Here is a 144,179-nt window from a genome sequence, read left to right as displayed (position 1 = left end):
AACGTTATCCGTAACTGGATAATTATAAAGTTGGTTGATGGGTATCCCACGAATCATGCTGAGGGACATGAGTGACCTAGATGGAATTTGTCCCTCCTACATAACGGGAGATATGTCTATGGGCCCAATATTGAACTAGACAAGGATGACATACTATGCCTTGTGTTCAATATAGACATGAGGGCAAAAGGGTAATTGTGCACAAGATATTTATCACGAAAAGGTTAGTCAGATCACGTGACATTCCTGTGACTTGGGTAACAGTGATGTGTTGCTAGATACCGCTCACTGTTTATAATATTACGATTAATATTATTGCCAACGTCATAAGAACCTACATGGTCACACACATAAGGACAGTTAAGAAGGAAAAAATAAGTAAGACTTATTGCGGGGGTGCAGTTAGTGACAAACGGTTATTGGGCTTGAGAAACCCAATTTCGTGTAAATTAAAGACCTCATAAGAAACTCTATAAATAGAGCTTTATGAGGTTCAGAAATCACGTTTTCAGAAACCCTAACTGAATTTAGAGAAATTCTGAATTTCGCTAAACCCTAAACCGCACAAAATTCCCTCAGCCTTCATCCAAGAACAGCTAGCACTGTGAGATCGAAGGTTCCTGTTCGTGTGGACTAAGTGGAGGTGCTGCAAGTGCGGTGCTTGTGATCACGAAAGGCGGCCACAAATTTGTTCTTCAAAGGTAATATTCTAGACCTGATCATGCTCATTCACAAGAATCCATTGATGGTGTTGGGTTTTTGTATGTTGGCTACATTTTGCAAAAACATCTTTTAGCCAAGTGTTGAGACATATGTGCTTACGCCAAGTGTTGCGACAGATGTAACAACACTTGTATGTCTGATTGTTCGCGCCAGCTAGCGTTATTATTTTCTACTCAATCTTTCGAAGATTTGATTGAAGAATTATTTCGTGGTTTCTTATACAACAAGGCGCACGTGATCAATGTGTTTCAGAAGGCAGCTGAACCCTAGTTCTATTTTCCAAAGGAATTATATTTTTGGAAAATATATTTTTGTGTTTCAAAAATAGAACTATTATTTTCAAAAATATATCTTGTGAAGATTGCTGCAGAAAATATAAAAGATTTATTTCAAATAAATCTTTGTGCTTCAAGAAGATTATAAGATTTAATTTTAAAATATATTTACAACAAATATATTTATGGGAGGAATATTTGATGCAAATAAAGATTTGGTAAAAATATATATTTTGCATCTAGAAGATTTATTGGAGCTGAAGCATTATGAAAAGCCCACGAGGCTCTGCTATTTAAAGGGTGTTGCTAACCCTTATTATGAACCGAAACTTGAAGCTAAAATAGAATATCAAAGATGTAGTCTTTTAAGGGTTTCGTGTCTTTAAGCCACTCTCTAGGAGAGTTGGTGTAAAGTGAACCACTCGGGTTGTGAGATGGTCACTATGTCCTCACTCAGAAACCTGTAGGTAATGAGTTGAGTATTGTAATTGGAGGAAGCTTTTAAGCAACTCCAAATTGTGAACTTAGTCGTTGGCTAGGTGGTGATGTTATTGAAGTGTGTCTTCATCTTTGTCAAGGAGAGTGTCTCCATTATGTTGTTATTGAAATCCTTACTGGTTGTAAGGTTGAGGGGAGTGAGACGGGGTCTCATATCTAGGAGTTCCTAGGTAGAAGTTGCATTGGGTAGGGATTAAGTGAGGAGTTGTAAACGGGGGAGTTTAGCTCCGAATTAATACTGCTGATAGTGAATTTCCTCCTGGATTGGTATCCCCCAGATTAGGCTGTTAGGCTGAACTGGGTTAACAATTATGTGTGTCGTTTATGCTTTTCAGTATATGTTTTTAATGCTCTGTTTTATTGTTCTTACTGCTAAGACAAGTGTTGCGACAAGTGTCGGCACATCGTGGACAACACTTGTCTACTGTGTACCAGAATTTCAATTGGTATCAGAGCAGGCATCCTGTTCTGTATCTGGGTGAGATCCTAGGGAAGATACTTTCTGGTTATGAACAAGTAAGAAATACTGAAAAGTTGTTTGGACTTGAAGAAGTTCATATTTGTTTGAATGGTCCCTAGAAGTGGAGGATGGACTATTCATGGCACGATGTATAGCTTTGATGTTTGAGCTTCTGTATGGTTTGATTTATTTTCAAACCTATGTTAACCTGTTGCACCTGAAGTGTGGAGTTTGTGCAAAGGTCATTATGGTGTGCCTGAAGTTTGTTGAGGAGTTTTCTGGTTTGAATTCCGCTGCATACATATATGATGGGAAAACTCCTGGTGGTTTTGAGTGTGCTACACTCTGTTCTCCTCTGGTGAGGTTCAACTAACTTGTTGGAGATGCCAACGATACTTGAGGGTGATCTCAAGTCCACTCATAAAGGCACTCATATATGAGTTTGTTGAAGAGAGATCTGAACGAAGTTGTGAGCAATTTATTTTTGCTTCTAACCCTAAAAGCCAACTTCTAGTGGCTTTGATAAAGGATCTCTTGGTGTGTTCCTTGAGAAGGGGACTGATGTCGTCCCAGATGTTGCTACATCTGACCAGCAGTATGCAGAATCTTGTTGGATTTATTTTGACACTAGAAACTTATGGTTGACTTCTTGGGTGAGTTTATTTCTGATCCAACTAAGTGGTAGTGCAGATGTGTGTTTTGCTTTTCCTGTGTAAGCTTGATAAAGGTATCTCATTCAAATTCTTTATGTGGAGGTCAAGCTTAAATGTCAAGGACATTTTCTCTGACATCTGGAGAATCCTTCTGATCAAAGGAGCCAGATTTATGGAATCTTGTTTATGGCCATGAAACAGATTCTGTTTGGAGGAGAGTAACTTGTGTATACCAACCACTAGATGTGCAGCTATTGAAGGGGGGAATGTATAATTCTCTAGAGTGCTATGAGAAGTTATTAATGAGGAATCCTTATTCTGAAGCTGTGAGATCTTGAAGACATGTCAGGATGGAGGTTGTTTACTCTAACTTGATATTATCAAGTCTATGAGAGCATAGAACTCTTGTTCTGTTGTAGTGAAAAGAGCTTCATGGGATTATGAACATTGGAGCTGCTTCAACCTATGTCCAATGGTTGAATTGTTATCTGCACTTTGGAGTGTCATCCAAATCACATAGGATAGGCATTTCAGTTGTTTCTAGCAAGGAGAAGTTATTATTTTTGGGAGCAAAGGATTATTGCTCTTTGGTATTGAAAGTTGATCAACTACTGATGGTTGATTCTCTTGTGACCCCCTGCTGTTGTTAATTGTACTTTGGTGCTTCCACTAAGGCCACAAGTGATTGTATTGCTGATTCTCTCAAGGGAACTGTCCTTGAGACTGATGTTGTATCAAATATTGACACATCTGTGGCACTTGAGACGGATGTTGTGTCAGATGTTGACACATCTATGGAACTGGAGACAAATGTTGTACCAAGTGTAGGTACATTTGGGGTACTTGAAATTGTCACAAGTGACACTGCTCATAATGATGCTACTGAAAAAGAAGGAATTCCTGTGGTAGCAAAATCTAGTAATAATCTTGTGGATTACTCTGAATCAGATGAAAGCAGTAAGTCCCTATCTAAAGGTAAGGGAGTGAGTGATTCTGATGTTGTCTTCATGCATGAAAACGTTACAGGTGACAAACTTGTGACAGAAGTGTCTGATACTGGTGTTGGTAAAAGGACTAGAAGTAGGACAGGTAAAGGTGTGATAACTGTTAGTACACCTGTCCATCACTCTGAGGCAGAGAAGTCTGCTAAAATGGTTGGGAAGAAAATTGTGACTGGTCCCCCTAGAACCAGGAGCAAGGTGATTCCAACTTCTTAGGTCAAGAAGAAGAGCTTAAAGAGAACAGAACCTCATTCTAGTGATTCAGACTTTGAAAGGGAGACAAATGTAGCTACATCTGGTGGCACGTCTTGAAGAAGTGTGAAAGGTTTGATGAGAAAAGTGTCTGATCTAGGTGACTGTTTTTGATAAGCTGGTAAGGGAATTTGTAGTGAATGTTGCTGACAATTGTGATGACCCTAAAAACCCTGAGTATAGGCAGGTTTTTGTGAGAGGAAGGTGTGTTCACTTCTCACCCTCTATAATCAACAAATTTTTGGGAAGAAGTAATGAGGAAGTAGCTGAGCTGGAAGTCACAGATAATGAAATTTGTAGAACAATCACTGGGAATAGGCTGAAGCAATGGCCTTGTCAAATGAAACCTTCTGCATCTCAACTATCTCCTTTATATGCAGTTCTGAATAAGATTGTTGTTGTTAATCGGGTTCCTACCACTCATTCCAGTAATGTAGCCAAAGAATTGGCTAGGTTCATTTATGTTGTTGGAACTAAGGCCAGGTTTGATTATGGTGCTTATGTCTTTTATGCCACTTTGGAACATGCTAAATCTTTTGCTCTACCCATAGCATTTCCTACTTTACTGTGTGGTATTGTTCTTGACCAACATCCAAATATTCTTGTGGACACTGATGTCCCTTGTAAAAGAAAAGGAAAGCTGAATATTGAGCAAAGGCTGCTTGCAGGGACAAATGTTGCAGCAGGTGTTGGTACATCTGTCCAGCAAAAGCTGGTGCTCTCACTAGGCAGCAAATGATAACTGACTTGATTGAGTCTAGTAGAGCTCTCAGGAAACTGAAGACTGTGATGATCCTTTGAGCAAAGAATTCATGAAGGTTTTTGACATGGGTAGATGTGTTGAATTTTCACCTGATGTGATTAATAAGTTTTTGGGCAGGAGTGAAGAACCTGAAGCTGAGGTAGAGTTTTCTGACAGTGCTATAGGCTTGAGTAACTTTATCTACACTGTTGGTACAAAGACCAAATGGGATTTTGACTCTTATATTTTTCAAACTACTAAGCATGCTAAGCCTTTGGATGTGAAGATGCCAACAACATTTCCAATGTGCTTTGTAGTATTATTCTTGATCAGCATCCAAGTATTTTGATCAGCTCTGATGTTGTCTGTAAGAGGGAATCTCCTCTCACATTGCACTATAGACTAGTTGAAGGGACAAATGTCCCACATAATGTTGCAACATCTGGCAAGAAAATTCTGGCTTCATGACAGAAAAAGAGATGATTGCTGATTTGATGAGACCTATGCAAGTTGAAAACCTTGTTCGAAAGAAGTATGTCTTTTTAGTTGTTGATGATTCCTCCAGATTTACTTGGGTAAATTTTATTAATATCGAATCAAATGTTGTTACTCATGTTAAAGGTTCTGTCAGTTCAAATGTTGTGGGTAGTGTTGGAACATCTGTCAGATGTACCTCTGAAACTTTCAATCTGGTATGAATGTTGCTGTTGTTGATGACACTATTGTTGAAATCGTGCATGTGTCATCTTCCAAGGTTGTTGGTTCTGACACTTTGTCATCCCTCACTAAAGTTGTGGTTGAGTCCCCCAAAGGAACCTAACATAAGTCTAATGTCATATCGGATGTTGAAACATCCTGGACCAACCAGTTAGTGTTGTTGAAACCTGTTCTGCAATCCCCCAAACTTATGCTGATATGGTTCTGAGAGTCCTCAATCTAATGAGGTTGAAGATCAACTAATGGTGGTTTGGAGTATTAAGGTTTTGAATGTGGTAGAAGAAACTAATCTTGATGATCTTCCACTTGACCAAAGTTGTTGCTCAAAGTGTGACTAAAAGAGAACTAGCATGGTACGATTGTTTGGATGTGCATTCTGCTAAGAAGTATTATATGTGTTCAGATGTGTTATGATCAGATGCGATAATGCTCAGATATGTGATGATCAAAGGTGATCGCTACTATGATTCTTTTCGTATATGTCTCTTGAGATTGAAACTGAATAATACTCATCCGTGTTGAATAACTTGTCTGTTCTGGTATGAGATGTTGTAACATCTGTCTCAACATCGTGTTATCTCAAGTGTTCCAACATTGTGTACAACATCTGTCACCAAAATGCCAGAATGTGGTTGACTATGAGCCAAATATTGAGAATGATGTTCTGGGGATCATGTCACTTGCCAGGAAGAAAGTTGACATCTCTTCTGTCCTCTTAGAGAATGTTTCATTCATTTTGAAGAAAATGTCTAGAAATAGAAATTTGTGTTTTAAAGGAGATAATGCTATGAGAAGCTGGATTTCTGGTGAGTATGTTTTTAACTATGAAGCAAGCTACAACGTTTATGGTGAAGCTACCAATAACCTTTATGGGTGTAATCTCTAAGAGTATTATGAGACAACTCTTTGAGATTGAAAGATCAGAAGCACTCCAAGGCAAAAAAAAAAAAAAAGGGAGTGTCTTTGACTTCTGACTATAGATTTCTTTTGTCGGACCACATGTTCCTAACATTATTTTCTCTGTCGGTTGGTACATGTTGTTTCCAAGAACAATGTTTTCTCATGCTCTTGTCATGTTGTGGAAACAAGGGGAAAATGTCTATTTTATGAGTGTTGACTATGAAGTTTGATGTGGTGGATATGATATGATTCCTCTACTACTGATTTGGATATGATAAGGTATGTATCCCATGGTGTTGTCTTCAGTAGTAGTAGCTCTGTGCACTATGTGGTTGATGTGATGAAGATAGTATAAGTTTATGCCTTATGACTTATGATCTTCATGTTATACTGTTGGAGTTTGGTTGTGGTATTGCGGATAAAGGCTTGCATGTTCTCCGTATATTGTGTGGGCTAGGCCCTAGATTTCTAGCACCTCTGTGTTGCTATGTAATATATGCACTCTGAAGCGTTTGTCTGCTACTCTATGTTCTGATATGTATGATGTTTGTCAAAATTATGACTACAAAAGGGGAGTAGTGTGTGTGTGTGGACAAATGTGTAGACAGATGTTCTCACATCTGGTGACTGTTTCTGTGCTTATGCTTCTATGCTCGTATTGAGGGGGAGTGTGAGTTATATATATGCATGTGTTGAGGGGGAGTAATGCTATTCAGGAGGAGTAGTAGTGTGTAGCTAGCTTGATAATGTGTTCTGCTAGCTTATGCTCTGATAGTGTGTTTAATGGTTGTGGGAGTGTTATGTTCCTGATGTGTGATGTCATGTCTGATGTCTAGACATCCTGATCTGATGTGTGAGAATTTATTTTTCTCAGTATGTGGGAGTTTATTTCTCCCTATGTGGTTCTTTTGTGAGAGTTTAGTTCTCTCTGTTATGTAACTTGCACTTCTGATACTGCTATGGTACCTCTTTGCCTCTATTCTTTTGTTTAATGCACACCGACTTTATTTGTCAGAATTTGTGGCTAAAAAGGGGGAGTAGTGATCTGTGACATCTGGTATCTATCTGTGTGGACAGATGTGCTGACATCTGGTATCTGCGTGATGTGTGGACAGATGTGCTGACATCTGGTGTGTATGTTGTTGCGGTTCTTTCTGCGATGTGTTAATCTTCTAGGCCTATGTCTGAGTGGAGTAAATGTTACCTTCAGCTCTGTGTGATGTGTTGCAAGAATTCCAAAAAGCATTTAAATTTGTAGCATAGGGCATGATCATAATCATAGTCATAGAAATATGGATGATTCATCGTGCTTAGTCATAATCATAGAAATATGGGTGATTTAGGTCACATTCATAGCAATATGGGTGACTTAGTTAGTTACATTCATAGAAATATGGGTAACTTGTACATGCTTATTTATGAATGCACACATGTGTGTCTACAACAACTATTAAGCGTTAATCACTCTGATTGAATGCTTCTGCTATTACAAGGATGTTGTAGTTCCTATGGTTGATTACATTGTATGCTTGTGCTCTGTCATGCATAAATTCAGGGGGAGTGGTAGTATGAATAAGTGACAAGTGTGATGCCAGATGCTGAGACATCTTGGATTTATTCTCTGGTGGCTGGGAATTTATTTTTCCTAGTTCTATGTTTGTGGGAATTTATTTTTCCCTGGTGATCTTTTGTTGAATGGATGTACTCTGATTATAGGAGTTTATTTCTCCTATCTTTGAATCCACTATGAGAGTTTATTTCTCTCTATCTGCTCTGTGAGGCTATATGTGTTTATTCCTGCTATTGCATGCCTCTGATGCTACTTACCTCTCTTGGAAGTAGTCTTACTATGTGTTACTTTCTTTCCTAGTTGTGTTGATCATGTTGACTCGAAGGAAAGGTAATACTGTATCTCTCTATATACTGGTCTAATATTGTTTTAGCCAAAATTTGCCAAAGGGGGAGATTGTTGGGTTTTTGTATGTTGGCTACATTTTGCAAAAACATCTTTTAGCCAAGTGTTGAGACATATGTGCTTACGCCAAGTGTTGCGACAGATGTAACAACACTTGTATGTCTGATTGTTCGCGCCAGCTAGCGTTATTATTTTCTACTCAATCTTTCGAAGATTTGATTGAAGAATTATTTCGTGGTTTCTTATACAACAAGGCGCACGTGATCAATGTGTTTCAGAAGGCAGCTGAACCCTAGTTCTATTTTCCAAAGGAATTATATTTTTGGAAAATATATTTTTGTGTTTCAAAAATAGAACTATTATTTTCAAAAATATATCTTGTGAAGATTGCTGCAGAAAATATAAAAGATTTATTTCAAATAAATCTTTGTGCTTCAAGAAGATTATAAGATTTAATTTTAAAATATATTTACAACAAATATATTTATGGGAGGAATATTTGATGCAAATAAAGATTTGGTAAAAATATATATTTTGCATCTAGAAGATTTATTGGAGCTGAAGCATTATGAAAAGCCCACGAGGCTCTGCTATTTAAAGGGTGTTGCTAACCCTTATTATGAACCGAAACTTGAAGCTAAAATAGAATATCAAAGATGTAGTCTTTTAAGGGTTTCGTGTCTTTAAGCCACTCTCTAGGAGAGTTGGTGTAAAGTGAACCACTCGGGTTGTGAGATGGTCACTATGTCCTCACTCAGAAACCTGTAGGTAATGAGTTGAGTATTGTAATTGGAGGAAGCTTTTAAGCAACTCCAAATTGTGAACTTAGTCGTTGGCTAGGTGGTGATGTTATTGAAGTGTGTCTTCATCTTTGTCAAGGAGAGTGTCTCCATTATGTTGTTATTGAAATCCTTACTGGTTGTAAGGTTGAGGGGAGTGAGACGGGGTCTCATATCTAGGAGTTCCTAGGTAGAAGTTGCATTGGGTAGGGATTAAGTGAGGAGTTGTAAACGGGGGAGTTTAGCTCCGAATTAATACTGCTGATAGTGAATTTCCTCCTGGATTGGTATCCCCCAGATTAGGCTGTTAGGCTGAACTGGGTTAACAATTATGTGTGTCGTTTATGCTTTTCAGTATATGTTTCTAATGCTCTGTTTTATTGTTCTTACTGCTAAGACAAGTGTTGCGACAAGTGTCGGCACATCGTGGACAACACTTGTCTACTGTGTACCAGAATTTCAGATGGGAAATTTTAATTTTAAAATTCCGCTGCGTTTATAAAACTGTTTTATGAAACGATTTCCCAACATTACTTTCCTGCAATTTACTTTTACTCGCACAACTACCTCTAAACAATAAAGCGAATGCAAAACTATCTACATTCCTAAGCAAAACTAGTAATATTGGCACAATCATTGTGGAGAACGATAACTTATCACTTTATTACTTGGTTGCGATTCTGTGCACTTGCAGAGCCACCACCCCACCCCATACCCATATAATATATATTTATTTATTGGTTTAAATGCAGTTTTGATCCCCCTATTTTGAATTTTTTGAAGTTTTGGTCCCTCTATTTCAAAAACCAACTTTGGGACCAAAAGTACAAAAAATCTAAAATAGGGGGACTAAAAAGTTGGTTTTTGAAATAGGGGGACCAAAACTTCAAAAAATTCAAAATAGGGGGATCAAAACTGCATTTAAACCAAATTATTTTATTTATATTATTAAATAATAATAATGATATAATAATAATATATGTATATCAATTTTAAAAAATACAATACTATTAAACTATTACACATTTTTAATAAATATGTTTATTTATAAGATAATGAAAATATAATGTGAATATGTCAACCGGGATATGAATTTTAGGATGAGGTTAGTACTAATTTGTTTATAATGTTCGGTAGTCAACATTAAATTTTTTTGAATTTTTTGAATTTTATTAAAATGATATGATATTTTATAATTAATCAATTTGTTTTTAGCAGAAATGTGGATAACGGGTACGAGTATGGGTACTTAGGTACCCATAAGGTATAAGTACGGTTACAAGGATTGTTATCCACGCGGGTATGAGATCAGAGGATGGATACAAGTATTATTTCAAATTGTGTGTATGGAGATGAGTACTATAGTACCCTATCCATACCCTACTCATTGACATCCCTATGATCAACCGGGTCTCCCTCGTAACCCAACCATTAGAATTTTGAATTAGGATATATCTATTTTAAGCTTAGTTTTTCATGACCTTCGAAGTATTATTATTTAGTTTTTGACTTAAAAGTGAATATTATTATTAATTGTTATTATAATTAAAGCATAAAATATAGAAAATTAATTAATATGTTTTTATATATTTAAGAATGTCAATTAATTTTATAAAAAAAATGTAAATTAACTGAAAATGATCAATGATTCCTACTAACATATATGTATTTTTTTTTATTCAACTCTCTGATTTTCACGGCATAGATTCTTCTATTTTGAAGTTTGGTCAGATGATAAGTCAAATTTGATAAATATTAGTTTTTTATTTTAATTATAATTTGAACTTGAATTCTTTCACCTAATAAAATGAGGTTTTTCATGTTACTATTGTTTTTACTATTTTTTATATTATAATAGGAGGCTGGCAAAGTAGCGCCGACATAAAGAAATTTGGCTGGAAGATCACAGCCAAATAAGAGGAAGTTCACAAGCCAGAGAGTAGTGGGTTGTGGAGTTCTAGAGATTCATTGACAACCAATCGTTAGTTTAATTCAAGTTCTAGATTGTCCGTTGAATTCATTGTGTTGGAGTGCAAAAATACCACTTCAGTGTGTTAATATACCACTGTTAATAGTCCGAAATTTGAAATTCGACTTCTACGTATAAAATGTGATATCTATATCAATCATCGGCTAAACTCACAAAAACTAATTAATTAAAGTATGGCCGATTAAAACATTCTAATATATGAATGTTTAATTCATTTCAGATCTCATCGTCAATAAAAAAATGGTAAGAGAGGTAAAACGCTGGATTTTAAAACAAGGTCTTACTATTGTAAAAAAAAATGTCTTACTAATAGGTAATAAGTGTTCTTAATTTTTTTTTAATCATTTTCAGTCTATTTAAAAAAATATATTTAAAGAGTTAAATATTTTAATTCTCAAAATATATATGTTGATTTCACACATTTCTACAATTTTTTTTACAAAAACTTAATATTTTTTAAAATATTTAAAGAATACCATGAAAACATTCGTTAGCATTTTCATTTAAAATATTAATGTTCATCCTGGAGTGTATAGAAAATAGATTGATATGTGCCTTTTCTTTAGTTAATTTTTATTATCAATATTCGGTCCACTGAACCGCCGTTCTAATTTGATTTGGGGTCAGTTCTAACATTAACCGGTGTTCCAGCTCCTTCCGATCGCAGTTGTGAATGATCGAACTGTAATTCTCCCTACTAAATCTAGCGTCAATCACTCTAAATCGACTAACGATCGATTGACTGATATGTGGCTTTAATGAACATATGTTTGTACTTCTAACTGGAATTTTAACTAAGTCTCTAACTCTGGTCAAACAAAATCTACAAGTCTAATTTAACTGCATTTTTGACTTTTTAATATTGGTAATAGTAGTAATAATTATTAAATTTTTAGCCATTGACAAAAAATTATTGCTACAAAATCTAGAATTACTTGAACTCCATTTTTATACTCAGAACATAGTTTCTTTTTATATATAAATAAATATATAAATAGTGATTATGACTTCTCAATTATTTTAACATAATCATCGACTATTATTAACCAATATATTGTGTTCAGGTACTAAGAGCTCCTCCTAAGACAAATTGTTTGAGATAATCCAAATTCGAATCCCGGTGCAAAGAGAGTATAGTATTATGTATCATGTAAACTTACGTTGTATCATGTAAAGTTTTGTTGGATAACGATTCTATGATGTAACAATGTCACAATTTCACGCAGTAATGAATTTGAGCCATTGATTTGAGATTGTTCGATTACACCTTAATAAAATTAATTATAAAAAAAAAATATACACCTTAATAAAATCACTACAAACCAATCTCTGTCATTAATTCAAGCAGGTCAAACGATTGTAATTGATCACATCGACTCACAATAACTGTGGAAAATCGACTTCTGCGTGTTGTATGGTTAGGCACCAGCATGGTCATATTTTTCAGAATATTTTGAATTTCATTTCAATTACTAATTTAAATTAAAATATTAGTTTCTTTATTGCTCTTATAAAGGCCTAAAAAATTTTATAATAAAGGTCTCAAAATTTAATAATATATAAAATTAGTTCAAAATGTATACATGAAACGCACAATAGCCCAGCGATTAACGACTTTTAAATTTGTATTCTTGGTCCTGGTTCAAAACTCAGGTTTTGCATTTTCTACATTTTTTTTCCATTAAATTTGTATTTTTATATTTCAAATTATTTACCAAAATAATAATGACAAACCATATAACTTTCAATGATCCTCACTAACTATCAATAATAAAGTTTGTTTTTTGACACTTTCAACCATATAACTTTAAAAGGTGACACTTTGGTATTATTTTGGTTTAACTACACATTTGGTCCCTTACGTTTGTTTTAGGTTTCAATTTGGTCCCTTACGTTTAAAAAGTATCAATTTGGTCCCTTACGTTTATTTTAGGTTTCAAGTTAGTCCTTTCCGTTAGTTTTGTCACTAACACCGTTTGAACAGTACACGTGTCAAAGTGCCACGTGTCAGTCCACGTATGCAAATTGACTGCCACATGTGACAAAATTGACGGAAAGGACTAACTTGAAACCTAAAATAAACGTAAGGGACCAAATTGATACTTTTTAAACGTAAGGGACCAAATTGAAACCTAAAATAAACGTAAGGGACCAAATGTATAGTTAAGCCTATTATTTTTCTCAAAATGTGACAATTTGGAAGAAAAAAAAAACGATAATTTCAGGTCCAATTTTGGCTTATCTTGTATCTATTAGCTTTCTTTATTAATAAATATGATTTTCAAAAAATAATCTTGAAAATAATAGTGGACGTATAAATGTTATTTTGAACGAATATTTAAGAAATATACATGCTTTTTGACCAAACAAATATACATCAACCATCCTATAATTGAATTAACTCAACTAAAAAATGTTAATGAGATTAAGAACAAGTACAAATGTTTAAAATGAAATCTTGTAAAATTAATCAAAGAAGTAAAAACAAAAAAAAAAACCTAATGTAAACAACTGAAGCCACGACATATTGACATAAACATCATCAAAAATATTGCTAAGATGATACCAAAAGCAATCAATTTGATCTTCATATTTTGAACCCACATCTTTCTTTTCATCTTTGTTCCTTGCGTTCTAAAATCTTGTGCCTGCAACGAGTGATACAAATATGTCAAGTGTTCATACAAAACATAAATGAAATGAAAATATAATATTTTTGTGATCTTTTTTATAAAAACCACTCACTTTTTAAATTCATTAAATAATTGATGTATATAATCTATAATATATATACTAAATACATCTATTATTCAACGGATCTAAAAAGTTAACAATTTCTAATAAAAAGAACCTGAGGTAATATTTATGATAACCTGTGATCGAAGGTTGTCAGTCTTATCGACAAGCATCTCAATCTTTTCTCCACGATCAAGAACCTATATTAAAATTAAATGAAATATTTTAATTTATGATGATTAACAGTAATGAACTATTTAATTTGTGAAAGAAAAATAATTAACTCTATAAAAAAGGAACATCTTTTAAGGAATGAAATTGTTAAAGGTCTTGCCTTCTCAATGTTTTCCATCATCACACCCTTGACTTCAGAAACTTGAGCCTTCACTTTAGCAATCTTGTTAATCTCTTCAGGATGATCAATACAGTATTGCATTTGCGCCTTTAATTTAGGCCTGTATATTTTCATGCATAATACATTAATAAATCAGCGTGTTTTCCTTACTAGGGTAAAATAATGCTTATCCCTTGTAATGTTAGCGAATTTTGATTTACCACTCTGCAATTTTTTTTCTCGATTACCCCATGTAACATCGAGATTTTATCCTTTTAGCCCTCATTGAATATGTTGGCTTAAGATTCCTCATAAATGATGACGTGACATGCTTATTGAGGGGATAAACCAAAATTTGTTGACATTACATGAGATAAAAAGACGGAATCTTAAGTCAATATATTCAATTAGGGGCTAAAGTGACAGAATTTTGACATTACTGGGAGATAAGAAAAGTAAACCAAATTTCGCTAACATTACGTGGATAAACACAATTTAACCCTTCTACTCAAGTGTATTGTAAAAGTTTTTGTATTTTTATTTAATTATGCTTGTGTACATAATTCAAATTTTACAAGACATTAATAAATAAAATGCATAAATCGTTATCACGAGCTTAACTCAGTTGGTAAGGACATCACATTTTATATGTAATAGTTGGGGTTCGAATCTCAAACACTCTACTTATTCATCTTTAAAAGGTTAAATTCTAACCACTAGAGAAAAATGCATAAATCAAAGAATTTTTATTAGAAAATGAGTTACCCATATTCTTTGTTAAGACTTTTAGCTGCAGCATTTGCAGCTTTGCCACCAGCATACTTTTTGCTGAATTCTTCCTTGACACGCTCAAGATAAGCAATAGGAATTTGTCTACCAGCAGATTCAATTGCCACCACACAATAGGCTACAAAATCCAAAACAAAGAAAATACTTAATGAAAAAACTCATACATGTTAAGGAATTGATTTATAACTTTTTTTTTAATGATAAATATTATAGTAAAAAAGAGGTCAAAAGACCAAAATACAATAAATACTAGAGATACTCAGAACAAATAAAAAAACTTGTATTCTCTCCCACAATGCAACATTGCAACGACAAAAAATTGTGCAAATAAGTGCTAGCACATGATAATCTAATTCAAATATGTTGTCCTATTTTAAGAAATTAAGAAATTATTGCACCATTGGAGAGCATCTGAATTCTACATGATGTGATTTAAAAACGAAAACATCATGTATGAACCATATCTTAGATATTAAGGTGGTCATAAGTGCGCACGCAAACACACATACAAGAACGGAATTGGATTTCCAACGTGCGGTTACAACTTTCAATCGTATAATTTAAATCGACGGCTGAGATTGTTTTACCGAATAATTTAACAGTGCGATATCAAATCAAAGTTAATCTGCAGGCAATCATGATTGCACAGGAACATCCATTAAATGCTTTCATGTATATTAGGTTGTTTTCTAGATACGAATAAATATTAGAACGGAAAAAATTGATATTTTTCAACAATCATGCTATACATTAAAAATCATCAGTTAAATTATAGATGAATGAATCATGTGTTAATACATAAACTTTTTCACCCTTATAATTCAGGTTATAGTTAAACAAAAGAAATAAACAAAAAATAAAATATTCCAAGATTCATATTAAAAAACACACCACATAGAATATAATCAAACACCACAAAGCTATATAAATTATATAAATTCAAAAAATACATTGATAACATACTGAAGCCATTATCAACAAGGTAATTGAAGGTGTGACCATCACAATTATAGGTGAATCTGTTACTAGAAGATGGAAGCTTTTGTAAACATTGAGCAGCAATGGTAGAAAAGTTTCCAGAAAATTCTGTGTACTCTGCAAGAATGATGTTGCCACGAGCCACAAAGCTATAGATCAAAGTTTGTTGCCCCATCTCTAAAAACCATAGACCAAAACAAAATTTCAAAATGTTCAAAGAATGAAGAGAAGGGGTTGAAAGAGTAAGAGAGAAAAATGCAAGTATTAAGTACAATGAGAAAAAATGATTGATTTGTGTTCAAAGAGTTTTTCTTGTCTTGAGTAACATGCGGGAATACGGTTACATAGGATTTGTCTTAATATAGTATGTTTTAATAAATAGCAACTCATTTTCTTATAGTTAAAAATTGTGTTTTTCAATTTTAAAACATATTTTGTAACATATTTCATAATTTTTCTAAAGAAAAAAAAAATAAAAATTAGCATGTTATTATGGCATAATTATCTTTTAATAATAAATATTAGTCTCCTGCATCTATTTTACAAGCTCTCTTTATAATATTACGTTTAATAATAAATATTAGTTGCTTGTGTCTATTTTATAAGCTTTGTTGGCTCTTGATAGCATTTTTTGAAGCGATAATGTTTCTAACAAGTAGAATGTTATTTGAATATGCTTATGACCTTTCAACCTTATTTCAGATTGCTTGGTAAAAAAAAAAAAAACTTATTTCAGATTGTTTCTGATATGCATCTCTTTTTAGTCTCTTGGTATGAGATTGATAGTAATTCTGATGTCATACTTGAGAAAAATCTTTGAAGAGATATTGAATCTTGATCGAATCCTTTAAAGATATTACATCTTTAATTAGATAATTTGTTGTTGATGTAGTGCAGTCTCCTTCAAATTGTTTTGGGCAATTTATTTTTGAAACCTCTATTCAATGTCTTGGGAATGAAGTGTGTAACTCATTCCTTTATTTGGAAAAAAAATAGAAATTGTCCATTGTTTGTATTGATATATATATAAACTTTTTATGAAATAGTGTTGTTGGTTCAGTAGCTTGAGAAAACTGAGGTTGGAGAAAGTTGAACTCGTGAACTCAGGATGTACTGGCGTTTGGTTATGTTTAGATCCACTAGGCTACACGTGAGTTTTATTAATTTATGTGTGCAAACAAATACATATAGTTTTAAAATTATAAAAATTCTAAGGGTATTAAAGTAATTTCTCATTTTTTCGGGGCGGCCTCAGCCACCCCCTGATTCTGCCACTGTTTGAGACTATTTTCAAAAATAAATAAACCACTATTTTGTCCTCTAAAATTGTAACACACTACCATACTGATCCCCGATTCAGAGAAAAACCCAAATAATTGAAGGAACATGCACGAAAAGGAAAACTAAAAATGAAGTGTTTTTTTGTCTCCCTATTTTCACATTTGTTGCAATTTTCGTCTTAACTCATATTTTATGCCTTTAAAGTGACGATTTTTAACGACGAAAAGGTAAATTTTGTCTCAAATGTGATATTTCATCTTTAAAATCAATGTTGGACACATTTTATAATGCCAAAAATCACAATTTTAAAAGTAAAAATATGGGTTGAGATCAAAATTGCAACAAATATGAAAATAGAGGACCAAAAAGTTTGATTTTAAAATAGAGAGACTATTTTCGCAAGTTTTGTTAAATAAAGGGACCAAAAGTGCAATATAATTAACTTTTCTTCTATAAGATAATGTTAGAAGAGTTTAATTGTTGTGCACCGTCATTGTAAAATTATTTTACACATGCATTTAATAATATTTTGCCACATTATTTAATGAATGTGACACACCATATGTTTTAAAACACATTACATAATGTGTCAATATATTATTAGATGCATGCGTAAAAGAAATTTACATAGATGTACATAAGTTGAATTCATATAATAAACTAGAATGAATTTTATTTTCATCTCAATTTGATTTTTATAAGAAAATACTCTTTGTCGTATTTAATATAAGAAAAATTTCACTTTTTAAATAAATCGAAAAAATTAGATAATCTGTATTTAAAAAGTGAAAAATTTCTTATATGGAGGGTCAAAGAGAATATTAAAAACTAGATTGAATTTTATTTTTTTCGTGTAAAACTTTTTCTTTTTCTTTTACCACCAGTTTAATCTGACTTGGAGTCAGTTATCACATCAAGTGGTTCCAGTCCCTCTCGATCGTAAATGTAGGGGATCGAACTATAGTCCTCCCTATCACATTGAACGTTAGTATCACCTTCGGCATTAGAAAATTGTGAGACCTTATGTTTTTACTCTTCTTAGCACCATTTCCCGCCAAAAACCGTCGAGTTGCCTCCATTTTTTCCCCATCTTACAATCGTCGCCTACATTTCCATTTCCCGCATCAAACACATTTGAAGTTTACCATCTCACTCACACCCATAACCCAATCTTCTACAATGGATGATGACTACATCATGGGCATGGAAGAAATGGACATGGATGTTCCTCTCCCCGAAGAACTCGAATTACTCGAATCAACTTATCGAATCTACGAACAACAAGACCAAGAAGACCACTACTTTTACCAACCACCCGAAGATGAAACCGAACAACAACCGCCACAAGATCTCGCTCCTCCTTCCGAACCTCAATCCAACAGCCACAAACGTTCTCGATCGAAATCGAATTCGGATTCCGATTTGGATGATTTGGATTCTTCCGGTGTTGAAAAAAGAGAGAAAGTTAGGGTTAGGGTTGAAGATCCACCGGTTGAAGAGGATTGGCTTCGATACTCTCCTCCTCCTACTACTACTACTTCAGTTGAAGAAGTGAGATTCTCTAAGGAGAAGACGTTATCGCGATTTGCGTCGGAGATTGATGGTGAAGTTATGCCGGTTACTGCGCCTAATGGAGATAGGGTTTATACTAAGCTTGATAGGTTCTATGGAGAAGAGCAAGTGACGAAGCTGAATTGTAGAGGATATTCTTCTGGTACTTATTCATTTTTGGAATTTGGGAATTAATTAGCTTTTTTCAATTTTTGCATAAGTTCACTATCACTTGATTTCAATTTACAATTTTTTTTTTTGGTTTAGTAGCTTAGTTGTTAGACTCACACACTTTAACTGTGGAAAAGTGGGGAATTTGGGATTCGAACCTGACCCTTCGAATAATGTCTCTGGTAGTAGCTATAGCTACCACATGAGCTACACTTACCGGACAATTTACGATTTTATTTAGAAATTAAGATTTTTTTTGGTGTGTTGGTTTTTCAGTTGATTTTGAGTTGATGAGTTTTTTTTATTTGTTGCCAATGTTTATGGATTGATTGAAAAATAAACGAGATTGCAAATTTTGAAATGACCTGATGTGGACAATTTGTGTTTATTTTTTGGTATTTGCTTGCAGATCTTGCTGTAGAACAATTAGTGTTCTGTTTGAAAGGTTGGAGCAAGAGACTTTTGCTAAGGTTTGGACTTAAAACTCTATTTTATGAACTTCAAGTGGCTTACAGTTGAATAAAAATTTCATCATGTGGATAATTTATGGATTTTTTGGTTTATGGAAAATTAGAAACCGGAGGTTTTGGTTATCATATATGAATTTTGATGTTTTTTCTGGTTCCTGTTGATGCTGTAGACCTTGGAAGCTAGTTCTGTAAGCCAAAGTGTTGTAGATGTTCCTGAAACACTAACAGTCCATGAAAAACTTTGGGTTGATAAATATGCTCCAAAGTCGTTTTCTGATCTTCTTAGTGATGAACAGACAAATCGTGAGGTACATATTTACTGTAACATTTAGCTTTCGAAACTGTTTTGTCGAAAAGTAGAAACTATTGATTTAAGCTCTCATGGGTGACTTGGCTGTTGTTGCCATTAATTGTGGCCTTTGTCTAAAACAGGTACTCTTGTGGTTAAAACAATGGGATTCTACCGTGTTTGGATCTGAAATACGAAGTACATCAGACGACGTTTTGTCTGCTTTGAAACGGCATTCTTCAGTTTCCCATAAACCGAAACCTACGGGTTCAAATTTTCCAAGAACAAACGGAGGGAACAATTGGAGTAGTAACAGGTATACAAATTCTAGAAGTACGGCGCAGAGTGGAAATTCGACGAGTATTCAGGATATACGCAATACAAAGTCACGGAATATTGGCGCACCAGAACAGAAGGTATTTTTAAGTATTTTTTGATTGTATTTACACAAGTTTTGATTTTATTACTCTCTTTCCTATTATATGATACCACGTCTCTCTCTCTCTCTCTCTCTCTCTCTCTCTCTCTCTCTCTCCCCTTCCTTTTTATATCTGTTTTCCTTACACCTCTTTCACGTCGCATAGGTGGACTGATAAATTCTTTATCCTTGTTACACAGCTTCATTACATTTACGTCTATTGCTTTCACTTTCTTTCCCTACCCTTTCTATATCACACTTCCTTACACTTCTCTACATCCGATAGGGGCTGTAAAAAGATATTTATCCTTCTTATTTAGCTATATACGTACTATATTTGCAATTGTCATATTTGGGAAGCAACAGTGACAAATTGGCACAACCGTGCACTATTATTTGTGTCCGTGTTTGTAAAGACTGGAGATTAGTTTTGTAACATGTTGGGTATAACTGACAATAGGATTAAATATGGTTTTGACTTCTGAAAATGTGACCCTTTTTTGTAATTAGTCCCTATTTAAAATTTAAATATGTTACAACAATTTTCTATTATGCACTTGTAGATCATGATGAGGAACTATAAGTACATTATTCTTATTAAATATAAGCGTTACAAATGAATAGATTCTTAATAGTGACTAAAACAACAAGAATGATATATTTTTAGAGGCTATAATATGCTCGAGCTGGTGCCAACATTGGTGCTATAATATGCATTAGCATTTGGGATCACCTGATTGAGTTTTGTTAAGTGTATAGACTTCTTGTGCAGAACAATGAAGGTATTTGTTAATAACACAAATGTGTTATTTTCACACTTCTAGTCCTTCTAATCTTGCAGTTGTACAATGGTTATTGATTTGTTAGTATACAGAATGCGATGCATATATATGAGTGAGGAATTGCATTTGCAATTGATTTTTTATAATGATCACAGGTCCTTCTGCTATGTGGACCACCAGGTCTCGGAAAAACAACACTTGCACATGTAGCTGCTAGGCATTGTGGATATCACGTGGTAGAGGTATTTTTCTATTCTATTTTACATATACATTTACCTGTCTTCAAGCTGTAACCTCTTTTAAATGCTGGTTTTAGTATGCATTTAATATCATTTAGTTGCTAAATTTGTTAGTGATTTTGTGAATTATGTAAACCTAATTTACTTACTATAATTTATGTATTAGTTTAATGAAGGGGTTCATTCTTGTATGTCCTTGTCAGTGCATATAATCGAGTCAATCTGTTTGATGGTGTTGAACTATAGTTGTCATCTACAATTTTGTCATATTTCATCCAAGTAATCTCTTTGCTTTATTTTGGTTGTTGCTATATCTTCCTCGCTTTTCACTCAACCCTACAAAGTTGGCTTCTAAGATGAGGAATGTCTCCCACAGAAAAGCATGACTCAAAATTTCAAGTGAAGTTGGGCATGAGTAAATAGAGTTAGACTGGTCCTACTAGGTGTCACCAAACCATTTTGGTGATATGTATGTGGACAAGCTAGTATGTGTGTAATGATAGAATTGACTAACAATGAGGAAAGGGAACAAAAGTCTCCCCCCAGTCTGTCTGAACAGCTTTGATTGTGGTGCCACATTGATTCTCAACCATAGATTTGAATTGAGAGAATATAGCAAGTGTATATGATTTCTGTTGGAGGGGATAAATTAAGGTATGCTTAATTTGCATCAACCCATGTTAGGAAATGTTGATAGCAACAAGTAGAGGGAATGAGGGTGGGTCCCCATGAATCACTGAAGATATTCTAATGGGCTATGGTAAATTGTCAGTAGAACTGAAAGAGGGAGATGATGAATTTTGTCACGATAACAAGCAATATAGAGATTCAAGAGAGTTTTATTAAGTATAGCCACATACTGAATTAGAACTAGAAGAGGTGGATACATCAGAAATTGAACAATCCTTATTTCATAAAGACGTGGAATTGTGTTGTACAAAGAAAAAAATACATAAGGGAAAACTATCAATTTGATATAATACATCCTTTGCCAAGAGAGCCCTTGAGTAAAACCTCAAAATTAGTCTGAGATTTTACAACATAGTAACCAGTAGGTTGGATGAAACTCAAATGGGACAGATTTATACTTAGTGAACTGTCTCATGCTAACCAACATTTTTAGTTATAGAAGGAACTAGGAGAAGATTTTTGAGTGTACGAGATAATTGAGGTTGATTCGGAGAGGTTAAAAGAGGCATAACAAATTGAAAAGATTGACAGGCCTTGTCCATTTACAAGAATACCTTGATTTGTACCTTGCAGTGGCGCACTCTGCATTAGGTTGTCAACATCATTTGTGATTTTCAGAACTTGTTATATTTAATATCATCATCATTATTACATCATAATATCATTGTTTTATATTACAATATTTTAGAGTAGTTTTCATAATTTGTTATGTATGTTTTGTTTCTTTATTTATTTAGGATAAGAGTCTAATGTGAGTTTAAAAGTGCTTTATCTTTTATTTCACATTAAACACATCAATTTTAGACCGGTCATTAGTTTACTCTCTCTCTCTCTCTCTCTCTCTCTCTCTCTCTCTCCTTACTTAAGTAAATCTCTATAGTTTCCACTTCATTGTATATGAAACACAAGTTTAAAATTTTATAGGTTAACGCTAGTGATGATCGTTCTACATCAACAATTGAAGCAAAAATCCTTGATGTGGTTCAGATGAACTCTGTCTTGTCTGATTCAAAGCCAAAGTGTCTGGTATTTTTTATTCTTAGCATTTTCATTTTGTATCTTACTATCATTTCCTAGCATGACAATGGTTTTCTTTTACCTTTTCGTCGCAGGTGGTGGATGAAATTGATGGAGCCCTTGGGGATGGAAAGGGTGCTGTGGAGGTTCTTTTAAAGATGGTTAGTGATAGATGCTATGATTGGTTTCTTCTTTTAAAGTGAATTGTCTAAGCAGACCCTCTTAATCATAGTCAATTGAAGATTTTTTTTAACATTGTTCAAGGTTTGATACAAGTTTGTATCTTGCCTTTTATTTTAGTTTCACTAATTTATTTACTGGTTGTATCACTGTTTACTATTTATGCATTTATCATTACAAATAAATGAAACACCGTGCGTTATCTTACCAGACATGTTATAATAGGCTTGATATGATTTGTATGTAATTCAGTGTAGTTCTATGGTTCTATTTTGTTTTTTGAAGTTCAGGTTTTCTGCAGTTAACTTCTCCCCCGCAATAATCTTAAGGAGAGTTGATGCACTTAAGAGCCTGAACCTGGATATTTGGGATCTAAACAAGATGATATCTGAAATATTTGAATACCTATTTTACCATATGCTATTAAACTAAAGTAGAACCCTATAGTTTCTGTAACCAAGAATATTATGCTGTTATACCAACCACTAACTGCGAAATTGGGATTAAGGTCTCATTTCTTTAGGGAAGTATCAGCATTGCTTACATGGAAGGAAACTATTAAGCAAGTTTGTCATTGAGAATTCATAAAGCTCAATTCATTCTAAATTGTGCAGATTTCTGCTGAAAGGAAGCCTGATGCAGGGAAGCAACGTTTGGATAACGGACAAATGGAAAGGAAATCATCAAAGAAGGGGCGAAAAACTGCATCCCTGTCAAGACCTGTGAGTTTCAGATTTTCATATTGTCATACATCATTCACTAGACTATTCTTTTGCAATAATGGAATTGGTGACAAATCATTTGCAATGATGACATTGGTTCTGAATGTAGGTGATTTGCATATGCAATGACCTATATGCACCTGCCTTAAGATCATTACGCCAAGTGGCCAAGTAAGTTACTAATCTTGATAATTAATGTATCACATTAATGTTATATATCCTGAACATCCTAAATATTTGTTATGCCTATTTGCCACCTTGTGAAAATTTTGCTGGATCAAAAGGTTCAAAACCTCAGTAGCTTTTTTTAAGCTTCCCTAATAATCCATTAACCCCAACAATGTTAACCAAAGACTTGCCCTCAATTTTAGAAAGTGTTGAAGGAAAGCTTTTCTGTTTTATTACAATATTCATTTTTACATGATACATTATGATACTATATGCCTACACAATGATCCTATACAATAAATCCAAGATTCTAATATTTTCAATACCCCCTCAGCCTGTAGCATATAAATCACCTGCATCAAGCTTGTTACAAAGATAGCTGAGTTAAGGACCTATTAGGGATATGCTGAAGGCATCTTGCAGTTGACAACATGGTTAGCAAAATCGGGATAAAAGTCGTAGAATCCATGGATTTTGCGACTTTGCTTACCCTCAAGGATCTGGATCCTAAGTAAAATCCAAAAACAGAGTAAAATCCTTGCAAAATCGCAGCAAAATCCGCGATTTCGTATGGATTCCACCGATTTTGGGCTTTAAGTATTTTGTTTTATATTTATTATTTAAGACTTGAGACTTGGTTAATGTTTGTTTTATGCTTTTTGAGACTTTATTGTTTTATGATTTTAAACTTTGAGTACTTGCATTTGATAATATATATATATATATATATATATATATATATATATTCACTTTTATGTGTTGAATCCATTGATTTTGGTTGCGATTTTCGATTATGCGATCTTGATTTCCCCTTTCGATTCCACAAAATTGATTGAGTAGAATCTTTGGATTTTGGTTGCGATTTACGATTTTTCGATCTTACTATCCTCTAAGGATCTAAAGCAAAATCCCGATTCTGACAACCTTGGTTGACAAAGCTCGTGGTGTTGTCTCTCGATGAGATTTTCTCCACAATGAAGTCACAATCTATCTCAATATTTGTCCTCTTATGGGAAATAGGATTAGAGGCAATTTGCAATGCCAGTGAATGATTAGATATAAATGACACTTGCATTGTCCCTTCAAATTGAAGCTATCTGAGTAACAGTTTGGTGTATGTGGCTTTTGCACTTGATCTTCTTCCAGGATATTAAGTTGCCTCCGATAAATACATAATTTCTTACAAGTGGATATCCTGTCAATGGGTGATCACACCCAATCAACGTTTGAATAACCAACTATCTGAGTATGTCCTTTATCTTCACAAAGAGAACCCTAGTCTTGAATGTTTTAAAATATCTCTCTATCAGAGGCAAATCAAATAATAAAATAATACTATCATACTATGTAGTCGGTACTGGTACTTAAGTTTAATCAGTTTAGGTTCACCCCAAAATGTAATAAATCAAACGATTGTGATTAGTTTGGTTTGGATTCTCAGGTTCATTGTGTTGAACTGAACTAATGAACACCCCTAAGAGGGAGGGTTTCAAATGACTCAATAAAGTTCTAAGATGTGAAACGATATGGCTGTGAGGATTAGTAAGATAGAGAAAGAAACATTAAGAGAATCGAGGGGACTATGGCCAAATGATAAGGTATTTTGTTGGTGAGGTGAGAATGCACAATAAAGTTTAAGGCTAAAATAAGGAATATTAGAAAAAATACAAGGTAGTTATGAAAGATTAGAGTCGGTAACAATTCATGACAAACTTTTAAGTTACTGGAAACTTTTTATCTTGTTGGACGTGTGATGAACAATGGACAACAGAATTAAAATAATATACATTTTACTATAATAACCTTTATGATTTACACACACACACATTTATGTTTGTGAATGTACATATTAATTAAGGAGAAGGAGGAGAAAGAAAGGACAAATTGGAGAGAGGGAGAGGAAGAGAGGAGGGGAAACAAATAAATTGGAGAAGTCTAGATGAGTGTGTGTGTGTGTGTGTGTGAGAGAGAGAGAGAGGGAGAGAGAGAGATAAGAGAGGAAAGAGAGAAATAGGAGAGAGCTTATTTGGTGAAGTTTTTATCTTTCCCTTTGAATATTCAATTGTGGAATTCACTAATAAAAGTGAATTCTTTTGCTTCCCTACCCCTTAATACTTATTTTATCTCAATCTAGTGTTCCCTCCTTTCTGTTCTGCATCAATTTGTGTATTATTTTTAAATCTCAGCTTCTATGTAGATTGATTTCTTGACACCGCACATTTTTTTTGACAGGGTTCATATATTTGTTCAACCAACAGTTAGTCGGGTGGTAAGCAGGTGATGATTAGCTTGAAATAGTTCATATATCTAAATTGGATTTAGGTTTAGTTATGATTATTATTATTATTATTATTATTATTATTATTATTATTAATTGTTAATGACTATTTTATTTATTTTCCACTGGTGGTGAAATTGATTGTATCTTGTTTCCAATTATTATGGTGATTAGATATAGAATGGCTTTAACTTTAACAACGGTGATTAGATATGACTGCATTAACCATTTGCTATAAATGATTTAGGGTCTGTTTGGAGGAGTTTTTTTGCAGAGCTAAGTCTATATTTTAAAATATATTTGATATTTAAAAAAAAATAAAAAATCAAAGAACAACATGATAAATGATCATATAAAACTCAAGAAACGTTATAAATTGATCCTAGGCCTCTATATGGGTAGAGATGTAGCTACTTAAATGTAAATTTTTTATTTTAAATGCACTATGAGAAATCTAAATCTTTTCCCAAGCACTTGTTATCATTTCCCCTCAAGTTGAACATTAAACTGCTTTCAGTTTGTGATAGATAAGAAAACAGATAATTATAAAAACGAATTTACTTGCTTGTGACACTGGTATGCTCCTTATATAATAAAATGGTTGAGAATGTCCTTCTAAGGGCTACTTTTTAAAATCTCTGACCATTTTCCTCAGGGCTTACGGAATAAAATGATAATTAATGTCCTTAAGATAGCACAATTTTCTGTTAGGGCTTAGGTCTGTGATTTAAGTTGCTGTATCAGTGAATGCTATCTATAAAATTTTCCTATTTGTTTGTGCAATCTCGTTAGTCTAACACGTACAAATCGATAAACCTATATAATAGCACAGAACACCAAGCTTGGAAAAAAGGGAGTTACAACTCAACTTTAGAAGTACTACCAATAGGTAAATAAGCTACCCATTGTTGTCAATAGAACACTATAGCTGTGTAGCGGAGCAACACAGTCCGTGGCAGCTACAAGACATGCAGTAGCGGAGCAGGTTATTATAGCGGTCATATTAGCAGGATTTTGCTGCCGGTATAGCCCCACACCTTAGAATAAGTTCAAAATTTTCAAATAACTCTTAAAACTTAAAAGAGATGACTTTTTGCTTTGATTTTTTTTAAGAATTTTCAATGAAATAACCAGAACAGTTTTGTGCTTCTCTTAATTTGTATCTCTCCTGTCAGTTTTCACCATTTCGTTGGTGAGTCAGAACTAGTTGAGTTTTTATGTCTAAATTACACAAAATGTATAAATTTTTCGTTATTTGGGATTGGTAAGGGCTACATACTGATATGATATGAATAAAGTGAGTTAGTATTTTATTTGAATGAATTGTAAACTCTTCAGGTAACACATTGTTGTGAGAACCAAATATTTGGCCACGGAATTATTGTTTAACATTGCCTTATATTATATGTTCATTCAGGTTTACTAAATCCTTCTTAATTGACCTTTGCAGACTAAAATATATATGTAACAAGGAGGGGGTGAAAGCCAGTGCCATTGCACTCACTGCTTTAGCAGAATATACAGGTATTTTTTTATTAAGTTTTGCAAATTATGCAAAAAAAAAGTGTCAAGAGAGTTTATTATCACTCTATACATATGCATTTGCACTCCTATTGTTAATATTCAAACCATAAACTACCTAAACGATGTCATTTTTTATATATGTAAGTGGTGCACCAGGCAACCATAATTCTAATGAGTTTCTTTTAATGATGGAAATTAATTACTATCCAATAATTAAAATTATGGACGCTATTGGATAAAATCCCAAGTCCCACATTGCCTAAAAATAGCTTATAAAGCTTGCAAAATCTCACCATACAAGCTAGCTTTGGGGTTAAGTTAGACCCAAAATCTATTATGGAATCAGAGTGTATCTTAGTTAATAGTTATGTTATTGGGCTACCCGTATTATCCACACACCATATCCAATAGTCTTGGGTTGAGAGGGTGTATCATAGAAAGTCCCATATATCTCCTCCAGCTATCAGCCTGCCAGAAAGTGCTCCAGCACAACGGCAGAGGAACATTGGAAACAAATGACAGGATGTTTAAGAGGTTCACATTTTGTTGTGGAAGACGGAAGCTGGTTGGTGGAAGACGGCAGCAGGCCACCCGAAATGCCCGTGATGCATCCCACTGGTCGCATAATTAGAACTGCTCTGATACTATGTTGAATTTGTGATTTTTGACTCTAAATCAGAACACACTCATCTCTATAAGCATGTATGATTTGCTAATTCAAATCATAATATATGACATTAATCGTAATGATAAATAGAGGTGAGTGGTTTGATTTTGACATAAAAATCACAATATTTTTTATTCAATGCTGTTGAAAGCTAAATTGGCTGTGCACCAGTACACAAATTGTGCATTGTAAATGTGGCTCATGACCCTATCTAAACACTACATGGTTTGGAGTTACGATTATTGAGCAATCTCATCTGCCATCAATTAAACCTTCCCAACGTCTTCCCTTGAGCTGCGTCTGGCTAATAAAATCTATATTGCATAACAGAATTTTTAACCTTCACTCTGTCCAAAAGTAGGGGCAGGTTACATTGCAGCTTACCTTACCACAATTCCTCTTATCGTGCCTTGTTTCTGCTTAATAATTGGTCACCATTTCACTTTCAGGAAAGCTCTGAGAATCATCTCTTCCTTCTCTACCACTTCCTCTTCTGTTCAAAATATTTGAATAATCTTTATTTACTATGATAATAGTGTAAAATTATATATATATATATATATATATATATATATATATATATATGTTTGCGTGTGTGTGTGCCATTAGGCTCTTTTGTTCCTTTACAACCACTTAGTTAATATCATTCTGCTAAGTAAGATAGTTATTCTACCACTAAGAGTATTAGAGTATGTAATCATGTATTAACATTGTAACTAATAAAAGTAGTTAGTTAGTTACAGCTGGTGCTGATGTGGCTCCAGTTTGTTAGGAGTTAGTTTTAGTTAGGGCTGACATGGCAGTGAGTCAGTTAGGGTCTGCTGACATGGCAGTGAGTCAGTAGGGTCTGCTAACCTTGCATTGCCAGCTAGCTAAACACTTGTACTCTACATATAGGACCTTTCATTCTTTGTAAAGATAGCTTTTGAGATCACAATGAAATCAATGAAATTTCACAAACTGTTAAGCTCCTAATTTCTTTAACAAAGAGCTTGGTAGCCTGTTATTACCGTTTTAACTGTCATGTCACTTCCATCTATAAACACGAGCAGTCAATGAGCTTAAACAAGCTAATATCAATTCATTCAGTTTCTCTTCAGATCTTCAGATTTACATTTTCGTTCAAATTCTCCTTTAACTTTGAAACCTAATATTTAATTTCATGGCGTGTCTATATGTTGCAACACATTCTTTTAGGTTAGCATTCAAATTATTTTATCCTTTTCTTGTTCTGATAGCCTTTTAACCCATTTTTTCAGCATGTGATATACGCTCATGCTTGAACACTCTCCAATTTCTCTCTAAGAAGAAAGAAACCCTCAATGTGGTAAGACTTCAATTTGAACCAGCATTTTAGAGTAACTTTTTATAACTTATGAATTCATAAATGTTGATTGTGCTGTAGTAATTTCTTATCCAAGTATGGTCAGTCATAATTTAATGATTGTGCTCTAGGGCGAGTCCATGCCGTGGTTCATCCTAGAGCTAGTGACTTAGTGGCGAGTCCATGTTGTGGTTCATCCTAGAGCTAGTAATTTCTTATCTGATATATTAAAACTTGTGAAAATAGTAGAGGAACTAATTTGCTTAAATAAACTATTCTAATAATGATATTACTAATAAAAATAATTACAAATATTCTTATTTACAGCACTGCCCCTCAAGCTGGTGAATGAATATCTATCATTCCAAGCTTGCAAGGTGGTTGAACCGTTTTTTTGGTAAACCCTTTGTTTACACATCTGGTATTATTTCATGTTAAAGAAAGGACCAATATCTGATACCTGTCTTTTCTTGGCACTATAATTGACAACAGAAAAACATTTTTACCATGATTTTCTTTTATATTGCGCTGTCTTTGTATGTGCGTTTTATTTTTTTGTGGATTCATGGCTCTTCATTTCAAAATTTGGAGTACATTTTATCATGTGAATAGCGTATATTTTGTTTATTAGATGCTGGATTAATATTTTCACATGCTATAATGGTACTCAGTTTCATATTGCTTCGCAAGTTGTTGGTCAGAAGGACATGTCAAAAAATGTTCTGGACATCTGGAAAGAGGTAAATGTGGACTACTCTTTTGAATCTGTCTATTCCAGGCTATAATTTTCTAAGATTACTATATATATTATATATATAATAATTACACATGAACAAAAGGTAGACAGACAACATGCTGCACCGCTATATATTAAACATCTTTTGCATTGATTGCTATTTTTTGTAGTTGTTCCAAAGAAAAAGAACAAAAAAGATGGAAAGAAAATCTCATAATAGCAAAATCTCTGAATTTGATACCTTGTACTCCCTTATATCATACCGGTAAGCCATGTATTATTGTTTTTCTCATTTCTCACATGTTCAAGTATATGCATGTCCAATTAAAAATTGTTAATTAATATGCAGTGGTGATAGTGACCTCATTCTGGATGGAATTCATGAAAATATTCTGCAGCTCAATTATCATGATCCAGTTATGCAGAAAACTGTAAGCATTTGTCTCAACAGATTCACTGACACTGAGATTCATTTACTGATTCTTTTGAATAACTGAGAAATTTTGAAATATGCTTGAAGGTCAAGTGCCTCAACAGTCTTGAAGTTTATGATCTGTTGCATCAATATATAATGCGTACACAACAAATGCCTCTCCTTGGTAGGAAGATAGTTTATTTATCTTTAAAATGAAGCACGGACACTTCTCGGATTAGGCATGTCCTGGTATCCGACACATGTCGGTGTCCGGCACAGAGGCATGATAACATTGAATTGAATTATGTCATTTACTCAAATTATTATCGGTGTCGATGTGTTAGTGTCGTGTCCGGTGTCCGTGCTTCATCACCTTTAATACTGTTGTGTTGCTAAAAACAAAGTTCATTCTCACTCTTTTTCTGTATTCCCTTTCTTCAGTTCATTTGCCTCCCATAGCAATTATTGTACATCATACAGTAGCTCAAGTTCAGAAGCCAAACATTGAGTGGCCAAAGTCATATCACAGGTATATGTTGTACTACTAGTTGGACTTGCTTAAACTTTAAAATGCCTTTTTCCAAGAACAAAATTTCCCAATGTCATATCTCATATCATATAAAAATCTGTAGGTATCGAACAACGATGATGGAAAAGATGGACATTTTGAATACTTGGCACTACAAAATATCTCCACATATTGCAAGGCACTTATCACCTACTTCCTTTGTTGAAGACTTAATTTCTCCATTGTTGGATATTCTGTCCCCACCAACCATAAAACCGGTGATATACTTATTCTATTTGTCATAAAATTAGTTTAGTAATCTAATTGATTTTGTCTCCTTGTTTTCTTTGTCTATGTTTTTAATACCTTAGAATCTGTGACATGCAAAGGCACAATTCTCTTTTGATAAATAAATAATATATGTGGTTGTTTAGAAAATAGGAAATATTATGGTAAATAATGCCTCCTGTATTATATTCCTTATGGCTTGTTACTGAATTTAGTTTATGTTCCTCAAATTTTGACTAATAGTCATATTTAAGTCATGTATGTAACTTTTCAGATAGTTATTTTGTTGCGAACCGGAAATTTCGCAACTTATAAAATATTGAAGAAAAGGATTAAAAGCAGGAATAATGAAAATAGTGTATTATTATATGAAAATGAAAGATAAATGCAATAGGATGAATATCCTAATGCCCACAGAGCAAAGCTCCTTCAAAGAAAGAGAAGACTCTTTCCTTGCCTAACCATAATGGCCCTAATAATAATCTTCCATAATGCCTCACACTCCCCTTACCTCACTATATATACTACTAAGAGGCATAACAAACTTGCCAACTCAGCACCATATCTCACTCACTAATTATTCATAAAACCTCATTATACTTTTTATTACAAGCCAACTCAGCTCCCTATCTCACTCACTAATTACTCATAAAACCTCATTATACTCTTTATTACAAACCAACTCAGCTCCTTATCTCACTCACTAATCACTCATACTTGGTCTCTATCAATACCCACCCCTTCAAAACAACCTTGTCCTCAAGGTTGGGATTTGCTTCCATTAAAACTTTGCCTCTATCAAATACAAATTGTGCCATTCTCCACATGACTTCATTAACGGACTTCATTAGCAGTACGTCTTTCTTTCCTACTGTTGGAAGAGACGGTAGTTTTCTTACGAACCCATTTGGAACTAGCCTGTTCACAGAGCTGAAGTTGAAGATCCATCTGCACCAGTATTTTGGAGGACCACAAATCTTTTTCTATTTCTTTATTGCAATTCCTATGGTGAGGATAGATTTGGGTTTGGCTCATAAATCTAAAAAATAAGCACTGCATGAAGATTTGCCATGATTGTGTGATAACCTCTAACTTGTGATTTCTGTCATCAGATAGAATTTCACAAAGCTTCCCTCTATCATACACAAAATTCAGCAAACTGTATAATAATGGAAAACCTTTCCAGCCACATTCATGAGTAATAACTAGCATAGGAATATTGAACTCCCCTGGATCCCATTGTATGATCCAAATTGATGAATACAATGACATCATTTTCACAATGGTTAAATCATACCACTTCTCAAAATAAGCATTGACACCCCATTCCTCACTCAATCCTTCCACAGTGTGCTTTGAAGGCCAAATAAAATACCAAAGACCATGTGCATATGAAAAACATAGTAAACCCTCACTTATCTCTTCATTTTCACTCCACCGATAAACATCATTAGGAGGCATGTTGCAGTTACTTTCTGCTATCAGCATGACAACAACCTTTGCTATAGCATTTTCCAGCAACATGGCAAAACAACTTGATATATCCTCCATAAAATAAATTTTTGTATGAACAAATAACAGTGAGGATGTTATTTCTGTTTCCCTATATTTTACATTTGTAACAAGGAGTATGAACTTCATCACCTTTATAGAAAGATTATTGACCTTTCCTTCTTCAATTTTATTATGGACCCAAAAGTTCAGTGTTTGCCACCCCGAATAAACAGCTGAAATTGGCAGGAAATAAAATCTTGCATTATTGTCGACTGGACCCCTCAATTGCATAACACTGTCTTTGTTGAAGAAATTCACTTGCTTGCGAAAAACATAGTCTAGAGCTTCCAGAGTTGGCATCATCCTTGCAACCATAACCGTAGGCATCAAGGTATATTTCCAACATGTAGAATTTTCTTGTATCAGCCAGTAAATTAGTGAGAGAGCAGACTCATTAGCTAGTGAATCACACCAATCAAAGCGCAACTTAAATTTTAAGCACAGACCACTGTGTGCTTTTCCTTCAAAGGCTACACAATTATGTTCCCCATTCATTGTATGCTCCCAGACCTTGCAATGGTGATTATAAAAAGGTAAAGGATATCTCTTAGTTGTAGAATCTGAAATAGTTGTCTTTCCCTTCCTCATAGTTTCCTTTGCAAGTTTCCTTATGATTAGCATCCTCTCTATATTGGACACACCTTCTCTGCGGAAGTATGGAGGAATTATAATAATATTCCCACTAAATTGATAGTGTGCATTCACAACCTTGAATTCTCCAATGAATTTCCACTTTTTGAAGACCTCCAAAGCAAAATCCAAACAAGCCAATTTGGAATACGTGTCCATCAGTGTAGAGACAACCAGAACATGACCACATGCTTCTAATTTCATAATAATAATAAGTCCCTGAACCTGGTCAGCACCCAATAACTCTGTTGAGATTCTACTGTTCCCCGCCTCCAAACGCGGTGACTTCGCCAACATCCACCCCATGGCTGTTGCAACGTCTGGTGGTTCCGGCGATGGTCCTCTCCGTGGGGGAGTTGTCGAAGGTTGAGTGGAATACGATGGTTTATCCGGCGGTGCGATAGTGACCGAGAGACGCACCACTTCGATCTTCTGCGATCTCACTTCCTCCTTTGACAAAGCTTGTCCACCGGTAGTTTGAATCCATGGTGATTTCGTCATCGACAACCCAATTGCTTTCCTCGACTCACCATCAAGTGTTTCTGGTTGTTTAATGCTTACCACTCGATGACCATTGTCCGGTGGCTCCGGTGGTGGTTCTGGGTCGAGAACAATCATTTGATCCCCTCTTGTTTGTGAAATATCTTCCTCCAGGTTTGGATCCTCCACGGTTGTGGTGGCTTCCTCCAACCACTTGATCTTCATCTTTTCCAACGTTTCTGTTTCGAATAACACATATGATTCAGTCACCGGTTCCTTGTGACACTCTGAGTTTTGTTGTGCACTGAATTCCATGACTGATGGTATCTCCGTTGTGGTCGTCGGAAATTTCTGATCTGACTGCTCCGATGAATTTTGCATCAGTCCAGAATCTGTCTTGTTTCTAACCTCCATCGACTCTTCTTTGTTCTCTCCTGTCTCATTCAAAACGTATTCATGGTTTTCTTGCTCCTCACATTCTGCGGTTTCAAGCATCTCCCACATATCTGGAATAAATTTCTTAATGAAAGCCCTTTCAAACGCCTCCCATGTGATATTCTGGTTACCTTGCTTACAATTGCACCACCAGCTGAAAGCATCTCCGCTGAAAGCCATGGCAGTCACCCATCCCACTTTTCTTTCTTCCACGAGCCAAGTGTTAGCCTCAAAATACCGATCCAACTGGATCAGCCACCAATAACCATCTTCCGTTCCATCAAATCTGGGAACCACCTTTGTCGATATCACTGGCTCAACGTCGAATCCGGCAGGTCGGACCATTGTTGCGAACCGGAAATTTCGCAACTTATAAAATATTGAAGAAAAGGATTAAAAGCAGGAATAATGAAAATAGTGTATTATTATATGAAAATGAAAGATAAATGCAATAGGATGAATATCCTAATGCCCACAGAGCAAAGCTCCTTCAAAGAAAGAGAAGACTCTTTCCTTGCCTAACCATAATGGCCCTAATAATAATCTTCCATAATGCCTCACACTCCCCTTACCTCACTATATATACTACTAAGAGGCATAACAAACTTGCCAACTCAGCACCATATCTCACTCACTAATTATTCATAAAACCTCATTATACTTTTTATTACAAGCCAACTCAGCTCCCTATCTCACTCACTAATTACTCATAAAACCTCATTATACTCTTTATTACAAACCAACTCAGCTCCTTATCTCACTCACTAATCACTCATACTTGGTCTCTATCATATTTCCTTATTTTCAGAGAAATAGCCAGCCCAAATAGTGATGGATATCTTGGTTGTGATGTCATAGAATCCTAGTGTTGAAGCCTACAGATATATTTTTCTTAGAGTTTCTAATCTCTCCAAACCCAGGCTTAGTCAAGATTAACTTTTAGCTTATGGGAGCTTCTCAATTAAAATACATTTTATGGTCCTTCACCGATGAAAATGTCCTTGTAAACTTATAGATCTTTATGAAGTTAAAAGAGAGACCCTGAAGAAATTAAAATGAAAAAGGTAATTTCAACTTATTTGTGAGCTGAAGTTGATATTGTAAAAAACTTATGGTTATCGTGAGGTGACTCTTTTGATATTTCTCTTTTCCATAAGTTTGTCTTGATAGTTGTTAAAAATCAGTGTGTTTTTTCTACTCCTTGACTTTACAACATCCTAGGCTTGTTAGTATTCCTAGTAATTACAACTTCCTAGACATTGAATGTAATTATTGCAGCATCATTATAAATAGAAGGTGGGTGATCTTCTTTTAGACACTCAGAAATTCATAAAGTTATATCCAAATTGACTCCTATTGTTCATGGAAGACATCATAAATTAACTGATTTTAACAAAACCCTAGGCCAGTTGTGATTCATTTTTCTGTAGAATGATAAACCTCCATCCTGAAGTTCACATACCTGTAACAGCACTCTAAATTGTTTTTTTAAGTTTTGTGTATCAAGATTGCACACAACTACGAGTTTCATTCCTTCTACTTTATGATGAGGCCGGAGGATATTTGACCCCTCTAGCTATGCTCATATGTTTTTGTTGATAGATTTCTTGCTGTATTATGACATTTAGTGTCAATTTGAACTATTTTTAACATGATGTGCTTAGATCAGCTTATGTTTCATGGTTTGTCCTCTCTCTCTTTTCTGATTTGTTTTTCCTTTTCTTTAGGTGGCATTACAACTACTATCGGATAAGGAGAAGAATGACATTGCTCAATTAGTTAGCACAATGGTCTCATATGCTATCACATATAAGAAAATGAAATCAGATGCACTGCCTAATACCCTGAAGTATGAAGTAGCAGATGAATTGTCTTTGTCTCTTGTTCCTTCTATCGGTAACTTTGTAAACTTTAAGGTATGGACCTGGTATCATTGTTCATGCTTCTATCATGAAAATCTCAGCCAATTTTTAATATCTATTCTGTTATCTACATTTCTGCAGGATTATACTTCTAACCATTATGTGCTCTCTTTAGCTATGAAGCAGGTTTTAGTGCATGAAGTAAGACATTGTAAACTTAAATGTTTTATTTTCATGATATATTATTCTTTTGCTTCTTTATTTAAGGATGGAATTCATACATTTCTCCATTGTTTTCCCATATTCACTTCTGGTAAAACATATAATATGGCAAAAATATTTGGTGACCATTGATTGTGCTTATTATTATATATCATTCTTACTGATGTGTTAGTAAAATGTTTTTGCACAATTCTACCAAAAAAAGTTTTTGCATGAAGGTTAAATGCTGTCCAAGTTTGAAAGAAAAAATGAAATATGAATGTCAAATACAACTATTTGGCTTTATAAGGCTTGGGTATATTTATAATTCCATCCTGAAATTGCTTGTGACACTGGTAAAACCCTCTATTTTTTTCGGTATTAGCTAGATTGATATGTTTTATCATAAAAAGGAGTACTTCCAGGATAGCTTTTTCCTTCACAGATTCTTTTAAGTTTGCTGGTTTTATGTGACTTCCATACCCATTTTTTCACTGTGTTTCCATTCCACTGTTTCGAGCCTAACAGGTTGAAAAGCATAAGATTTTACAAGCTAATACTAAAACTGCAACTTTAGCAAATGGAGGGCATGAAGTTAATGAGGCTGAAAATAACATATTAGCCAATACCAAGAATCATGCAGCTGTTGTTGATATGAAAACCATTCAAAGTCAAACTAATGTTTTAGCAAGGAAATCAAATGAATATCCCAAGACAGTTTCACCAAACATGAATCCCACTAAAATTGCATATGCAACAGACAATGCGAAACTTCTAGACATGGGAAATAAGAAAAAACCATCTAGGAGTTCCTTAAGTTTCTTTGACAGGTGATTCTTCCTCAATACATTGTATTTCTTATGTGAACCATTATCATGACTTGGTAAATCGTTATTTTAGTATCAGTTTTTACTTCTAATAATAAATATCAGTACATGAGATTCAACAAATTGGAAACATATTTTGGCAATAATTTGAAATGAATTCATTGTATTACTAATCACGGGGTTCCTCAGAAATGCTCAAACATGATGTTCACCATCTCAAATAGGATTACATGTTTTTGAGATAATAAATTGTTCTACTTTTTTAGGAAAAAGAAATATAAAGAGATTATTGATGATTTATTAATGGCATATATTGATTAATTTACTTAGTTCACTTCGTAAGACAACTTAGACAAGGTTTTGTTGTTGTTTTACGTGCAACAATAGCTTTGATGTATAGCTTGGGTGCCCTGGTGAATAATTATCATTGCATAGTCGCTGTATAATTATCATTACATAGTTGTATACTGCTGCTGATCTATTTTTTCCCTCAAGGACAGGTTTAAAAAGTCAAGTGTTAAGGGACTCCAAAACGATGACAGATCTGTACAGAAAGAAACTACATCAGAGAAAGCTCAAAGCCCTTTACTTTTTAAATTTAATGAGGTATACTTTTTTTGCTTTTTTATCTTAATAAATGCATATTATTTTATATTTATCTTATCTTGCATTTGATAAAAAAAACAAAATAAATTCATTTAGTTGGAATTAGTCACAGGTTTATAAACTTAGCTGTGCAAAATTATTGATGAGGACTGCACTTCAATTTAGCATTCACTGTATTTATTAGATTCTGTTATAAAAAACAATTGATGTATGCTCTTTTTTAGACACTACACATGGTATTACAAATTTACATATTTAGATAGTAAGGACCAAGAGTGTTGTTCTATTCTACTTGATCATCAGTGTCAAACTCCCCTAAAAATACACGATTACATTGAGAAAACTTGGTGTATTTTTTCATTTCAATTTCGTAGGATTTCTTGACAGAGTGGTTCAGTACAATGGTGTAAACGTTTTCAAATATAAGTTTATAATTTGGCACAAAAATATACAGTATAAAGGAAGTAAAAAATAAATTAAGATAAAATGACCAAAAGAGCAATTTTGCATATTTGGCAAGTCACATGTTGTGTACTCTTTTGTAATGAAGCCAGTTTAGTGTTCAAATCTTCCATATACCCAGTTGTAGAATATAATCAATCCCCTCATTCATATTTTTCCAAATTTACTCTCAAATTTAATCTTTCCGAGAAGCCAACCAATTGCTGGAAAATTATCTTATTTTCTTGTTTTTGGTGGTCGTGTTTGTATGTTGCTGTGATACAAATTTTAGTAGCGTCACTTATTACTTGACATGTTCACACTTGGTGGTACTAAGAGGTGACCTTATATACCAGATTTTACTCTAGTAAATGGTTTACGTGTGTAACATGGTTTTATTTTTTTATTTTTTCATACTCATACAATTTAAGAAAAAAGACGAAAAGCTCAACTTTATCACTGTCTTCTATTAATACTTGAAAAACAGAATTGCTTATTATGAATTCTTCACTTTGCAGGGTTTTACAAATGCAGTCAAAAGGCCTGTTCGAATTCGTGAATTTCTGTCCTAGTAATTCTTTCAAGTAATTTCATTCTCCATCATGTTTGCATTTGTATAATAAATTTTACATCAAGAACTATAAAAAAAACTCTACTAGTATAGTTATCAATTTGGTAGTATGTATATGTATCAAGTTGTCGATTGTGACATGTTCCCAGAGTCCCAGTACCTACGTCTTTTCTTTGTATTTAATTTATGCTATTGAAAAGGAAGGCAGTATAGTGGCATACATATCAACCAAGAGTAGATGCTTGATTATCAGCTACATTTCCAAGAATTAAGGATTTATTCGCGCACATAACCATGTAACATCGAATAACAAACATTAGAATTTAGAAATGGTAGTATTTGCCAAGGTTCTCATAATCTAATTTTTAGTCAACTCATTTTGACTAATTGGAATTGAAATGTGTATTTAACTCGTAAATTCATAGCATTATTTACCTCATATTAAAATAAACATGCACTATTTTTGTCTCTAATTATAAGATTTTGTTTGACAAAAATGTACTATTCATTTATTTTGTTTTGACCATTTTTCTTAATAATATATAAATGTAAATATTAACATATAAAAATCTTGTTTAATTTGTTTTGATCAGTATTTTTAAAATATTAAATTTTTATAATTTTTACTAATAGACAGTTAAATGTATTAGCAATCAAAATTGTGAATTGCCGTACGTGCAGTGGTTAAACAAGGTCTTATAATTAGGGAGGGAGGTAGTATAATATATGGCACACGATAAAGGGGAGAGAGAGAAATAGATTTTTGGGAAAAGTTGATTTTTTTTTTTTGGGTACAATACAAGAGTTTCTCTTTAATTGGTTTAGATCGGACTAGATCCTCTATATACACCTCATTCATTTTATAATGTTAATGTTAATGTTAATACTTAGCAGTAATAATCTTCATCTTTCTATTTTAGATTTAGAATCTCTTATAAAAAGTGCATATGATTAGATCTCAACCAACTTTTTTCGGTGAAAACTACACTAGAGAAGATATTGTCCCTCCATTCTAGTAAGTAAACAAAATATTATTAAAGTGAATCTCATTAATAAAACTAGACCGTCTAATCTGGTTATTTATGATATCAAGTGGTTCGGGGTCAGTTTTGATATCAAATAGTTTCAACAATTGTGGCGATCGAACCATGATCCTCCCTACAAAGTTTAATGTCAATCATCACTAAATTAACTAACGATTGTTTAAAATATATTATATTTTGAGAGTGTAATCATTTTTTTTCTCTCTTCGATAGTCTAACTGGTTCAAACCTTACATAATATATGCAATATCCATGCCAACTAACCCGAACTCACGGGTACAACAATAATTTTCTATAAACTCCAAATAATTTAACTCGGTGATAAAGGTGAAATACAATTCTAAAAAAATATACAGTACTTGTTTGTTGGTACCAATGTGGTGGTATTGATTTGTGGTCATAAATCTTTATCTAGTTAGGTATTTTTATTTGACTCTATTAGTTGACTAGGTTAATTCCTTCAGCTTCAGCATCCTATCCTCGAAAGTTTTGTTGTGTAAGAAAAAACAATATTTGTGCAATAATTTCACACAATGGCTCTGGAACTTGTAGCTGGACCTTTAATGGGGGCTGTTTTCAATGTGTTATTTGAAAGGATAGCTTCTTCTGAGGTTGTAAACTTCTTTAAGAACAAAAAAACTGAGAATTTACTGAAAAGATTGAAGATCATCTTGTTATCAATCCATGCTGTACTCAATGATGCAGAAGAAAAACAAATGAAAAATGAAGCTGTGAAAGAGTGGCTTGAGGAGCTTAAAGATGTTGCTTTTGATGCTGATGATCTATTTGATGAGATCTTTACAAAGGCCAAAGAGGTAAACACATTCAACTCAACTTCAACAATTTTTCATGATAAAGAGCTTGAAAAGAAGATAGAAGATGTTTATGAAAGATTAGAGTTTGTTATAAAATTGAAAGAAGTACTTGATTTGAAGGTGTGTAAGGAAGTTAAAGTGACACATAAGAGACCAACTTCATCTGTTGTTGAAGCATGTGATGTGTATGGAAGGGATAATGATAAAGATATCTTAGTTAACTTGTTATTGTCACATGATTTTGATGATGAAAAGCTAGGTGTTATTCCAATTGTTGGTATGGGAGGAATTGGGAAAACTACTTTAGCTCAAGTTGTATATAATGATGATAGAGTACAGAAGGAGTTTGATCTCAAAGCTTGGATTTATGTCTCTGAAGAATTTGATATTTGCAAGATCACAAAGAATCTTTTGGAGGTTATTACTTTGTGTAGTTGTGATGTTGAAGATTTAAATTCAATACAAAGGAATTTGAAAATGTATATACAGAAGAAAAAGTTTTTGTTTGTTTTGGATGATGTTTGGGATGAAAACTATGAGAATTGGGACAAATTCAGGAGTCCGTTTAAACATGGAGGGGCTAACGGAAGTAAGATTATCGTTACTACTCGAAGTAGGAATGTTGCATCTATCATGCAAACGTTTCCGCCTTATAATCTTACTGAATTGTCTAATGACGATTGTTGGGAATTGTTTTCAAACCACGCGTTCGGTTATGGCCATAAGGATTTAAATGTTAATCAACAAAGTGTCTGCAAAGTTGGAAGAGAAATAGTTAGAAAGTGCAAAGGGTTGCCTTTGGCTGTGAAGACACTTGCAGGACTTTTGAGGTCAAAAAGTGATACACAAGAATGGCTTAAAGTCCTGAGTAGTGAGATATGGGATTTACAAGATCATGAGAGTAATATTCTTCCAGCTTTGAGATTAAGTTACCATTATCTCCCTTCGCATTTAAAGAGATGTTTTGCATATTGCGCAATTTTTCCAAAAGATTATGAATTTGATAAGGAGAAGCTAATTTTGTTGTGGATGGCAGAAGGGTTGCTCCATCAGTCAAAAAGACATAGAAGAATTGAAGAAGTTGGAAATGAGTATTTTTGTGAATTAGTATCAAGATCATTTTTTTACCAATCAAGAAGTGGCAAATCATCTTTCTTAATGCATCATCTTATAAATGACTTGGCTCAATTTGTATCTGGAACGTTTTCTGTGAGAATAGAAGATAACAATTCTGATCAAGTTATGGAAAGAACTCATTATTTGTCTCACATTATTTCACATTGTTCTTCATATGTATACCTGAAAGATGTTAGCAAAGCGAACCGTCTACGTACCTTTATGCAAATAAGAACGATAGGTACATCCATAGACATGTTCGACAACATGCCAAATGATCTTTTGACAAAGCTAAGGTACTTAAGGGTGTTAACCTTGGTAGGTGCTTATTTCTACAATTTACCTGATTCAATAGGTGAACTAAAACATCTGCGCTCTCTAGAAGTGTCTGACACCGAGATTACAAGGTTACCTGAATCCATCTGCAGTTTGTACAATTTGCAAACACTCAAGTTAGTTGGATGTTATAATCTTATTGAACTTCCAAAAGATATTCATAAACTTGTCAACTTGCGCTACTTGGATATTAGAGGCACTTGTTTGAAGTCGATGCCATTGAAAATCGGTGAATTGAAAAACCTTCAAAAGTTGAGTGACTTTTTTGTTGGTGAAGATCATGGTTCTTCCATTAGTGAACTGGGAGAGCTATGTAATTTACATGGATCTTTGTTCATTCATGACATAGAACATGTTGTCAATTATAAGGATTCTGAGAAGGCAAAATTGAAGGAAAAACATGGCCTTGAAAAATTGTCTTTGGATTGGGGTGGACGTGGTGATACCGATAACTCACAGCATGAAAAGATAATACTGCGCAGCTTCGAACCACATTCCAATTTGAAGGAGCTTGATATCAATGACTATCCAGGCACAGAATTTCCAGATTGGTTAGGGGACTACTACTTTTGCAACATGGTGTCCTTAAAGCTTAAAGGATGTAAATATTGCTACAAATTGCCTCCACTCGGACAACTGCTGATGTTGAAAGAGCTTCATATTATTAAATTTGAAGGGCTAATGAGTGTAGGATCCGAGTTTTACGGAAATAGAACTTCTTCAAGTACTGATAGCTTTCCTGCACTGGAAATTCTAAGGATCGAGTCTATGTCAGTATGCGAGAAATGGTGTTTTGATGCGGACAATGTTGGCAGCAGAGCTTTCAGTCATCTTAGGGAGTTTTATATTGAAAACTGTCCCAAACTGACAGGGAACTTACCAAGTAGTCTTCCATCTTTGACATTACTTGTTATCAGAGATTGCAAACGTTTGCTTTGTCCACTTCCGAAATCTCCGAGTCTGCGCGTGCTCAACATTCAGAATTGTCAGAAGCTAGAATTCCATGTACATGCACCTTGGTACCACCAATCACTTACATCTTTGTACTTGATTGATAGCTGTGACTCACTCATGTTCTTGCCTTTAGATCTTTTCCCAAACCTCAAGTCTTTAGATATTTGGGGATGCAAAAATCTGGAAGAACTTACTGTTTCAGAATCAGCATCAGATGTTTCTCCTCCAAATTTCAAATCTCTCAATTCCATGTGCATAAGACATTGTCCAAATTTCACATCATTTCCTAAGGGTGGATTTGCAGCTCCAAAGCTTAACTTGTTAACCATAAACTACTGTCAGAAATTGAATTCTCTGCCTGAAAATCTGCATGAGTTAATGCCAAGCTTGAAAGAACTTCAACTGAGGGGTTGTCCACAAATTGAGTCATCTACTATGAGGCCGCTCAGGATTCGGATTAGTAACAAACTCATGGAAGGGAAACAAAACCACTCTGATCCTCTCTTTTCAAGGTTGGAAGGTCTAGTTTCTGGTCATAGTCCTTCATCAAGCTAGACACACCCTTAGTCTAGATGGATTAGATGGTAAGCAATCATAAACCTTTCATTGAAACAAATATGTAGGAAAGTGTAACTTGTGAGCAATCAATTGTAATACATTATCGCCATTTGCATTATTCTTAAAAAAAAAAAAAAAAAGAAAAGAAACAACGTTGTCCATTTATATTTTTTTAGAGTAGTCAATTGTGGACTATGAATCAATAATAGAAGAAAACTCATATGCAGTAGTTGCTGAAAATTCCCCCTGTGTTTCCAGGCAACAAACACTTATCTTCACCAGTATCAGCAGAAGGAGACATAATGACCATATTAGGAAGCTAAGAACTAAGGCCGAATAATATTCTCAACAACTTTGACATTAATCAAGTTATTTGGAATAGAGATAAGCCTAAATATGCTAGACTGGATCCACTATAGTGTCCCCCTTATATTATTTTTTTACCTCTCAGGTTCCATCCATGTTTCATATACAAGACAAGTATGCTATACTTAATCTGATGGTGATTAAGACAAGTATGCTACAATTCTATTTAATCTGATATAAGAGCTATGATGAAAATAGAGATGGTGATTTCATAAATGTGATATGTTGATGGTGTGATAGTAAGAGATATAGAAAGAAAATGAAGTGCTCAATCAAGTGTTACGAAATAAATTGTGTCCAATTGTCATTGTTGACCACAGAAATTTGCCTCACAATAAGAGTGGCCAATTTATAAACACAATCACGTGAAGATTACAAGAAAAACATAAGCATTTCTTAAAACAGTGTCTCAAAATGATTTTTCATTGCAATTTAGACAAATGTAACAAATTTATGCTGCTTAGCACCAAAGAGTATCTCATATGAGAAGCTTATTTTTGTTAGCGGCAAACACTCGGTGGGATTTAGTCCCACATCGGATAGATAGGACTCTTGAGAAGAGTTTATAAAGAGGTGGCAATCTTCACCTTACAAGCCGATTTTGTAAGGATGAGTTAGGACTCGATATTCGTTACATGGTATCAGAGCCTATCGGGTCTATCGTTGGGCTTTCAACATCGTTCACGCTTCAGGCCCATTGGGCCGGGCTGAAGCGTGAGGGGGTGTGTTAGCGGCCAACACTCGGTGGGATTTAGTCCCATATCGGATAGATAGGACTCTTGAGAAGAGTTTATAAAGAGGAGGCAATCTTCACCTTACAAGCCGGTTTTGTAAGGATGAGTTAGGCCTCGATATTCGTTACAATTTTAAAATTGATTACAGAAAAATATATACATCTCCTTGTCCAAAAAAGAAAAATATATACATCTAGATTGTCGAAGTAATTTTTTACTCATTAAATTATGTTGAAGAAAACACAAATTTGGCGGCTAATCAATCTATATGGATTTGACTCATTTGGGTGTGGCTTGAGGGTCAAGCTAGGACATGGAACAAAAACTGATGAGAAGTTTCCTCTTTTGATGGAACAGTTCCAGACGCTAAAACTTCAACCCGTGGTTGATGCAGCCGGTGCTTGGCACACTGCTGTGGTAGGTCGGGATGGCCGCGTTTGCAGACGGGGACGAGGTCAATACAGTTGTTTGGGACATGGGAATGAAGAATGTGAAGCAGCACCTAAGGTAGTAGATGCATTCACCAATGCCAAAGCTGTTCATGTTGCAAATGGAGATTACACATCTTTGTGATGTCTGAAGATGGTGATGTAATGCATGGAGAATCGGAAAGTCTCGGGCATAATGCAGTAAATGATGCACAGCAAAAGAGATGTAAATGTGTTAAATCCAGAGCTTGTGACATCACTGTAACATATCAAGAAAACTATAGGAACTTGTTGCAAACAAGACGGGAAGGGTAAATCCAGAATGGGTCAAATTGATCTTGTTAACTGTTTGTTAACTGTTTATACTAACTACTACTTCTTGCTAGATGTTAAATCCTACAAATTTTGAAATCTCTACTGAATTGGGATGCTCCAACTGCTAAATACTTCAATGGGCACAAACCCAAATAAAATAAGTTTAGGCACACTCACATTAAATATAAAAATTAAAGAAAAAAGAATGAAAATGATGATATTTGATGTGACTAAATTACTTTTGTTTTAATTTTTTGGGTTTGTGAGTGTGTGCCCAAATATATTGTATTTGGGTTTGTGCCTATCCAAGGCATGCTCCTGCTGCAATTGCTAACTCTATTTTCTTAGGTTATAAGGCAAATATATCCCATAAAACACCTGCTTGGGTTAGGTGTGTTCCGGTGTCGGACATGCATCAACCGACACGACATCGACAAAATTATAGAAACAAAAAAATAAAATAAAAAATGGGAAAAGGTATACTTAACTTGTTCCTTGATTTTAGGTTAGGGACTTGCTTGTCCGCTAAAGTCCCAACTGTGTAGCTGCGGTATCAAGCTTGGTAACACCCGTTTCGGTTACTCATATTACTCCCAAAAACATTAACAAAAAAAAAAAGAAATAAAAAAAATTGCCAGAACGAGGGAAGGAGGATTAAGACATGTTTGTGTAAATTTTTTTTTATAGAAATAATGGTGAATTCTGATAGGCTGGAGCACTATTCACTGCCTCCCACGTGGCCAATCACATTTGGCCACGTGGCAATCAAGTTCGATTGCTTTGAAGGGAAATTGATATATCAGAAGCAGCAGAATTTATAAAATTTCGATTTCCTTTCCTTGGATCATTACGAAAGAGCAATGAATCAGTGATAGTGTTGTTACCTTACAAGTAGTGGAAGAGAAGTTTCGATCACAAGCTGAGCAACCTAGCAAAGTCTCTACTCATCCACACCGAACGGTTCTCCTCCGGTACCCGATACTAGCCAAGTAATCAGAGGTTAGAGAGAAGAGAGTGCTCTTTTGTTTTTCTCAAAAACCAAAGTGTATCTCTGACTATGGCACAAGGGTTCTATTTATAGAACCTCTTTGTATGCTCTCCAAGTCAAGTGATAGTGGACTTCCTTAAGCCCATTAACTTTTTGCCAACTAATTAGCAATTTTTACTAATTGCACCCTATTCATAAGTCTTACTTATGTTTCTCCTTATGACTGTTCATTTGTGTATGACCCTATAGGATCTTGCCACGTTGGCAATAATATTAAATCCTATTTTAATATTATAAATAGTGAGCGGTATCTAGCAATACATCACTGCTACCCAAGTGACAAGAATGTCAGGTGATCTTACGAAACCTTTCCATGATAATGTATATGTGGACAATTACTCCTTTGTCCTCATATCTTTATTGAACACAAGACATAGATAGTGTCATCCTTGTATAGTTCAATATTTATATTTCTTGATCCCGAAGCATACTGAGTAACGAATAAGTCCAATATCTCATATTGACTTAATTCGGCATGGCCATGCAATTTTTCAGTCATGTTCATCAAGAGGCCTAAAGATATATCTCCTGTTATGCAGGAGGGACAAATCCCATCTAGGACACTCATGTCCCTCAGCATGGTTCGTCAAATGCCCATTAACCGACGTTATAATTATCATGTTACAGATAACGTTTGAGCGGCAATAAAACATTTAAGTCCACATCTAGGGATCATAGTGGTTTCAGGTCTAAGAGTGATATACACTATTATCACTATGAGAGTATCTTATGACACTTTCATAACATACTATGTAGTACTCTCATTATGGGTCAATCCAGTATAAATATTACTCCTAATACTTATACCTATGTATAGACTTAATATCTCATATTCATGACCCGTGAGATGTGGTCATCAGTCTACATACATAATAGTCTCTACGCTTTATTATTATCCCACTTCATATTAAAGCTTGACTACGGATACTTTTAAGAATAGTGTTCTTAAGTTAATGTAATCTCACGATTAAGTCTCACTTAATGTTTCATCACATGAACTATCTATCCTAGAGACTTTATTAATCTTTACAACAAGTATAATAAAGAATGCCATACTTTATTTAATAATAAACGTCATGATACATAGCATAAGTTTAACATAAACTATTGGCCTAGGGCTTACACCAACATGCTTGGCGGCTGTGTTTTTCATTCACGACATGTTGGCTATCTAGAAAGCGAATAATACGTTCACACCGTTCGCCATTTAGCATGTGAACTGTGGTGTTTCAATTTTTCCAACTTACACACTCGCTTTCTAAGTAGTGAGAGGCGGTAAACTGGAAATATTAGGGGGCCCGCATGTTTGTTGGGGGTACGAGAAGAAAAACTCAAAGAATAATTTTTATTTATAGATGATATTGTCAATTTGGGCTTTGGGCCCATAGAAACCCAAAAAAAAGGTAGAGATCTCCTTTTCCCACCCTACTGATTCTGGGGCGCACCCTACGAAATTACCACAATACCCTTGTCCGCTACTTTGGTCGCGGACACCCCTCAAAACATCATACCTTTATAACGTCCGCTACTTAAGTAGAGAAAGTTATTTTTCAAAATTTCTGATTTTTATAACACCCACTACCTAAGTCGCGGAGGGTAAAATTGGAAAATCGTAGGGCGCGCGAGTAACCGGTAGGGTGGCAAAAGTAAATCTCAAAAAGGTATACTTAACTTGTTGGATAATTTTGTCAAAAAAAAATATATATATATATATATATATATATATATATATATATATATATATATATATATATATATATATATAGAAAAGGTAACTTGTTGGATAATTATTATTCAACCAACGGTCAATAAATAAAGTTTGTTTCCTGAAACTGCCAGCCGAACACACAACACAACATAACACCACCTTCCTTGTGCAGTCAGTCAGTCAGTCAGTCCTTTGCGCCCGAACACACAACACCACACCACTGTCCTTATTAGGGTTTTCGATCTCTCTCTCTCACTACAGAAACAATGGTGTCATTTGCTGATATATGCTACACAATATGTTTGCAACTCTGCATTCCTCCATTAATGGATTGGGCATTTCAACAAATGACTATGGAAACAGAATTCATCTATTACACATGCTTCATACTCATTATCAAATACTCTGATCGGTTCATCCTTTGGATCTATCCAACCATCAACGTCACACAAAGGATTCTCACTCCTATGCTCTTGATCGTCGTCATTTCTCACCGTTTCAATTTGATCCATGTACCCTCCACAATAGAGGGCCATATCTTCCTCTCAATCCTTTTCAATTGGACCATTTCCGTTTCTAAACTCTACCGTGGAATGGACGATTTCCCAGATCAGATATTAAACTATGTTAAATATGTTTCTTCTGTTATTATTGCAGTTAGTTAGTTACTTAGTTAGTTAGTTAGTTACTAGGACTTTATATATGTCTTTAAGTTTTAGGGTTCATTACTAATTAGGATGTAAGAAGTTAAGGTACATTTTGATGATTATTAATGTCAATATGAGGCCATGTTTGGATGATTGATTGTGATATATAACAGTTTTATGCAATTTGAGAACTTGTCAATTATTCTATTCATCTCTAACAAAATAAAACAAATTAACATATTACTTTTGGTATCTCAGTATTCCATGTGTAATTAGTTTACATGATTCTTTCCATTTTGTTTTCCTTGATGCACAAGTCACTAGGGAAAATTACAAGTGAATATTGTGTGAGAGTTTTCAAGTCAGAATATTTGAAACTTTGGTCTATCTATCATTACATGAAACTTAGCAAACCCAAAAGATGAACATCAGGTCAATAGCAGTCTTCTCAAATAACGGCTATATATAGCTTAGTAGCATTTGAAAAAAACATTATTTTCCATGAATCCGCGATTGACAACACTAGTCCAGAGTCAAACACTAAATGTATATCTAATTTAGCTTCATCATCAGCCTTAATAGTCTGTTTTCAGTTGGAACATATAAATGATTCAAGTGAACTTGTCAGGAAGTTGAAACAGAAAGCAATAATGAATTCAGTGAATTTTGGTACATGGGTTAGTCCCAATTATATTCTATGTTGAATCAAACAATCACAACCAAACACCGAACTCTTATTCCCTTTCTAAATATTCTCATTATCACATTTACCAATCAACAAACACTGTTCTAACTAATGCATACAAAGTTAAAGCCAAAAAGACAGGAAAGCATTGGACAAGCAATTGTGCCAAAGGAACCGGAGAAGATTGACGAAGCTATACGACACTCCCTCATGGCCGGAGGAAAACGAGTCCATCCGGTACTCTGCATTGCTGACTGTGGACTTGGTGTCGGCAAAGAATAAACAGCGATCCCATTGGCATTTGCCGTCAAAATGAGCCACACCATGTCGTTAATTCACGACTATTAACCATGCATGGACAACGTGGTTCTCTGACGAGGACTTCACGTCCTCATCGGTTACGCGCTTCGTTAGCTTTCAAACATGTTGCGGTTTCAACGAAAGGGATCCCACCTGAAAAAGTTGTTAGAGGGTGTTGGAATGAGAAAGCTTATTGAATATGAATTTATAGCAAACACAAGACCTGCATACCGCAATTTGTGCCTAAAATATAGAGGCTTTCTCCAAACTTTCCCTTAAAAATTGAAGAGTTTTTACTGTTGCTTGATATTCTTGCGGGAAAAGTTAAAGCCGTTGATCGTGTTAGAGAACTCCTTATGACAAAACTTCCAAAAGAAACCTTTCCAGTTAAGGTGTGTGCTACTTTTGGTATTCTTTGGTTTCTGTATTTTACAAACATCATAGATGTATTGGCATAGAATATTACTTTTGGTATCTGAGTATTCCATGATTCTTTTCCATTTTTGTTTTCCTTGATGCACAATTCACTAGGGAAAATTAGAAATAGAATATTTGTTTTGTTTTTATCTTTAGATCAAGTTTTTTGTTTATATGGAGATATGAAACTTTTCTCTGTATTATTTTGTTGCAAAATACGATAGCAATTTGGCTCATATACCTATCATATATATAATATATCATTGTGTTTGCAAATTCAGATTACTATTCAAAACTACTTTTGCCATTTCAAAACTCAACTTTCTTTGTTTTTCAGAAACACTCACTCATGCAATCCTATTCAACAAACTTAGTACTCAAAAGTAGGTAATTTAACATTATAGCAAATAGAATCAAATTCAAACTAAACCCGTTACAAGCATGCGAGATCTCCTTGTTCTCATCTTTCAAGGAAACTGACTCAACATCATTATACGGAATCAAACTTTGAAAAGAAAAAGTAAAACTATTGCATTTCAATAACTGAATATGACATTAGTATATAGCATTTCAATACTAAATATGATATTAATTCAAATCAGACATTAATTCTTTGAAATTAAATCACAATTTTGCGCCCCGACGAAGCACGGAGAACTCAAATCGGCCGTCGTAAGCCGATTTGATCTCCTTTCTTCAAATTCCTTCTTTGAACAAAATCTTTGGCCCATCTCTTGGTGAAAGTATGCATTTTTGCAGAAATCCATATCTTGAAAACGAGAGAATGAAGAGTGTCGGTGTCGACGTCGCAGACTTGAACTTGAATTCACTGTTTGGTCTGAGCAGCTTCAGCACCACCCAACAAAAGCCTACACAAATGGAGACACTCTATGTCTCAATCTCTCGACCGGAAACACTCGAGTGCTCAATGCAATTCAGTTCAGACATTAAATCAATACTCTCGCACGTGACTTAACTCGAAATCATTATAACACTAATGAAGGATTATAAAGCATTAAGAATCGATTTGCATTAGGTCAACACCATGAACAGAGTAAATTCTTTACATTATAGCAGATTACAAATGATTCATCTACATCCTAGACTATCCTGTGATCTCCATCACGCAGCGCGTGATGGGTTACGCCCCCAGCGTAGTGAAAATCAGCAATTTCCTGCAATTTTTCCTGTTTTCTTGCAAAACAAGTAATCATGCTTATGAATAGATTTCTCTTACATTTATTGCTTAAAACCTACTAAAATGCATTTAATGTTGCTAAAATAGGCATGGATTAGAGAGTGTGACGATCCGTCATCACTTGCTTCCATTGTTAATCTTAACATCGATTTTGAACTCATTTTCTAGTGTGTTAATGATCTGCAATGTTACAGTTGCAGCTGCTGTTATCTATATATTCAATGCTATATGGAGTTGTAGGAATCTTCTAAGATTTCAAGACATCATTCCAAACCTCAATTCCACAAATGATGAAAACACAAATAATATACCATAAAGTTTAATTTTTTTTTAGTATTAAACAAATAATAGAAAATTTATTTTCTCTAATTTTCATATGTTAAATATGACCTTTGACTAGACAAAAAAAAAATAGACTTCTGAAGTCATACATATATCATTCACCAAAAATACCACCAATTGATTACATGCATGCATGAGACCACCAACCAATTATGAAGTTTAAATTAAAAGAAAATTAAAATATTATTAAATCATATTTTTCCATTTTCATGTATTAAATACGATTCTTAGAGTCATGCATATTCATCACTAAAAATACACACAACCAATTATTATATGCATAACACCATAATATATTAGAACTCATTCTTCTACTAATTTTTCATGTCATATATGCATAATTTATTTGATCTCTTTTTTTTTTCTTCATATTTTCTTTTGAATTTTTCTCTTTTATTTTCTTTCATCTTTTTTGCATACATTCGTAAAAATAAAAGACAATTGTGCAAACTTACGGAATACATTGATACCCAGGGCCGTTTCAATATATTTGGAGGTCCGGGGCGAATCGAATAAAGAGGCTTTTTTTTTTTGGTACATAGATGCCTTTTGTTTTTGAAGCAAGAATAAAGAGGCCTTTTAAAGGTGAAATAAATTTTATAATATTAATATGTTTTCTATTAAAAAAATGCAATTTTTAAAAGAGTAATTTTTTATTTAAAATGTAAATAACATCAATAATATAAAAATAGTCATATTTTAATTGACTTTGATGTTGATCGACATTAAGTAGCAGAATGACCTAAATAATGTTGACAAATGGAGACAAACATCACTTTTTTCAAGAACCTTCTTGATCACCCATTGATGATCATCATCAGCAGCAATAATGTTGTTGTTTGTTTGATGAACACATGTTGGTATACATGAGGATGAACCTAACATAAGATGGACACAGATACTATGATCATCATCATCATCCGAGACCTAGTTGTTGATGTGTGCTTTCTTATTCGTTAGGGTTAGTTGCTGTTGTTGTGGACGTTTTCGTTTCTTGTTGGTGGTGATTTGCTATTGACAATCACATGAGGGGCAAGAAGGATCGCCCACTGAGAAGTGAAGACAAACCCTACCATCTTCATGAGCAAGAACAGAGGAAACAGAGGAGGAAGGGTTGTTGTTTTGTGGCTCATGCTTTTTGAGTGATGAGAAGAAGAATGAAAAGGTTACTGTTGGAGTGTGTTGTTGTTTGATGATGTTTTCTTGTTCCTCCTCCTTTTTTGTGGAGCTTAAAAAAGAGAGATCCATGGTGCGAGCCATGGAGTGGAGAAGAGAATTAGAAAGAAGAAAGTTTAGCGGAGAAACAGAGTGAGACAGAGAGTGAGAAAGTTTTTTTTTTTTTCTTGCAACGCAATGAATGAGTTGAGAATTAATTAATGCCCTTCACCCATTTATATACCCATCATCTTAGAATTAGGGCTTCACCCATATCGGGTCGGCCCAATACATAATAATCTAACGGCTACTTTTTATCAACAGCTCATTTTTATCTAATTATTATAAAAATATCCAAATAATTCCATATCTTTTATTTTTATAATCAAATAATTATTTATCTACAACTCCCTCTATCCCAAAATTTTAGCCCTTTTAGCCTTTCAATTTTATTCCAAAATTTTGTTTTTTTTTAAGAAAAAAATCAGCTATTTATATCAGCTTTTGTTTTTTGGTACATCTAATTATCAGCTATTTATATCATAAAAAAAGTTATCATCTAATTATTATTATTATCAAAATAAAATGATATAGGATATGATATTTTTAAAAAAATGGGCCATTGAAATTATATAATGAGTAACAATAGTACTTATTTTACAATCAAATGGGGCATATGTAATTTAAACTTTATCCCTTAAATTTACAAAGTTAAACTTTTCCTATTTATCGTTGACTATTGAGATATTTAAATATAAGCGTATGTTTGATGTAAAATAGGGTATGGTAAACTATCATGTCAAAATTCAGCATTTATTTTTAAATTTAGCGTATCTCTTATATTTTAAGGTTGTTCCGCCAAGCTAGTCCTAAACCTAATTTTTTTCCCGCTATTTTTAATGCAGCTTTGTATTATTAAAAAAATACAAATTTGTCAAACATGGAAATCGAACCCACCACCCTTGCTTACAAGAAAGTCTTTTAACCACTAGAACATCTGCTTCAATTGTGATTAAAGTTAGGAATCTCATCTCTTAACCCTCTTAACCACTAGACCTAATAAGAAATTACTATTAAAAATAAAGACTATATATATATATATATATCAATCGAAATCATTACATATTCAAATTCGCTAAAAACTAAAAAGATAATTGCAACTGTGCTCACAACATCCGAGTTAATAGCATAACACGGCTCAATGTCTATGACAAAGCCTACAATTGATATAATAAACTTCAAGTGTCCGAAATAGTCATACCTCCGGATCTGCAACGTTGATGACTCTAAAATCATTGAATCTGCTCTGAATTTGGATTGAAACAAATCTGCAAATTTAAACAAAACAAACACCGTACAAAGACCGGATAAACACCGTACGAAGACGGGATAACAAACAACTCCACACTAAGGCAAGATAAACGAAGAATCACAAAGAAAAAACTCAAATGAAACTTAAAATGATGTGTAAATCACTTATTGAATTGAAAAGAAATAAAAACCAATCAAGAGGTGATTCGCGGATCAAAATGGATCCTAAATCACCCCCTCTTTAGTGGATGTACAAAAAAAAAAAAAAAGAATTAGGGTTGTAAATATTTTTCACCGACGGCTCAGAGGAGAAAATCTAGTCGCAATGTAGAGCCTATATGTTTGAGATTTAAAAAAAATGATTTCTTTTTAGAGATTTTAAAAAAAAAAATCTAAAGCTATTTTTCGTTTGTTTACAATCATTAAACTATTTATGATGAATGATAAAAAAAATGGATTTTGATAAAAGCTATTAAAAATAGATTCTCATTTTGATGAAAAAAATGATTTTTTTTTTTAAAATGAATAGATTTATTTTTTGTTGAAAAATCTGAAACAAAGATGACTAGGAAATGGTATTTTCCATATCATTAATTTATTTCATATAATTTAATTTTATGATTAACTAGTAAAATTAAAAAAAAAAAAACAAATAATTTATTTTTAAAAAAAATCTGATAATAAACTTATAAAATGAAGAACCCCAATTTCCAAAAAAATCCCCAAATTCTCTTCCTCAATTTTTGACCATGAACAAGGGGAAGGGGAAGGGGAAGGGGAAAGGGAAGATTTGTTCGAAAGATAGGGTGACACATGTTGTTGCTGAGTCTCTAACTCGTTCATCAGCGAGTCCTGGAGGCAACGGGTCTTGGATGAAGAGAGTGATAATATCACAGAGAAATGTTAACATGTGTCAGAGTTTGAAATGATTAAGAAGAAGAGTGTTGAAATTGTAGCACTTAAGAATTGAGGAAGATGAAGAATAATGTTGTTGGTTGGTGGTGAAGAATTGAGGAAGACGAAGACAGAATTTTACATGAGAGTGACAGTATTCTAAATTTGAACAATAAGAAGTCGATGATGATTACTATTCAAAAGTTGAGTGACTTTTTGTTGGTGAAGATCATGGATCTTCCATTATTGAACTAGGAGAGCTATGTAATTTACATGGATCTTTGTTCATTCATGACATAGAACATGTTGTCAATTATAAGGATTCTGAGAAGGCCAAATTGAAGGAAAAATATGGCCTTGAAAAAATTGTCTTTGGATTTGGGTGGAAGTGGTGATACCGATAACTCACAGCATGAAAAGATGATACTGTGCAGCCTCGAACTAATGAGTGTAGGACCCGAGTTTTACGGAAATAGAACTTCTTTAAGTACTGATAGCTTTCCCGCACTGGAAATTCTAAGGATTGAGTCTATGTCAGCATGCGAGAAATGGTGTTTTGATGCGGACAATGTAGGCAGCAGAGCTTTCAGTCATCTTAGGGAGTTCTATATTGAAAGTTGTCTTAAACTGACAGGGAACTTTCCGAGTAGTCTTCCATCTTTGACATTACTTGTTATCATTTAAAAACATAAAAAATTATCATCTAATTAAAAAGTTCGGTCGTTGACTCTTACATGTGAAAAATTTAAGTTGAGCTCATTGAGTTGTCCCATAGATTCTTAGATGAAAATTAGTGGTTGCTACACGGCGGTAGAAACTTCGTATTTATAATGATAAGCAAAATAAAATATAAAATAAAGTAATCATCATTTGGGAGAAAAAATATTTATATTTTTCTTTTCTTTCTTTTTTTTAGTTCCTTAACTAGTGCCCGGGGCACTAGTTAGCAAGACCCAAAAAATAAAAAACATGTCTCTCTTTTGTTGCAAAACATAACTGATCGTCGTATAACTCAAGGTTTACAAGTTTGCTACGATGAACAACCTCGGAAGGGGTTTTCCCAGTCAATGAATTTTAGTACAATACAATGCAAAGTAATCTAAATTTATTAGGTTTCTTAGTGAAAGAAAAGAGAAATTGAGTAAGTTGAGTGCAAAAATAGTTGAAAATTTGTGTAGGACTTGCCATTTCCAGTTGATTCCTTAAGCCTTAGCATCCATCTAACTATTTTACAAGCAAATATTGAGACAAATTACTCCCTTATATGAATTATGTATAACTAGGATACATTCATTTGAATCCTTGTACAATGATCTTCCATTGTAAAACACCAAATAGCGAAGTTTAAAATAAAATTTGAAATTCACGAGTATGGATGCTCGAATTTGTTGTGTGTCTTGCTAGGCTTATTAGTTGATGAGGAAAAGGTAGTAGATTATAATAATACAGTAAATACATTAAATCTTGATATTTCACTCAACTAGAAAGAAAATATGTTGCTCAAGTCTATTACATAATTTATTTTGTAGGAACAGGGAAAGGTTTCCATTTTACCTACCAACATTGATTCACTAATTCAAGTTGATTGGATAAGTTGGATCAACTATTTTTCCTGTCTGCATGCCACTGTTGCAATCCAATCATATGACCCCGAAAATCATATTTGGTCCATTACCGGAATAGCCTCGAGGTTGTTCTCTTAAAGATTTTTCCTTCAAGCTTCAGTCGTCTATGCGCTTCTCTCAAATGACATGGCCGGATTGGTCCAGATTCCTTCCTTTCCTTCATAATTGTTCTAGCTGCAAAGATAGAGTACCTTTGATTAATGGAAAGAATATATACTGCAAAAATTTTACCTTGAAAACACTATATGCGCAAGAGTGTTCACTATGCTATTTATTTGCATTTTTCTTTTTCTAATTATATTAAATTGGAAGCATGCTATTTCGTAAAAGAAAACTAATCTACCTGCTTCCACAACTTCACCCACAAACACTTTTGCAATCCCTGATACTGCAATCGTAATTGGAATCGAGATTTTTTGGGACCCGGTGATGCTTGCTAATAACTGCTTTCAGGCAACCAAGAGAAAAGAGGCAACTTGTGAGCAATCTTATCTTACGGTGATATAAATTACTAGTGGAAATCAGAATGCAAAAATGGCAATCTTCAATTTCATGTAGAAGTACATGAGTTCAAAAGGAGCATCGAAGCATAACCTAACATGACAGAAACCATTCTTATATAAAATACAAGGAGAAAACGTGTAAGGTTAGCTAAAGTGATTATAAGAATTGGACAAAAACTAGGGGACCCTACCCTACAAACAACCAATCATGTGTACAAAAAAAAAAACTGTATTATTCTCGCTTACAGGACCGTATCTTGTTATCCCAAAACCAGAGAGGATCCAAACCAATTATACTGATATAAAAAATATGAACTCAACAGTTCAAAAATTTTGTATTCAACAACATCATGTGTCTATGGTGGTAAATTTTGACCAGTTAAGAGTCTTGAAATTATAATTAGGTTTTCCCCGATCTGTTTGGGATAAAGAAAAACAGGATGCTAAAGGACACAATATCAGCTTAGGCTAGTATCAAGAAATAAATAGCTTAAACATGCACTGTCCAATTACACATAACAGAGAATGTATAATATATGGATCCGACTCTTCCATAGTGAGCATCTCACTTTAGAGTTTGAAGTTCACAAGACAATTCATAAGATAAGCAAATCAATAGTTGAGAATAGACACATCATAACAAATCACGAGTTTGTTTAAATTAACAACCCTTCAAATTCAAAACAACCAGGGCTTAAAGGTGTTTATTCCATTATTATCTTCTAAGAACCATCAAAGTCCAAATCATGTTTTTTTAAAACACATCCCCTGTTAATATTAATCATGGATGAACAAATCAATAGGTGATATTAGAGACACGTCATAACAAATCACGAGTTTGATAACAACCCTTGATTTTATCACTTTACTATCTGCTTCACAACAGAGGAGCCAAATTCAAAATAGCTAGGCCTTAAAGACAGGTGCTAATTCCTTCAGTTTCCTCTAACAACCATCAAACCCCAAATGCTGCTTATTTAAAACTCGCCCCCTATATCTCAAAACCTCAAATATACACAATGAACCTTCAATCCACCCAACAATCCTGATCTATTAACCCCAATTCTTCCACAGCCCTATCCACTAGTTAACTATGAAGCAAGGACACAGTGAAAGTATTGGTGATTGACACTGACACATGGTAGGACACAGGACACGTCTTCAAAATGAAGTTTTGGTGCTACGTAGGGCCTATTTGGATGAGTTTATTTGAGCTAAACTACTAACATAAGTTTTGTGAGACTGTGGCATAACTTACAAAAACAGCTTATGACATTTTTCATAAGCTTTTTTCAGCTTATTTTTATAAGTTCTCCAAGATAGCTAGCTTATGAAAACAACTTATAACATGTACAAAAATAATTTAATTTTATCTGATGCTATAAAAATAGGTTTTTTTAAGCTTGTGCATGATAAGTGCTTGTGCTATAAGCTGTTTATCCAAACAGGGCCATAGTAGTTAACATGAACACATGATTAAAATTAAGAAGCTTATTAGTGATAGAATTACCTACCCGTTTCATATTAGCTTTCTGGAATCCAGCTCTACGAAATGACTCATATCTACTCATTTGTTCTTCAGTGAATTGTGACAAAATAGCCCTAAAAATGAACAAAAACAAAAATTAGGGTTTGACAACATGACATTGAAAATGAAGAAAATGAAATTACTAACTGCATCTTAGCCATTTTATGAGGATCACCAGCAGTAGGAAACTTAGCGAGTTCAACATCCATGTTATCTTCTTCTTCATCTTCTTCATCATCTTTATTATTATTATTATTATTCTTTGTTGTGGTTATGGCGGTGTTAATGGAAGTAGTACTACTAGTGTTTTTGACATGATTGTCTTCTTCTTCTTCTTCTTCGTTGGTATGAATGGGTTGTGAATTCAATGAATTTGAAATTGGAATCTCTGTATCTGCATCTGGATCTGGTTCTGTTTCGATTGGGGATTCAGGTGGTGATTCTTCGAATGCTGCTTCGAATGGATCCTTTGATTGCTTCATTCTCTTTCTCTAAATTGCAACTTAAGAATCAATCAAATTTCGGTTATATAACTTATCAAGGACAATATTCTTTTTTTTTTTTTGTTGAAAAGTAATGAACAAAATATATTGAAAATTCAAAATATATTAAAAAAATAAATAAATTTAATGAAATACTTTTTATTTTATTTTTTAAGAGCATCTAGATATTCAGGTAAAGATAGACATCTTACTATGTTGGCACGCCATCTTTCCCCATCCTCTATCTATATATCATATTATTAAATAAAAAGAAAAAATAATATAATTACAAGGGGACTAAGTCTTACCCAAAGACAAAATATAAAAAAACAAAATTCAGGTGATGCGGTATTAAAAATATGATAGCTTATCTCGAAGAAAGTCATCCCAGAGCATTGATGGCAATGAGTCCCACCAACTTATTTTCGGTAAGGAAGCTGAAGGCTAGCCAATTTATCTGCACACGCATTGCCCTCTCAAAAAATATGAAACCATTTTAATGTGAGACGAAGATTCAAGCAATATAACCAACTATTGCAGAGGTCTCAAGGCACAACATTCTCATTGTCAAGAGCACGATTTAGTATATTTCAGTCCAAACAATAGGTTTTGTAGTTCTTCTGTCACCTTAATCTATGTCAATACCAAGGGATATATATAAGGTTGGTTTGTAGTTCTCCAGTAACGAAAGCAAGCATGAAAGAATTGATACAAATAAAATATAGCATCAACCGTTTAAGTTTAAATGTATTTAGTATATATGTTTGAATGTGGAAGCCACATATGTGTTACAAAATAAAGTATAACCATCCTGCAATATCAACCTTCCTTAGAAATAGCAGAACAAAATAACATCAATTATGATCACGTATTCTTAAAACGAAATGGACGAAAAATGTTACTGAAGGTTTCCTCGTCGCGACAATGAGAAGGATGAGAGACTTTTATATGGAGATTACATTCTGTCATACCATTTGTCTCGAGGATTGCGCCTTGGGATACTTACAAGATTTGTGCAAATATGAGAGATGATATGACTTTGGCAGGTTTTGATGGTTTAAGAATCAAAATATCTGATCAAAGTGTTCTTTTCATTGAAATATAAAGTGGATAAATTGAAATTTGGTAAGCCTGTTCATCCGGTCAACTTGAATTTTGAATCAACTAATATATTAATGATTCATCCTTAAGCTCAAGAGATACTAAAGGAGAGAAAAGATACAGGATCTGCAAAAATACCAGGTTACACACAACAGGCACTAAAAAACCACAAAACAAAGTCAATCTAAAAAATTCCAAAGAGACTCCAACCACCAGAGGCACGCAGGACAATATTATGATGTCAACTTGCAGGAGATGAAACATCAAATTCCAATCCAAAGACACAAATGGTACGGTAAGGTTTCCTTCATTTACGAATCCGGGCTTCATCTTTTCTTTCTCTCGTTTCTTGTAAAGCTTTTCAAGAACTATGTCTATTATCATTGGGAGGCACTGCATTTGGTTCCACAATTAATCTTGCCACCCTAAAAAGAAAAACAAGGACACAACACAAATAAATAAATGAACAATCAAAACATGAATGAACTTACAAAAAGGAATGAGAGGGCAGCAGATGGATGTGAAGGATAAATTGAGAAAAAAGTTGGAGAGTAACAAAAAAGCGCTTAAACCACATAAATTGTGTTTGTTCAGTGGTTGGTTAGCATATAAAAGTGACAATCAATGTTCTAAAAACATTCACCACTTGGTTCACATTATCATTGTTCCTAAAAATAAGCCACCATTAATCCAAGAAGATTAAAATATTCACAATTTGTGTCAAATTTCCATTGAACATATGCCATTTGTGTATAATTTTTCTCATAAAAAGAAATTGGCAAGAACTTCAAAATGTTACTCACAGTATGCAAGATTTTGTTAATTTTCACACAAAACTCCCAAGTCAGTATTGCACTACTTCATGACAACAATTACAAAGTAAATTTCATGGAAGTGTGAAGCAAGAACATGTGAATTCATTGATAGAAATAGCAGCCTGTTCTTGTCAAATTTAGAGAAAAAACTATTACACACCAGCCATGTTATTCACTAACTAACCAAGAGTTCACCACTTTGGAAGAAACACACATTAAAAATGTAAATCCACATATAAACATAGATTTTCCAAACAGAAATTAGGAATTATAAACCCTAAATTCGTTTTCTATGAAGACTGAAAACCACAAATTCCTAATTCATGTATATTGAAATCCTAAATTCATAAATTAAGTAAATCTAATTCAAGACTAATGAACATTCAAGCATTATAATAGACTTACTTGTGAAAAGATAAAGAAAGAGATGAAATTTAGGATTCAAAACAAATAGATGAATTCTTCTGCAAACCCTTGTGAACCCTTGTCAGAGGAATGAGTCAAATAATGAATTTTTGTGGATGAGAGGAGTAAAATTGGATGAATTTGAGTGAGAAAAGATCAAAATTTGTGAGAGAGGAGAGTGGTTAAAGTTTGAATGATTTTGAGAAACTGATAAGGGGGAAAAGAATCATGTCACCTACTTGCCCTATTATTTTGCCCAGCAAAGTAAAACGCCAGCCAGTACAGATAGATGGGCAGGCAGATTTTAGCAGATATGTCAAGAAAAAACCAGAACTGTTATTTTCGCCTGCCTGAAGAAAATATCGCCTGCCCAGCCAGTGTATTGCAAATTTTTTAGTACTCAAAAACACCAAAACATCTCTCAAACTTAAAATGCTTAAACTCATATCCTTCTCACAATCTTTCAAAAACATGTCACATTGAATTCTAAGCATCCCACATTGAATCAAAATCATCCCAAACACATCCATCAAGTAATCACATACACTCATTTTACACAAAATCTGATAAAACACATAACTTCGTAATCAAAACACACTAGTTCATCAATTTCCATCAAAATTAACATATTGCCACTATAATCACTTGGACATTTTTAGCACTGATCAGTAAAGTAACCATGGAAGCTGCAAACAATCAAAATATACAAAAACGAATGAAAAGCAAGAAAGATCAACCAAGCAAAGGACACTCCAAAATAAATAATATAGGCACCTTGAACTTGAGTATGAGGAAGGACATAATGCCATAGGCAGCTAATTACCATCTATTCAAAGGAAAAACATCCATTAATGACAAACACATAGAAGCAAATTTTGGTGCTGAAACCACACCATGTAGTGTGAAAAAAAAAAAAAAAAAAAAAACACCTTGAGTTCACAAACATCAAATACAACACAACATGTAACTAAACAAAGGGTTGAATAAAAAAAAAATGTTTTTTTTTTTTTTGAGATAGAAAACTTTATTAATTTCCAACACAATACAAAAAGTACCAAAGAGGAAGATACAAGGAAAGGGGCATCTAACAGAGGAAGAAAATCCAGGAAACAAAAACCTCACCCACCAAACCGAAAATAAAGGCAAGAGAATAGAAACCAATAAGCACTAACAGCCAAATAGCAAATTTTGATTTAAATCAATGAAAATGCATACATACCTTTATACAGTTCCAAAAATAGCTCCATTGTTAGATGAAAAAGAAACAATACACCAAATATACAATATAGAATAACAAATAAAACAAGAAACAAGTTCAAACCTTGAAATGAAACAAACAAACAAACAAAATCAAACCCTGCAAAAGAAAAAAAAAAAAACAAAATTGAACCCTTCAATTAAAGGACCAAACAATAAAAACACACAAAATCTATTGAAAAACAAAAAAGAATAAACCAAAGATAAAGTTTGTAATAACAATACAAACCTTGAATATGCAGTCCAAGCCAATCAACCAAACAAGAAGAAATAGGTACAAAGTCAGTACAACTATAAATGAAAAGGCAGAATTTTAGAAAAGGAAATCAAACCAGTTACTTCCCATATCCCAGCGACCCTAACCTTGAATCGCCAAGCAGTTCTTCCCGGAACAGCATCGCACAAGAAATCAAACCTATCGGCCATGGAAAGAAAACAAAAAAAAACAAATCAGAACAGAAACAATAATGAAGAGTGAGAGAGCGAGATAGAACGAAAGAGGAGGAAGAAGGAAACGGGTATATAGCCAAAACAAATTGGAAACGAGACAAACAAACTCCAAAAGCAATCTGCGATGGCAGAGAGAAAGCCTGGGACTGACAAAAATAGAAAGCTTCCTACCAGACGAAGCCCCCACGCAATAGAACCGGGAGAAAGACTGTCGAGTAAAACAAACATGAAAAAGGGAAACAGGATCGAAGGGATTTTGGAACGGTGAACAGGAGCCAAAACCACGAGAGCGATCTACAGTCGCCCTTTTTTCGATTATGTTGCAAGGATTATTGATTTGGCTAAAAAATCTACTGAGGCTCTAAAGTTGTTAGAGTTCGAATTGATGTGAGTCAAGTACTTCTAGTTCCTCAAATAACATGGAGGAGAATGGAAAAGTAAGGTTTTATGATATGCAAAATCTGGTTTTAACTGTTAAATACTTAAATCCAAAGGGTTACTGGAGTTCAAGCTCAGTCTTAGTTACCTCCTACAGAAAGAAGTTAGAAGCTGAATTGAATTTCTCAGACGCTGAGACGCTAAACCTTCAACCCATGGTTGTTGCAGCTGGTGCTTGGCACGCTGCTGTGGTTGGGTGGGATGGCTGCGTTTGCAGATGGGGATGAGGCCGATACAGTTGTTTGGGACATGGGAATGAAGAATGTGAAGTAATTTTGCTACTCTATCATGTAATGGATTGAGTATAGTACGTTGTAGAAAATGGCTAATAACTAACTGTCTTCTCACTAATGAAACTAGAATCACATAGGTATGGCTAAGCCTAAGGATGGATGCACGTTGCCATTTGGGTGTGGAAAACCTCGTTATATTCAAGGTGAACTTGTTCCTGGAGGGGGGTGCCTTATCTATCATAGAAAGGGAATTGAGCAATCAATTTTCAAGGTGATTTTTCTCAAGCTTGTGACCCAAGAAAATACAACAGTAACAGATGAAGGAAGTATTGCTGGATGATCCTAGTCCTTTATTGAATCTCAAAGCATCATTTTCTAATCCTAAAATTAATCATAACAAGATGACAATCATTAATTAGTGGTAAGGGCATTGAGACACTTGAGGCTTGTTGTTTTGTGGTTCCTCTCCTTTCGTACGGAAAACAAGAAAGAAACCATTGTCGATGGATGAATGTTGTTTTCTTGCACAACAAGATAGAGGCAGCTTTATTTGATGCAACTTAAACCATATTATCAAGTTGAATAAGTTCGTTTTTAGAACCGATATTTGATAGCAAAAAACAAATTTCTTTATTTTCTTTGCATTTGACATTGCCTCCCTGAAGATCATGTGAGCAAACAGTTGCAAACATTCAAAAGAAGGTAAAAGAGATGTTCTTGGTATTGCAAAATGATACATCTTTAACATTACAACATGCAAATTCATTTTCAATCCAAGAGCCATAAAAAACTGTGTTTCCATCAAGTTGTAACACATCAATTCAGAATAGTTATCCTAAAATGCGATCCCGCAACTAACCATAGGACACTGAGTTAAGTTAGCTCAATTGAGTGACTATAAGCATTGGACAAACATCCAGTCATGTGTACAAAAGATATTGTATTATCAAACCAATTGTAGCTGTTCTAAATAATCTGAACTCAACAGTTACAAAAAAAATTGTATTCAACAATGTCATGTGCCTATGGTGGTATAGTTTGATCATTCACTGTCCAATTATCCATAACAGAATGTAAAATACACGGATCCGACTCTTGCATAGTGAGCATCTCACTTTAGAGTTTAAAGTACATAATATAAACCATTGATGAACAAATCAAGTTGATATTACTTTTAGAGACACATGATAACAAATCACAAACTATTAACCCCAATTCTTTCACACCCCAAAATCATGTAGTTAACCATGAAGTACTCGCAGAGACACATAAAACCGGACACAAAGCAACACAACACATTGATACTGATCATAATTTTAAGAAAATGGAAGTATTGAATGCAACTACATCATACATGTGCTAGTATTGTGTCTTGTTGGTGTCAGACATAAAAACATGTTGTGATACCGGACATGCTTCAATTTGAAAAATTTAAAATGCCGGTGCTACATAGTAAAACTAAGAACCTTGTTAATAGAAAATTAACTTGAATGCAAGATTGAAATTAAGAACCTTGTTACATGGTGAGGAAAAAGCAATGGCAAAAAAAAAAAAAGTAACTTCAAGGAAACAAGTGAAAAAAATATACACAATGAACCTTCTATCAACCCAACTATTCCTAAACTATTAAACCTCAATCCTTCCACTGCTCTGTATCCAGAAGTTAACTATGAAGCACGGACACAAACGTAAGCACGCAACAAAAATAATTTAAGAAAATGGAAGTATTAAATGCCGTGTCACTATATGTGTCAGTGTCATGTCGTGTTAGTGTCTAACACCAATACATGGAAGGGTCAAAGGACACGTCTTCAGTTTGAATTTTCAATGCTACATAATAGTACTAGTTAATATAACATTAACTTGAACACAAGATTATACAATTAAGAACCTTATTAGTGAGAGAATTACCTGTTTCATATTAGCTTTCTGGAATCCAGCTCTACGAAATGACTCATGTCTACTCATTTATTCTTCAGTAAATTGTGACAAATTAGCCCTAAAAATCAACAAAAACAAAATTAGGGTTTTACAATATCATATTGAAAATGAAATTACTCTCCATAGAGAAAACAAAAAAGTTACTAATTGCATCTTAGCCATTTTGACCAAGCTACTTGAAATTTTACAGTCTACTAGAAGTTTTGTTGTATTATAAGTTCTGCCCTTTCTACTAGCCTCTTTATCACTTAACTAGCAGGCAAAATTTTCTCGATGAGACCAACACCTTCGCCAGCATACATCACCATGCTCTCGATATCTCCTGTAGTTGTCACATTCGGGACAGTACCAGAAAAACGCCGCGAATCGTTGAATGGCCAATGAAAGGCTTGTTGGCTTCACTTTCATGGGTTGGAAGGGATCTCCATTCCTTGAAGAAGGGAGTCTTTAGGACACGGTGTGGTGCACCGGGCCATCTTGCCCTTCCAAATACATCCGTGTACTCAGTTTCATCAAGTTTGATTACCTTTCTTTTGTATAAAGGATTAGCAAAACTCTGGTCATACATGATAAGTAAACTAAGATAAAATACACAAATATAAGGAACTCATTTGTGCAAGTTATTAGCCTACAGATAGACTTCCATGGATGAAGCGGAAAAAAAACATAAAAATGTGTATTCTAAGAAATTCATTCAAGAATATGAAGCTTTTTCCTTGACTTTCATATATAACATAAAAATAAATATTTAAATGCCTAGAGCCTACACAGACGCCTTGAGCACCGAGTGCTAGAGCAGCAACATAACCTCTGGCATCTACAAATCCTTCGGCTGAAATAACAGGTATATCACGGTCAACAACAAGATCGACCACCCTCGGCACTAATGAAATTAAACTTTCCTGCAATACAATACAATACAGCGGGAATACTAACATCTATTATCAACAGAAATGGAAAGGACTAGGGTGTAGTACTCAGTTGAAAAGAATGATCGGCTATCATTTACATCAGCTACTAAAGATCGGTAAAGCAATGACCGATGATAAAAGATATCCTCTTTCAAAGGATAAGACCAATGCATATGTAAGTCACTGCCTTTCACCGACAAAAGATTGAACAATCCTCATTTCAACAATAAATGAAATCAGAATTTTTTTCATTTTAAGAATAGGAGGAAAAAATAGGCATTGAACATGAAACTCATTATTTATGACAGTAAAATGATATATCTTTAGGTATAAAAAATTTCTACAACCACAACTGAATAGTCTTCTCAAGATCTAAGCACAACTCATCCTTCTAAAATCTTATCCTATCAAACACAAATTATAGTCTGAAACATATGTTGTAAGTCATTAACCACATATTTGTCTCACATTATTTCACATTGTTCCTCGTATGTAAACCTGAAAGATGTTAGCAAAGCGAACCGTCTAAGTACCTTTATGCAAATAAGAACGATAGGTACATCCATAGACATGTTCGACGACATGCCAAATGATCTTTTGACAAAGCTAAGGTACTTAAGGGTGTTAACCTTGGTAGGTGCTTATTTCTACAAGTTACCTGATTCAATAGGAGAACTAAAACATCTGCGCTCTCTAGAAGTGTCTGACACCGAGATTACAAGGTTACCTGAATCCATCTGCAGTTTGTACAATTTGCAAACACTCAAGTTAGTTGGATGTTATAATCTTATTGAACTTCCAAAAGATATTCATAAACTTATCAACTTGCACTACTTGGATATTAGAGGCACTTGCTTGAAGTCGATGCCATTGAAAATCGGTGAATTGAAAAACCTTCAAAAGTTGAGTGACTTTTTTGTTGGTGAAGGACCTCGGAGGAATCAAACTTGAATGGCACTGATGCATGATTTTCAGATGAAATGCTGGAGAATCAAAACAATCAACAACAACCGCATGCGTGATTCTTATAAAAGAAGGAAAACAACAATAAAACCTGATAGTTTGTCAGCATCTACACACACTCAAATGCACAGAATCTAGCGAATCAGAGTTATCTGCAAAAGAAAGAAAACATTGAAACATAAGCAAACCTAACAAATTAGCAGCATCCAACAAATATAGAAACTTCAAAATTTTAGTCCAATGAGTTTGTGAAACTCCCGCATCGCCTCGTGGTTTGCTTCGAAATGAGTGGTTTTTCGAATTTTGTGGATATGGAGGCGAGCCTTTTCTCTTTGATGTTTTGTGGTCATCTGTCTCCAAGTGGAGAGAGTGTTCTTTATCTTAAGATCATCGATAAAAGGAATGGGCAGTGATGATGATGTTGTTGTTGTTGGTGTATCAAGAACAATTTTTTCCTCGTTTTCCTTTTCCTTTTCCTTTTGTTCGATCTTTGTTGCAGAAATTGAAACCTTTTTTTTGAAAATTTTGTGTTTGAGAAACAAGGGTTTTGGTTTTGGTTGTTTTTTGGGAAGAGTTTTGGTTGGAAAATAGACCATTGCAACCGATGATGGAAATCAGAGGAAGAGGGAGAGAGAGAGTCGCGAGAGGATGAGTGTTGCGGTGAAAGGAGAGTGAGTTGGGAGCGCAGCGGAGAGAGTCGAGAGAGAGTCGCGAAGTGTTGCGCGCGAAAGAGAAAGCCGAAACAGCAACTAGTGTTGTGGTGAAAGCAGAGTGAGAGTGAGAATGAGGTTAAACAAAGAAACAAAGTAAGCGAGTGAGTGAGATTTATCTTTCTTTCTTTCTTGCGTAACAATACAGCGGCGTTAAAATCACACTTTACTTATTAGGAGTATATATACACGCAGCGTGATAATAGGGTTTTCATCTTCATACCAAATTGGGTTGGGTCGGCCCATATATGTAAACGGCTAGGTTTTTTTTTTTCAGAGAGACTAGGTAGTTTTTATCTAATTGTTATTATTCAAAAATTACTTCACGTTTTAGAAAATTTTATTTTATTAAATTATTTCATTTGATGTGTAATTGAGACCGACCAAAATTAACGTTATTCAGTAAAAATTCATAAACCGTTAATCTTGATGAGTCTCAATAACATATCAAACAATGTTCAATTTTTCTAAAAATTTATATGAAAGATCTATATGATATAAACTTTCAATGCAACGGTGAATTTTATAAAAAAAAAATTGTTATCGAGATATTGACAAGTGGTACTCTTTCATTTTAGACAAAGCCTGATAATTTTTTTTTTTTTTGAGTCAAAGCCTGATAAGTTAATCTTGGACCATATTATTTTATTTTTTTTTGAAGCAGACCATATTATTTTGTACGGTCCTAAAATTTTTATGCCAATGTTAGAAAGCAACAAGATAGGATGAGGAAATAATTTACTCATTTATTTTTATTAATATAATTTAAAATATAAAAAAATATATGATTTTAAATTAAAAATATTAATAGCAATAGTTAATTTTAAAAAATAGGATTTCATCATTTTATATAATCTATAAAATTTACTATCTATAAAATGATTAATTTTTTAAACCATTTTTTTTGTGCAATCTTTAAACCATTTTATATCGTCTAATTTTAATCATCAAGATGTATAGCATTTAGTGTTTAAATTTCCTTTGTCTATTTTGTAAATATAATCAAAGAAAGCAGTATCTCGAAGGTCCAAGGTAGGTAAAAGTAAAACAGCTGACAATGTTGGAGTTGGAGCTAACCACACTGTTGTCAATAAGCTCAATTAACAGTTAACACTTGCAAAAAGATAATATTCATAAATCTTTAGTAACATGCAGACAATTCTCTCTGTCTCTATTTCCCGTTATACCTTTCTTCTTTTTCAATTGACTACCATATTAGACCTTGAATAATTATATAATATACCAAACCAATTATATTACATTTCAATATAAAAAAAAAATAAAAAAAAACACAAGTGAATTCTGTATTCAAATGCCAAATGCTATTCTCTGTACAAAATCTGGACGTCTCTTGCTAGGCATTCGAACTAGCCCAGTGATTTGCAGCTCTGTAACTCCCCTGCAAAATCGTGCTCTATGACAAACCAAAGTTAAGGATTGTTGTGACAAATATAACCAAATGCATTGCAATCGCTATAGCTTTAGTAATGCCTCATCCTATCATGTTATTGTGAAATGAAAAATATAAAGGATACTGAATTGAGGCTTCATTTTGGTCTCCAGATTCATTCATTTCTTTTCTCTTCTTTGATGAGGGGGTGTTCTTCGATTTTTGTTTCCGTTTATTTGTATTTTGAAGAACAATTGTTCTAAATGACTGGAACCAATCATGAAGATTGATAAGATCTCCATGCTCTTGAGCTAGTGAGTACCTGTAAAAAAATGTCAACTCATATATTGTCTGATGCTTAAACATGTGAAAGGAGATAACGCTAGAAAGTTTCATATGAGATTCAATGGTTCAAAGGAAAATTTTAGCAAGATAACACCATAACCTTCAGTACTACCATGTACATCCAAACACATCCAAAAATATTCGGTTTTTTGCGGTTTTCGGTTTTTTTGGATCGTTTGCGGTTTTCATTTGGATCAGTTTGGATTTGAGCACCCCTGTACTACCATGTATTCTCTCTTTCCTCCCTTTGACCTCTACAAATATCTCAATGAGTTTTGAGATATTTATGGTATGGTAAAGAGAAGCTGGGCAATTTAAAGAGTGAATGACACTAACTTGATTTTAGTTTGGCTCCCTGTATATGTATTTTTTATCCTATTTATCCAACACATTTATTGGGGCACAAACCCGGTACCTAACAATCTGGTACAAGTACAACGAATACAAGCTCAACCAAACAATAGTTGGGTTATTAAAAACATGGAGATAACTATCTGAGCAAAGAGGATAACATACATCATCAAAATTTTGAAAAAGTGGTATGTATGCAAGCCCTATATAATAGATATACTTACATAATTGAGGAATCATGCATGGATGGCAATAGGGCCTTGCCACTCTTGTTGCAGCAACTACATCCTAAAATATCATGGAAATCCAACAGATCGACTTGAATCCTTCTCCTTGGATCTCCGATCAAAACCTATACAAGCAAGAAGTTAATTAAAACTGCAGAACAAAATAGATTATAAAGATACTATTATAGTGTTTTAAACTTTATTTAACCCAATTGCACTATAAATCTCATACATAATAAAGAAAAAATGCACGAACGATATCTTATTTTTTGTGGGTTATATAAATAATGGTCTGTATCCAAAATGGCCATTTTCAAGGTAAGCAATCTAAGTCAACGTAATACAGTAAACTGATATCAAGAGTGAAAAAAAATACCAACCAAGGAAACTTCATTTATTGAACAAAAGGGACCACTTGCTTGAAGAGAAAATAAAGCTTTTAGGGAAATCAAGATCCCCAAATCTCTCCCAGCCTACAATATGCGCCTCTCTAATCCTTTATTTTCCCTCTTATATACATTCTGTTATCTGCTACACCACTTATTATCTTATGTTCAGTTTGTTATTCTAAAACAACTCCTAACTGTTACATCGCTTATCCCCTTCTCTTTCAAAAGTACACCTTAAGTATAAGGAACCTATTTGAATGACTGCTAATGAGCATGAAAATATCATATGTAGTTGCTTAAATTTGCGGATTAAATTATTTGGAAAACATCCAATTTTTCTCAGTTACTAATATATCTGAAAATATCACATACAGCCATCCTGTTTCCTGTAGTAGAGCAGCGTTATGAAAAACTTTATTGTGAAGCAAATACATTCATTCATATTATCTTGCAAAAACATAGATTCATTCAGTTTGTAAGATTTATTTTCTTATTTTGTCAAGGTTATTGCCAAGTGTAACTAAGCTGCACTCCTGAACAAACAAATAAAGCATTAACACCTTATACCCCACTGCAAGTAAGAGTGCGATGAACTGTAGCCACTCATAAGTTAGTCAGAGTTATGATCTATCGTCTAAATGTAATTATCAGATTCCAAGATAAAACTCCACTGTTCTTCAGTGGGTCAAGTGAATAGAATGTCCATACAATGGGGAAAATTATCTATTGATCTCTTACCAATTGAAGCTTCTCAACATTGTTGAAGCAGAAAATTTCATGGAAAGGCATTCCTTCAATGGGCTTCAAATAATTTCTGCTTCATGAAAAAGAATGAGCAGTAACAGTTCTTAATAATCGGCATTAAGAAAAATGGAAGATTAACTTAATAATCAGCAATACAAAAAATGAAACATGGTGACAATATTAAACATTACCTAACTATTGTGTCAAAAAAAAAAACATTACCTAACTAAATCGTCAAGAAATGCGATAGCTTGCAAGTTTGACAATCTTGATTCCTTGTCAATGATTTTGGACACAGATCTCCTAAAAATATAAATAATCAGACGCAATCATTTAGGGAAAAACCAAAAAAGACTTCATTAGCAGAAAGAGAATTGTAAGTGTCTTACAAGAAATCCTTCTTGACAAGTGACTACCAAAGCAAAAAAGACAATACAACATCTCATAAGAACCTTCCAGCCTCAGGGTTATTAATCCTAAATAATGGAGAGCAGAAAGTGGCCATAAAACGCTACAATGAGATAGCGAGATGACCACCATCTTGGAATTCTTTTACAGTTTATATAAATTTTACTAAATATATAAAAATTCAATCAATAACAAGCTGTGATTGACCAGTGAGAGGGTGAAATAAAATAGCATGAATGACAGAATGAGAGAAGCCCAAACATTGTCATGATGTTTTAGTTGCAAAATTCCTAAAATAACCAATAAAAAATTTCTAACATTTAAATTTTAAGGGTTTTTGGAATTTTCGATCTCATCATGAAGTGTGGTGCTATATCAGCCACATTACCCGCTATTTTGGCCTCTATTGCAGCTGCTACAGCAACAAGACTAAAGTGTTATGCTATTGCATGGTTTGTACCAGCAAGGGACAACTCTGCTACACTACTATGCCGCACGACAACACTGGTCTCACTCATGTATAACAAAAGTAATCTCCAAGTGGCACGTGATGAACCTAGCCAGAAAGAAGCCAAAAATGCAAATATATGTCATAAATGAAGCATAGTTATGCCTTCAAATTATGACGATAACAATGGATTTTCCTTGATACACCTTTTGTTAGCTTTTGTTCAGAAAAGCTTCAATTTAATAAAATATGAATGATAAGCAGAAAGAAATTTTTTATTTGAATGCCTCTATTCAATGTAACATAAGGGTACCAAATATGTACATGCTTCAGGATTAATTCAAGAACATCCCTACTCTCCAATATAATTTACTTACTCAACAACTCCACCAAAACAAGGACTAAAAGTGAATAAATTTCATTGAGGGACTAAACTCGAAAGGTCGAGACTTTTTATGGATTAAAAACATATTTAACCCTAACAATTTTACTATATTAATAGGATGATTGGTTTGTTCATTTTCAGCCCTTAACTATGCATCCATTCCTCATTATGTTGTATTATAATTCAACTACTACTGTTACATAAAAAAAAAAAAATCATTTTAGAAAATATATTTTTCAAATTATACCATTTTGAAAAAACAAGATGCATTAGTTATTTCTTCTGATTTTATTCTTATCTTTTGAGGAATCCATCTCCTAGGCCAGGGAATCACTATTCACTCCATTTCAATGACTTAATTTTGTCACCCTTAACAAAGAAGAAAGTACCTGAACCCCATGACCAGTTAATATCTACAATTGAACTAAGATCTATCATGAAATAACAACTAAGTAGAGAACTAGAATATTACTTGGAAATGTCCTTGGAGCTCCTGCGTGAACTCTTTCCATCTTTAAAACTTACCGACGATTGCAAGATTTTCAGTTTCTCATGAATCTGCAAGAAATCATCATTATTCAGTAATGATTACCTTTGATCAGCAATCAAGTTGCACAATACGGGACATATATTATGATGTTTGTATATATTTTATAGGATTATCATACAGGCATGTCACATCATATCGTATGCCATCTCCTATATTTATTTTGTATTTGTTGTGTTGAGCCTATATAAAATTGACTCCGTTGTGTAGATGAAACACTTAATTTCATGATATTATGCCTCTACAGTTTATTCTCATCCAATGAGTAGCCATGCTCGTCGGGGTAGCTTCACCCATTTTGTTTAGAACAACACGGTCTCTAGCAAATCCTATGCCACTGACCTATTTGCAACTTCATGGAGCTCCTTCTTTTCATGCCTGTAGAACTCCTAAATTTCTATTTGGGAAAATGTAGATTACCCAAAAAGTAAATACAATCATTCCTGAACCAAGTATCTTAAGTTTTTGAGTAGAAAACAATAAATTGTAGTCCCCCCCCCCCCCCCCCCCCCCCCCCCCCCCCCTCCCCCGGAAAGAAAAAAAAAAAAAAAACCTCCACGCAAAAACAAATAAATTTAAAATCAAAACATTGTTGATGTTAGTCACTGAAATACTGGAATGATTGGTCCCGCATAACTAGTTTTATTAAGGAGCATTTGGGTAAACAGCTTAATTAGAAAACAGGATCCAAATTACTCCATATCATGGTCTCTACAAGAAAATAAAATTCCAAGGAAACAACTATTCATGTGTAAAATACCTCTGAAATATCTGCAGTAATTTTTTCCCAACTATCAATCAATTGATCTAGCTTTCCTGGAGGGAGATCCCTGAATAATTTTAAATCAGAAGTCTACAGATATCTATAATAGTCATACTTAGAAAGTTGATGTTAAAGTTCCCCAAGAAAGCTTTAGATGGACAAATAAAAAAGGAAGGAAAATAGCAATTTGATTTCGATGATTATCATTTGGGCTTTAGTTAAGACATTATAATTTTTGGTTTGGCATTATTTGGAATCCTGCTCTTCTTTTCGGTTGTTATAGTTATCCAATTTCACTTCAACTATCAAATACAGACACTGGAATATTCCTGCAGTAGTAATATAAGGAGGTAGCTCATAACTGTATGCTTTGGATACATTATTTTATGACATTTATGGCTTATCTATCTATCCTACCTTCATTGCTGTTTAAGATTTTAATGCAAATATTAAACTTTTATATTTGATACTTCTATTGTAATGCAAATATTAAACTGTTAGTCTTTCTACTATGCCCATTTTTCAACTCTTATATATAAATAATCTTAGATGATGAGATAAATAGTATTATTACTCAATAGTAAATATTTATATTAGTCTCCTATGCATGATTTACCATTGCATCGCACGGGCTCTCCTTACTAGCTTTCTCTTAAGAGCAGATATTGTTTTGCATCAACAAGATTCTTAAGGTAAATAAAAGAAAGCAAGTATCATATTCCTAGTTACCTCACTCTGCGTGCTATCTGGCAAATAAAACCTCCACTTTGCAAGATGGAATATTGCTGACAGGGATCATTTGTTGAGGGCAATCCATGGTCTTTTTCATCCCTCGTATGACAAACAGAATCCCTTGATGGGTACAAAACTTGATTGAGTGCTTCACAAAACAAATCCAGCAGCCGCACTCTGCTATATTTTCCAGCCTCATATAGGCACTGGACAAAAGAAAAATTCAGTATGATGAACTACAACTCAGTCACATTTTGCCAAAAATTTCATTAGGAAAAGATAACGTTTTTATTGGGAAATGAATTTCAACATTAACGCAGATAATAAAATGGGGATAAACAACAAAAATCCATCATCAAAGCAAACAGTCGGAGACATGGAACCTTAAACATACAAAAATAAAATTCAAGATCGGCACACTAGTATTAAAAGATTTCTATTTCAAAACATCATTAAAATAACTATGGTGCATTTTAATTCAATTTTACAATCAACTACGTGAATGTCCATATTATAAAATGTAGTGGAAGCTACTTGGGATTGTTTAGACTATCATCAATTGATAAAAGAAGCGGAATCTGACCAATAAAAACAGAAGATGAGTGCACAACTATTTAAAAGCAATTACTAAATCTTACTAGAACCACAGTGCTCCATAGTTTCTGCACTGTCACCAATTCTGACAAACCCTCAGCCATGCTCTTATTAGTCTGATCAACCATTTTATTCCTAAAATAATTTCAACCAACAAAAGGTAGACTCATTGTTATCTGCATTAAGAAAAATCTAAATTAGAACCTGAAGATCTGTAAAGTGTAATACCTTGCATATGATGGAAGTTCATCCATGTATTTCGACATAGTCTCCGGTGATAATCCAGATTTTGCATCCTGAGACACCATTTTCAACCAACCATTAAAACAATAATATAAAAGGAATAAGATGGTAAGAGTTTATTAAAATATTGAGCAAGAAAAGTTCAAGTCAAGTTTTTTATCAAATATATTATAGAACACATATTAGCAATGATTTAAGCCGATGGATCATGGAAGTAAAGAGAAGTGTTTTGGGAAAAAGTTGCATGCATAAACTGTACAACTAAATATATTACTTATGGCTCGGAGCTGCCGCGATTCGACTTTATTGCGACACATCAGGGAGTACTGTTTTGACAACCCCCCTCTTAGTACTGAAACTTATAGTGTTATCCTTAACAATTAATCAAAAGATGAAGTACATGTTTGCATATGTTGAAATATTTAAATTTAAATTTTAGTTACAAGAGCACGGATCAGACATTAAGAACCTAGACAAGCTTGGGCTAAATGATCCTAAATATATAAATTCAAATAATTGCGACCCTAAAACTAGACTAGCTTGGGCTAAATGACCCCTATTTATGTGTGAAATATTTCAAGAGCAAACTAAGGAAAGTGAGTCAAATAGTAAGGAGTTTAAGACAGACCTGATCTTCAACAAGAATTCTCCCATGTATGAGACTCAAAGGTTCCATAGAGAAGTGTAATAAGCATGCTACCTGAAAGATAATTCACCGTCTATGTAATTCATAAAATGGCAATACAAAGAACAGTAAATAACCCAAAATTTGCATCATTAACCTTCAAAGCTCTTATAAAAGATGTTACTGTCCCATCCTGGTTGATGAAGTAGTTTCTCAATAACTGTGCCACTTTATGACCGATATTAAAAGTGGTGCAATGTTTTACAAGAACTTCCACAACAATTGCATCCATTCTCTCAGCTGGTGTTACAAGCATAAACGTAGAAGGGCACAAACACTCAAGAGCATGAGATGGAAAAATGTTTCTTGGGGCATCCACTGTCGTTGCAACTCCAAATATTAAGATGATTGGCACCTTGACAACCCATTCACTACAAAATTGAAGAAGATGAAAGCCAATTCATATCAATACCACTATAATCTACATCTACATTAAAATAAATAAACAAATAATTACAATCTCCAAATGTCAGCAATATACATACAATAAACTTATTTTTACAGAACAATTTACAATGAACTATATCAACCATAAATAAGTAGTAAATGCTTTTTGAAAGAACACAACGATATCATAGAATTCATGTAATAAACCCGACCTACTATAGAAAAATACTTTGGTTGTTACTTTACATGGTGAGACCTCCACCATGGTTGACCAAAGCTTCAGAATAAGCAAAAACATTCAAGATGCACAGATTCAAACGAGGTTACAAATATACATGCAAATACACTTGCAAAAGATGCTTAAAACATACCTCAACATCAGGATAAAATCAGTTAAGACTGATCCGCAACACCTTTCCAAATCATTAACAATCAGTACTAATGGTTTATTGTAGTTGTCTTGTTCTCTATACCATGATGCTAAGGTTGATAGATCGGCTGACTGCTTAACAACAGAATTGAGAAAATGAAAAAGTAAAGGAGACGGTGTCAGTAGATAGAATTAATTTAGTTATACATAATAAGTTTATCGAAAGAGCACCCACGTCGAAAGAACCTCCTAGAAACTCTCGCAATAAAGCTTTCAAGCAACCAGCAATTCCATTTTTTAGTGAAAACTCCATTGATGAAAGCATAGCCACATGACATCCATGGGACTTCAAGAAAATGCCAAGCTCTTCAAATGTCACTATATCATCAACAAACTCTATGTTTCCTGCCAATCATAGTTCAATCTCAGGATATCGTGCTGCATGTTTGTAGAATTGGTTGACTATCAATGCATTCACAGGATTTACCGAAGATGTGAAAACACTTACTTGTAATAACTAATGCAGTGTACAACTTCCCAGGAGTAGTATTATTTAGAACAGGAAAAGACCTAGTTGCTTCAGCAATGCTAGGTTCTCCAACTAATCTAGTAGTATTGTAGCCCTCCAGAACCCATTGTTGTATATTATTGAAAACACTAGCATTAAGGTCTCTCAAGACGTCCTGCAATAGAAATAAAACTATTCGATAATTTCTAGTTCTTATACGAGTATACAGAAAACAATGTAATTAAGTTACAAGACTCTGGGGAAGATAAATAGATGACCTTAATGGTAGATTCGATTTTTGTCCAAACAATATCAAAAGCTTCAATCTGCATTTGCTGACAGAAACGGCGATCACATTCTTCATTTGTACTTTCTTCTCCTTTCTTTGAACTTTGTGGCAATTCAGGAGAAACCTCATTTCTCTTGCGATATTTTCCCTGTCTGACTGGCGTTCTATCTTTCCGTCGATGTGAAGCTTTATGTAGTACAAAGAATGGCTATCAAACCACAAAAAAGAAAGAAAAAAAAAATTAAAAAAGGATTGAATCAGCACTCTGCTAGTAGTAGCAAGAAGGTAAAAATAAACATGACATTGCGCAATTTGCTCTTATGGTGCTGCCATTAACAACACTGGTTTGATTTCATAATGAATGCCATTAACCAATAGACATAATAGAAACTAAGACTGAAGCTTCAAATTAGGGCCCTTTTGGATTGACTTATTTGAGCTTATCTATTGACATAAGTTTTGTTTTGTGAAACTGTTTAGGTTATGAAAACAACTTATGACAATTTTCATAAGTTTTTTTCAACTTATTTTCGCAAGTTCTCCAATTTAGCTTTTGAAAATAGCTCGTAGGATATATTAAAACAATTTATATTTATTTTATCTTTTTCAATAAAAATCGCTTTTGTAAATAAGTTGATTATCCAAAGAAGCCCTAAGTAGATGACCTAGAAAGGAATGGAATGTGATAATGTATAGTATTAGTGAAATGGGGAAAAAGAACCTGAATATCATTCTCTGCGGTTGAAGGCGGTTGCGAAGCAGTATTGATCGGAGAAGAAGGAGCCATTCGATTAAACACGGTGGCTACCGGCTTCGTCGTCGAACTTCTCTCTTCTTCTGATATTAGCGCAGGCAGGAGATTCGCTCTGTTGTGGCGGGAAATCACAAGGCTGTGTAAGGGTGGGATCCGGATTGTCACGGTGACTTGGGCCAAGTCTCCACCGTCTGATCAATCGCGTGTACCATAATTTGCCACGTGAAATTCTTTCTCTTTAATTCAGTAAACTAATTAAGGGTAAAATGTTTTTTTTCCTTTAAAGTTAGCGAATTTGAATTTTAACCCTTGTAATTTTAAATTATTTTGGTTTTAATTTTTAATAATGTGGTCATGTCACACAATAACATTGAGATGGTCAGAGTCTACTTACTAGATCACTGTCACGTGTTTAGAGGACGCTGATTTGGCAAATTACAGAGACGAAAACCAAAATTCGCACAAATTTCATAAATGAAAATCAAAATTCACTTAAATTATAGAGATGAAATTTAAAATTAATAAATATGAAAACTCATGCTCCAAATTCTTCCTTTTCTACCTTGCCACCACCAATGGATAACTCTTTTTCACCTTCTTCAAACTACAAATCTCATATATTCTTCATTTTTTTTTTATAAATCCTTATATTAATTTTGAAACATATTTAATCTTAATTTATAAATTTCGTTTAGTTTTCTTTACTTATTTAGTGTTATAAAAACAAAATTTTCTCCTTCTGTCACTTCTCAACATCAATTATCAACACAATGATTATATTATGGTGCCTTAATTTCTTACATTATTCCGATAAACAAACTCCGATTTTTATGATAAAAATGGGAAAGAGAAATTAAATTTATCATAAAGAAAACATTGTTGAAGACATTGTAAGATTTTTCAAAAATGATACTATAAGTTTTTTTTTATCTTTCAAAAATGATCTTTTGAAGAGAACATTTTTTGTATTGAAGAATTTATGGGGTTTTCGGGTTAAAGAAAGTGAGAAAATTTCTTTAATGATGGTGGTGGCATGGTAGAAAATGAAGAATTGGACAATGGGTTTTTCACATTTCTGGATTTTAAATTTCGTCCCAATAATTTGAGCGAATTTTGGTTTTCGTCCTTATAATTTGTACGAATTTTGGTTTTTGTCCTTGTAATTTGTCAAGTCAACGCTCTTTGAACACGTGACACTGGTCCAAAATGCTAACATGGCCACATTAAGGAATAAAACCAAAGTAATTTAAAATGTTAGGGGCAAAATTGGAAGAATTTTTTTATAGGGACTAAAACTCAAATCCGCTAACTTTACAAGGATCAGAAGCACATTTTAACCTTTCATTAATTCAATCTTAAACACATCATCAACGTAGAAAACTTTTACCCTCAGGAACTTGGATCATCTCCTTCTCATTTTCTCTACGTATGTCTCCTTCCTCTCTTAATTTTAATCTCTCTCCTCTTTAAAAAATAATAAACAAATTAAGAGGGAGAGAGAGAGAGAGAGAGAGAATGAAATTAATAAATTGAGAGAGATAAAGAGGAGGGAGAGAGAGGTGATGCAAATTCTGAAGTAAAAATGGACAAGATCAAGTTGTTTTTATTTAGGTGGTTGAAGTCGACGAGTATTACGTTAGCTTTAAACTACCATAGCTGGTGGTCTAGTCCTCTACTTTGTTTGGGCCTTGTATGACTTTTGTATATGTTTTTTATTGTTTGACTCTTCTTGTAAACTTTTGTAGTTTACCTCGATACGTCTTGTGTCAGGGAGGCTGATTTAGTTAATATATCTCATTTTGGCTTGTTCAAAAAAAAATTGAAGTAAAAAAATAATGTGATAATGGTCCTAAGAAATGAGGATTTGAATTGTGACCTTTTTTAAATTTGTTTCTCAACTTCCAAAACAAATGAATCAATCTTGAAGATATGATTCCGAAGTGTGATAAAGAATAAAATTGTTTCTGTGTATGTTTGTATAGTGGTTCATCCGAAGTGGGCTACTCTGGTCCTCACAATATGTGAGAATTCACTATATATATATATATATATATATACTTGCGATAACCTCCCAAATTATGCACAAACCCTTTCAGATCTAGATAAACCTTACAACAGTGTGTCTGCGAATCTGAGATAACCTCTCAAATCATGCACACAAACCTGATATACATAGACCCTAAAAACTACCTACTAATTATGCTTCCTTAAACCCAAAGAAGATTTAAGGTGTTTACAAGTAACTAATGATGAGATGAAGTTTTTATAATATCTGTCTAAAGAGACACCATCTAAATGCAAAATCACTTATGGAACAATGATAATCACTTATGGAACAATAGCAGTTTTTGCATCTTATTGTTAGCGAATTGTGTCATATTATCAGTTACCGTAGATTTTGGGATTCTAAACCTAGTGAGGACGTTCCTTGTGAAGAATTTAATGATATTTGTTGTCGTGATACTGACTAACGCTTTTGCCTTTATCCATTTGGTGTAGTAATATATAGCTACTACTAGGTATATTATATTAGTTGTCCAATCCAAGGGCTGTTTTCAATGGGTCGGGGATGTCAATTCTCCATCTGCAAAATGGCCACGGGGTAGTTAATGAACTCAACTATATAAGCCCACATACGACACCACTATTATGGTGGGCAAAACGGGATATCTCTAATGGTGTGATAATGTGGTTGATATGGTAGTTTTAGGCTTCAGGCACGGAGGAGAAAGGTATATGCAAAAGTGTTAGCACTCCAAAACTCAAGTCAGCATTTGAACGAGTAAATGCTAAGAAAATTGGGTGAATCATGCGTACCTTAGGGTTTAGAGGTGTATGTGTATTTATAGGCCAACCTTATATGAGTATGTTGTTGGATTAATTATTTAATTAATAAATTATTATTAATATAAACTATGGTCCATTATTATTAAGCACGTATTGATGAATTATTTGATTGAGCTTTTGTCTCTAAATGGACAGTGATGGGTTGTTTTGTACCATTCAATTAAGTCCAGTGAGAGGTTTTTACCCTCAACCATTTGGCTATAAAATTATTGTCCCATCAAATAATTCATGTGTGGCAAAAGGATGATCATGAGGGTAGTCATCCTCTCATGTGTTCTGCCTCTCATTCTCTGGTTGTCTCTGTCTCTACAATCTTAAAGGTACAATCTGTTCATCATTCAATTTCAATAGAACAATAATATGCTATAACTTGTATCTATTGGTCTATGATTAATATGTTAAATTCCAACATATGCATAATGACAATTCGACTACATTGGTGGAGCCCAGCATAGTACTAAATTTTAGTATTGTGTTGGATTCTTATTGATTGAGGTCATGTGCCCCCAAGGACATGTGAGTCCTTGTCTTGGAGTAGTTATCCTATACTTAATAATATGTATTAGAGTTTGATACCTTGGACCTTGAGAGTATTGAATTTTAGTCCATTTAAAAAAAATAATAAACATATCCAGTATCCACAATTTTACGACATATGGAATGAAGGAGTGTGTCAATGTGAGTAAGCATGTCAATATATCTCAAAATTTTAATATTATATGCAATCAATTCTATGCAAAAATGTTTTCACCTCAACGATGAATATTTTCTACAAATAACTTTGCCATGGTCTAACTATATTATTATTATTATTCAATTTTTTTTATAAAAAAAACTATATTATTATTATTTTTTGTATTTTTCACCTTTTTATGATGAAATTAAGGTTAAAAAATAATGAAAAGGTGGTTAAAAAATAATGAGTTCTCATGATTGGCAAGATTTATATACCTCCTTCTTAAGTGTGTTAAAAGGACAAATGTAACACATGAATGTCACTAAGAGACGTTTAATAGTGATTCTAATTATATTTAGGAAGTATTTTTTCACATTTTTAAGTTTTAAACACTATTAATTTGATGTAAAGACAACCCGAGCTTTATATGTTTTAAAATGATCAAATAATTTTCTATTTCTTCCATACAAAGGGATAAAAATATGGCTAAAGCTATGAAGTTTATTTATGCTATAATCATTTTTATTTCCATATTTATTATTGCAACGAATGTTCATGGTAAGTCATTATTTTGTATTTTTTTTTTAATTTTTCTTCATAGCTTTTTGTATAATCTTTTTTTTTTTCTCTTTTTTTGAACATTCTTATATTTTCATTTTTCTTTTTTTATTGTAGCTTTTAATGAATGTAGTGAAGACGATGATTGTCCAAAAGCTATGTGCTTTAAAGGTTATGTTGCAAAGTGTATTAATAACAGCAGATGTGCATGTGTTGATGAAGATGATGATTTACCCTAATTCTATTCAATGAGTAATCGTTTAGTTATTGTCTAAGATCCAATAATTATATATATATTTTTTTATATTTTCTGTAATAATTTTAAGGACCTTCCAATAGAGATTTTGTACTATATATAAAATGATGGTAATGAAATAAAATAAAACAATAAAGAATATTACTTAGATTATCTCCTCTATCTTAATTTTGGAGGTATTTTTGTGACCTTCGTTCAAGACATGTCACATTTCTTTCGAACTCTGTAATAGTTAAGTAGAAAAATGTATTAACACATTTCACATAATTCACGATGCATTATTCACATAATTCATATCGTTTTTCTCGATCTTTGTTTATCTTGTGCAGAAATCGATTATTAATAATAATATATTTACCGTTAAAAAACAAAATTTATATCGTTCGCACGTCTCTAAAGCACCAACCAAGAGTTCTATCAATCAAACACTACTCCTTGAAAGTTCCTAGATCATCTATTACACATTTACACTAATATCTTAAAAAACTTATATTCTCTCAGGACATCGCAATAAATTTAGGTCCTATTTTTAAGTAACTAGAAGATCTAGATATTATATGAATAAGTAATAATCGATTTCTTCCTTAAAAAAAAAAGTAATAATCGATTTCTATGTCTATACTATGTAGAGGAGTGCTAGCAACACACTCCAATAACAATAACAAACACACTCTAACATACTCTCTTCTATTGGTTAAAATTTATATGGGTCCCATAAAAATTATATGGGTCCACATTTTTTTATGGGACCCATGTGAATTTCAACCAATAAAAGAGAATGTGTTAGAGTGTGTTTGTTAAATAGTGTGTTGCTAGCATTATTCATAATATCTATCTCCTGAACCACACGTAGAGATTATCACTTATTCTTGTAATACTTAGTCTCACACTCACACAGATAATCTTCACGAGATTAATTTTAATCATCTCCTCATTAAACTTACTAGAATGAACGCCCAATAGTTTTACCAAAGAGGTTTCCCAATTAGCACTTCACTAAAAATCTCCAACCAACTTGACATTCAGTCATCTATATTCAGCACCTCCAAGCTACCACTAAGCTATGTATATAGTTAAGAATTGAATGAAGGTAAAAGCTAATAAAAAATAAAAGGGTTTTAATTTATTTATTTTTGGGTTACAAAAAGGGCCTAAACCCGGCGGGGGTTTCAAATTTGATGTTTTCTCTCTAGGCCTCCCATGTATCTTTTATACCCCCAAATATTCCAATTTTGCCCTTGCTAAAAACTTCGATTCGCAGAAACCGAAGTTTTTTCTAGTTCAAATTCAGAGAAAATTCGGTTAACACAAAAACCAAATTTTTTTTTCAAGGCAAAAAAATTCGGTTCGTAGCAACCGAAGTTTTTATTGAAGAGCAAAAAAGTAAAATCCAAGGAAAAAAAGAACCATAAGGCCTAAAGAGAAAACATCTTCAAATTTTCATTTATAGACTAAGAACATATTTAATATTTATTGTGTAGGTAGATCACAATCATGGTTATAAATTGTGTCCATTGTGGTTGCTGCGATGCACTGTTGCCGCGTGAAATCACTTTTAGTTTTCACAAAATATATCAAATGGTACCATTACGCTGCTAATAAATTTACCTAAAAATTGATCATACTCTCAATATACTTCATATTGGACAACAATATTTTAGTGTGTGGCAAGCTTGCAGCAAGACTGTAATAATTACACATTGGTTCAGCATGGTTCGAGGTGGGAGAACCCTATGAAAGGATGGATCAAATACAATGTTGATGTTATTTTTTATCATGGTTTGATTACTACGACAACGGTATGTTGCTTTTGTGACAGCGAAGAATCTTTATTTTGATCAAACATTTTGGCAGCAATATATATTCTCTGTTATTGAATGAGAAGGTGTGTCTCTCCTTGAAAAAAATAAATTTATTTTCACAGAATTTATGTTTGATTTTGTCAACAAAAAAAAAAAAAATTTATTTGTACATCAAGGAGTTCTGAGAGGAAAATTATCTTATTTTTCTCATTTTTCTTTGTTATTTATATGATAATTAACAACATTTATTTATAGTTATCTTGATTTCAAAGAATTTTTGTTTGATTTTGTTAAAAAAAGAAAAAAGAATTTATGTTTGATTTTTCTTTATGTTGAACATATAAAACCTTTGGTAACGGTTCTAAATTCTAATTGCCATAAAGCACGAATTTATCACACCTGCCATCAATTTCCCTTAGAATTTCATTAAGAATGCTATCCCTTTATCTTCATGAAATGCCATAGTCAATAAATCATCAAAATAAAATTACATATTTTTCAATTTAGCGAAAAATATCTAATTTTATTTCATTTCAATAGAATATCTAAAACATGGATTTGTAATATATACATAATCCGATCTTAATCGAATAATTCACTTTAAAAAATAGTAAAATTGTGAAACTGCAATCTAAGTAATATTGTCAAGACAACCACATTAATCATTTGATTTTAACCAAAAATCTTAAATTTCAATGACAATATACACTATAATTGTATAAATTAAATACACTCGATTTTTTTTATAAAACTTATGAAACGGTAAAGATTTTTATTTGTTTTACCTAAAGTAAAACTGGACACTGATTATCTGTAGTCAAGATAACCACGAATTCAAGATAACAATTATTCAATATTATTCAAATATCTTTTTTTTTTCTTTTCAAAAGTGGATCTAAAATACAAAGTAGCAATACACATACTATATTATCTTAATCAAGAGATCTAGATACACAACAATATAATTATGTAGATGTAGACCATTCATTTTCGATAAAACCTATGAAACAATAAAGATTTTATTTATTCTACCTAAAGAAAATCAAAAAACAAATTTTGTACTGTCAAGGTAACCACATATATTCACCCAATTCACATTGATCTTATCAAAACATGTTGTACTTCGTTTTCAAAATTAGATCTAAAACACGAAGTAGCAATATGCACTATCAAATCTTGATTGAGTGGTCCAGATCTAAAATACATATATGAGCAAAGAGATAGAAATGATTTAAACATACCTCTTTTTCTCATATCCTAATGAAAGTTGAATTGGGATGGTCATAGAAATGTCACAATCTCTTAGATATGTAAATATGAATCGAGGGAAGACTAAAATTGACACTGTGTAGAAGAAGGAGAGAAACCTTTGACGGCGTTGTATTGTTGACGCAGGGACATACTTACATATAGAAAACCTAATGGGCTTATATTTTGGTTTGACTTTGACCAATGTGGCCTATAAGTTTTAACCAAACAATACAAGTAATAGTAACAAAAATGGCTGATGAAATTAAACAAATAAGATAATAAAAATAACTAATAAAATAATTAAATAATAGTAAAATAATATATTGTTTTCGTAGTTATTATTATTAAATAAAAATAACTACATATATAGTATAAAAATAAAATATTCAGAAGATGTATAAAATATTAATTATTGTTTAGTTTTTTTTTTAAGAAGTTAAATTAGACTACCCAAATCGAATCTGAAATCTTAAGAAGGAGCACACTCTTAGGTCTTAAATCAATACCATTAGACCAACCAAAGTGGGTTTTATTATATAGTTGTATATTATCACACTATGGGTTGAACTTAGATCGATTTAAAAATATCACGCTCTCTTAAATACTTTGGTTTGGTTCCTCAAACCTGTCATCTATCTCTTTCAGTAAAATTTACAACATTAAAGTGAGACTGTAGAATATTTAGAAGAGCCTTAACATCTGCAAGCAAAATTAATCCTCAAGCAAGAACAATCTTCGAGTAATGATTAGAGGTATTTTGACTATTTAATTTCATTTTCATTTCCACTAAATTTAAATAAATTTCGTTTATGAAAACTATAGAAATTTTAAACGAGAATAATATAAAGCTTCTTCCAATCAATGAATTGAAAAGTAAAAGTGAATCTTTTTATTATAGCCTCCAAAAGTATAATCACATTACTATTATGTATAGATTAATTAGATGAAAATTATCTAATTATTTTCTTACTTGCTATCGGATTCAACATTTTAGATTTTCATTTGTCCTATAATATTATCTATGCTTTTTCCCCCTAAAGTTTTGCCTTCACATAGATGGAATTACGGGACATTATTATAAAGTTTATAAGAGATGCGCCCACCATAACAAGTTAATCTGTTATCTGTTATTCAATTAATAGGCATCACAAGTTTGACTTTGCCATCTACCAAAAGTACAAAAGTTTTAAACTGCGGCCAAGGAGCTCATCCTCTCCATTTTTAATTATTTTTATTTTTTACTTTATTATAATGACTTAAATGCAGTTTTACCCCCTGTTTTGAAAAATGCGGAATTTTATCTCTCCTATTTTAAAATGCGGAATTTTACCCCCTCTATTTTATAATTTGTTGGATTTTGTCCCCCACCAAAATTCTGCATAAAATCTGCTTCTGAGCCTCAAGTTCAAAGTTTTGCACAGAACTCAATTTGGATCAATAATTCACAAAACGGTTACCGAAACGACCGTAATCGATTTAGCTTTCCACATAATCAAACCCCACCAAATTTGGAGTTATAGAGAGAGATTAATTACCGTTTTAGTTAAGGTATGTCCAATTAAAATTCCGCATTTTTCAAAATAGGGGGTAAAACTGCATTTAAGCATATTATAATTTTAAAATATTTTGAAATGTATAAAAATGATTCAACCTCATTTAATATCATATTTTTATATTTATATTCCAAAACTATATAGTAATAGAGGAAATAGAAATAATTGAAAATGGAAAATCCAAACTCGCGGTCAAGCGGTATCATCTTACCAGCAATTGAAGATAATGTAAGAATATTTGTTATACCATAAAATAAAATAAGATGAACACTCTCGTACATATTTGATTTGAATATTTTCTTTCATGTAACAAAAAAAATAAAATCTGAATTGAATATGTAGTACACCGTAACACTGTTGTGGTAAATAGTTTTGAAAAATCCAGAAATAATGTTTAATATAGAAAAAATTAATACACTATTTATGATAATATCAAAATTATCCACCTCAACGAATATATCGATACATATCTAAATAAAACGTGTACTAAAAAAAATTCATAAAAAAATAATTACTATAAAGTTGTATACCAATGAGCTAGCTGACTTGTTTTGACTACTACTACTTTTTTTAGGCATCCCATGATGGCATGGCAACTTGCAAGCCACTAGCCATCAATTACTAGAATATATTATATATCCGAATCTTAGCTCTATATAAACCAAAGAAATCCCATCCAATTCTCATATCACAATCCAAAACTTACCAACAAAAACCCAAAACAATGAACACTTTTAGTAACTTGTTTCTCATATTCATATTGCTATCTCAAGCAACATCTTCTCTCTCAAAATGCCATCCAGAAGATAAAAAAATTCTTCTCCAAATCAAAAAAGAACTCAACAATCCAACCTTTCTATCCTCATGGGAACCACACACTGATTGTTGCAACTTCAAGTGGTTTGGTGTTTCTTGTTCATCCTTAACAAATGATCGTGTCACTGATCTAAGTATCTCGAATGTAACACTTACTTCTCGATTCCCTCCTTCGATTGGTAACATATCTTATTTACAGTCTCTTTTTATCTACGATTTACCAAATCTCACCGGCATAATTCCAGAGTCCATAACCAAACTCACTAGACTTATATATCTCACAATTAGTGAAACCGGCGTTACAGGCCCAATACCAAAATTCACGGCCCAATCTAAAAGCCTTGTTAATTTGGATCTTTCACATAATAACCTCTTCGGAGAATTACCACCTTTACTATATAAATTACCCAGTCTTTCCGGAATTCTATTTAACAACAACAAGTTAACAGGTTCAATCCCTCGTTCGTATGGTTACTTCAATAATAGCGGCGTAGCTGCTTTAGATCTCTCTTACAATAATCTCTCGGGGAAACTCCCAATTTCATTGGCTAATTTAGATATTTACCTTGTTGAATTGGCTTATAATAAGTTAGAAGGTGATGCTTCTATGCTTTTTGGTTCCAATAAAAAGACATTGGTAATAGACATTTCGGGAAACAATTTTGAGTTTGATTTTGGAAAAATTGAGTTGTCTAAAACAATAACAACATTGGATGTGAGTCATAATAAGATCTATGGTAATTTTCCTATGGGAATGGAAAATGTAACATTCTTGAATGTGAGTTACAATAGATTGTGTGGTGAGATTCCAAAGGTTGGATATTTCAATACTTTTGATGGGTCTTCATTCATTCATAACAAGTGCTTGTGTGGATCTCCTCTTCCAAGCTGCAAGTGATCATTGGTGTATGGATTTGCACTTCTTGTAGAGTTTGATTGATAGATAAATCTGAGTTAATTGTTTCAATTATAGTGATCATCATGTGACACTCTTAACAATAATTATTCAGCAATGTATGAGTATTTTTATTTTCTTTAATTTGTCATGTGACACTATTTGTTTGTAAGTTGTGCCCTTTGAGCTTGGAATGGTTGAGAGAAGTTTTTTTTTTTTAACAAAAGACATATATCAATTATATATCACTAAAATTAAGTAGGTTGAATCTGCAAAGAAACTTATCATTTATTAAGATTCTAAGATAATATCATAAACAGAAAAATACTTACAAAAGTGACAAAGTCAACGTAAACAATTTATTTGTGCATCGAAATTTATAATGTGACGTCCAAGTCATTGATTAAATTTTGTAATGGATCAAAGTTGAATAACTAATTTATCAATTTGAACAAAACAAATAGATAAGACAAAAAAAGAATTACATATGCTACACTCGTAGTGACATTCATGCAAAGTATGAAGGGTTTTTACCAAAATACTTGTCCAATTTTCGAGTATGGGACACGTATATCAATGTCGGATACGTGTCTGATGCGATACTTAAGCAATTTTCGAGTATCGAGATTTTTCAACAATTTATAAACATGTGGACACAGAAAATGTTTGGATCATCTTAACGATAATTGACTTAGGTTCATATATTTCTTCACATTCTATTTTTAGCATAATACACCTTTTATGGAGTGAAATCAGCACCCGAAATATCTTTCAAGCCATCTTTTTCTCAACAATGTCTTTGTCATTTGAGCCACCAGGGTTCCGTTAGACAGGAATAGATTTGATAAATATTGATAACTCTCGGATAGAGTTTTAGAATGTGAAAATCCATTTGATAATGAACTATTGGTTCTAAACCTCTAGAATAATTTTATTTTTATATGATGGGCTGATGGGCAGTACGAATCAACTTTGTGGTATCATCACCCTCATTTTATTCTTTATTTTTTTTACATATATCTTCTATACACAATAATATAAATTAATCTATTGAGGGACCGTTTGACCCAACTTTTTTTAGAGCTTATGCAAACAGCAAATGCAATTTTTATATATTATTATAAGTTTTTCAAGTTAGTTTATAATAAAATAGCTTGTAAAAATATAATTTTCACTAGTGTGAACTTATAAAATAACATAAAATCTAATTTATATTGCATAAGCTCTAAAAAAAGTTAGGTCAAACGGGCCCTGAGTCTGATATGACTACAATAGAGGAAAAAAAATTATAGAAATTAATCTATCAAGTCGGTGCCCTTTAAATATTGACTCACAAAAAGAATCATTTTCTAGGTTTGCTAAAATTAGAGGTATATGTGGTTCTGAAAAGAAAAAAAAAATCAAAATTGACAAACCAAACCATCTAAAAATTAACCGATTTAATTTGGTTCGGTTTTATTTCTTTCTTTTTTTTACATTCTTGCTAACTTATAGGCAACAAAGTTTGTTTGTCTCCGAATGAAACTTTATCTTAAAGTTTAAAAAACTATCTAATAACATCTTACACTTATGCAAAGTGTTGCCTACCTCAGTATGATAATTAGTACTATCAATAATGTCATCCACCACTATCAATACTGTCATCCACCACTGGTTTACAATCTAGTTTTATCGACACTTTTGATATTCCTAAGTTTCCAAACCAATCTAGTTCTAAAAAACATTAATAACTAAACTAAACTAAACCAACGAAGATTTCATTAGTTCAAACATTTTTTAATAAAAAAAACCGCTCAAAATTGAACTGATTACACCCCTAAGCTAAAACTCTATATGTAACCTTTTTTATCAAAAAAATACTGTATATCTAGCAAATGGATCGAAAACACTAAAAAACTGTATATGTAGCTAGCTGATTTATCACCTATATTTTGACTTTAACTTTATTATACCTTTTTCTTCAAAAAAAATAAATTATTATACCTTTATTTTGACTGGCATAATTGACACTAACAAATAATCATATACAAGGAGCAATAATCTCACTTGTTTTTGACTACTCTAACATTATAACTTGCATAAATACCACTATGACATATCATCTCACATGTATGAATCCTACCTATTATATAAACCATACAAACTTCTAATAAAAAATCCAAAACACAATCAAACAATAAAACCAATTAAGAAAATGGCAACTAAGTTGTTTCTTCTTTTGATATTGCTCTCTCATGTTACATCTTCACTCTCGGAAGGATGCCACCCTCAAGATAAAAAAGCTCTTCTACAAATCAAGAAAGAACTCAACAATCCAACTCTTCTCTCTTCATGGAATCCACAAACTAATTGTTGTGACGACTCTAGTTGGTACGGTGTTATTTGCGCACCGTCTAGTAACCGTGTTTACTCTCTACTTTTGGAAGCCAACGATGAACTTTCTTCTACATTTCCGCCTTCTATTGGTAACCTACCTACCTTGGAGCACATACTTCTATACAAGTTACCAAACCTCATTGGCTCAATCCCTCAGTCTATAACCAAACTCATCAATCTCAAATCCCTCACAATCAGTGAAACCGGCATATCAGGCGCAATACCAAACTACATAGCCAAATTGAAAAGCCTTACGTTCTTGGATCTCTCCGAGAATCACCTCTCTGGGAAACTTCCCCCGAACCTCTTCCACTTGGTTAATATTGAAGCAATGTACCTTCAAAATAACAAGTTAACAGGTCCAATCCCTTCTTCGTTGGCAAGGTTGAACTCCTCGGTTGTTGACTTGTCTCATAACCGGTTTGAAGGTGATGCCTCCATGTTTTTTGGTTTCGCGAAAAAGACTGAAACAATCGACCTTTCTTGGAACATGCTTGTGTTTGATATGGGACGACTAGAGTTTCCTAAGACATTAAAACATTTGGACGTGAGCCATAATCAGGTTTATGGGAAACTCCCCGAAGGTGTGACGAATTTAGAATGGTTGGATGTGAGTTACAATAGACTTTGTGGTGAGATTCCAAAGGGTGGTATTGTGCAGGCCATGGGTAGGAAATCGTACTCGCATAATAAGTGCTTGTGTGGTTCTCCTCTTTCAAGATGCAAGAAATACATGTAAAATGGAGTCATTTCTGATGCATTTTTCTACGGAAATAAGTTTATTGCATTTCATTAATAATCAACGGAGCAAGTAAAGAAGGATATGGATGCCTTTGAGTATACCGTGTTTAAAGTGTTTTTAAAATTTGTTATTATACTTCATTAATGGTAATTAAATTTGTGAATCAGTTTGTCAACAAGAAACATGTTGGATACTTGGATCAGAATTTTTTTTTTTTTTTTGGTTTTTTTAACCCTATGGATCAGATTTAAATGGCACAACAGAAAATTAAGCCTAAAGTGTTATATTAAATGTATAATTTCATGGCAATTACTCTTTAGCGATGACGTATCGTCACACTTTTATATCCATGCTTATTTGAGGGACATTAGACTCTTTTTAGAGGTTTTCTAGTGAATAAACAAGAGAAATCAGTTCAGAATTGAAGTTACTTGGATTATAAGAAAAGCAGGAAATTATGCAGAAAAATACAGTTTTGCACTACGCTGGGGGCGTGGCTGTTTCACGCGCCGCGTAGTAGCCTGAGCTAGAAGAAGAATTTCCCCTGCTTCTATTACGCGCGGCGTGATGGCTATCACGCGCGGCGTAATACCCTGCTAGAAATGAAGAATTGCCACTGACTTAATCACGCGCGGCGTGAAGGAAGAAATCAACTACGCTGGGGGCGTGAAGGCAACCACGCGCGGCGTAATACCCTGCCTGAAGATGAACTTGCTCACTGACTTAGTCACGCGCGGCGTGAGATCTATCACGCGCGGTGTGAAGGAGAAAATTGCACTACGTTGGGGGCGTAGTCCATCTCACGCGCAGCGAAGTGTTAATTTCAGCAACCACGCGCAGCGTGGTTGCGATCTGTATTTAAGGAAATTTCAATTTTTGGAAAGGGGTTCAAAAATCCAGAGTTCATCACTACATTTCAGATATCTTGGGCAAGAATTTAGGTCTGATCCTGCATTCCAGTGGATAGATTCAAGGGATTCAGCAGCATGGGAGCTTTCACCATGAAGTTGGAGCTTGGATTGAATCAAGAAGCTATGAGGAGCTAAATCCCTTATAGAGGTTGGATCTAGGGATGAAACTTTAGCTTGTAATCTGATGTAATCTTAAGTATTGAATTGAATCTCTCTTAAAAGTGTTGTTTCATGAATGACTTTACTTAATGCATTTCAAATTTTGATCAACTTTGCAATGATCTTAGATTATAATTATGTATGAGAATATGAGTTAGAATCCGACATGAATTCATGAAGCATTTGAGTGTTTCCGGTCGAGAGATTGAAACATAGAGTGTAGCACACGATCAACGCGTTTTCAATTACTCCGTTGTCGGTAGCTTTCATCCGAAAGATCGGAGAAGTATCGACAAAGGATAGGGTGAATTTATCAAGAGATTGAGATTCACCAAATTGTTGATCCAGTTGTAACGCTTGAGTGATTCAATACGATATAATTGATTGCATGTGATTACTATAGCTTAGGTGGTTCCGATGATCCAACCTCACTTGTCTACTATTTGAATTCCAAACGTTTTCTTACATACCAAACTACTCAAACAAACCCCCAAAATGTGTGTTAATTTTAGTATGTTTATAGACACGATTACTTTGTTACAATCGCGCAATCCCTGAGGATCGATATCTTTTTATTACTCAATTGACGAAATTGTACACTTGCAAATAGTCAATTAAAAGCCTAAGAAAAATCCATTAACATCAAATGACACATTAACATTTGTTTCAGGTTCTTGATAGCCTAATTAATCAATTATCCTAACTCCTAACTATAAGGAAAAGATTAATCATCAGCTATTAATCTTCTGCAACCCTTTAGGCACACAACTAACTCTGCAATCATAATCATAAGTTCATAATAGTCAGTTCAGAATCACAATCTAATGCATCAACATCACAACACATATCATGTTGATATTTTTTTTTACACATATCATGTTGATATTTTTTTTTTGACGCATATATCATGTTGATACTTAAACAGCCAAATATTCATATTATAGGCCAAAAGATCACATTATAGCATGTTATCCATCACATTCTTACCTTGGTCATGAAAACTACAGCCTCGAAGTTGGAGAATCACAGCCATAATCTCCATATAGATAAATCGGACTGAGTCACAAACGTGGAGTCCAACGGATTGAAAGGTCTGGTGGTAACATACCTGAAATCTGATTATCCCGTAACGAGAGGTCTTGCAATGAGAAACTTGTGTTAGATTCAGACAAACAAAGTACAGAATGAACAAAGGGAGGCTACTAGGGTTCCATAATAATAGAATAGCATCTTATTATACTAAATGCAAGGCTGTTTTGGAAACCCTAATTCTATGGTGATTTGAAACCCTAATTTTTTGTCCAATTGTCACTTGACATCTTTGTGTATTAGCCAATAAAATGTTGACAACTCTAGGTTTGCATCCCTAATTCCCTTCTCCCTTGGTAACCCTAATTCCTGGCAAACCACATGTTGAGAAGTGAGAACTAGAAACTTACACATGGATAGCTACATGGAACACATGCATTGGGCCCAATAAAATATATATTTCTTTTTTCCCAATTTTTTTTTCATTTGTCAAGTGTTTTTTTCTCTCTTCTCTCTTTTCTCTCTCTCGTACTCTCTCTTTTCTCACCATCCTCACTCACACTCTCATCTCTCTTTACCCTCAACCATTCCCAATCTCTTTCTCTCTGCCCTCCCCCATCTAATCCTAACCTCCACCACCATCTACAAATCAATCACTCGTGAGAGTGATTTTTTGCCGAGTGAAAGAAGATTTGCCGGCGGGAGAGAAGTTCCGGCGAGGAGGAGGAGTTCCGGCCGAGAGAATTCTTGTGGCGGTGACACGGCAGTGCTTGGCGACGGCGGCGATGATTTCTCATTCTTTCCTCTGGTTAGATCCCTTACTTTCTATACTTTATTTATTTTATTTTATTTTTTTGTGTTGCTTTTTTTTTTTGTTAGGATAGTTGAAGATTGAAGGTGGTGGTGATGTGTGGTAGTTATGGTGGATGGTGATAGTGATGATTTTTTTTAGGTTTTTTTTGTTCTTCCCCTATCAATTTTATGCTCTGCAAAAAACCTCAACATTGAACTTAAATACGGTGGATGGTGATAGTGATGATTTTTTCACTCTTTAATGATGTTTGTTTTATTGATTGAAAATGGTGGTTTGGTTTGGGAATGATTTGTTTTGATTAATTTGTGTGTTGAAGAAGGTTGGTGTTTGAATTTGGAAATATTGATGTGTTTTTGTGGCTTAATGGCAAGCTCTCCTCTCTGTTTTGGTTCTGCCTAGCTTCCTGTTTTTTTCTCTACTCTCCTCCTCTTCCTCAGTTTTTTTGCTTCCAATTTATATACTTAATTGATGAATCTTGCATTGTTTTATTTTTACTTTTTTCATTTTTGTTTTAGGTTACACCATTTTCTTAAACTGACAATGAAGTAAAGTTCTAGATGGATTTGAATTTCAGTAGAAAGACCACTAATTGGGTGAGAAGAAATTTAGTATAACATTTTTTTTTATTTATTTGATCGAAAGGGATTTTTACAAAGACATGACTATAATATAATTGTTAATGGTATTTCATGCAATGATTTGGTTAATCTTTTTCCACTTATTTTGTCGTAGATAGAACCGTCCTCCGGTTCTATCTACGACAAACAATTTTCAGGCATCGTGTTGTTCAAGCAATGGATCCGTTGAAATCACTGAAGAAAGGATCAAATCGTTAGATCTAGAGGTTAGAAAAATTGAATTTGAAGAATTGTTACTACTACAATTGTCATGCTTTTTCTCTCATTATTATTCATGATTTCATTCTAATTTTTATTAAATTTATTGTAACGCATTAAACTTTCTATTTACAGGTGGAGAGAGCACAAGTTGAAACGTCGACGTGTAATTACCGTGAAGAAAAAACACGGAGGTTAGTTTTTGAAATTGCTGATTTATATTTTTCATGCATAAAGTCCATGTATATGATTTAGTGCAGAACTGATTATTCAATTGACTTTACAATTTTTAAAAAATTTGAAAAGTTAAGTACTATATGTATTACTATATGTTAATGTTAATTTTGTCTTGATTCATGGAATGTGGATTAATCTTTTTTGCCCTTAGAGTTTAGCATATGATTTTGTGTAAGGTTTTTCAATTGACTTTTCAAATTTGGTTGTTTGAGTTGTGAAGTTAAGTGGCACGTGTAATATATGTTGATGTTAAGCTTCCACATACTCTTTTGTTGGGTTTTTTAGTTTTAGTTTTGTTTTCAGTGAAGCATTACATATTTGGATTTTAAATGTGTATTTTAAGATCAAACAGATCATGTTGCAACTGCATACTTTGAATGTGCTTGACTGAGTTGAAACATGAGCAATCCTATCTTTAGATTGGACAGCCTGAGATACATGACTGGCAAATTCAGGATTTTCCAGCTGTAACAAATCAGAAGCATATTTTTTCTAGAATATAGGTTTAAATTGGGTCTGCTTTTTATGATTTGGTAGTCACAGTTATTAATTGACATCATTGGTTTGTATTCATATAAACAGATGGGAATAAGCGCAGTTGATTCTTCAGTTGCTGGTCTTGGTGGCTGTCCATATGCTAAGGGGGCTTCGGGAAATGTAGCTACCGAAGATGTTGTGTACATGCTTAATGCTCCCCTCTGGTTCCTTGGGTTATCACTGGTAGTTAACGAGTAATTTTTCCTTCGTAATTTTTTTGCACAAATTGTTAATTAATGAGTAACCGCGAGAAACTTGAAACAGTTGATTATTGATGAGGGAATAGAACAATTTATATACATTTCTATTAAAAATCCACTAGAGGAGTAGTGGCAGTTGCCCTCACAAACTATAACTTATATCCACCACTGGTTAACAGATTTAGTGATGACAATAGACCACAGCTCATAGACGGGTATTCTTAAATATCTTGGTTAATTAGAATTATGATCTACTGAAGTTTAGGTGGAGAATCGATTACTAGTGCTTTGTGGGCTTGTATTGTTGAATAATTGGTCTTTTGCTACTGGCAAGCCTGTGTTGCCTCTGTAAGGATTGCTACTGCCGAGCAGAAACATCATGGCGGTCTTTTGAGTTTGATAGGAGAATATGAGGCTGTTATTAATAATTTATACCCTTCTGTTTTGCCTTGTGTGGAAATACTGATATCTGAAATTGTCTTTTTCAAACTAATTTGTTTGTATCAACTAACAAGGCTTTGCAAAATATTTTTCCATCATTTAGGTATATCCAAACATGAGAGCGGCATTCATGGATATCATTTGAGGTAAGGCTCTTATATGTCATGTTTCAGCTCTATTATGTTTCCTATTTGCCTCTTTGACCTGTCATCACTTGCTTGGACAATATTGATTTTGAGTTTGCATACTTACATCATGCATTTTTAATTTGCTTGGACAGTTTGCACTCTGATTGGTCCATGCTTCAAATCTTTGCATAAGCACTATCCAGGCATCAAGTGGCATGATTGTAGACGCAAATGCAACGCAAGATGAATTGATATCTACTCCTACTACTGTAAGTCTATATTAACTCTTAACAATATTCCACTTTATTCTTTGATTAAATCTTTATTATTTTACTACTTTTTGTGTAAATTTTACAGTTTAAATTAATTCTCCTTTTACAAGTTTGATTGATTGCCTCATTGAATTGCACTTTCACGACTCATGTTTTTTTTTTGGGTTACAAATGTGTATTTTATATTTAGCCAGCCGACACCTAAAACTAATAAGCATCAATGGCAGGTACAGTTCATCACCAAATGGTTTTGGAGGAGTATCTGCGCATTTTGATGTTCCTTTGTTCAGGTAAACAATGTGGATTCATGTGCTCTTTTCTCTTTTACTTTGGAGTTTGAGTGGTATTTCTTGATTTCTATCAATTTTGTATGTTTGCTCATTTCCTATACTTTTCATGGTGTCAAATTTTGTTCTACGGATGCAGTGACGAACACACAGTCGGTTTCAAGGCCACGATGACTTTTTATACTTTATCTCCATGTTCTCTACAGCAGATCATCCCAACAAGTGAGTTTAATTGTTATCCAATTTCTCCATTTTCTTTCTTCTTTTTCTTCCGGTGTTTTTCTTCCTAATTTTGCTTGTATCATTGTTGCTTTTCATCTTTAGAGGGTAATATAAAAGTTCAACTTCAGGAAAAAAAAAGAAAAAGGATTAATCCGAAGTCCCTTACTGCACATTAAATATTGTAATCTCTTACTTTAAATTCATGCCTTAAATTTGTTAAATGATCACATGGTCTATCTTAAGAATTAACATTTCCGAATTCCAATAACCAGGGACTATGAGTGAACCTCCAATTCCCTGTTTTAAATTGTGTTTTTATTTTAACAAAAGGATGCATCTAACACTTGATAGTGGAAAATGTATTTCCAATAGAATGAAAATGATAGATATGGATTGTAAAATTTGAAATTTCTAGATTATTTGATGATTTATTTTCTAATATTTGTTGAGATTGTGTTTTTTACAGATAAAGGATGGATTAGCTTGAAAGTTTTAATCATCTGTGTTATAAGAGGTAGTTTCTCTTCTTCTATCATTTACATTATGATCCTTAATTCCATGTGTTAACAATGAAAGGTAAAAGTGGTTTTTCCATGATGTAGCTATTGGGGGTTTGTTTTGTTGGTTTGGGAGATTAGGGATCTTCCAATTAGAAACACACTAATTAAGCAACTAAACCCCTTCTTTTTTTTTTGTAAGCAACTTTTTATTCATTTTTTACTTGTGCATATAAATTTAGAACTCATGTTGGCGAATCATAATTGCTACTTTTTAGGGGAGGAGGGATAGGTATGTATGATTACTACTATTTTATAGGGATGACTACATCATCATTGATACTTTTTAGGAAGTCTTGAGCATCCAATCCTAGATTTTTGAATAACTTCTTCACTAATACACACATATTTTCTCATTGATCAAATGCACCACTCTTCTAATTTTCTTTTCTATTCATCTCCTCTTAAATAAATAAAGGGTTAGAAGAAGATAATTTTGACATGTTGAGTGTTGAAGTAATTGACTTTTTCTTAACGGAAAATTGATTGGTATTTGATTATATTTTATCTTCTTATGGTTTTTTTTTTTTGCACTTGAATTGCAGAGTATTATAGTATGGGGAAATATTGGTGGTGTTTGATATAGGTTACCTGATTATGCCTTTTTTCCTTTTGAAATGCTAGAGGTAAAAAGATTCTAACTTCTGCATTAATTTTCTCTGATGATGTCTCTTTGTGATATTTCAATTAATTGAATTTCTTTAGTTTTGTTTGGTCGGTGGAATTAGATTTTTATTGAGCATGGCTTAAGTGGTGGGGATTGAAACATAGATGAAAAACTTCTATATACACCATGCATGTTCTCATTTAAACTAATGAGGTGAAAAGTACAAGCAATACTAATGAGGTAAATTTTTTGTCACATAGGAGCAACGTGGTTCTATTTGTAACATTTGAACATCATAATTGTCTTGGCAAAATTAGCACTTTTATTGTGTGAATTATATATTTTTTTTTTTATTTATATTGAAATTTATTTTTTAACAATTAAGATTATTTTTTCTGCTTGATTGCTTGCTTTTTAGATGTTAGTTATTTTTGATTTGATTATCCATTTGATTTTCTCCATGACTATGGATAAACTATGTTCAATATAACTATATGCTGGTAACATTCAATGTAGTTATCTTTTTATCTCAGATATGATGAATTTCCAAATTTTATGCAGGGAACTTTAGATTGTAGGATATGATAGAAGATTATCAATTTGGTTTTGGGCCTTCGATCTATATGTCCTAAAGAGGGAGGGACCTGGAGTTTGAAGTTATCAACCAAATTAATGGAAAAAAGGAGCTATGATTATTTTTGAATTATTGTTTAGAGGAAGAGAGAAATAGATTGAGTCTATGTATTGATGTTTTTCTTTAAAGTATATCCTAATGCACTCTTGCATCCTTATTGTGCATTGGAACTTTTTTTTTTCTTCATATTGTCATGATAATGATAATTTATGTGGTTGTTTTTGTAAATTGAATTTGGCTTCATATGATACAATGAGATTGGCCTAGAAAAATCTTATACATTGAAGGTTGATGAGAGGAAAGGAAGGTAGAAATAATTCTCATATGTTGAAGAATACTATTTTGGAACTTGCTATCATGTCCTTCACAAAATTCTTCTATCATCACTAAAATTTCTCCTACCTATATTTTGAATAGCACTCCTATGTCCCATAGCACTTCTATCTATTCTCAAAATAGTAGTAATCTTCTTTCTATAAATGTCATGGGTCATAGAAAGTTCCATTATAAAATTCGGTGTGATGATTCTCTTGAAGTGAGTATATGGTCTGCATTTATGTTTGCAATGATCAATTATGTTTAACCCACTTAATTAAGATTAAATTATATGATGCCTTTAATTTGAAACATCCTATATTTGCAATGATATATTATGCTTAACCCACTTAATTGACAGCATTCATGATTGAAATAAATTTGGTGTTCCGCCAAATGAACCAATTTGATTAATTTTTATATGCTTATGACTAACTTCATTTGGCTCATAGCATCCATGATTGACAACAACCATGATTGTTATGTATATGACGTTCTTTCAAACCTGTGCATCGCACGGGGCGGTGACTAGTTACTTAATAAAATAAAGTTACAAGAGATTATTATGTAGCAAAACCTAGTGGACTATAACCTAATGAGCCCAATAGCATGAGCCCAATATTTTATTATCTAACAACTTGAATATTCTTATATTTCCAATGTAGTGGGAATTGTTACTAAGGATTATAAAATCTGAAATCTCTCCACTCAACTGGTTCTGATTAGCGTAAAATGTCTCCAATGTGCATATATTGCCAATGGATTTTGGGATCTTGCCTTCTAGACTGTTCCCTGAGAGATCGAGATACACAAGTGAATGCATTATGTTGCCAAAATCATCGGGAATGGTGCCACTTAACAAGTTATAAGAAAGTTCAAGGTGTTGCAATTGTGAGAGATTCCCAATTTGAGAAGGAATCTTCCCATAATAACCACCATTTGAGAGATCAAGATATCTTAAGTTACTCAAAGAGCCAATATATTTTGGAATTTGACTGCTAGTATTCAAATAACTGAGGTCAAGATATTTTAGATGTAGTAGCTCAGTTATTGAAGGATTGATTTCACCGCTCAAATATCGATGATCATAAGAACCGTGTAGATCAAGCTTTTCAACATAGCCAGTTTGATTGTTGCATTGAACTCCTTTCCATTTGCAGCAATCTGCATTTGGATCGTCCTTCCATCTGGACAGCAAGCCATATTCATCTTGAAGACTTTGTTTGAACTTGAGGAGTGCACGTCTCTCCCTCTCTTTGCACATCATTTCTTCATTCTCTGTTGCTGTGTTGAACCCAACAATGGAGAACAACACCAACAATGCATGGAATATAAGAATATTCAAGTTTCTCATTGTAATTTCTCTCACAAAATAAAATTGAGTTTCTCTAATGGAAAGTATACTCTCAAGAGCACACACATACATAGATATATAGTGCTTGAGGTCGATCTGTACAACACCATTTGCACGATGCTTCCAAGTTGTTTCCCGCTATTCAATTTTTTCACGAGATTGTACAATTTTATTCAAAGGTACATTGCACATGGTACATATTCTATTTTTAAAAGAATTGGATGGACAAGTTAATTGCCACTACAAGAAAAATGTGTTTTAGCTTCAAATTTTTTAGCGTCCGCCACGATACGGACGCTACTAGCGTCTCGTTTGAGTCTACTTGACAGACGATACTGTATTTTTATTTTTTTAAATTAATATTTAAAGTTAGCGTCTGCTTTTAGAAACGCTAAGGAGACTCTATGAAAAAATAAATTACTAATTCTTTTATTTTTATTTTTATTAGTTCATTGAGTCTGCTGTGGCGGACTCTAATGATAATTAAGTTAAATAAAAAAAAAACTTTTTGATAAGCTCTAAAAAATTTCACAAATTTTCAGTTTCCCACTTTTATTTCACAAATAATATCACTTAATTATATTTTCTTTCCCAATCCCTAACTAAAAAAAAAAAAATCCAAGATCACAATAATGGAATCTGAGATGTCGAAGAAGCTCAAACTCTTCTTCAATCTCTCCTAATCCTCCGCCATTCCTAATCCTCCGCCGTTCCTAATCCTCCGCCGTCGAAGAAGTCCTCCGCCGTTCCTAATCTCTTCAATCTCTCCTAATCCTCCGCCGTTCCTAACTCTCCTTCAATCTCTCGTTTCCGTCGAAGAAGCTCGCAACTCTCTTCAATCTCTTGTCACGCATCTCTCCTCTCCGTTGCCATCGAAGAACCTCAAAATTACTCGGTTGTTTACCATCGTTTTCACGATTCCAAGTAAGTAACTTCATCTCTTCAAAAATTTCTGCACTTCATGTTCTTTATAGTTTGTTTTTCTTAATCTCTCGTTCTTTTAATTTTGAGTTTGTGCATGGTTGGATTCACTAGCCAAAAGGGATTTTTTAAGACCTAAAATTGATTTTTGAGATGTTTTAGGGATTCACTAGCCAAAAGGGATTCTTTAAGACCTAAAATTGTGAAGTAGCTTGCGTCACTGTAACCATGTTTTTCAATTAGTGATAAAAAAAAATAGTGATATATTCCTATTAGTGATATATGAAGGAGTGGTTTCTAATAGTGATTATAATCCATTCTAACTTCAAGCTGCTCACTGTAACCATGTTTTGTTCCAAGCTGCTCACTGTAACCATGTTTTTCAATTTCAATGAAATGTAGTGTTTACCATAAAAACAAATAGTGATTATAATTGATTCTAACTTCAAACTAGTATTTATGTAGATTTTGTCTCTAAATGTGAGCTTCAATTAGAGTGATAAAATTGACTTATATAGTTTTTGTCTCTAACTATGAGCTTCATGTACCTCACAATCAACAACTCTTAAGAAATTATTAACAGTACCATGTAAGGAATGAGTTTCCTCTAAAATGTCCAACGTCCCTAGTGGTTGATAATTTCATGTTTTTCATGTAGAAAATGGATCGTAGTTGGATGTATGATAGAGTAAATCCTAATAGGTTTGGTTTGAAAGATACTTTTTTTAGTGGAGTTGGAGAGTTTGTTACAAGGCTATGGAACAACCACAATTTTTAAACCACGGAGAGATAAGATGTCCTTGTGTAAATTGCAAGTGCATTGACTTGAAGACGCCTAATGAGGTCAAATGTCACTTGTACCAATTTGGTTTTCTGCCAAACTATTATATATGGACTTGAAGATGCCTAATGAGGTCAAATGTCATTTATGTCTTTGACTGTGACATTAATTTATATATATTAGTTGCAGATAACACAGATCCACGTCCTTTAATGGAAGGCGAAGGAAACTCACTTAAAGTACTTGGTTTTAATCAAAGTCAGAGGAACACTTTCTTTCAAATTTTAATGAGGTTACATTCTAGTTATTGGTTTATGATTAGGCCTAGTCTTTCCCTGAACCCTTATGTATTAAAGAGGGTTTTTTGATAGAAATATTTGCTTTTAATCAATAACAGGTTTGGCGTCGGTGATTTTGATTGGAAGGAGTTTGCTCCACGCATAAAGCAGAAGACTTGGCACGAAATCGAAGCGTAATAATCTGATTTTCCGTTAACATGTCACATATTCTAGCACATATTCTAAATCATTATGTGCTAGCAAATTTGATCTATCTATTTTCAACAAGTATGGAAACCTTTTCATGTCTCATATTGCTGAAGATATAAATGATTCCCCTACATTCTCAGGTTATAGATCCCTTATTCTTGTCATATTTCTCATTATCATCTCTCCTATACTTTCATCTAACTTCTTTTCCCTCTCAGTCGAAACGTATCTGTAGATGGTGTTTCGAAAGAAGGACTTCAAATAGAAGATGTACTTGTTAGAATTGCGGTTCTGCTATCGATAAGGGAAAAAGTAAGTTCTTGGAAATATATTTCACTGTATATTAGTTGCTTGTTTTTTGTATATTATTGTGTCATTTTGCTTTCTTATGCACCAAGCTATCCTATTTACATTACTTCTTACTGTTATTATTTCCTCTAGTTGATGAATATGTTTCCCTTATCTTTAAATATGGAATGACAGGTGAAGTTTGCATCAGAAAATCACGGTGGCACACATATCTACAAAGTATAGCTTATGTAAAAATCAGGGTGATTCACTGTAATTCCGCTAAATTCGCCGACAATCCAAACTTGTAGTTTGTGATTTAATTTGAAATAGTGAACATATTGGATCTTGGTATGGTGGTGACTCACTTTTGTGACTTTTTCTTTTTTGCAGGTGTTTCTGCTATTTCAGGTTTAGAGCTTTCCATGTCTAAAGAACAGCACAAATGTAAGTTCCTTCTTTAAGAAATAAAAAACTATTTTTTGTTTTCAAATTCTCCTTTTGCTTCCATTTCTTCTTCAAATTTTTAATCAATGTTTTAAAAACCGAACCAGAGATCGAAACTAGGCCGGTCATGGTTTAAAGTTTAAACCCCTCAAAACAGGACAAAACCACTAAAATAATTGAACCGTAGTTAATCACCAGTTCAAGGTTCAATCGGTTGAATTGTCTGCTTCAATTTTTAAAACATTTATTTTATTGAAATAGTGATAATCTATCTTCTATTCTATGAAGTTTAAGCTTAATTACTATGTGGGGTATTTGTTGCTAAGAAATAGGCCTTTTGGATAATCTGAGTCAATTGGAAAAAGCTATCCAATTGTTTAATACACAACTTGGAGTTCTTTATTCAATCATCAACTTTTTTTTTATTATACTACATGTAGCTTACAATTGCAGATTAAACTATTTGATTTGCTTTACAAAATCCAACTTTGATGATGAGTAGTTATCAAAATGTTTGCATCAGAAAATCCCGGCACTCCACTTTTTTCGGATGACATCTTGTTACGCTATGCAGGAGGCTTCAAAGTAAGAAAGACATGGAAGGAGGAGCATGATTTAGCCTTACTGCGCGCAGTTTTGAAGTATGTCTTTTAATAGATAATTCTCTATTATCATAGCCATAGGCAATTACATTGCATTTCCACAATTTGTGTGTGTGCGCGCACGGCTACTTATGTTATCCTCCATTTATCCTCTAACATAGTTCTTTTATGTTAAGGCATGGATATGGAAAGTGGGCAGCTATAGTTGATGATAAGGATCTGAATATTCAGACGCTCATCTGTCAGGAGTTAAATATGCCCTTTATAAATTTACCGGTGCGCGGACAAGTTGGCTAAAAACCTTAAGTATAAAAACTTGATTTATGAGGCAGAGGCACCTCACAATAAGGCAGAGAACCAGATCATTGAAGCTGCTAGAGCCGAGGCTGCTGCAACACGTGCAGATGCTGATGTTGCTGCGTCAACTGCGAGAACCAGATCATTGGAAATAAAGTTTGAAGAATTCCAAAGTCGCATGATGGCTTTGGAGACGGCCTCCTGTAGTGGTCATTCTCGTTAGAGTTCTCATCCTCATTATGATAATGAATTGGATGATCAATCGGTTGATGAAGAGGAAGATGCTTCATTTTGTTGGTTGTAGACTTTGTGGGTTATTTTGATGGTAAGTTTAAGAACTATTTTGATAGGTTATATATTTTGTGGGATATTTTGGTGGGTCATATATTTTGTGGGTTGTTATTTTGATGGATGTAGACCTTTTTGTTGACATTCTATATATATGGTTATATATGAGAAATAGATGGTCGTGTTAAGAATTGATGAATTGAAATGGATGTAGACCTTTTTGTTGAGATTCTATATATATGAGAAATAGATGTTTATGTTAAGAAGTGATGAATATATATTTAAAAAAAAAAAAAAACGTCAGCTTTTAGCAGACGCTATGTAATTCAAAAATTAATATATAGCATCCATCAAGGGCAGACTCTACAGTTAGAGTCTGCCAAAGTGGACTCTACCAGTGACGTTTTATAATGCAAATATATATCTGTAGCGTCTATCACAAGCTGATGCTAGTAGCGTCTGCCTTATGTACATGTTAGTAGTGTCCCCTTGGCGTCTAACGTGACAGATGCTAAATAGCGTCTACTGGACGCAACTGTCTAGCTTCAGGCATTTAAGTGTCTATCACGACACAAACGCTAAGTAGACGCTAAGAACTACGTAGCGTCCGTTTTTGGCCATTTAGCATCTCATTTAGGCCGACGCTAAAAAGCAGTTTTGTTGTAGTGTGCTAACACTTTATTAACACTACAAGTATGTGAAGTTAGTACTGTTTTTGTTTGGTATGAGTTAAATACATAACAGTTATAATCCTTGACCTTCTGTTAGTGATTAGTATGAGTTAAACATATAACATTTCAATCAAAATATTTTTGGTTATATTAAAAAGAAGATATAACTTTCAAAACTTGATTGTCATATACAAGTGCGAAAACAGTTTCCTTGATTGCATGATGTTTAACGGACTGGAAAATATCAACTAAATCAACATTATATATTTTGGCAATAGATGCATACAAATCAACATTATTCTGTTAGTGATTACATTTGTGATATATTCAGGTGCAATATGTTTGGAGACATCATGTTTCAAAATAATAAATGATTTTGGTTTGCAATTTGTCTTTAGAAATTAAAAACCTTTAGGTCCTAACAATTCATAATCTTTGAAAATTGTTTTATATGCATTGTTTTATTTACCCCTTGAGCTGAGAGACAGTTTTGACTTACTACCTTTTTTTTTTTTTATTGAAATCATCAATTTTAGTGCTTGAGGTCAATCTGTTCAACACCATTTGCGCGATGTTTCCATGTTGCTTCCTGCTTTTCCAATATTTTACACGCAACATTGTACATTTTCTTCTTTTGCAGGTACATTGCAAATGTACAAGTTCTAATAGCTTGCATTATTTCAATCAAATTTAGTGTCATATTGTGAAGTGAGTCCTTTATATCCAAATATATATATAGAAATCATCTACTTTTCTCTAAAAAGAAGGCAGTGACCAATTTGAATGCGTTAGGTTTGTTGGTTGGTGTGGAGCATGCATGATATGATTCAATTGATATCGGAACAGAAGACAGAAGTGCCATTATTTTTGCTTTAAAAAACTACCAAACCTAAATGCCTAATAAAAATCAGTCACAAGAAATACTTAACAAGTACTGTAATTAGCACAGTTTATTAAAGGGAGATTCAACAATCATTACTAAGGAACCTCAAGATTTCCATGAGTCTCACACCAAACAATAAGTTTCTTTTGTTAAATTTGTGTCACATTTTCTATGATTTTATATAACACATTATTGCAATTTTATATAATGATATAAAGAACATTTGTGCGATGTTTCTGAGCTGCTTCCTGCTTTTCACTTTTTGACGAAATTGTAAAATTATTTTCAAAGGTACACACACTGCACATGTACTAGTTCCAGTAGCATTAATATTACTGTGGGAGTATACAGAAAGAATCTACTTTTGTTTAAAAAGAACGTAGTGACAAAGTTTTATTGGTAAGTTGGGTACTCATTTCACAGTCAATTGCAAAAATCAACCACATAATAATAATTGTAGGACTATACGTACGTTTCATAGCCTGCCACACGGTTTCGAATTCAATTGTTAAGCAATGCATGATTCACGTGTATACAAAAAGCATCTACCAATCGTTAGTTACTTGGTTCAGTGGTGATTGATGCTAACTTGGTAGGGAGGACCACGATTCGATCCCCTTAACTACAATCGGGAGGGTGCTCAACCATTGATGTCAGAACTGACCCCCCGAACAGATTAAACCGGTGGTGAAAAACAAAAAAAATGAAACATCTACTTTTTTGTTTTTTTCTTTTTGTTTTTCATTTTTGTTTGTTCTTTTTGCTTTTCATTTCTTCCTTTCATTTTTGTATAGTTTCTCCATTTTTTCTTCTATATATCATATATAATATGAGCGAAGAGACATACGATTGGTGCTATTAGATATCCTTCTGATGTCCACAAGTCATTACGATGTCTTATAGTACTCTTTAATTTACTTAAAAAAACGACGTAATAATTAGTTATAAAGTTTACTTTAGTAAAGTTGTCGGGGAAGAAATCTCCATGTGGCAGCGGACAAGCCATATTCATCTTGAAGACTTTGTTTGAACTTGAGGAGTGCACGTCTCTCCCTCTCTTTGCACATCATTTCTTCATTCTCTGTTGCTGTGTTGAACCCAACAATGGAGAACAACACCAACAATGCATGGAATATAAGAATATTCAAGTTTCTCATTGTAATTTCTCTCACAAAATAAAATTGAGTTTCTCTAATGGAAAGTATACTCTCAAGAGCACACACATACACATATATATAGTGCTTGAGGTCGATCTGTACAACACCATTTGCACGATGCTTCCAAGCTGTTTCCCGCTATTCAATTTTTTCACGACATTGTACAATTTTATTCAAAGATACATTGCACATGGTACATATTCTATTTTTAAAAGAATTGGATGGACAAGTTAATTGCTAACACTTTATTAACACTACAAGTATGTGAAGTTAGTACTGTTTTTGTTTGGTATGAGTTAAATACATAACAGTTATAATCCTTGACCTTCTGTTAGTGATTAGTATGAGTTAAACATATAACATTTCAATCAAAATATTTTTTGTTATATTAAAATGAAGATATAACTTCCAAAACTTGATTGTCATATACAAGTGCGAAAACAATTTCCTTGATTGCATGATGTTTAAAGGACTGGAAAATATCAACTAAATCAACATTATATATTTTGGCAATAGATGCATACAAATCAACATTATTCTGTTAGTGATTACATTTGTGATATATTCAGGTGCAATATGTTTGGAGACTACTCATCATGTTTCAAAATAATAAATGATTTTGGTTTGCAATTTGTCTTTAGAAATTAAAAACCTTTAGGTCCTAACAATTCATAATCTTTGAAAATTGTTTTATATGCATTATTTTATTTACCCCTTGAGCTGAGAGACAGTTTTGAATTACTACCTTTTTTTTTTATTGAAATCATCAATTTTAGTGCTTGAGGTCAATCTGTTCAACACCATTTGCGCGATGTTTCCAAGTTGCTTCCTGCTTTTCCAATATTTTACACGCGACATTGTACATTTTCTTCTTTTGCAAGTACATTGCACATGTACAGGTTCTAATAGCTTGCATTATTTCAATCAAATTTAGTGTCATATTGTGAAGTGGGTCCTTTATATCCAAATATATATATAGAAATCATCAACTTTTCTCTAAAAAGAAGGCAGTGACCAATTTGAATGCGTTAGGTTCGTTGGTTGGTTTGGAGCATTCATGATATGATTCAATTGATATCAGAACAGAAGACAGAAGTGCCATTATTTTTGCTTTAAAAAACTACCAAACCTAAATGCCTAATAAAAATCAGTCACAAGAAATACTTAACAAGTACTGTAATTAGCACAGTTTATTAAAGGGAGATTCAACAATCATTACTAAGGAACCTCAAGATTTCCATGAGTCTCACACCAAACAATAAGTTTCTTTTATTAAATTTGTGTCACATTTTCTATGATTTTATAACACATTATTGCAATTTTATATAATGATATAAAGAACATTTGTGCGATGTTTCTGAGCTGCTTCCTGCTTTTCAATTTTTGACGAAATTGTAAAATTATTTTCAAAGGTACACACACTGCACATGTACTAGTTCCAGTAGCATTAATATTACTGTGGGAGTATACAGAAAGAATCTACTTTTGTTTAAAAAGAACGTAGTGACAAAGTTTTATTGGTAAGTTGGGTACTCATTTCACAGTCAATTGCAAAAATCAACCACATAATAATAATTGTAGGACTATACGTACGTTTCATAGCCTGCCACACGGTTTCGAATTCAATTGTTAAGCAATGCATGATTCACGTGTATACAAAAAGCATCTACCAATCGTTAGTTACTTGGTTCAGTGGTGATTGATGCTAACTTGGTCGGGAGGACCACGATTCGATCCCCTTAACTACAATCGGGAGGGTGCTCAACCATTGATGTCAGAACTGACCCCCCGAACAGATTAAACCGGTGGTGAAAAACAAAAAAAAATGAAACATCTACTTTTTTGTTTTTTTCTTTTTGTTTTTCATTTTTGTTTGTTCTTTTTGTTTTTCATTTCTTCCTTTCATTTTTGTATAGTTTCTCCATTTTTTATTCTATATATCATATATGAGCGAAGAGACATACGATTGGTGCTATTAGATATCCTTCTGATGTCCACTAGTCATTACGATGTCTTATAATACTCTTTAATTTACTTAAAAAAAACGACGTAATAATTAGTTATAAAGTTTACTTTAGTAAAGTTGTCGGGGAAGAAATCTCCATGTGGCAGCGGACAAGCCATATTCATCTTGAAGACTTTGTTTGAACTTGAGGAGTGCACGTCTCTCCCTCTCTTTGCACATCATTTCTTCATTCTCTGTTGCTATGTTGAACCCAACAATGGAGAACAACACCAACAATGCATGGAATATAAGAATATTCAAGTTTCTCATTGTAATTTCTCTCACAAAATAAAATTGAGTTTCTCTAATGGAAAGTATACTCTCAAGAGCACACACATACACATATATATAGTGCTTGAGGTCGATCTGTACAACACCATTTGCACAATGCTTCCAAGCTGTTTCCCGCTATTCAATTTTTTCACGACATTGTACAATTTTATTCAAAGGTACATTGCACATGGTACATATTCTATTTTTAAAAGAATTGGATGGACAAGTTAATTGCTAACACTTTATTAACACTACAAGTATGTGAAGTTAGTACTGTTTTTGTTTGGTATGAGTTAAATACATAACAGTTATAATCCTTGACCTTCTGTTAGTGATTAGTATGAGTTAAACATATAACATTTCAATCAAAATATTTTTTGTTATATTAAAATGAAGATATAACTTCCAAAACTTGATTGTCATATACAAGTGCGAAAACAATTTCCTTGATTGCATGATGTTTAAAGGACTGGAAAATATCAACTAAATCAACATTATATATTTTGGCAATAGATGCATACAAATCAACATTATTCTGTTAGTGATTACATTTGTGATATATTCAGGTGCAATATGTTTGGAGACTACTCATCATGTTTCAAAATAATAAATGATTTTGGTTTGCAATTTGTCTTTAGAAATTAAAAACCTTTAGGTCCTAACAATTCATAATCTTTGAAAATTGTTTTATATGCATTATTTTATTTACCCCTTGAGCTGAGAGACAGTTTTGAATTACTACCTTTTTTTTTTATTGAAATCATCAATTTTAGTGCTTGAGGTCAATCTGTTCAACACCATTTGCGCGATGTTTCCAAGTTGCTTCCTGCTTTTCCAATATTTTACACGCGACATTGTACATTTTCTTCTTTTGCAAGTACATTGCACATGTACAGGTTCTAATAGCTTGCATTATTTCAATCAAATTTAGTGTCATATTGTGAAGTGGGTCCTTTATATCCAAATATATATATAGAAATCATCAACTTTTCTCTAAAAAGAAGGCAGTGACCAATTTGAATGCGTTAGGTTCGTTGGTTGGTTTGGAGCATTCATGATATGATTCAATTGATATCAGAACAGAAGACAGAAGTGCCATTATTTTTGCTTTAAAAAACTACCAAACCTAAATGCCTAATAAAAATCAGTCACAAGAAATACTTAACAAGTACTGTAATTAGCACAGTTTATTAAAGGGAGATTCAACAATCATTACTAAGGAACCTCAAGATTTCCATGAGTCTCACACCAAACAATAAGTTTCTTTTATTAAATTTGTGTCACATTTTCTATGATTTTATAACACATTATTGCAATTTTATATAATGATATAAAGAACATTTGTGCGATGTTTCTGAGCTGCTTCCTGCTTTTCAATTTTTGACGAAATTGTAAAATTATTTTCAAAGGTACACACACTGCACATGTACTAGTTCCAGTAGCATTAATATTACTGTGGGAGTATACAGAAAGAATCTACTTTTGTTTAAAAAGAACGTAGTGACAAAGTTTTATTGGTAAGTTGGGTACTCATTTCACAGTCAATTGCAAAAATCAACCACATAATAATAATTGTAGGACTATACGTACGTTTCATAGCCTGCCACACGGTTTCGAATTCAATTGTTAAGCAATGCATGATTCACGTGTATACAAAAAGCATCTACCAATCGTTAGTTACTTGGTTCAGTGGTGATTGATGCTAACTTGGTCGGGAGGACCACGATTCGATCCCCTTAACTACAATCGGGAGGGTGCTCAACCATTGATGTCAGAACTGACCCCCCGAACAGATTAAACCGGTGGTGAAAAACAAAAAAAAATGAAACATCTACTTTTTTGTTTTTTTCTTTTTGTTTTTCATTTTTGTTTGTTCTTTTTGTTTTTCATTTCTTCCTTTCATTTTTGTATAGTTTCTCCATTTTTTATTCTATATATCATATATGAGCGAAGAGACATACGATTGGTGCTATTAGATATCCTTCTGATGTCCACTAGTCATTACGATGTCTTATAATACTCTTTAATTTACTTAAAAAAAACGACGTAATAATTAGTTATAAAGTTTACTTTAGTAAAGTTGTCGGGGAAGAAATCTCCATGTGGCAGCGGACAAGCCATATTCATCTTGAAGACTTTGTTTGAACTTGAGGAGTGCACGTCTCTCCCTCTCTTTGCACATCATTTCTTCATTCTCTGTTGCTATGTTGAACCCAACAATGGAGAACAACACCAACAATGCATGGAATATAAGAATATTCAAGTTTCTCATTGTAATTTCTCTCACAAAATAAAATTGAGTTTCTCTAATGGAAAGTATACTCTCAAGAGCACACACATACACATATATATAGTGCTTGAGGTCGATCTGTACAACACCATTTGCACAATGCTTCCAAGCTGTTTCCCGCTATTCAATTTTTTCACGACATTGTACAATTTTATTCAAAGGTACATTGCACATGGTACATATTCTATTTTTAAAAGAATTGGATGGACAAGTTAATTGCTAACACTTTATTAACACTACAAGTATGTGAAGTTAGTACTGTTTTTGTTTGGTATGAGTTAAATACATAACAGTTATAATCCTTGACCTTCTGTTAGTGATTAGTATGAGTTAAACATATAACATTTCAATCAAAATATTTTTTGTTATATTAAAATGAAGATATAACTTCCAAAACTTGATTGTCATATACAAGTGCGAAAACAATTTCCTTGATTGCATGATGTTTAAAGGACTGGAAAATATCAACTAAATCAACATTATATATTTTGGCAATAGATGCATACAAATCAACATTATTCTGTTAGTGATTACATTTGTGATATATTCAGGTGCAATATGTTTGGAGACTACTCATCATGTTTCAAAATAATAAATGATTTTGGTTTGCAATTTGTCTTTAGAAATTAAAAACCTTTAGGTCCTAACAATTCATAATCTTTGAAAATTGTTTTATATGCATTATTTTATTTACCCCTTGAGCTGAGAGACAGTTTTGAATTACTACCTTTTTTTTTTATTGAAATCATCAATTTTAGTGCTTGAGGTCAATCTGTTCAACACCATTTGCGCGATGTTTCCAAGTTGCTTCCTGCTTTTCCAATATTTTACACGCGACATTGTACATTTTCTTCTTTTGCAAGTACATTGCACATGTACAGGTTCTAATAGCTTGCATTATTTCAATCAAATTTAGTGTCATATTGTGAAGTGGGTCCTTTATATCCAAATATATATATAGAAATCATCAACTTTTCTCTAAAAAGAAGGCAGTGACCAATTTGAATGCGTTAGGTTCGTTGGTTGGTTTGGAGCATTCATGATATGATTCAATTGATATCAGAACAGAAGACAGAAGTGCCATTATTTTTGATTTAAAAAACTACCAAACCTAAATGCCTAATAAAAATCAGTCACAAGAAATACTTAACAAGTACTGTAATTAGCACAGTTTATTAAAGGGAGATTCAACAATCATTACTAAGGAACCTCAAGATTTCCATGAGTCTCACACCAAACAATAAGTTTCTTTTATTAAATTTGTGTCACATTTTCTATGATTTTATAACACATTATTGCAATTTTATATAATGATATAAAGAACATTTGTGCGATGTTTCTGAGCTGCTTCCTGCTTTTCAATTTTTGACGAAATTGTAAAATTATTTTCAAAGGTACACACACTGCACATGTACTAGTTCCAGTAGCATTAATATTACTGTGGGAGTATACAGAAAGAATCTACTTTTGTTTAAAAAGAACGTAGTGACAAAGTTTTATTGGTAAGTTGGGTACTCATTTCACAGTCAATTGCAAAAATCAACCACATAATAATAATTGTAGGACTATACGTACGTTTCATAGCCTGCCACACGGTTTCGAATTCAATTGTTAAGCAATGCATGATTCACGTGTATACAAAAAGCATCTACCAATCGTTAGTTACTTGGTTCAGTGGTGATTGATGCTAACTTGGTCGGGAGGACCACGATTCGATCCCCTTAACTACAATCGGGAGGGTGCTCAACCATTGATGTCAGAACTGACCCCCCGAACAGATTAAACCGGTGGTGAAAAACAAAAAAAAATGAAACATCTACTTTTTTGTTTTTTTCTTTTTGTTTTTCATTTTTGTTTGTTCTTTTTGTTTTTCATTTCTTCCTTTCATTTTTGTATAGTTTCTCCATTTTTTATTCTATATATCATATATGAGCGAAGAGACATACGATTGGTGCTATTAGATATCCTTCTGATGTCCACTAGTCATTACGATGTCTTATAATACTCTTTAATTTACTTAAAAAAAACGACGTAATAATTAGTTATAAAGTTTACTTTAGTAAAGTTGTCGGGGAAGAAATCTCCATGTGGCAGCGGACAAGCCATATTCATCTTGAAGACTTTGTTTGAACTTGAGGAGTGCACGTCTCTCCCTCTCTTTGCACATCATTTCTTCATTCTCTGTTGCTATGTTGAACCCAACAATGGAGAACAACACCAACAATGCATGGAATATAAGAATATTCAAGTTTCTCATTGTAATTTCTCTCACAAAATAAAATTGAGTTTCTCTAATGGAAAGTATACTCTCAAGAGCACACACATACACATATATATAGTGCTTGAGGTCGATCTGTACAACACCATTTGCACAATGCTTCCAAGCTGTTTCCCGCTATTCAATTTTTTCACGACATTGTACAATTTTATTCAAAGGTACATTGCACATGGTACATATTCTATTTTTAAAAGAATTGGATGGACAAGTTAATTGCTAACACTTTATTAACACTACAAGTATGTGAAGTTAGTACTGTTTTTGTTTGGTATGAGTTAAATACATAACAGTTATAATCCTTGACCTTCTGTTAGTGATTAGTATGAGTTAAACATATAACATTTCAATCAAAATATTTTTTGTTATATTAAAATGAAGATATAACTTCCAAAACTTGATTGTCATATACAAGTGCGAAAACAATTTCCTTGATTGCATGATGTTTAAAGGACTGGAAAATATCAACTAAATCAACATTATATATTTTGGCAATAGATGCATACAAATCAACATTATTCTGTTAGTGATTACATTTGTGATATATTCAGGTGCAATATGTTTGGAGACTACTCATCATGTTTCAAAATAATAAATGATTTTGGTTTGCAATTTGTCTTTAGAAATTAAAAACCTTTAGGTCCTAACAATTCATAATCTTTGAAAATTGTTTTATATGCATTATTTTATTTACCCCTTGAGCTGAGAGACAGTTTTGAATTACTACCTTTTTTTTTTATTGAAATCATCAATTTTAGTGCTTGAGGTCAATCTGTTCAACACCATTTGCGCGATGTTTCCAAGTTGCTTCCTGCTTTTCCAATATTTTACACGCGACATTGTACATTTTCTTCTTTTGCAGGTACATTGCACATGTACAGGTTCTAATAGCTTGCATTATTTCAATCAAATTTAGTGTCATATTGTGAAGTGGGTCCTTTATATCCAAATATATATATAGAAATCATCAACTTTTCTCTAAAAAGAAGGCAGTGACCAATTTGAATGCGTTAGGTTCGTTGGTTGGTTTGGAGCATTCATGATATGATTCAATTGATATCAGAACAGAAGACAGAAGTGCCATTATTTTTGATTTAATAAACTACCAAACCTAAATGCCTAATAAAAATCAGTCACAAGAAATACTTAACAAGTACTGTAATTAGCACAGTTTATTAAAGGGAGATTCAACAATCATTACTAAGGAACCTCAAGATTTCCATGAGTCTCACACCAAACAATAAGTTTCTTTTATTAAATTTGTGTCACATTTTCTATGATTTTATAACACATTATTGCAATTTTATATAATGATATAAAGAACATTTGTGCGATGTTTCTGAGCTGCTTCCTGCTTTTCAATTTTTGACGAAATTGTAAAATTATTTTCAAAGGTACACACACTGCACATGTACTAGTTCCAGTAGCATTAATATTACTGTGGGAGTATACAGAAAGAATCTACTTTTGTTTAAAAAGAACGTAGTGACAAAGTTTTATTGGTAAGTTGGGTACTCATTTCACAGTCAATTGCAAAAATCAACCACATAATAATAATTGTAGGACTATACGTACGTTTCATAGCCTGCCACACGGTTTCGAATTCAATTGTTAAGCAATGCATGATTCACGTGTATACAAAAAGCATCTACCAATCGTTAGTTACTTGGTTCAGTGGTGATTGATGCTAACTTGGTCGGGAGGACCACGATTCGATCCCCTTAACTACAATCGGGAGGGTGCTCAACCATTGATGTCAGAACTGACCCCCCGAACAGATTAAACCGGTGGTGAAAAACAAAAAAAAATGAAACATCTACTTTTTTGTTTTTTTCTTTTTGTTTTTCATTTTTGTTTGTTCTTTTTGTTTTTCATTTCTTCCTTTCATTTTTGTATAGTTTCTCCATTTTTTATTCTATATATCATATATGAGCGAAGAGACATACGATTGGTGCTATTAGATATCCTTCTGATGTCCACTAGTCATTACGATGTCTTATAATACTCTTTAATTTACTTAAAAAAACGACGTAATAATTAGTTATAAAGTTTACTTTAGTAAAGTTGTCGGGGAAGAAATCTCCATGTGGCAGCGGACAAGCCATATTCATCTTGAAGACTTTGTTTGAACTTGAGGAGTGCACGTCTCTCCCTCTCTTTGCACATCATTTCTTCATTCTCTGTTGCTATGTTGAACCCAACAATGGAGAACAACACCAACAATGCATGGAATATAAGAATATTCAAGTTTCTCATTGTAATTTCTCTCACAAAATAAAATTGAGTTTCTCTAATGGAAAGTATACTCTCAAGAGCACACACATACACATATATATAGTGCTTGAGGTCGATCTGTACAACACCATTTGCACAATGCTTCCAAGCTGTTTCCCGCTATTCAATTTTTTCACGACATTGTACAATTTTATTCAAAGGTACATTGCACATGGTACATATTCTATTTTTAAAAGAATTGGATGGACAAGTTAATTGCTAACACTTTATTAACACTACAAGTATGTGAAGTTAGTACTGTTTTTGTTTGGTATGAGTTAAATACATAACAGTTATAATCCTTGACCTTCTGTTAGTGATTAGTATGAGTTAAACATATAACATTTCAATCAAAATATTTTTTGTTATATTAAAATGAAGATATAACTTCCAAAACTTGATTGTCATATACAAGTGCGAAAACAATTTCCTTGATTGCATGATGTTTAAAGGACTGGAAAATATCAACTAAATCAACATTATATATTTTGGCAATAGATGCATACAAATCAACATTATTCTATTAGTGATTACATTTGTGATATATTCAGGTGCAATATGTTTGGAGACTACTCATCATGTTTCAAAATAATAAATGATTTTGGTTTGCAATTTGTCTTTAGAAGTTAAAAACCTTTAGGTCCTAACAATTCATAATCTTTGAAAATTGTTTTATATGCATTATTTTATTTACCCCTTGAGCTGAGAGACAGTTTTGAATTACTACATTTTTTTTTATTGAAATCATCAATTTTAGTGCTTGAGGTCAATCTGTTCAACGCCATTTGCGCGATGTTTCCAAGTTGCTTCCTGCTTTTCCAATATTTTACACGCGACATTGTACATTTTCTTCTTTTGCAGGTACATTGCACATGTACAGGTTCTAATAGCTTGCATTATTTCAATCAAATTTAGTGTCATATTGTGAAGTGGGTCCTTTATATCCAAATATATATATAGAAATCATCTACTTTTCTCTAAAAAGAAGGCAATGACCAATTTGAATGCGTTAGGTTCGTTGGTTGGTTTGGAGCATGCATGATATGATTCAATTGATATCGGAACAGAAAACAGAAGTGCCATTATTTTTGCTTTAAAAAACTACCAAACCTAAATGCCTAATAAAAATCAGTCACAAGAAATACTTAACAAGTACTATAATTAGCACAGTTTATTAAAGGGAGATTCAACAATCATTACTAAGGAACCTCAAGATTTCCATGAGTCTCACACCAAACAATAAGTTTCTTTTATTAAATTTGTGTCACATTTTATAACACATTATTGCAATTTTATATAATGATATAAAGAACATTTGTGCGATGTTTCTGAGCTGCTTCCTGCTTTTCAATTTTTGACGAAATTGTAAAATTATTTTCAAAGGTACACACACTGCACATGTACTAGTTCCAGTAGCATTAATATTACTGTGGGAGTATACAGAAAGAATCTACTTTTGTTTAAAAAGAACGTAGTGACAAAGTTTTATTGGTAAGTTGGGTACTCATTTCACAGTAAATTGCAAAATTCAACCACATAATAATAATTGTAGGACTATACATACGTTTCGTAGCCTGCCACACGGTTTTGAATTCAATTGTTAAGCAATGCATGATTCACGTGTATAGAAAAAGCATCTACCAATCGTTAGTTACTTGGTTCAGTGATGATTGATGCTAACTTGGTAGGGAGGACCATGATTTGATCCCCTTAACTACAATCGGGAGGGTGCTCCACCATTGATGTCAGAACTGACCCCCCGAACAGATTAAACCGGTGGTGAAAAACAAAACAAAATGAAACATCTACTTTTTTGTTTTTTTCTTTTTGTTTTTCATTTTTGTTTGTACTTTTTGTTTTTCATTTTTTTCCATTCATTTTTGTATAGTTTCTCCATTTTTTCTTCTATATATCATATATGAGCGAAGAGACATACGATTGGTGCTATTAGATATCCTTCTGATGTCCACTAGTCATTACGATGTCTTATAATACTCTTTAATTTACTTAAAAAAAACGACGTAATAATTAGTTATAAAGTTTATTTTAGTAAAGTTGTCGGGGAGGAAATCTCCACGTGGCAGCGGACAAGCCATATTCATCATGAAGACTTTGTTTGAACTTGAGGAGTGCACGTCTCTCCCTCTCTTTGCACAACATTTCTTCATTCTCTGTTGTTGTGTTGAACCCAACAATGGAGAACAACACCAACAATGCATGGAATATAAGAATATTCAAGTTTCTCAATGTAATTTCTCTCACAAAATAAAATTGAGTTTCTCTAATGGAAAGTATACTCTCAAGAGCACACACATACACAGATATATAGTGCTTGAGGTCGATCTGTACAACACCATTTGCACGATGCTTCCAAGCTGTTTTCCGCTATTCAATTTTTTCACGACATTGTACAATTTTATTCAAAGGTACATTGCACATGGTACAGATTCTATTTTTAAAAGAATTGGATGGACAAGTTAATTGCTAACACTTTATTAACACTACAAGTATGTCAAGTTAGTACTGTTTTTGTTTGGTATGAGTTAAATACATAACAGTTATAATCCTTGACCTTCTGTTAGTGATTAGTATGAGGTAAACATATAACATTTCAATCAAAATATTTTTTGTTATATTAAAATGAAGATATAACTTCCAAAACTTGATTGTCATATACAAGTGCGAAAACAATTTCCTTGATTGCATGATGTTTAAAGGACTGGAAAATATCAACTAAATCAACATTATATATTTTGGCAATAGATGCATACAAATCAACATTATTCTGTTAGTGATTACATTTGTGATATATTCAGGTGCAATATGTTTGGAGACTACTCATCATGTTTCAAAATAATAAATGATTTTGGTTTGCAATTTGTCTTTAGAAATTAAAAACCTTTAGGTCCTAACAACTCATAATCTTTGAAAATTGTTTTATATGCATTATTTTATTTACCCCTTGAGCTGAGAGACAGTTTTGAATTACTACCTTTTTTTTTTATTGAAATCATCAATTTTAGTGCTTGAGGTCAATCTGTTCAACACCATTTGCGCGATGTTTCCAAGTTGCTTCCTGCTTTTCCAATATTTTACACGCGACATTGTACATTTTCTTCCTTTGCAGGTACATGGCACATATATAGGTTCTAATAGCTTGCATTATTTCAATCAAATTTAGTGTCATATTGTGAAGTGGGTCCTTTATATCCAAATATATATATAGAAATCATCTACTTTTCTCTAAAAAGAAGGCAATGACCAATTTGAATGCGTTAGGTTCGTTGGTTGGTTTGGAGCATGCATGATATGATTCAATTGATATCGGAACAGAAAACAGAAGTGCCATTATTTTTGCTTTAAAAAACTACCAAACCTAAATGCCTAATAAAAATCAGTCACAAGAAATACTTAACAAGTACTATAATTAGCACAGTTTATTAAAGGGAGATTCAACAATCATTACTAAGGAACCTCAAGATTTCCATGAGTCTCACACCAAACAATAAGTTTCTTTTATTAAATTTGTGTCACATTTTATAACACATTATTGCAATTTTATATAATGATATAAAGGACATTTGTGCGATGTTTCTGAGCTGCTTCCTGCTTTTCAATTTTTGACGAAATTGTAAAATTATTTTCAAAGGTACACACACTGCACATGTACTGGTTCCAGTAGCATTAATATTACTGTGGGAGTATACGGAAAGAATCTACTTTTGTTTTAAAAGAACGTAGTGACAAAGTTTTATTGGTAAGTTGGGTACTCATTTCACAGTAAATTGCAAAATTCAACCACATAATAATAATTGTAGGACTATACATACGTTTCGTAGCCTGCCACACGGTTTTGAATTCAATTGTTAAGCAATGCATGATTCACGTGTATACAAAAAGCATCTACCAATCGTTAGTTACTTGGTTCAGTGATGATTGATGCTAACTTGGTAGGGAGGACCACGATTCGATCCCCTTAACTACAATCGGGAGGGTGCTCAACCATTGATGTCAGAACTGACCCCCCGAACAGATTAAACTGGTGGTGAAAAACAAAAAAAAATTGAAACATCTACTTTTTTGTTTTTTTCTTTTTGTTTTTCATTTTTGTTTGTTCTTTTTGTTTTTCATTTTTTCCTTTCATTTTTGAATTCTGTACTACGTACCGTATGTCAATTCCTAATCTTCCAAAATCAATCTCAAACATCAAAACACATATGGCAAACATAAGTACACAAATCCTAAGTCCTCGGAAAAGAAAGCAAAAATGATGGTGTTATATGAAACAAAAAACAAACAGCAAAACTTTAACCCGTTTGGTTGAGTGAAAAGAAAGAGAGATTAAAGAAAATTACACAAACCAATGAATGAGCTTAGATTATTTATCTTTTAAAAGTAAATAAGTATCTGGTTTAACACATCAGCCTACATCCAAAATATAAGGGGGTCTCATACCAATGAAGGCATATCAGGGGACCTAATTCAAAACACAAGAATTGCTATTTGAATTTGACCCAAAAAATATAATATGTTTTTTTTTAACTGCTAAAACTCTATATACAGCTAGCTGATTTATCATCTTTATTTTGACTTTTGACTCTACCAAATCTAAAACATGCTGCTTTAGTGTACAAATTTTCTTTTAAACCCATTACCAATAAGCTCCTTTGTTTTGACTACTCATGTATGCAATATCTTCTCACCTTATGTGTGAATCAAAGCTATTATATAAACCAACACATTTCTCATCAATTATCTCATCCAAAACTCAAAACACACCAAAACAAACCAATTAACACAATGCCAAATAAGTTTTTTCTTCTTTTGATATTACTATCTCATGTAGCATCTTCCCTCTCAAAAGGATGCCACCCACAAGACAAAAAAGCCCTTCTACAAATCAAGCAAGAACTCAACAACCCAACTCTTCTTTCTTCATGGCAACCACACACCGATTGTTGCCACTCAAATTGGTACGGCGTTAATTGCATACCCTCTAACCGTGTTTACTTTCTAATCATCGAAAACGACAATGACCTTAGTTCTTCATTTCCACCTTCCATTGGTAACCTACCTTACTTAGACAGCCTACTTATATACCAATTACCAAACCTTACCGGCTCAATCCCCGAATCCATAACCAAACTCACCAATCTCAGATCCCTCACAATCAGTGCAACCGGCATATCAGGTCCGGTACCAAACTTCATTGCCAAATTGAAAAGCCTCACTTACTTGGATCTCTCAGAAAACCGCCTCTCCGGAACACTCCCTCATAACCTCTACCAGTTGCCTAATCTTGAAGCAATCATCCTTCAAAACAATAGATTAACAGGTTCAATCCCTTCATCATACGGTTACATCAAAAACATATCAAGTTTAATTCTATCTCATAACCGGCTTTCTGGAAAACTCCCAATGTCATTGGCAAGGTTGAACTCATTGGTTGTCAACTTATCTCATAACAAGTTTGAAGGAGACACGTCAATGTTTTTTGGTTTAGCCAAACAGACAGAAACAATAGACCTTTCATGGAACATGTTGTCATTTGAAATGGAAAACGTCGAGTTGCCTAACACATTAAAACTTTTAGATGTGAGTCATAATCGCGTTTATGGGAAACTCCCGGAAAGTGTGAAGAATTTGCAATGGTTGAATGTGAGTTACAATAGATTATGTGGTGAGATTCCAAAGGGGGGTAATATGCAGAACTTGGGTTCGAATTCGTTCTCTCATAACAAGTGCTTGTGTGGTACTCCTCTTCCGAGTTGCAAGAGAATATAGTTTCATGTAAAATGTACTAATTTGTTTAAGTTTATTTAGAGAAATAAAGTCACCCACCATTGCATTAATAATCAATAGAACAAGGATATGGATGTATTAGCTAAGTTGTGAACAACCAAAATAACGTGCATTCGTGCATAGTATGTTGAATGTGTAATTCAATTTAGTTATTTCAGTTGAAGAGTCGTTACTCGTTAATATGTTAGTTGTTTTGTCAATCCAGAATATACCTACACAAAGAACAAATCAAACATAAATAAAGAACAAGAATACCTACACAAACACAAACAGACCCGTTTGAATATAATTTATTGTCAAATTAATCCTCGAACTATATATCATTTAATCTATGCAAATTAGTCTATAAATTATATCACTTAATTTAATAATTAAAATAATAATAAAAAAAAGAAACAAATTATACCACTTACTCGAAAATTAATCTCATAATTATACTACAGAAGATCAAGTTGTCTAATGTTGGGATATTTTCATGTGTTCGTAAACTTCATAGGATAATATACCTGACCGCTACAATTTGATGATATGAAATACTCTTAATTTTTTTACATGTGGTATTTTAGAATTAATAAGAATTTTGAGCTCAAAAATAAGTTAATCCAAATGGCCCCTAATTAAAAATATTCAAAAAATTAGAGGTTTTATTTTTGGAAAATGCTAACTAACAGGGGCACTAGTTAAGGAGCTAAATAAAATATGAATGTATCGGAAATTGTGTAATCTACTTTCTATAAGTATAAAATAAAGAATGTTGTTGTCAAAAAAAATAAGCATAAAAAATATTTTTTTCAATACAAAAATTATTCATTTTGGTATCCCTAACTAGTACTTGATAATCTAATTCAAATTATTCTGGAGGTTTTGTCTATTGTGCACAACCTTTTCATATCTTGCACCGTGTAAGACTAATCTTAGTTGTTAGATTATAAATTCCACATCAAACTATATCATACATGATTGATACCATATTTTTCACCATTCTCTCTCCTATGTGTTTCCTTGTCTTCGACTTAGATGCATCTATGTGTTCACAGTTCATCTATGTCTTCGACTTTTAAAATTACTATCTCTCTCGAATCCCTTTTATTAATCTTCCTCTATCAGATCTTCTATGCTTTTCTTTTAATATGTTTTTTTTTTCTTTCTAATGGATTTAAAAGTTTGACCATTTCTGATGATGAATGTTAAATGTTAAAACTTTTCCAATTTTCTTGTTGAGTTTTCTACAAAATCATGTTTCCCGTCCATCGGAATCTTAAATTTCTTCTCCTTGCTATTTACTTATAATTACTTCATATGATTAAGAACAAAACACCCGAGTTTTATGTGTAGCAAACATAATTAAATTGGACCGAAGATTATGAATCTTATTTAAAAAACTATATATCATGTCGATTGCTCAATCGTACTTTGGCGAAGAATGGGTAGTGTGTTATGTTGAGAAATACAAGTTCAACGGAATGGAAGAGGTGGTGTTTGATGGGGGAGAAGTCCAAACGAAGGTGGAAAAGGTAACTGTGGTGGGATCTAGAGGAGATGACGGTACGGATGAAACTTTTTTAAGTCAACTGAGAAAAAAATTCAGTAGAATTAATTAATTAATTTATGATAGATATGTCGTAATTATGAAATCCAACGGTTAAAAATGTCTGTGCACCGTGCTAAGACCTATCTCACTCTTGCACGGTAGAAGGCTCCCATCTTATAGGAATATGCGAAAGACAAAAGAGTTACAAAAAGAGACGAAACTCGATCAATACTCTCACTTTTGTCTTTCTCCATAGACACCATCACCATATCTTATATATCTATATCTCGCATATCACCACTCAAGCTTTCTATCATAAATAAAAAATCTTCATCATCTCTACTTCAAAATTAGAATACCAAAGGAGAAAACCCTATCACTCTGTATGTATGTATCTAGAATCTAAAACGAACTAAAAAAGGGTGGAGATTCTAATACAAAAGAGAAACGGTCAATTTTCAGAGCAAGAGCTCGGGGTTTTTATTCAGATAATTCTACAATATATCCTTCATTTTTCATTGCTTAGGTGAGTCAGTATTCTCACTAATTGATATTTAATTTATAAGAGATGTATGTCAAGATTCTAATGGGATTTATTAATTTATTGATTCTAATTGTCTTCATGTTAGGTTAATCTTTCCTTATTCATGAGGGTTTTTGCTTTATGTAAATTGCATACCATATGTTTGAGGAAATGCATGTGTTAAGGTTTCTTCAATATATGTTCAAAAACCATGTGGTGATGTGTTAAGGTTTCTAATCCAAGATGCTATATTCGTGAACTTGTTCGTATTTGCTTGCTTGCTTGCATCTCCCTTTTTTGTGGAAATTGTATCGCTGAGAATTTTTATTTTTTTTGTGTTAATCCTTTGGCTATCGGGGGAAGGGGCCCCGGTAATCCAGAGTCTAGCCAATAATTGTTTCAACCAGGAATTGAACTCGGGTTCTCCCGAACGATTTGTCCTAAAAAGGTTGGCGTTTTTATGACTAAAGAGATACTGTCTTTGTAGTCTATTTAGTAGTATATAACTTTTGCATCTTCTGTGTTTTAAATTAAAAAAAGAAAAGAAAAAGAAACTAACATTCCGTGAAATTTCATCACCTCTATTTTTAACTACTGATAATTGTGTTTATAATTATGTGCTATTGTTATTTCAGCCAATGTGAATGAGTGCTAGTTTTTATGAATGTATTGTGTTATATTTATGGTATCAGAGCAAGTCAATTCATTAGATTGTGAGTAGTTAAATCTCATTAGGACGTGTGTCTTGTTTTCTTATCAGAAGTTCAATGTACTTTGTTATAATATATTGAGCCTAATCAACTCAATGGCAAGAATAACAAGAGCTAGAGGACGTAGTTGACCTCAAGGGAATGCCACCCTCTTATAAACAGCATTGTCCTCAAGGTTGAGTCTAGTTTTGATTGACGTTGTTGTTAGTTGGAGAAACATTAGCTTGTTAGAGATATAAATGATCCTACTAAGGGAGTTGAAGATGGCCAGCAGCTGCTGCACCTATACACTCAAGGACCCAACTCCATCTCCCATTTGCCAATTGTAGTTCTTTAGATAGGCTTGGACTTGGATCATTAGTTCAGAAATAACCACGGCTTTCTAACTTGTGATGGTCCTATAATAGCGTCTAACTTGTATCCAACATCAGTTTGCCTTCCCTGCATCTTTCCTATGTCATATACAAAATTAAGCAGATCGTATAATGTGGAGAAATTTCTCCAGCAGTACTCGTAATCAGTAACTACTATAGGAAAATTGGATTTCCCTGGATCCCATGGTATGATCAAAACTAATGAATAGTAAGGAATCAATATTTACGTTGTATCAATACGTCTTAGCACCAACATATACTTGGAACGGAGCCGAATTTTCCTGCATCAATGAGTGAATATGAGAGATGGCAAACCTATCAACAAAGGACGTTGGCGATAGAGTTGGATTAGCCCAAACAGGGGTTAAGAAACCCCATTCAACTCCTTTAACATATGGGATAGATGGATGCTGGCTAGGACCCGCTAAAATTATGATTCAATTCATTAAGGTATCTAATACCCTTTCGTTTTGAACCCATATGCAATTATTGAATTGGCCCAAATTCAATAACTTCACTCCAGCCCAACTTTTAAGTGTCATCTCGAATAAAAAAAAATTACCCTGGCCGTGGCCCAAAAGTTTACCAATTGCCTTCTTCAGACCCAATTCCAGCAACAACGAATACGCTTCTTTCTTCAACAAGAGAGGCCATCTTTTAATGGCGACCCCGACCTCATGGCTTCTGCACTGCATGGTGGCCAGCATCCAACGGCTTCACGGTTGATGTTGGTTCACCGAGAGTTGTTTGCACCTCCCCTATTTTCCTCCACGGTCGTCTTCTCGCCTCTCTCTCTGCCTACGGATTTGCTCATATCCGGCGGCTTGGGCGTTGATTCTCGCCGTGAACAGATCGGCGTCTGGTGGTGGTTTGATAACAACCACCGTCTCTTTTCTTCTGTGCACCTCACCTACTGCCATAAACGTCCAATCTGCGTTGAAGTTCACTTGGCATCGGGAATGGAACCACACCATTGATTCCTCAGGTTCTGATCCTTTGATGTGATCTTCCACACCGTCAATAGATGCCTTGATCACCTGTTACACTGGTTTCTCTGTCATTTGGCTTTTCTTCATTCTTTTCCAATTTCTCCATTGCGACGAACTCAGTGAACACTATCTCCTCTTCTTTTCTTGTGACACCTTTGCAAAGAGTTTGACCCTCAAACGTGTAAACTTGTAGCTTTCTTTTGTTGCATGCTATCTTCGAAATGTATGAATGTGAATTGTTCTCTGATCAAAGTGATTAAATTTATGATTCTTTGAAATTTTGTGGTATTTTGCTACTTGAAACCAGGAGGAATGTATGCATCATATCTATTATTTAATTGAGCATAACATGCAGTTATGAACTTCCCTGCTTGAGCATAACTCTATGTTGTTCAACTTCAGATCTTTGCACCTTCAATCTTGAGTATTTGGCAAATGTGGTATTTCGAAAAGTAAAATTGAGAGTCATGCTTAAAGAAAATTTAATGAATAACTCATGAAATGGTTTTCGCTGGTGGTACCCCCAGCTGAGGTCTATACTTAGGAACATCGTTGCAGTAGCCGACATAGCTTTTTCTTTCTTGCATTTTTTCTGCTCATGACCTATCACTCCACTGTTGTAGCAAAAATCTTGCAGTTTTTCAAATCTAAATTGAATCCAAATTTTTGGGAGATCTTTTCTGGGAACCTAACTAACACCCAGTAAGTAAAGGTTCTGCACATTAATATTTACTGACTAATAAAAGTTCTGGTCAGATTTCCGTTAACCATGGGATTCTCCACATCCCATACTTCCCCCATTTGCTCCATTATCTTAGCAGCAATCTTTGTATGTAAGATATCCAGAGGCAACCTTTGTCTATAATCTCTCTAGCTTACTTATCTTCTGTAAAAGTAAATAGACACTGATTTGGTGCCTAGATGGAGATTGTCATAGCTTTTGGATCTCTCCATGCTCTGTAAGTATTGTCTTGACAGCTCCATTGTGAAAGGCCTTTTCTGCTAATACTTTTCCCACCAGGCTTCGCTTTGCGATGTTTAAGCTCTCCTCTGTGTCCTGATCTAGTTGGATGGTCACTTCCTCCCTTTCATCTTTTGTCATCTCATTCATCGTATATTTTTCCTTCTACCACAGAATTTGAAGGTCCAGAACCTACTACAGCAACCTCGGAATAATAAAACATAGGTGTAAAGCAAGTGGGACTCCACTCATAAAGTTTACAAAATCGGTGATAGAGTTTAGAAACCCTAGGTAGTAAACTACTTTAAGACACTTTTATGGTTAAAGCTAAGGTATATTACTATTTCAAACTAAATAGAGTAGACTTTGAAACCAAACTGCACTAATTTTCCTATGTGTATTGCAGGTAAAGACTGTAACATCAGCTCGTTATTGGCTTTTGACGAGAAGAGCCTAGAAGTTGGGCCTTGGGATATGTTAAGATTTTGTCTGGGTCGTCCATTGATCAAGTCCAAGGAAAAAGCTTAGAACAATGGTCTTCTCTTTCTCGCAACCAACTGCTGCAAATGCAATGCACATACCAGCAACAATGATTTCCACCAAATTCCCACTTTCCCTCTTAAACAAAAAAACCTCTACTTTCTTCATTAAACCCGCAAAGACTCTCTTCTCTTTCAGACCCATCACCTTCCAAAGGCTCCCAGCAAATCCACCATCACCACCACCATCATCATCATCATCATCATCATCGTCTCCACCATCCACTTCCCTTCAACCCATCGAAGAACTCCCTCCAAAGCTTCAAGAAATCATAAACCTCTTCCAATCCGTACAAGAACCCAAAGCCAAATACGAACAGCTTCTCTTCTACGGCAAAAACCTCAAACCCCTCGAACCCCAATTCAAAACTAAAGAAAACAAAGTCGAAGGTTGTGTTTCTCAGGTTTGGGTTCGAGCCTACTTGGACAGCGATAAAAATGTTGTCTATGAAGCTGATTCGGATTCTGTTCTCACCAAAGGCCTAGCTGCTTTACTCGTTCAAAGCTTTTCAGGGCGACCTGTTAATGAAATTATCCGGGTCACACCTGATTTTGTAATGCTTCTTGGGTTGCAACAGAGTTTAACCGCCTCTAGAAATAATGGGTTTTTGAATATGCTCAAATTAATGCAGAAAAAAGCCCTTTTGCTCTATGTTGAAGCTGAAAAGGGTACTTCTGAATCTAACTCAATTGGAAATTCTGATTTCAAAGATGATAGCTATGTTGAGAATTCAAGTGGCCCTTCTGTGACCCCAAGTTTAAGTGTTGGTTTTAGTTCTGAGATTGATGATGACAATGTTGATTTGGGAGGGAGAGGGAAGAGGATAAAGGAAAAGCTTGAAAAAGAACTTCATCCTATTGAGTTGGAAGTTGAAGACGTGTCTTATCAACATGCTGGTCATGCTGGTGTTAGAGGGAGCAACGGTGAGACACATTTCAATGTTAAAGTAGTTTCTGAAGAGTTTCAAGGGAAGAGTTTGGTTAAGAGGCATAGGCTTATTTATAACTTGCTTCAAGATGAGTTGGAGTCTGGACTTCATGCTTTGTCTATTGTGGCCAAGACGCCTTCTGAAGTCAGTAAAGGATGAAAAATTAAATGCTGAGGAAGAGAGGTCAAAGTTTTCTCCTTTGTCTCAGTTATCTTCGAGAATATACTTGTTTTGCTTAGTGAATCAGAAGGGTATTTATATTTGTTTGATAACTTGTTTTGGTTTGAATATAATGTCTTCTGTCATTACACCGATGAAATAATTCATTTTTCTGATGACATTTTCAATAATTTAAGAGTTTCTGTAAATTTATAAAGCTCAAATGGTATGAATACAGAGGTATTCGTCATTGAAAATCAGAAGGTTGATTGTAGCTTCTAAACAAAATATTGTGAGAGTGCCTTGTGGTTTGGATCATTATTTTTAGATAAGGATTCAAGGCTGATTAAATAGTATTGATAGAAGCTTGTCAAAAAAAAAATATTTGTACTAGTTGATCTGATTATGAGTAGCAGTCCTCACTCCTCACTGGTTAATAAAAATATAGCTCGTTACAACCTATGATTTCCCTCTTGTCTATCATCTATTATCATTTACAAACTTAAAATGGGAAACAAAATAAATGACTTTAGTATTTTATTATTTTAGTTAGATTTAGTTTTATTATATTTCATCTAGATTAGTTATTTTTATATTTTAGGTAGATTTGTTATTTTTATTTAGCTAGGTTTGTTATTTTTATTTTTACAATCTTTTAGAAGATTTGTTATTTTTATTTTTCACTACTATTTAAACTAAACTATTGTAGCCTTGAAGACAACCTTTTGATTCAATAAAATTATAGAGAATTTCTCTCAAGTTTGGTGGATTCCAAATTAATTACTTTTCTGGTGGATTCCAGAGTCTTATCTGACAGGTTTGTCGCTTGCGAACCTGTGTTTTTTTTATAGGATTAGCGTTTGCCTATTCTTTCACGTTTTCGTACTGTGTCAGAAATGTTATTTTCAGGTATATAGCCCCTTGGATAGATATAAAAGAAAGAATGTTTGTGTGTCTGATTTATTTGTTTATATATATGTCGAAGACACGGGTTCAATTCCCGTAAGGGATGGCTACTCTTTCCCAGCCCCTTTAGTTACATATATTTGAAGAAGAAAAAGCGGCAAACCACCGTTTTGATTTTTGAAAGGGTAACTCGATGTCAATAATTAGTCTCCAAATGTATCGAAATTGCAAATACATTCTTTTTTTTTTTTTTGACCAAATGATTCACCTATGTTTTTTTATCGTGGGCAATGTCAATTGAATAAGCGTATCAAAGGAACTTGGAGCATCTTCACGGAGAATTCAATTTCACCGGGTCCATGTCGGAGACAGCAGGGCAGTCGTTACACCATTCGTGTAGGTCGCTACTTATCAACCGTTACGGGATCACTATTCAGTCCCCCCAATGGGGGGCTCTCCATCTGGAGCAGCGTGATTCCTCACGGAGCTGCTCCTCTGACCAACTGTCATTCCGTATTCATTAGCTCTTTCTTCTTTTTTTTAGTACATAATAAATCTATTATTATCTTTCCTCAACATATAATCAAGGCCTTATATTATGCAAGTGACAATTCATAACAAATTAAGAAAATCTCAATCTCCATGCACGGATCAGATGAATTTTTTTTAGCCCCCTCAGTATATTCTAAGGACCCCAAATTTCCAAAGCGTGTTGAGGGACCTAAGAATATATATTAAGGGATCTAAAGAGAATTCATCGAGAGATCACTATGGTTACCATTGTCCAATCCTACAATTCCAACCCAATCTCACTCTTTTGGATGAGATATTTCTTACCTTAATTAGCGGACGACATTTTTACCTCAAATTTATCATTTTATAACATCCGCTATTAAGTAGCAGATGAGTAAAAATATGACGCGCGAGAAACTCGTATGGTGAAAAAAGAAACTCTCCTTTTGGATGGCAAGATAGATGGGCTTTCCTTCTTGTTACTCTCTCCATTTGCTTGCTACTCTTCATTTACTTTTGTGGCATGTACACTTTTTCATCATCTTATATATTATACTATATGATCATATATTATCTCATTTAATTAATTAACCACTCTTCCTATAATTGTCACATTTTTCTTCTTCTGCGGTTTAAGCTAGTCTATTGTATGGCTTTTATGGAGATTCTCGTTTGATTCTTGGTCCTAGTTCATCACGTTTGATAAAAACAAGTTAAATTTTTGTTGAACAAATTGAAGAGACAAATTAGTATAATACTACTAATAATGATGATATTCATCTTTATGCTTTCAATGAGAAACCTAAATTAAGTTCACAAATAAATTGGACTACATTAAAGTTTTTAGTTATTGAATTAAGGGTTGGAATACACTATAGTACTAGTCCGAGTTAGACATTCCATGATTAAATAAATCTATTTTGCTTAAATAGTTTAAGTAGAATTTAGATGTGTTTGGTTAAGAATGTTCTAACAAATGTAATTGACATGTCTTTTTTTTTTTTTTTTTAATCAGCAAAATATTATTAAGGCATCCTCTAGAACAAGGAGTGCTAGAGAAGCAAATAAAGGAAAATACAATTCGAACCATGTTAAATGAAATAGAAAACTGGAACATCAAAAGTCTTCTATCTGGGTTCAAAAAAATAGATAAATTGAGTGAAAGCGAAAAAATTTCAACAATCGGTAAGAATCTGGACTTTAGCGAGATCGACACGGATTACTCGTAACCCGTAGGTATTATATTGAATTTGAATCAGATTTTTTATTAATCCATATTGATTGACTGACTGGTTGCTAGTAAACAGCATTATTCTTGCACTATCATTGATTATAAGCAATGATGTGAAAGCAAAATGCCCAATCAGTGATTATTTTACTTCTTTTAATAAGTGGAAAACCAAATAATCAGCAAATGCTTAATCTCCATTGGATAGCAATAAGATCACAATTGACATGAAAAGGTAGACTATAGCATACCAGAGATATGAATGTCATTTCTCTACATGATCAAAAGTCACCAAACCAGGCATAACACAAAAAAGTTATTTGTCTCTAATTATAAGCCATTTTGTAGAGTACAAAATAGTGCTTATAAGTGTCACATGTATGCCTTACATAAAAAAGAAAACAAAAGAAAGACATAGTAAAACAACTACAACTTCATCATCTCATGGTTCAAACCCAAATTTCCGACTTCACCACACTTATATTGTGGGAGTCTAACCACTAAGCTATTGGACCCAAAAAATAAAAAACAACTATGACTTCATACAGGTTGAATAGAATTAAAGCTACAATACAATCAAAGATAAATTGGTTTGAGATTGATACATCACATACACTGCAGAAATTAAATAGGAATAGCAATATAAGATTAAAAGAAAAATGTGTAATTTATGGTTTAGTTAAAAAAAGAAACCAGAAACATGGATATGTATCTAACATCAGTGATATGTATAATTGCAAGAAATTCATATGAAGTAGATCAGAATCTAAACAAGAGATTCCACCTGCCAAACATGCACACATGAGAAAGGATGAATGATCTCTGCATATCAATCAGAGACAACGACTGGATGCAGCCATAAGCAGCACACTGAAGAGAATCCAAAATAGTAATTTTTTCAATCAAGAAACAACTCTGATCTTAAAAAGCACTTAAATTGAACAGAAACAGTAACATTCTATCCTACATCGATGCAAATCCTATGGACCAAAAACACATCGATGCGAAGATAAATAATTCAAAGTACAATAGTTCAAATGACAAAATCCAGAAATAAAACTCAAGATACTGAACTTTTAAAACTAAGGCAACAAAGTTTTCATAACAGCCAAGTTCATAAACATAAATAGTATAAATAATTTAAAGCTTGTCTTCAAACTCAGAGAGTGGAGTCATCTGCTCCTTGAGACCCTTCCTCTTGCGAATGTCGGTAATAAGCGTTGCAGCTTGTGATCCAGCCTCCAAAGGATCTGAGGTCATCGTATCCCAATGATCAAAGACACACTGGGGGAAAGCCTGCCCAGATGTTGCAGCCCTCAATTGACTGGAAAATCCAAAGGACTCAACGACAGGGAGGTATGCTTTGATGTTGTAAAGTGGGGTACCGGGCCTCTGCATTTCTTCAAAAACATGTCCACGCTTCTGGTTAAGAACACTGTAGATACCACCAAGAGCTTGCTCAGGAGCTTGGATTTCCACCATGTACACAGGCTCCAGAAGCCTGGGTTTGGCTGTGAGCTGTGAGGCATAGAAGACTCTCCTAGCAGTAGGAATGATCTGACCACCTCCTCTGTGAATAGCATCAGTGTGAAGGACAACATCACATACTTCAAAGCAGATGCCTCTCATGTTTTCTTCCGCCAAAACACCTTCTTTTGATGCCCACTGGAATCCAGCAACCACAGAATCCTTGATTTCATTAAGATACTGAACTCCCTTACACATATCAACCACCATGTTGGGTCCGGTGGTCTCAGGTCCAAAACACCAGATTTTCTTGGCAAGATCCTTATCCCAACCATACTCTTCAGACAAGATTTTAGAACGAATCTTAGGGTCATCCCTTGGTCCTATTGTGCCTTCATCAATGGCCTCTGCAAGCCCATCCTCCAAAGGTCTAGCTTCCATGTACAACCGGTTGTGCTTGTTGGGTGATTTACTCATCACTGTGCGGATTGATCTATCTAGAACAGTCTCCCTGAATGACACAACAGGGTCGGATTTAATAATCTCAGCTCCACCCATGAAATCATCCTGCAAGTCCTTCAAACAGATCTCCAGATGAAGCTCTCCTGCACCAGCAATAATGTGTTCTCCAGACTCCTCAATAGAACAAACAACCATAGGATCTGACTTAGCCAAACGTTTGAGACCTTCAACTAGCTTAGGAAGATCTGAAGCAACCTTGCACTGAACAGCCACACGCACAACAGGGGAGACGGAAAACTTCATAGCACGGATGGGGTGGGCGTCAACTTCCTTCTCATTTGTCAATGTAGCATTCTTCGTGATAAATTGATCCAATCCAACCATAGCAACAGTGTTACCACAAGGCACATCCTCAACAGTCTCTTGTCTCTTTCCCATCCAAATGACGGTTCTCTGAACACTTTTCACATATAGATCTTTCTTCTCCCCAGGGACATAATTTGGTCCCATAATTCTGACCTTCAAACCTGTTGAAACCTTACCAGCAAACACACGGCCAAAAGCGAAAAACCTTCCTTTATCAGATGCTGGAATCATCTTTGAGACATAAAGCATCAAAGGTCCTTCAGGATCACAGTTTCTGATAGCATTTGCATATTGATCATCAAGGGGACCCTCGTACAAATTCTCAACACGATACCTCTGGGCCGTTGACGGTGAGGGAAGATGAAAGATCATCATTTCTAGGAGTGCACTACTTGCTGGCAGCCAGGTCTGCATGACACGTTTCATCAATGGCTTACCCATCAGTTCCTTCTCATCGGACTTCATGGTGACATTTAGCTTTTTCAGCATAGGCCACAACTTATCCTTCTGATCATTCATACAAGTGTTAATGATCTGCTTGATAGGCTCATAACAGAACTGAACAAACCCACGTTTGCAAGAAGGTGCACCAGTGTTCTTGGTGGTCCATTTTTTAGTGGCTGGATCAAAGAAATTTTCACCCCAGAGCCTCTCCATCATCTTGGTCTCATCAACACCAAATTTTGAGGCATACATTTTTGCAAAGTTTGTCAAAGTAAAGGCCCAACCGTGCAAACCAGCAGAAAAAGCAACGGTTCCTTTCTCTGGATACACCTGAACGTCACCAAGAAGTGGATCTTCATATGTAGCCATAATCACATTAGCATTCTCAATCACCCTTTGAAAGGTCTGGTATGCCTCCTCTCCATCAACCTGGAGCTCAAGGAAGCATCTGTCCATCTTGTTAACTGTAAGAACAGGCCTGATCCTTTCTCCAAGGGCTTGTCGCAGCACAGTTTCAGTTTGGACACAAACACCTTCCACACAGTCAACCACCACAAGTGCTCCGTCAGTAATACGGAGAGCAGCAGTAACCTCTGATGAGAAGTCGACGTGCCCAGGAGAATCAATGAGATTAATGAGATACTCATTTCCATTACGCTCCCCCTTGTAACTCTTGAGAGACTCATCAGTCATTTCATAGTAGAGTGAGATACCAGTAGACTTGATTGTAATACCACGCTCAGCTTCATCAGCACGAGTGTCAGTCATACGGACATCACCAGCAACTTCCTGAGCAATAATCCCCGCAGCAGCAACTAGAGAGTCCGTTAGAGTCGATTTTCCTGCAAATAGAAAAACAAAGAATAAATTATTGTTCAGACAAGCAAACTATAGCACATAACAGTATTACAAAATGCACTCTTATTTGCAGGAAAGTTGTACACTAACAAAATATTAGTTTTATAAATTGTATGACTAAACATTGTTGATGTTATGTTATCATCATTTGTAAATAAAAAGATCCTAAGTTGTATTAAGAATTCGAAATAAAATCACAGAAACTTTTTCTATATCAGATATCAAAGAATCTTTTTAGGTTATAACACTAATAATTTCTTGTGAAGCAAACACCAAAGCACAGTTATATCTTTATCTGAAATATAGATAAGAGAGCAACATCACAACAATCATGAAAGTTGAAAATGCTTTGCATATTAAAATCATTTGTTATCCATACCGTGGTCAACATGAGCAATGACGGACATATTACGAATGTTGTGCTTGTAGTCCATGATACGACGCAACTCATCAGCTGTGAACTTCACCTGTAAATAAGAACACAAATCTCAATTCAGATTATGAATACTCAGTCAAAGTAATAAACAAAACAAAAATACATCGAATATTGTCCACCAACTTACCATTTTGACTAGTCTTTATAGTCCTCACAAAAAGAATCTGTTAATACTGAAACATCAAGAACCAATGAAGTTAGTTACATATGAAATATCAGTATATCACAAGTTCAAATAAAGGGGTTATTGAAATTACTGTAAAAAATAATTAAAAAACAAAACATTATGATTCAATCTCAGAAAACTGACAATACCCAAATTAGAAAGCTATAAAATTGACCAGAATTAGAATACTTTTTACAGTAAAAAAAATTAATCAAATTTAAACAGGTTGTTACCATAATGAACTCATCTCAGTTTTATAGTAAAAACAATTAAAAAATAAATCCAAAAGCTTATCACTTCACTTCAAAAGTCAAAACAAGTAAACCTAAAACCACATAACAAATCTGGAAAGTAAAAAATTCAGAAATAATCATATTTTCTGTTACAACAGATTTGTTTCTTACAAAAATAGTTAACATAAAACACCATAAATGACTAAAAATAAAATAAAATCCTAATAATATGTATTTTGATTACCTAATCTAGTAAACTTGAACAGATAAAAAGAATTAATATTTCTTCCAATTTTACCCCTATCATCTTACTTGAAAAAAAATTAATTAAACATTTTTTTTTGTCATTTCATACTTACAAGCTAGTTTAACTGCTAATTTTACCAAACACTATAAATTCAATCGGCTAGCTTATTCACTATGAGTTAAAAGTTAGCTAAAATAACATATAAGGAAAAAAGAATCGATTAATACAAGAAAAAAATAAGTCAAAAGAAAAATAATTCATAGAAAATCACATAGAAGGAACACTAATGAAAAATTCAAGTTAACAGAGCTACATCGATTATTTTTTATATATGGAAACAATAAGGAGAATCTAGTAAAAATAAGTTGAAAAAAAAAATGAGAAATAGTTCAGATCTGAAGCAAATCGAAATGGAAAAAAATATGAAGAAAAAAACTAATACCGATCTATTCGGAAAGAGGGAAAGTAACGGAAAATAAGTGAGAAATTAATTAGAGAGAGCAAAAAGATTGAAGAAAAAAAATCGGACCTGAAAGAGAAGAGAGGCGGCTTAGGAAATGGTTGCTGCCTTCTCGCGTGTGTTTGAGAGAGTGTGTGAAATTGAGGATATATTCTTCTATACCTAAAAGCATCTAAAATATTCCGTCTAACAAAATATCTCTAACATTTTTCTTTTTTCTTTTTTTTACAAAATCGCTAACATTTTTCAAAGATTTTAATATTACTAATCTTTTTTATATTTTGTCAAAACAAAAAAATATTTTTATAAGGTAAAGGAATTTTTTACTATGGAGTTCATGATGGAACCTAAAATCTCTAGTAACTACAAAAATTTTATAAAATCCACCGTTGGATTGAAAGTTTATAGCATATAGATTATTCATGTTCAATTCTATAAAAATCTAAAATCATTTGATATGTTATTGAGATTGATCAAGCTTAACGGTATTCAATAAAAACACATAAAGCGTTAATTTTGATCGGTCTCAATAATATATCAAACAATTTTAGATTTTTGTAAAATTGAACATGGATTATCTAAATGATATAAACTTTCAATCCAACGGTGGATTTTATAAAATTGGTATTCGTTGAAGCGTTATTGAGCGGTGTAACATTACTCAAATGTTACACCGGTGTAATTTGATCCCTCCCCATATATATATATATATATATATATATATAATTTGTTGGTATTTTCAACTATTATTATATATATATATATAATATATATAAAGAGGATACATGAGTTTTGGTGTGGACTTTTGATAATACCAACAATACCCTTGATTTTTTTTAGTAGCAATAAAATCTTTTATCAACAAACTCACCATAACATAAGACACATTTTTTTAGCAGCAAAAATCTTTTATTAACAAACTCACCATAACATAAAACAATTTTTTTTTTCAATTGGACATAAGTTAGACACAGGCAGGCGCGCGGAACGCGCTTGCCTGACCCGCTAGTATATATAAAGAGAATACATGATTTTTGGTGTGGACTTTTCATAATACCAAAAATACCCTTAATTTTTTTTTTAGTAACAAAAAAAATCTTTTATTAACAAACTCACCATAACATAAGACATATATTTTTTTTAGCAGCAAAAATTTTTATTAACAAACTGATCATAACATAAGACATGATCAGATAACATATCATATCTTATCTATCCAATAAGCTCAACGATCACTAGCAAAAGTTTAACTTTGTAAATTTAAAAAAAAAAAAATAATAATTGTTGGTGAGAGGGACAAGGTTTAAATCTCATGAGACGGTTGTAAAATAAATATTATTGTCATTCTTTATAGAATTTTTTTTTTAACAAGTTCCTTATAGAATTTTCAATTCCCCTTTTTTTTAATAAAACACATCTTATCTCGTTCTCATTTTATTTTAATAATAACTAGTTTAAAACCACATCTTATCTCATTCTCATTTTATTTTAATAATAACTAGTTTAAAACTCAGCTGATTGTAAACTAGTTTAAAACCCGTGCATTCGCACGGGTCTTTTGACTTTTATTGGGTATTTTTTTTATTTCTACTATTTCTATTTTTATGCGGTTTCTTTTTTTTTTTCTATATTCTTTCTATAATTTTTTTTATTGACTAAATTTTCTGTAATTTTTTTTATTGTTTTTTCCTTTCCTATTTTTATGTATATCATATCATATTTATTTTTTTTTAGTTAAATTACAATGAAAGATATAAAACTTGTAACGTGATTAAAAGTAATAAGGATAATTTAGTAACTTTGGTGGTAATCGATTTTAATATATTAGTAATAGATAATAATTAGATAATATATTTTTTTATGATATATAAGTAGTTGATAATTAGTACTCCTTGAAAAAAGAACCTAGTCTCCTTGAAAAGATTTAGACGTTTTTATTTTATAAAAAGATTTAGACGTTTTCATTAATTAATTACTTAATAATGATTAGATAAAAACTACCTAGTCTCCTTGAAAAAAGAAAATAAAAACTAGCCGTTTACATATTTGGGCCAGCCCAACCCAAGAATTACTTAATATATATACTCGCTCACTCCTAATAAGTAAAGTGTGCTTTTAACAAACTTAAGAATTACGCCGCTTTATTGTTGCGCAAGAAAGAAAGAAAGATAAACCTCACTCACTCGCTCACTCTGTTTCTTTGTTCATTCATTCATTCTTGATCGACAAACATGGTTTCTTTCTTGTTTGCCGTAAGAAAGGAGGAACAACAACACAGCAACCCTTCCTTCTCCTCTGTTCTTACCGATCATGATCGTGTCTGTCTTCATGTTTCAGTGGGTGATCCCTGTTGTGCCTCCTGTATCGACAACAACCCTTCTTCCTTGTTCGCTGTTCAAAATAACCCTTCTACCTCTTCCTCTTCTGTTGTTACTCAAGATCATCAACAACAACTCATCACCAAGAAACGACCCCAACAACAACGACTAACCCTAAAGAAGAACAAGAAACCACGCATCAACAATTGGGTCTGTGATGATGATGATGATCATAGTATCTGTCTCCATCTTATGTTGGGTTCATCCTCGTGTATACCAACATGTGTTCGTCAAACAAACAACAAAATTATTGCTGCTGATGATGATGATCATCAATGGGTGATCAAGAAGGTTCTTGAAAACAGTGATGTTTGTCTCCATTTGTGTAGGCTTTTGTTGAACAAAGAAGTCGCTCAAAAATTAATCATTCCTTTCTTGTTGGATGGTGCTGAAGCTGCTCAGACCAAACAGGGAATTCAAGTTCAAGTCCGCGACGTCGACACCGACACTCTTCATTCTCTCGTTTTCAAGATATGGATTTCTGCAAAAATGCATACTTTCACCAAGAGATGGGCCAAAGATTTTGTTCAAAGAAGGAATTTGAAGAAAGGAGATCAAATCGGCTTACGTTGGGATCAAGACAACGGCCGATTTGAGTTCTCCGTGCTTCGTCGGGCCACCAAAGTTTCAGGGGACGACAATTAGTTTAATATTAAAATTTGTCTGATCTGCTAGCTGCTGTAAACATAATTTAGTTGGAGGGTGTAATTGTTTTAGATTTTGAATCAATAGTTTATAAATGAATAGATAGTACTGGATTTTGTGATATTCAAGTATTTGCATTTCTTTTTCTTCTTAATAATCAATAGTTTATTTTATGAATTTTAGAATATGACATTATTCAATGTGATCATATGTTTCGGTGATGCACACCAATGCGTGTCCGACACCATGTCACTCCTAACCATACATGTCTTAACCTAAGCAACCAAACATAGCAGTTGAAGCATCCTAATTCAGTGGAGATTTCAAAATTTGTAGGATTTAACATCTAGCAAGAAATAGTAGTTAGTATAAATATCTGTTCATTTCTTTGAATAGATTCTGATATGATCATTCACAGGAAAATAAAAATCTGATGATGATTCAGTATAGTATACTGTGAGGTCTGGCCTAGGTAGGAACTGAACAATAGAGTATTAGAGATTGTTCAAATTCTAATACGCTTTAGCGCCGCTATTTGACAACAGTCGTTAGCTCCGACCTTGTTAGCTGCTTTACCTACCTTGGACCATCATGACACTGCATTATTTGATTATATTTACAAAATGGACAAAGGAAATTTAAACACTAAATGCTATTCATTGTGATGATCATAAATTAGACGAAATAAAATGGTTTGAAAAATTGGTGATTAGAGGCACAAACAGTTAACGAGATCGATTCCACCTGTTCCGGATTTACCCTTTCCGTCTGGTTTGCAACAAGTTAAATTCCTAACTGTCCTTTGTCTCTAGCCCCAAATGAATAAAGCTTCCCTGATTCAGTGAGCAAAGGTATGAGCATTCCAGTAAATGGAATTGGTCAGACTAATTTGTACCACCCTTTCATTGATCCGTTGCAAAATGAACATACATCACCATCTTCAGACACCACAAGGTTGTGTAATCTCCTGTTGCAACATGAACATCTTTGACATTGGTGAATGCATCTACTACCTTAGGTGCTGCTTCACATTCCCATGTCCCAAACAACTGTATTGGCCTCGTCCCCATCTGCAAACGCGGCCATCCCGACCTACCACAGCAGCGTGCCAAGCACCGGCTGCATTGACCACGGGTTGAAGGCTTAGCGTCTGTAACTGTTCGATCAAACAAGAATTTCTCATCAGTTCTTGTTCCATGTACTAGCTTGCCTCCCAAGCCACACCCAAATGAGTCAACTAGCCTTCTATGAGAAGAAATACCCTGTGACATTTGCCTCCACAAGTGAAGCATTTGTTCCATTCAATGAATTGGCATGAATCAGTGAATCACATTCTCATCCAGAATACCATCTAGATTCTAGACTGTCTATCTACCATAAATCTGCTTACAATTATACGAAGGTTCACTTGCTTACTTATTTATTAGAAATAGCTGTAGGAATTATTTTTTTTAACATTATCTTAGCAGTAGCAGAATCATTTAATTTCATTGTGAAGACCTTCTATTCTCAATTTCACTAGCTCTTGTTGTTGAGATTCAAATTTATATATCAGATTAATTATATAATTGTAGCTTTACTATAAGAAGGCTGGATAACATGCATAAAACTTGTCTTGTATATGAAACATGGATGGAACCTGAGAGATAAATAAATATGATTAGGGGGACACTAGAATGGATACAGTCTTGGTAATGTGCAGAGTTTTTTTTTAAAAAAAAGAGGTAATGCGCAGTGTGTATCAAATTGATGAACCATGACTCCTTGCATGTCACTTTGAGATTAATTTTGCATAACTTGTAATTGTAACTGAAAAAATGTAAATGTGAATCTTTGTTATTTGAAATATGCAATTCTAAACTTTTTTCTTATATGACTATATGATCTTGTTTTCTCATTTATTGTACATCAGATAACTTTTTCTTATTGCATTCATATCAACACTGATGTGAGAAAAGTACACATGCATGGACCAAAGCATGTAAAAATGGAAAAGATGAATTTGTTGGGTGAAAAATAGAGGGTCATAACCAGTTTAAAGATGGAGAGGGAAAAATAGCTCCATACCTTGATTATTTGTAACTTATAGGAGTTGGAATGGAAAGAGACATCACACATGCAAGCTGGTTTTAGGATTTTAAGGTTAAGAAGATTAAGGTTCTAAGAAGAATGGGACTGAGGGCGCAAGAAAAAGGACGGCAGAAAAATCTTTTGAAAATGAATTTTTTACTGTTATCTTGATC

General features: G+C 33.6%; 13 protein-coding genes, 3 long non-coding RNA genes and 1 pseudogene across 50 annotated transcripts; 10 read left to right on the top strand and 7 right to left on the bottom strand.

Annotated features, from left to right (window-relative positions):
• Positions 1-13,397: 13,397 nt before the first annotated feature.
• On the bottom strand, positions 13,398-16,089 carry LOC123884298 (annotated as a pseudogene).
• A 1,997-nt stretch (positions 16,090-18,086) lies between these two features.
• On the top strand, positions 18,087-39,270 carry LOC123921192 (chromosome transmission fidelity protein 18 homolog). The gene is given in 24 exon segments (XM_045973632.1): positions 18,087-18,737; positions 19,155-19,166; positions 19,169-19,215; positions 19,386-19,523; positions 19,648-19,920; positions 20,860-20,946; positions 22,558-22,659; positions 22,746-22,811; positions 23,445-23,552; positions 23,662-23,723; positions 25,953-25,997; positions 27,449-27,522; positions 29,449-29,516; positions 30,185-30,253; positions 30,420-30,514; positions 30,599-30,680; positions 30,770-30,848; positions 31,106-31,193; positions 31,297-31,450; positions 36,287-36,475; positions 36,563-36,622; positions 37,151-37,452; positions 37,950-38,055; positions 39,015-39,270. Coding segments are annotated over 24 exon segments (2,895 nt in total). The 5' UTR covers positions 18,087-18,202; the 3' UTR covers positions 39,069-39,270.
• Positions 39,271-40,468: 1,198 nt separating this feature from the next.
• On the top strand, positions 40,469-44,651 carry LOC123904720 (putative disease resistance RPP13-like protein 1). Its single transcript, XM_045954349.1, has one exon. It carries the CDS (start codon positions 40,644-40,646, stop codon positions 43,884-43,886), a length of 3,243 nt encoding a protein of 1,080 aa, XP_045810305.1. The 5' UTR covers positions 40,469-40,643; the 3' UTR covers positions 43,887-44,651.
• A 12,199-nt stretch (positions 44,652-56,850) lies between these two features.
• LOC123904742 (transcription initiation factor TFIID subunit 11-like) lies at positions 56,851-59,620 on the bottom strand. The gene is made up of 4 exons (XM_045954369.1): positions 59,241-59,620; positions 59,080-59,167; positions 57,406-57,505; positions 56,851-57,236 (listed from the first exon to the last, which is right to left on the bottom strand). The coding sequence occupies exons 1-4, from the start codon at positions 59,573-59,575 to the stop codon at positions 57,109-57,111; spliced, it is 651 nt and encodes a 216-aa protein (XP_045810325.1). The 5' UTR covers positions 59,576-59,620; the 3' UTR covers positions 56,851-57,108.
• Positions 59,621-60,355: 735 nt separating this feature from the next.
• Positions 60,356-63,994, bottom strand: LOC123904765. 4 transcript variants are annotated; one of them, XR_006808274.1, is made up of 4 exons: positions 63,383-63,993; positions 62,671-63,253; positions 61,897-62,582; positions 60,357-61,101 (listed from the first exon to the last, which is right to left on the bottom strand). It is a non-coding gene; the product is annotated as an uncharacterized LOC123904765 (long non-coding RNA). The 4 variants fall into 4 exon arrangements; XR_006808276.1 differs by lacking the exon at positions 61,897-62,582 and having other exon boundaries at positions 60,356-61,101; positions 63,383-63,980; XR_006808275.1 differs by having other exon boundaries at positions 62,136-63,253; positions 63,383-63,991.
• Positions 63,995-66,812: 2,818 nt separating this feature from the next.
• Positions 66,813-68,927, bottom strand: LOC123904748. Of its 3 annotated transcripts, none has more exons than XR_006808271.1 (3): positions 67,961-68,927; positions 67,785-67,863; positions 66,813-67,624 (listed from the first exon to the last, which is right to left on the bottom strand). XR_006808271.1 is itself a non-coding variant. In XM_045954376.1 (3 exons), exons 1-3 carry the CDS (start codon positions 68,090-68,092, stop codon positions 66,839-66,841), a joined length of 420 nt encoding a protein of 139 aa, XP_045810332.1. In that variant the 5' UTR covers positions 68,093-68,927; the 3' UTR covers positions 66,813-66,838. The 3 variants fall into 3 exon arrangements, 2 of the variants coding, with proteins under 2 accessions (XP_045810332.1, XP_045810337.1); XM_045954376.1 differs by having other exon boundaries at positions 66,813-67,047; XM_045954381.1 differs by having other exon boundaries at positions 66,813-67,047; positions 67,982-68,927.
• Positions 68,928-69,913: 986 nt separating this feature from the next.
• Positions 69,914-86,905, bottom strand: LOC123904728 (origin of replication complex subunit 3). Of its 2 annotated transcripts, none has more exons than XM_045954357.1 (18): positions 86,739-86,905; positions 79,326-79,549; positions 78,594-78,812; positions 78,316-78,490; positions 78,043-78,212; positions 77,809-77,942; positions 77,148-77,421; positions 76,994-77,065; positions 76,351-76,418; positions 76,167-76,257; positions 75,526-75,734; positions 74,794-74,863; positions 73,959-74,044; positions 72,468-72,548; positions 72,240-72,315; positions 71,110-71,237; positions 70,335-70,511; positions 69,914-70,213 (listed from the first exon to the last, which is right to left on the bottom strand). In XM_045954357.1, exons 1-18 carry the CDS (start codon positions 86,749-86,751, stop codon positions 70,108-70,110), a joined length of 2,373 nt encoding a protein of 790 aa, XP_045810313.1. In that variant the 5' UTR covers positions 86,752-86,905; the 3' UTR covers positions 69,914-70,107. The 2 variants fall into 2 exon arrangements, with proteins under 2 accessions (XP_045810313.1, XP_045810319.1); XM_045954363.1 differs by having other exon boundaries at positions 77,809-77,939; positions 86,739-86,904.
• On the top strand, positions 83,122-83,898 carry LOC123904762. The gene is made up of 2 exons (XR_006808272.1): positions 83,122-83,439; positions 83,557-83,898. It is a non-coding gene; the product is annotated as an uncharacterized LOC123904762 (long non-coding RNA).
• A 2,072-nt stretch (positions 86,906-88,977) lies between the features above and the next one.
• Positions 88,978-90,228, top strand: LOC123924067 (polygalacturonase inhibitor 1-like). The gene has a single exon (XM_045976835.1). It carries the CDS (start codon positions 89,026-89,028, stop codon positions 90,013-90,015), a length of 990 nt encoding a protein of 329 aa, XP_045832791.1. The 5' UTR covers positions 88,978-89,025; the 3' UTR covers positions 90,016-90,228.
• A 1,908-nt stretch (positions 90,229-92,136) lies between these two features.
• On the top strand, positions 92,137-93,332 carry LOC123897003 (polygalacturonase inhibitor-like). The gene has a single exon (XM_045947481.1). The coding sequence runs from the start codon at positions 92,207-92,209 to the stop codon at positions 93,125-93,127; it is 921 nt and encodes a 306-aa protein (XP_045803437.1). The 5' UTR covers positions 92,137-92,206; the 3' UTR covers positions 93,128-93,332.
• A 2,102-nt stretch (positions 93,333-95,434) lies between these two features.
• On the top strand, positions 95,435-101,420 carry LOC123924273. Of its 16 annotated transcripts, none has more exons than XR_006814665.1 (13): positions 95,443-96,037; positions 96,559-96,636; positions 96,780-96,887; positions 97,015-97,073; positions 97,699-97,847; positions 98,398-98,440; positions 98,575-98,691; positions 98,922-98,984; positions 99,121-99,203; positions 99,670-99,717; positions 100,306-100,386; positions 100,466-100,607; positions 100,929-101,420. It is a non-coding gene; the product is annotated as an uncharacterized LOC123924273 (long non-coding RNA). The 16 variants fall into 16 exon arrangements; XR_006814662.1 differs by having other exon boundaries at positions 96,776-96,887; XR_006814658.1 differs by having other exon boundaries at positions 95,446-96,037; positions 96,776-96,887; positions 97,699-97,836; positions 98,928-98,984.
• Positions 101,421-101,908: 488 nt separating this feature from the next.
• LOC123891770 (receptor-like protein 12) lies at positions 101,909-102,670 on the bottom strand. The gene has a single exon (XM_045941668.1). The coding sequence runs from the start codon at positions 102,668-102,670 to the stop codon at positions 101,909-101,911; it is 762 nt and encodes a 253-aa protein (XP_045797624.1).
• A 606-nt stretch (positions 102,671-103,276) lies between these two features.
• On the top strand, positions 103,277-106,954 carry LOC123902826 (CHD3-type chromatin-remodeling factor PICKLE-like). 13 transcript variants are annotated; one of them, XM_045952626.1, is made up of 9 exons: positions 103,277-103,594; positions 104,562-104,664; positions 104,770-104,844; positions 104,939-105,000; positions 105,096-105,172; positions 105,344-105,388; positions 105,542-105,595; positions 106,170-106,236; positions 106,374-106,954. In XM_045952626.1, the coding sequence occupies exons 2-7, from the start codon at positions 104,585-104,587 to the stop codon at positions 105,563-105,565; spliced, it is 363 nt and encodes a 120-aa protein (XP_045808582.1). In that variant the 5' UTR covers positions 103,277-103,594; positions 104,562-104,584; the 3' UTR covers positions 105,566-105,595; positions 106,170-106,236; positions 106,374-106,954. The 13 variants fall into 13 exon arrangements, 4 of the variants coding, with proteins under 4 accessions (XP_045808582.1, XP_045808579.1, XP_045808580.1 ...); XM_045952623.1 differs by having other exon boundaries at positions 106,119-106,236; XM_045952624.1 differs by having other exon boundaries at positions 106,098-106,236.
• A 16,408-nt stretch (positions 106,955-123,362) lies between these two features.
• On the top strand, positions 123,363-124,523 carry LOC123896715 (polygalacturonase inhibitor-like). Its single transcript, XM_045947072.1, has one exon. It carries the CDS (start codon positions 123,411-123,413, stop codon positions 124,392-124,394), a length of 984 nt encoding a protein of 327 aa, XP_045803028.1. The 5' UTR covers positions 123,363-123,410; the 3' UTR covers positions 124,395-124,523.
• An 847-nt stretch (positions 124,524-125,370) lies between these two features.
• LOC123904824 (sufE-like protein 1, chloroplastic/mitochondrial) lies at positions 125,371-131,318 on the top strand. Of its 2 annotated transcripts, none has more exons than XM_045954436.1 (2): positions 125,371-126,469; positions 129,907-131,318. In XM_045954436.1, exon 2 carries the CDS (start codon positions 130,033-130,035, stop codon positions 131,125-131,127), a length of 1,095 nt encoding a protein of 364 aa, XP_045810392.1. In that variant the 5' UTR covers positions 125,371-126,469; positions 129,907-130,032; the 3' UTR covers positions 131,128-131,318. The 2 variants fall into 2 exon arrangements, with proteins under 2 accessions (XP_045810392.1, XP_045810397.1); XM_045954441.1 differs by lacking the exon at positions 125,371-126,469 and adding an exon at positions 126,518-126,914.
• A 3,372-nt stretch (positions 131,319-134,690) lies between these two features.
• On the bottom strand, positions 134,691-139,191 carry LOC123904816 (elongation factor 2). The gene is made up of 4 exons (XM_045954428.1): positions 138,983-139,191; positions 137,935-137,980; positions 137,751-137,838; positions 134,691-137,355 (listed from the first exon to the last, which is right to left on the bottom strand). Exons 2-4 carry the CDS (start codon positions 137,935-137,937, stop codon positions 134,915-134,917), a joined length of 2,532 nt encoding a protein of 843 aa, XP_045810384.1. The 5' UTR covers positions 137,938-137,980; positions 138,983-139,191; the 3' UTR covers positions 134,691-134,914.
• Positions 139,192-141,028: 1,837 nt separating this feature from the next.
• LOC123899240 lies at positions 141,029-142,057 on the top strand. The gene has a single exon (XM_045950330.1). It carries the CDS (start codon positions 141,145-141,147, stop codon positions 141,934-141,936), a length of 792 nt encoding a protein of 263 aa, XP_045806286.1. The 5' UTR covers positions 141,029-141,144; the 3' UTR covers positions 141,937-142,057.
• Positions 142,058-144,179: the final 2,122 nt, after the last annotated feature.

The sequence above is a fragment of the Trifolium pratense genome, linkage group LG1, assembly GCF_020283565.1.
Source record: "Trifolium pratense cultivar HEN17-A07 linkage group LG1, ARS_RC_1.1, whole genome shotgun sequence".
NCBI classification, from domain to species: domain Eukaryota; kingdom Viridiplantae; phylum Streptophyta; class Magnoliopsida; order Fabales; family Fabaceae; genus Trifolium; species Trifolium pratense.
The sequence above is the reverse complement of the archived record's forward strand: the minus strand, read 5'-3'. Positions and strand labels throughout refer to the sequence as shown.

What these genes read in the sequence shown, in the direction of transcription:
- LOC123904816 (XM_045954428.1), bottom strand. An exon ending in CATTGCTCATGTTGACCACG is followed by an intron (nt 137,356 to 137,750) that starts GTATGGATAACA and finishes TTCTATTTGCAG; the next exon opens with GAAAATCGACTCTAACGGAC.
- LOC123904748 (XM_045954376.1), bottom strand. Translation starts at nt 68,092, where the DNA reads ATGCATCAGTGCCATTCAAGTTTGATTCCTCCGAGGTCCTTCACCAAC. An exon ending in CAAGTGCCTCTAATATCCAA is followed by an intron (nt 67,864 to 67,960) that starts GTAGTGCAAGTT and finishes TACAAACTGCAG; the next exon opens with ATGGATTCAGGTAACCTTGT. An exon ending in TAGTTCTCCTATTGAATCAG is followed by an intron (nt 67,048 to 67,784) that starts GTAACTTGTAGA and finishes CTGTTATTTCAG; the next exon opens with CCGAAGGATTTGTAGATGCC.
- LOC123904742 (XM_045954369.1), bottom strand. Translation starts at nt 59,575, where the DNA reads ATGAAGCAATCAAAGGATCCATTCGAAGCAGCATTCGAAGAATCACCA. An exon ending in CATAAAATGGCTAAGATGCA is followed by an intron (nt 59,168 to 59,240) that starts GTTAGTAATTTC and finishes GTTCATTTTTAG; the next exon opens with GGCTATTTTGTCACAATTCA. An exon ending in GGGTGAAGTTGTGGAAGCAG is followed by an intron (nt 57,237 to 57,405) that starts GTAGATTAGTTT and finishes CTATCTTTGCAG; the next exon opens with CTAGAACAATTATGAAGGAA.
- LOC123924067 (XM_045976835.1), top strand. Translation starts at nt 89,026, where the DNA reads ATGAACACTTTTAGTAACTTGTTTCTCATATTCATATTGCTATCTCAA.
- LOC123902826 (XM_045952626.1), top strand. Translation starts at nt 104,585, where the DNA reads ATGGAAGGCGAAGGAAACTCACTTAAAGTACTTGGTTTTAATCAAAGT. An exon ending in TTCTTTCAAATTTTAATGAG is followed by an intron (nt 104,665 to 104,769) that starts GTTACATTCTAG and finishes AATCAATAACAG; the next exon opens with GTTTGGCGTCGGTGATTTTG. An exon ending in GTGGCACACATATCTACAAA is followed by an intron (nt 105,389 to 105,541) that starts GTATAGCTTATG and finishes TCTTTTTTGCAG; the next exon opens with GTGTTTCTGCTATTTCAGGT.
- LOC123891770 (XM_045941668.1), bottom strand. Translation starts at nt 102,670, where the DNA reads ATGAGAAACTTGAATATTCTTATATTCCATGCATTGTTGGTGTTGTTC.
- LOC123896715 (XM_045947072.1), top strand. Translation starts at nt 123,411, where the DNA reads ATGCCAAATAAGTTTTTTCTTCTTTTGATATTACTATCTCATGTAGCA.
- LOC123904720 (XM_045954349.1), top strand. Translation starts at nt 40,644, where the DNA reads ATGGCTCTGGAACTTGTAGCTGGACCTTTAATGGGGGCTGTTTTCAAT.
- LOC123904824 (XM_045954436.1), top strand. Translation starts at nt 130,033, where the DNA reads ATGGTCTTCTCTTTCTCGCAACCAACTGCTGCAAATGCAATGCACATA.
- LOC123899240 (XM_045950330.1), top strand. Translation starts at nt 141,145, where the DNA reads ATGGTTTCTTTCTTGTTTGCCGTAAGAAAGGAGGAACAACAACACAGC.
- LOC123897003 (XM_045947481.1), top strand. Translation starts at nt 92,207, where the DNA reads ATGGCAACTAAGTTGTTTCTTCTTTTGATATTGCTCTCTCATGTTACA.
- LOC123904728 (XM_045954357.1), bottom strand. An exon ending in GAACTTCCATCATATGCAAG is followed by an intron (nt 76,258 to 76,350) that starts GTATTACACTTT and finishes AAATTATTTTAG; the next exon opens with GAATAAAATGGTTGATCAGA. An exon ending in TTTCTTGACGATTTAGTTAG is followed by an intron (nt 72,316 to 72,467) that starts GTAATGTTTTTT and finishes TTCATGAAGCAG; the next exon opens with AAATTATTTGAAGCCCATTG.